At 41.6% G+C, this 144,179-nt stretch overlaps 1 protein-coding gene across 6 annotated transcripts; it reads right to left on the bottom strand.

Moving 5' to 3' along the window:
• Positions 1 to 53,599: 53,599 nt before the first annotated feature.
• On the bottom strand, positions 53,600 to 131,745 carry qkia (QKI, KH domain containing, RNA binding a). Of its 6 annotated transcripts, none has more exons than XM_041059902.1 (8): positions 131,331 to 131,745; positions 106,146 to 106,288; positions 93,930 to 94,046; positions 86,125 to 86,268; positions 65,486 to 65,573; positions 63,569 to 64,009; positions 61,438 to 61,512; positions 53,600 to 60,177 (listed from the first exon to the last, which is right to left on the bottom strand). In XM_041059902.1, exons 1-8 carry the CDS (start codon positions 131,473 to 131,475, stop codon positions 60,161 to 60,163), a joined length of 1,170 nt encoding a protein of 389 aa, XP_040915836.1. In that variant the 5' UTR covers positions 131,476 to 131,745; the 3' UTR covers positions 53,600 to 60,160. The 6 variants fall into 6 exon arrangements, with proteins under 6 accessions (XP_040915836.1, XP_040915839.1, XP_040915835.1 ...); XM_041059905.1 differs by having other exon boundaries at positions 63,710 to 64,009; XM_041059901.1 differs by lacking the exon at positions 53,600 to 60,177 and having other exon boundaries at positions 60,425 to 61,512.
• Between the last annotated feature and the right edge of the window lie 12,434 nt (positions 131,746 to 144,179).

The raw sequence follows: 144,179 nt of genomic DNA, 5'->3' as shown, positions 1-144,179 counted from the left end.
GCACTGAAGAGGTGGATTGTGAAGTTAAAGGAGACACAAAAGAATCTAAGCTACTAATGCAGCCCTTTGAGAGAGCTACACAGCATTATCTATAGAGATAGACTAAATCACCCGCCATGGCTCTTTTAGAACATTGCCTGTAAAAGCACATTTAAAATGTCTCCAGCTCCAGCAGAAATGTAATAATGTGACTGTAGCCTTCAGACAACAATATAACGGTGCCTTTAAAACAACTCTAAAATGCATGTTTGTGTATAACTCAATCAATAATCAATGCTTTAGACTAGTCTATGAGCTTTGCTAGCAGTCCCTTGAGACTGTGCTGCCCCCTGACATCTCTCTGACCAAACTACTGATACTCCCATTTGCAGGGCTCCAAAATGGGAAACCTCACATCTCTTAAGAGATTTATCTAATTGGCTCACATCATTTCACAGAGTATATATATGAGCACATCTTTAAAATTGAGAAAACAGAGACCCGGCTCTCATCTTTGGCTTGCCATTCCATTAAAGCTCTTAAAACATCAACTCAACAGGCAGCACTGTGGCTGGCTCCATTACTGGAGTACAAGAAGAGGACGGCTAGACCACAGTAATCACCTCCTGTTGCTCTTCAGTGGTTTGAGTGATTTTTCCCTTGAGGTTACTGTACATGGAAATGTGTGTGCAGAGGGGGGATGTGAACTTGTGAAATGTGTGAGTATATGCAAGTGTATGCGTTTTGTCTTCTTGCCATCCATGCATATCTGAAAATGTTAACTTCAAAGCAGGATCTCCTCTGCAGGGGTGCTTAAGGATGCTAAGCACCCTCAGACTAATATAGAGACACTCTCAGATTACTTTGTTGTAAAAGTTTTCACCACATCTCTGGCCCCACATTGTTACTGGTATTATACCTCATCGCCAGTGAGTTACTTACTTACATACTTACAGTTAGCAATACATTTTAACAACTTTACCTTTGTATAATCACAAGACATACAACACGGTTAGAAAGCAAGTCATGTACATTGGAAAATGACTCAAAAACCTGAAAAATGTAGCCAACAGACACCACTTGGTCCTCCGTGATTTTGGATAATGATAATTTAGATGGTAAAGGAGAGCATCTGTGTGAAATAAGCCTGCTTAGTACCAGCTGAACCAGCCTCCCACCTCTCACACTTAAACGGGAACCCAAAGGACCAATGTAAGTGTGTCATAAGAGCCCAGGCTGCTTCTTCAGTGGTAGTAACAGTTTTTGATTCAATAAGAGAGAGTAGCTGAATTGAAGCTTTTTGTCATACTTGCTATAAATTTGGCAATTACATTTTGTAGGTGTTTGTAGGTGCCAAGTATGATTTTGTGACATCACAACTGGTTTGTCAACCGTGGTCCAACATGCAGTTTGGAAAAACTGGAGAAATCCAGTGCACATAAACTGCAAATGGACTTTTCAGTGACGGAGACATCTTGTGTCTGGCACACGTCTGAAAAGGGAACATTCTAATGTTATTATATATTATGTTTTGCTGTATTGGATCCACCTGTCAGTAGGTTCTTGCACAAATTGTCATTGAGCACACAGCTTGCATTAGTTGTTTGCCGTATGCTATCTTCACATCCGCTTCCTTCTCATGCAGTGTGCTGCAACTACGACCGGTGCACTCCCTAATTTCAGAAGCAGCTCAATGATTCTCTGGACCCAGCTCTGCTTCAAAGATGGTTTTAGGGCTTGTGTGCAGATAGGTGCTTTGTGTGCATGTGTGTGTGTATATGAGATTGATTTAGATAGTTACAGCTAGAGCATTACTGTCAGCCCCAGTACCTGCTGTTCCCTTAAATAAGGAACTGTATTATTACTGTGCATGGAAAATTACCATCATTCTCATGGAATGGCGCAGTCATCATCTCTTGATTGATATTCTCATTTATATGTTCTATATGAAATGTAATAGGAAGTCATCTGTGAGCAGGTATTTTCATAGCTATGCAATGACTTAAATAAGCACTGACACTAAATGAGCATCATGGCAATAAATACGGTATGCCATGCAGAGAAGGGAGACTGACTACTCGACAAAGAAGCTAATGAGATTGATTGATTAGATGCTCTTGTTCCTAATTGCCTTAATGAAGAATTAATATCATCACTGAATATTTGTGGGAGTGATTACATTATGTTAACGTTTCATGATTGCACCAAAGGAAAGCGAATGGAAGGGGAGTCGGTCGTCAGCTACCTGCTGTAGACTGAATAGCTGCAAACAAAATTTCCTCTATTAGTATGGAGGTCACATTTTTGGTGATACACAGCTAATTAGCCTCCAGCTCAGCATGGGCACAGTTCCAATTATTAGTCGATGTGCCCTTTTCAGTGCACACCAGTCATTGTCTTGGCTGCAGCCTGAGTGTTGCCTTGTCTGAGTGGCAGGGACGGGCCAGCCAGTGGTGGACCGTCAGCTGAGAAGTGATGGATGGTTCTCAAGTGCTGGCTTTAACAGAAGCAGCTCAAATCTGTCTCTGGCTGTGGCTCAGTTTAACACATGGAGTTTTACACAGTCGACAACACACATAAACACACAACTAGATACAAACACGCATGCATACATCATACAAAGCAAAGCAATCACAATGACACACTCACCAATTATTAACTCAGCATGCACAACAGTCCAGTTTCCTACAAAGTGTATTTAAATAATCTGCATAATAATCTGCAATTTGCTTGTCAGATATGTTTTATAAGAAATGAAGTTGCTACCTGGATTCTGTTCACAGCAATCTTTTTTTCTGTACGAGTCCAAAGGAAGAAATTGGATATATACCATGTATGGTGTGGTTGGGTACACAAAGCACATGATGCAGACACTAAATACTGGAGTTCGGTTCATCATAAGTTCTGGCTACAAAAACAAGACTGTCTTCACTATACAAAAAACTGTCAAGATAAACAGCTGGGGATGGTTTTGCACTCCTGAATCCAAGCTTTCAAAAAGATATGTCAGGTTGCCAAGATCTGGGAAAAAATACATACTGACAAGAAAAGGTTAAAAAGGCAAAAATGGTCAATTTATATCATGAACAAAAGGTGACAAGATGTCAAAAAATGTCTTCTCTAACAAGCAAAGACGAGTCCAATGACATGATGTTATATAGTGTTGCAAAAGCCTCCGAGAAAACATCAGAGTGAATAGTCTAATCTCTATCAAACCTCAGCCAAAGCGGTGGCACATTATAGAAAACACTCACAAGCTTACACATACATGATAAAAAGCAGCCACGAGTGTTGATAAATGCACTCTACCCTCCCATCCTGTAACCAAGGTGACACAAACCTCTGAGATTTAAAAGCCAAAGGTTTGTTTTTCCCTCTTTTCTCTTCGTTCACTTTTCCTTCGTAGGTCAGCTCATTCATCTTGAGGCCTGCTGAGACGTCAGAGCAGAGCATGGCTCAATCGATCAGGAAGTCTAACTGCCCTTTGTGTGTGTGTGTGTGTTTCCACGTGCATGTGTGTACATACAAGGGGTCTGACTTGACCATTTTATTAGTGGCCACAGGGAACGGCAGCAGTGGCCTTTGCTTCTCGCATCAGTTTCTCACCTTCTCCCCTCCCACGTGTCTTTGCACATATCTATTCTTCTCTCATCTGCTCCTTTTCTCCCACATTTATCTGGCTTTCAATCCCCCCAATCCTCCATCCATCCGTTCATCGTCCTTCCAGCACTCTTCACTCTTTTACTGACCTCTACACCTAATCTGCCTCATCTCGCTTTCTTCTATTTCTTTTCCTCTCTTGCCAAATGTGAGACAGTTGACAGCTTTATGGTTTTATCTACTCTCCGTTTACCTTTCATTTTTCGTGGTGACACCTAATTAGCCGGTTGTCATGAGAGGAGGCCGGTTAGTAGGAGAAGGGACAGCACAGCCGGATTATTTTACTGATAACAGGCACCTGTTGTTGGAGATGCAACGAGAAGACCCAAGCTGAGTGAGGGATTGGAGGACTGAGGCATGGGAGAAGTGAAGTAAGAATGACAGAGGGATTAAGGTGGAAGGTGGTGGAAGTGGTGGGCGGGGAGAGATGGAAGCAGGATGATTTGCAGGAGGTGAAAAGGGATAGGGAGACAGACGAGCAGGGATGAGAAGGAACAAAGAAGTTCAGGCTCCACAATGTCACAGTTGAGTTCTCAGGTGAGATTCTCGCCAGTCCCTGTGCAGGAGCTAATAAAATATGCCATCACCTCAGTGTCAAAGAGACAGCCTCAAATAGATTCCTGCGCATATCACCCCATCACACACCCCCAGACACACACACACACACACACACACAGGCTTATTGCACAATACTATGATGTGGAAGTAAGTGTGGCAATACCAATCACAGATGAACGGTACTGGCTGAAGATCACTTAGAAAGGTAAAATATGCAATCAATCAATCAATCAATGAATCAATAAATACATTCTCCTCTTCTCCATCATGCTTTTCTAACTGAGAGACATTTTCTGCACAGTGTCTGCATGTTTATCAGTGTGTATGTGTGCACATGTATATTTGCATGCATATGAGAACACAGCCACCCAGTAGCAGCTGCTTCCCACCACTTCTCATTGATAAAGGATGAATGACAGTAATTAGGCAAGCGGAGGTAGCTAATAGCTAGTGTGGGCAGAGAACATAATGTACATGAATTGGATTCTCCAGCCGAAAGTGATTGAAGACATTCGACTTGAAGTGTCAGCTACATAAATACACTAATTAGACAGTGGCTGTGTCAGTTTTACTTTCTCCCTCATGTTTGTTAGACTGTTAAGTAATAATGATGCATTCCAGGTCACTCGCGCACTGCTGTACCTGAGGAAACACAAAAAGGGTAAGTAATATACCCCTAATAGAGAAATAATTAGGGCTGTAGCTAACTTATTTATTAATTTTTTTGTCAATAAAATAATGAGAATTTCTACACTAGAAGTTATGTTTGATTTTATGCCATTTAGCTCCTGACAGTGTTAATCAGAAATGAATTATTAATAAAATGGTCTGAATGCAGATTTGCAAATGCAGGGAACTAGTTTTAATAACGAAGTATCTCACATCTATTTTTAAGGAACCTGTGGTGCTTGAGTCTTACTTATTCAGGAACTACTTGTCAACTGTTTATTATTTGTTCTTCATTTTTTCCCCTTTTGTAACCTCTCAGGATTTTGTATATCAGTCACAAATATGTTTTAAAAATGTTTTTTTTTATTGTGGGCTCTTGGTAATCAACATTTTGCCTTTGTTCAATAGTGGATAATTCAGAGATGACAGGAATCATGGGAAGAGAGAGGGACGAATGACATACAATAATGTTCCACACCTGAAATTGATTTCGTACGTGTACACATGGGTTTAAAACTGATCATAAATGTTGTACTTGTTGATATTTAAAATGCCATTATATCAGCTTACAAATACATTATAGTGCTTTACAGTGTCTCAAAAGCTTTTCATTGTTTAAATACTACTTGCCATTCAAGTTTTTCCAAACCACCTTGGACAAGGGAAGACCACACTTTTTTTTTCAAAATTAATATTTCTTTTTTTTTTTTGTTGCCATTTTCTGTCAAAAATAATGTGTATTAAACATGGTCCCTCCACAGCATGACTCTGTAAATCTGCTGTCCAGGGTGTATAGAGGATGTGTGGGCTATTAGAGCTCAGTAAAGCTCCACAGAGTGTCAAGTCGATGATCAAACAGTCGGGTCTGCTTTTAAAACCCTTAAGAAAGTCTACTGTAAAATGCTTTGAACATGAAAACACATTATACACCCCATCAAGTGGTCCTCTGGGACAGAATGGATAGAGTCTGAGTGTCTGAGTGTGTGTGTGTGTGTGTGTGTGTATGAGAGAGAGTGTGGGCCTGCATGTCCGTGTGTGCTAATTGCCAGCTACACAGCTATGAATCGTATCATTTCCACAGCTGCTGAAATCAAACATGAAATAATCATTAAAATCAGCAATGAATGACAAGGACCATCAGCATATGTCATACTATTAGACCAATCAGAGCCAAACCAACTTCAAGCCTCTCTTTCTGTTTGTAATAAAAGGTCGGGATTCCAAGATAATGACAAACTTCCTTTTTACAGCCTAAGTTCTTCTGACAAACACACAGTTGAGAGAGAGAGAGATTAGACATGAATGAGATGAAGTAGATGGAGGAATGGAGATGGAAATGATGGGACAGAGAGATTTAGACAGAATGACAGATGTGTGTGTGTGTGACAGATAGGTGTGAAAAGTGTCTGAATAAAGGAGGAGGTGGGCAAGAAGTGAGATTTTTTTTTTTTTTGCTTCACAGTTTCACACACCATGCGCACACACGCAAACACAAACACACACCTGTTTCTTCTTGTGAGGACTCTTGTTGAAACACTAATACTACTCTTTGCCTCTGTTCTAACAGTAGGCTATGCTCAAAACGGCCTAACGGCTCAAAACAAGCTAGTTTGTACAATAAGCAATTTTGCTGGAGCCTATTAACGCCTTAAGGTGCCAGTGTACTCTGTTAGAGCTTCATGTCAGATGGTCAATAACTTTTGAAACCATTCTAACATTGGACTTCGTGCAGTGATTGGCCAGCTATGTGGAGGTGAAAAGCCAGCCAGGTTCTAACTTCTCTTTCCTTCAAGTGTGGCTGTTTGGAATAGCTATAAACACTTTTGATTTTTGCCATGTTCATAAAACATATTGTACAAACTAATTCTTTTCTGCGATAACTCAGCCCTTAACTTTAACCTAAACCTGATTCTAACCGTAGGCAGAGTTGAAACAAACCACAGTACGGTGTGAAAAATGCAGGCCCTGATTCATTTCAAGAACCTTCTTGAAAAAACAGAATTTATCGAATTTATTGATCAGTGATTTCTGTAAGAGAAAAAAATGTGAGTAAATTTTGGAAACAGAAAATCTAAGGCGCCTCCACTGATGATTAATTGGACTTTGCCTTCATGCAGTCTGTGCTTATTTATTTGAGTTTTTACATCCATTTGAATTTAATTGCAGTACTAATGGTTATGAACCAGAAAATGTACCCTTATCCCTAGTAAATCACCCTGCATATTGCTGCTGAGTCCACAAAGTCAAACTCCTGTGAGCTGCAAATGGTGTGTTTGAGAGATTGATAATAAGAGCAGAGACATTAGTTGTTTTGTTTATAGCTTCTAGTTTACAATTCAGCTCATGTTCACAAACCCAGGGACCATAGGTTTGGTATTATCTTTGATAGGGACATTTTTTTGTCAGATGGCCAAAATAATGTGCGCACCTGTTCTTTATCGCTCTTTTCTCATTCATATGCACATGTGTACACACACACATATGCACATAAAGAGCCTGACTGTGTAGAACATTTACTGGAATTGAATGTGTTTGCTGATATAACTTGTCTTGAACTGGGCTTGTATGCTGATCTTTGATTATAAACATTTTTTTAAATTAATAGAAATATTATTGCGATAGAGTTTCAGAAAAATGTTACAAGAAAACATATGCATAAAATTCTGTAGGCTTCTCCCTTTCAACCAACTATCTGTTGTGATCCGTATTTGAATTTCAACAAAGATTCTGTAGCTCTGTCCTTCTTTTATTTTGTTGATTTGGGCAGCACAGCTCAAGAGTTTAATGGCATTAAATAGTGAATACTTCTCCAACTAATTTCAAAGAAGACACAAGTTTGGACTGTTTGCATTTTGGCCTCACAAATTAGCTAACAACGCTAAACCACTGAAATTTAAATATAATGTCAGCTTATGTTGATTTTGTCCAGTGAAGACATTTTCGATTCTGTGACACTTGAAACCTTTAAACTGTTAATACTTAACAAGTTAATGAGTTTCAAATTCACCACAGCTCAACATCATCCACCATCCACTCATAGCTGAGTATGCCCATGTTCTTTATCATAATAACTAACTTTTTGCAGAAAACACACAGATCTGGCAAACTCATAATTGCAGCATAGATCTTTCTGGTAACACAAAGGGGAGTTGAAATGTCCAAGATTGTTTGAGTAGATGTATTGGTAGGGACAATTCAGCAACACCTTGACACTGGTAGGGACATGTCCCTAAGGTCCATACCCAAATTTACATTGATGCATAAACCCATACTGTCCACGATCATAGGAAAACATAACTTCATGACAAATGGGCACGCAAACACACGCAAACACACACACAACCCAGTGCTTCTTATTCCTTTCTATTTAACTTGTACATACTGAAATCCTCATTCCTCCTACTCCTTTCTTGCCCTCCCTCCTTCCCTCCGCTATCGCTCTGGGAGGTTATGAATATGGATAGAGGCTGCTGCAGAGGGGAGAGGAATAGGCCATGGACCACAACCTCAGATGTGCGCACGCACACGCACACGCACACGCACACGCACACACACACACACACACACACACACACACACACACACACACACACAGCACTTTGTTTTTGTGGATATGCCGGTGCCTCTTAATGTCCATTTCCCCCTGCTCAGCTTCATTTGTGTGCATGAATTTGCCCTGATATGATTATTCAATATTTTGTGCGCTTTAGTGCTGCACACATTTTGCTCTTAACCTATTTCCCCCCCTATTTTGGTATTCCTTAGTGTTCACTGCTGAGATTCAAAATCAGATTTCATAGGTCATTAATTCTGTGAAAATCAATCAATAACTTGAAGCTATGAAGCTATTTTCTGACAACAACAGATGGGAAAGGTATATCTGTTGTAAGATCAAAGGCTCATGTTTCATTTGGCCGACACTCTGGTGCCTGTTGTTTTTCTGCCTCCACATAATGTAGGTTATGTACTGTTCAAATCCAGGTACCTCTTATGAGAAAATTGCCCTGAAATGTCAGTCACAGCCTGCAGTGGCTGCTTTTCTTTGACCACAAAAGTAAAATGTTGGATGTATGATGAAAAAGAAAAAACAAAAAATGAGGAAAATAAAATGGCTTCACCCAAGAAGCTGAAGAAGATGATGAAGTGAGTGAAGAAACACAGATGTTTACAGATTTTAATGGATTGTAGTGGAAATAAGGAAACGGGCCAAGTAACAAATTAGTTTTTGGTGCATATCCAGAATCCCAGAATTTTTTTAAAGCATTTCTTAACATCATTTTTGAACATTTTTTGCTAATCCCTCTTGCATTACTACATTTAACCAAACAGAAAAAATATATCTGGCACCTGTGTGTAATTATTGACTCTCTTTATGTCTGTTTGATGTAGATCCAGATCCATATGCACATGAAAATCTTTCTTAAAATAACAGATTTAGATGACTGTGCAGTTCTGGCAAACGTATGCTCCTACTGAGCGCTTTCTAGTTCAGAAATTGGCCAGGTGATGAGGCGGTAGACAGCTTTGGCCCATCAAATCAGTCTGAGAGTTAGTGAAATCAGTGTGCGTCTGTCCCACTGTGCAAATCACAGCTGCAAATTATACCAGCCCAATAACCTGCCCTGTGAATATTTTACAATAACTGGAACAGCAAAAGAGGGAGAGAAAGAAAGAAGGAGAGAGAGCACAGAGAAAAAAAATAGAAAAAAAAATCATTTTTATCACAGAACCTGTAAATTACTGATTCTGTTGACAGCTTGTTAGTTTCACCGCCTCTCTGTCTTTCTTTTTTGGAGCAATTAAACCAGACAATTGCTCCCCTGGAATTGCCTGTCTGAAAGAGGCTTGATGCCAGCTACTCAGGAGCCAATATCCCCCTCTTGCTTTTATTGCCGTAGGCTAGCCGGGCTTCTCAAATGTGATAACATGAGTGGCCAAACAATGGAGCCAAGTTTCTGCCAATCACAGTCACAGTCAATCAAACACATTTGGCTTTCTACTAAGATGGCAGCAATAAGCACACAGCAGTTATAAACTTTTAGGAGAACATGATTTTGACATATGTTATTGTTGGGGAGAGACAGCAGTTTTCAGTGTGGAGCACAAAGGCGGTAACATGAGTGAAACTGAGCCACTGTCAAAAAACAACTCCAACTCTCAGTGTGCTGTATAATTTTTCCTCGATACTTCTGCATGTATATCAGATAAAGGGAAAAAAAAAAAACTATTCAAAAGATCATGTCATAAAGTTTAACCTTTCCTAGCTTCCCGAATTCTGCTGACTCTCTTGGGCAGAAGCTTTCCAGTGCTTCTGCTTTTTGTACTCTACCTTCTGTTTATTCACCCCTTGTTAGTGTGACTGAGACTGGGAAATGGGAAAAAAAAAAAAAAAAAAGAAACAACACTTTTTGACAGGAACCCACAACAGCTGTCAGAGGGATTCAACAGTAAAAACAAAATGCTGCAGCGTTTTGAATAGGGAAGGGAGAGACAAAAAAAAACAACAAAAAAAAAAAACACATCTTTTGTTTTTGGTACCTGACTTGGGTATAGATGAGATACGAAACAGAAGCTGTGACAGAACTGGGGTGATTGAAGGCTTGGGAAAATAACATTTCCTGAGAAGTCCTAAAAGATTCCAGAAACAACTGGTTTGAACTGAACATTAAATACAATATGGGAAAGATTTTCACAAAGCTTGTCTTTTTTCATGTATAAAGACTAACTTTGATTTTGGTTTGAAGATGTTCACTGGGAAGCTTCACACATTATACTTTACACAGCACTCTCATCATGTCAGGTATTCCACTTGAGCCTTGAATGCCCCCAAAACCTATGTTCTTAATCAGCTTCTTGATTACTTCACAAAACATGAACTCGATTCTTTGCAAGGTTTGAAGTGGGCAGAGTTCTATTGGAAAATGGCGGTATCAGGTATCCATGCATGTGTGACATATGTGAATCTGGATCAAAATCTGATGATAGCGGTTAGCAAAACAATCTCACCATAAACTCTACTGTCCTGTTATAATTCTGTAAAAATGCTGCATTCATAACCTGCTTCACTATTTTAGCGGAACATTTTCACTGACAGTCCCTGCCCCTGATGTAGCACAAGGAAGTCTAGAGCGGTTACTGTGACCAAAATTCAAGCTTGGTTTATGTAGCTTGGTCCTTATGAAATGGTCCAACGATTATGTCATACTGATCATGAACAGCAAAGCCTCCTGATAATGACATGATTTGGAGGGAATGGCTTGAAAAAAATGGCCTGTTACATTAAAAACATCATTTAAGGTTAACAACTTTTAACAGTGGTGAAGAACTTAAAATCGTTTTAAAGTCACTGTCTGTCACAGCACATTAAACTGTCAAAAAAAAAAGTTGAAACTGATATTGATTCAATTTTGTACACATCAACAAGGCACAAAATCCGAGCTCTGCCACAAGGTTCAGCACTTTCATTCACTCCACCCACAATGGCTCACACCAAAGCAAAGTGATTCTACTGCTGACCATGTGTTGAGGGTCTTACGGAGAAATACCTAAGATTTTCACTTCCTTCCTTTTTTTTTTTTTTTTTTTTAATGTAGCATACTTTTTGCGCACACAAACATACTCCGCATGCAAGAGTACAGGACTATCAAGAGAGCATTTTAGTCTTACTTAGTACAAAGAATCAGTTATTGTGTGTTTTATTGTGGTTTGTACAGTTTGCAACATTTATTTCGATGATACAGTCCATGAGACCTCGATTGTAGATGAAGTATGGTACAATCAAAACTGAAAGACAATCTCTGGGAGCTACGGGAGGTGGAGAGATTTACCAGGCCTCCCGGAGGGTTGAGCAGGTGACTGACAGATGGAGCCGGGCTGGCCGGCCTGCTGACCAGCTGGTTCTGTACTGCAGGGAGGCCACTCTCTCCTTCTGCTGGGCCACTAATCCTCTTCTACCACTTCCAGTCACAGCTCTGACCTCGTGATCCCACACTGGTACCACAGTCACCTGCTCGTGACAACACTGCGCTTCCTTGCAGAGAAATGTCTTAGCTGCATCGTGATGAAGTAAAAAACTAAGGGCGTGTAAAGGCTGGGTAACAGAAGGTTGGCGGATCAATCTCAGCTGGGAGTTGGCGATGTGATTTGTGACAGCATGATATTCCCTGACATGATTTTCCCTCCACTGGCCTCCTGCTGTGTCTACACTAAGCTCCTGCAGTTTCAATGCAACATCTTGATCTTTTGCGCCCCACCTTTGCTCCACGTCCACCTTCCTCCTTATTTCTTCATGCATCACTTCTCTCTTACTCCCTTTCCCTCTGTTATTTCTGTATTTCACCACATAGCAAATTCACTTTATTCCACTCCTCCGTTAGTACATCTTAAAATCACCCAACAGAGTTTGCCATCTGTGATATATGCTTGTCAGATCACAACTCTCTAGCCAAGTTGGATATGCTTTTTGTTAATAAGGTTGAGAATCTAATATATCTTTTATAGCTGTACAATATCACTGGTGGTTTGTTCTTCCCACTAATGCCTCAGGTTTAAATTGCAATTTATTCCACAGATATTGAGACTCAACTAATAGAAGGAGCAGTTGTAATAGAATGAGAGAGAAAACAGAGTATAAGATGTGCAAAAAAAGAGAAATTAAACAAGAGGATGATGGTAGTGAGTCAGTACATGTTCTATATATTTGCAAAAATATTCAGCTTAAGACTTCTGGCTGTTGACTCTGAAGCAAAGGAAGCCTCCAGAAAATATAAAGCACTCTGGAAAATAGTAGCTCCACTGGGAGCTTAGGGGGGGGGATGTTAATCTTTCCGCAAAATATATACCTGGGTCATGACAGGCTAATATCTCTCGTGACAAATCGATGCATCTTAGGGGGCGTATTGCCAGAAAGACGTGAAATGCTTGCAAAACAAATGTAGCCAAAACAAAATCACAGTTTGTGGTAGATGCATGGAGGGTTTCAAATTGTCTGGCCATCAAAGATGCTGACACTGGCAAACAACACTTCCTAAAGATACAACTCACGTCAACCAGTGCCCCTGCTTCAGGTCTTCAAGAGTAAAATGTAGATGCTGCTCTTTTCCTCTAAACTACTTCACTGAAATTATACAGAAGAGTGAGGGAGAGTTATTACTTCAATCGGTTTTCCATTTCAAATGCTCTTGCTGATTATTGCTGGAGAATTACGAAGTTACTCCCTCTCCTTCTCTCTTAAAGCAACTAACAGTTTTACAGAAATCTTCTGACTCTCACAGGCTTTGTTCCTTGTATGAAGCATTTGATTGACTTGGTGACCTTTTCAGTGAATAACAGTAGTAGGTATCGTCCAATCATAGCTTAGCAACCCTAACTAGGCACAGCAGCTCTGTCAAGCTTTGGATTTATCCTGTATGCTAAAGTAGTGTGCATGGGGCTGTGGTAAGAGCAGTATTTTAAAACTATGGAGGGTTTCTTTTCACATTTCATCAGCTGCTGACTTTTATTCAGGGGCATGTGGCTTTTGCACACCATCATGGCTCAATTAGCATGATACCATCCATTATATGTAGCCATAATATGCATGTTTAACACCCTTCTGCTGTTTTCTCCTTCCATAAGCCTCTGCTGGAGACAATAAATAAATCAGCTGGACGCAAAATTTTCAACCAACTCAAGGCGTTAATTTTAGTCAGCTAGCTAGCTGCCAAATAAGCTAACAGCTAGCTATTAAAATGTGCCAGTGTCTTTTCTGCCAACAAAATTGATGGTTGCCAACTAAAAATTCTTTTGGGTATTTCTGTCAAAAGTCAAAACCCCTTTGTCTTAAAGGCAGGCAGGGCTTAGCGAAGCATCAATTAGCACGTCAGCAATCCTCTGATATCACAAAGCATGATTAAGTCACGTCAGTACCATGGCATTGCCTGTAAACAGCAGAGGGTGGCAACTTGTTCACTATAGGCTGATATGACTGAAAGCAAGGTTGAATGCAACTAGAAGGCACAGACTGCCTGACCAGCTTAGTTTAACCAACCATGAATGACAAGCCATCAGCACAGACTGACAGATGCATGTACTAATTCACTAAAGCACAATAATGATGCACATGCGCATCGACACATCCACACAAAGACAATCAGCCGAGAACACCCATGGGCTCTGTCAGTCCAGTGCCAGGCACTCATTAGCTTTTACGTAACTATCTCTCAGTCTCCTCATGCCAAATGTCCCAGGAATGTTTTCTTGGGGGGGGGGGGGGGGGGGGGGCTAACAGGCCATGTGTCAGCTGGGAATCATTTTAGGGGCAACATGAACAAAATGTCTTTTAGTTTGATGTGAAAGATTGTCTTGTCTCCCAGTGTTGGGCCATTCCAAAAATAAAATTACAGGCACAAAAATCTTCATCGGATATGCAGGGATGGGTTGTAGGACGTTGCTTGTCTTTTCATGTTGTGGGTTGCACGGTTCACAGATCTCTGGGCTGTCCTCATTAGAGCCTCTAATGTCTCTGAATCTGAGGCCTTGTTGAGAAAATTGAGAAAAAAGATTTCTGATCTGTCAGGTGCCATGAGTCATTCTTGAGTCATGAAATATATGAGGGGTGATTGTGTTGTTTTGTTTATAGCATTACCAGGGCAGTTGCATCAAATGGCCAGTTTTAATTTGGATTTTTGTATAATGAATCATGTAAATGGGCATGACGCTGTCTCTCCTAATGGTGAGAATACTCATCACAGAGAGTCTAATGTCGCCAGGGAAAATATAACCCTCTGAGTCAACTGACTTATCCTGACTGATGGCATCTATAATTCAGGAGCCAACACCTTCTCAAGGGCAAGTCTGGAGCCTTACCTTCAACAACACCAAAAGGAGAACTCTTACAACTCAATTTATGGAGGTCACATAGGCACTGCACTATTCACCTTCAAGGTACAGAGAGTTTGAATGAAGGGGTGCTCAACCATGGCAGCATGCACCTCTGCCCATAAAAAACTCCATTTTAATTCATAACACAGGCGAACATAAATGCACTTCTATTAAATTGGAAATGGCATTGGGGAAAAAAACAAAATCACACTTTGCCACAAGCCAAGAGAGAGATTAAGGAAAGTAAGTGAAGAACTCAGTAGGACAATTTAATTGAAATCTCTTGAGGGATTGGGTGGCTGTATATGAGGGGAAAATGCGTAGTAAGTAAAGAAAAAAAATAAAAAAAACACGCCAGCACAATTTTAACCGGAATGTCATTTTTCACTCAGTTCAAAAGGAAAAGGTCATCTGGCATCCTGCAGTATTAATGTACCACCATTGATGATTGGTTTTCAATCATTCATTAAAACTTACCATGCTCCAAGGCACAAAGCTATGATTAAGAAACATTTCTTCCCCCTTCAGTCTGGCCACCAGTCCTTTTTTCTTGCTTTAGGCTCACTCGTCCATTCTGTTTCATTATTTAGTTTCTAATTAAAGCACCTGCAGTTACGCCCAGACTTTTTCAGCATATACTGTACTTTATATGTCTGCGTGGTTCCAGACAAGAGCTGAATTAAGCAATCAGTCTGCCAACAGCGGATCTGTCTTTACCCTAAATACTGCTTACATGCTGTGTCTCTTACTGTCTGGATGTCTCCTCTCCTCTGCTTCCCACATGTGCTTTCGTTGATAACAGTATCAGGTAGCGGTGGTGTGATGCCCAGAATACAGCTCCTACACCTTTCAAAGCGCCTGCCCTTTTCATTGGCATGAGAATAATGTTTTGTTGCCATAAATAAATCGAGTCATGTCGGCCACACAGCGCTGAGAATCAACCGGCTGACATAGATACTCTCACACAGAAGTGGATGCATCACCAGGGAACGTGACGACGGAAAAGCCAAACGAAACTGAAAAAACAAAAACAGACCTAAATTCTCCAGAACTTTCTGCAGAGACTGTGACAAGGTGTGACGAGTTGTTGAAACATTTTGTCAAACACACACACACTCACGCACACTATCTGGCTGCAAGATCAGTTTCAGGCAACATATGATGCACATGCGTGGCTGAAGACACTTCACTGTGTCATATTTCTCTTCAATTCTGTACATGGTCTATTAGGATAAATGAATCCTGAAATCTCATGTAGGACATCATGTTCTCACTGAAGCTATATACATGAAAGGCAGGTAGTTACAGTAGTTTCCAAGCTGATAACTCATTTTCTCTTTATAAATACCTGCAGTGCAACTACATTTACATGATCCCTTCACTGTCAGTCACTGCACCTGCAGACAAGTGAGTGCCAGACGAGTAGGTGGCGCCTGTGCAAACTTGTCATTAGACATGAGGCTATATATATATAAGACTATACTACTATACTATATACTATACTATACTATACTATACTATACTATACTATACTACTATACTATACTATATACATATTTTTTTTTTCTTTTAATTGGTGCTTTTGCTAACTTTTCATTTACACCTTTTGATATTTAGTTTTCTGTTTAGAAATTAATCTCCTAAACTGTTCATCCACAGAATGGGTTCTGGTTACAGTTTATTTGTTTGTACACATGGCCTATTAGCGCAGTAATAGAAAGAGCCACAGACCATTGGATCAGTTAAACTTATTAAAGAGGGTGGCACATGTTTGGATTTTGCAAAGCACGGTTCAAATCCCTGCTGCTGCGGATGCTGACAATCTATCAATTGATCCAGCTATTTTTGCAGGGCATGGAGTTTACCACTTGGCAGAGCGCCAGCCCTTTGGAGAGGAGAGCTGATCAGTCCAACCATGGGACCACAAGGCTGTCACTTCATATGACAACCCAGGGGACACACAGAGAGTCAGCAATGTGACATATGCATCGAGTATTCTGACTGTTACAGAAAACTAATTAAACAAGGACAAACCATGTTAAAAGTTACTATAAGTCCACAAGTCCACAAGAACACTGGCAACTCTGTGAGGCTGCGAAGCACAAAGCTTCGAGCTAAATGCTAATGTCAGCATGCCAGCATTCTCACAATGATGACTCTAACATGCTGATGCTAAGCAGGTGAGATGGTTACCATGACCATCATCTTAATTAAGAGTGTTAACATGAAATCATATACTAATTGTCACTCATCACAAGGTACAGATGAAGCTGATGGGAATGTCATTAGCTTTGGCTTTTAGCTCAGGCTTTTTCAGTCTGGACCAAAGTGATCTACTGACCAATCACCTTCTCTAGAGCTATGGCCTTAGCACGAATAGTATTTCTAATAAAACACTGAACTCAGGTAAAAATCACTTACAGTTTGTACAAAGTTCATCACAGTCATTAGTTGCTTGGACAATTTATTTTCTGATAACTCAAACTTTATCAGCAAACCCAGAGGACTAATTTCTATTGGATTCTATGAGAGTGTTTTTTTTTTTTTTTCTCTAAGCTCTGCCGTCTTGGAAAAAGTCATTTGCTGTGCTGTCACATCTCTTTACTAATGAACTTACAGAATACCACAGGGACTTGGCCAAACTTGGTAGTCTGCAGGAAATGATGCAGGGTGTGATTGCTGTGAGGTGAAAAGGTCAGACACTGTCCAAGAATTACCCTAATGATGTCGCTAAATGTCTAAATAAAGCCAGCGGGAGAAGGTGCTGATGCAGACCAAAAGAAAAAAAAAAAAAAAACACAACAAAATCTCACGCCTTATTCTACCCTTCAAAACTCAATCCAACTTCATATTCTCAGAGATTAACTTTGCCCCACTTACTCCCACCCCTAATGCTCAGTGATACACTTCCAATTAAAAGCTTAATTATAAGGAACATCTATCTAAGAAATACACGACATTACGTATTCACACTTTTGCAGTAGTTTGTGGGTAATGATGATGTACGATCTAATAACAGATTTCTACTTCTGTCAAATCAGACACTTATTAGCATTCATGTGCCTGTTCAATTAACTCCTCTGATTAATGTGCCAATCAATTGAACTTAATGATTAGTGTTATGAAACAATGTTGCATAACACTGCTGAACCTCATTGAAACAGCAGGAGATTCTGATTAGTCAGACAAGAGCACAACATACTGTCAGTGAAACAGGAGGTTTACGGTTAATGAGGAGAAATGGTCAAAGGAAGCTAGAAGTGAGCTGAGATGTAGGGGGTTCACAAAATTGCACAGACCAAGTGAGACATACATCAGCAGAAAGAAGTGGGAGAATTAAAAAACATTTAAAGGTTTCTTTAAGGATGAAGTTGTAATAAAGGGAAACACTTATTACCTGGTGAAGTCTGTATCTGCACAAAACTGATATTTACTTCCACAGATGTTATAAACCTCAAACACTTTAGAAAAGTTAGAGCAAGGTCAAAATCTTTTTTGTCTTTTAGTATATTATATTGAGCAAATGTTTCCATTTTTCAATAGAACATTTTTGTGGAAACAGCATCCAAGCTTCTGGACGGATGTTTCCCATGGCAGCCGTGGTCTGAAACCTAAGAGATGACGTTGTTCGATGATGTGCTGTTAATGTCATAGCGCTATATTTTACTATATAGTAATTCAATTCAAGTTTGACTGTAAACACATTGTTTGTGCTTACACTTCATTTCCTTATCTCTTATTCTTGACGCAAATCATAATCACTCCGAAAAACAGCGATCTTCATTAATAATAACTCATGTTCAGAAACCATGGATTATACTGCACTTTCACTGAGGAACTCAGACCCTCTGCACCAAATCTTATGGACAGATTGGTTAAATTAATCAGATGCTCCAAATTATAGCAGAAAGGAGAAAACATGTTTCAGAGCAATTTGCAAACAGGTTCAGAAGGCTGGCATAATGAAGGGAGCATGGAAAAGTTTCAACTTAATTTCAGCCACACAGTGAAAACAATAACCCCTCTGGCTAGCTTCTTAATTAAAAATCTGCCCTGAGAGAGCATTTTTTTCCTACATGGTCTGGGAAGCTACCTTGCTTACAAGCTTACAAATTAAGGTACCATGTGGCCGCCATTGTTAATATTCAGATATTTTCTGTACATGCTCCCTGGCCAGACAACCCACAGTGCAGTGTGCATGTGCTGCTTTGAATATCTAAATAGTGCCTCTTACAAGAGCTGCACCATGTCAGAATATCAGTTTAACAATAGTTTCATGTCACAAATTCTGAAATGCTCAAAACTGGTTTCCTGTCAATTTATAACAGAACCTGGCTTTTTGCATCTAAAGATGAGAACAGTAGCTCTGAACTGACACTCTTGATCTGATCGAGCCAGTGAAGTAGAAAAGATGAGTACACAGACAGACATGGAGACAACTAAGAATTAATGTCTGTGCTATTTCAAAAGCCTTAACCCTCTCAGGAGCTTATTTAAACTGACTCATTGAATAAATGAAAGCCTGTATTGCAGGTTTTGTTGTACTATGTGCTATGACTTACTGTTTACTTTCCAGTAAAAGTCTGTGATTCAGAGCAGTCCACTCCCATAATTGAGTCGGTCTGAGACTCATATTCGAAGTGTGGGGGGAGGTAACAAGCTGTAAGGGATAATCAGTGCTGATTCACCACAGCTCACCTCCCAGTTTGCACAATATTTCAACTTTTTTTTTTTTTTTAATTCTTTTTCATCTTTTTTTAATGTCTTTTGATGTGCTTGTGGGGGAATTGTTTATTGTTGTGTCTCAGAGAGAAAGATTGCTTTTATTGAGCATTTTATTGTTGGAGTTTGGAAGGAAAAATACATGTGGTGGTTATAACTGGAATTTAGTACAGAAGGCCTTAAAGGGAAATGAAGGTAAATATTTTAAAGGAGATGAAAAAGGGGACTTACTTCACATTATCTTGCAAAAATTTGGTCTCTTCCTTAGAAAATCTTAAGAGATATTTGCTAACAACAATAAGATTTCCAGACTGAATCTTTCAGAATAAAAGCTTCACCTTTAGAGTGAACTGACCAATCTTTTTTTACACTGTGGGCATGTAAAAACGAGAGAGAAACAGGCCATCAAAATCAGCCATTGTTTGATGATGACATGAAACCGAAATATTCAGTGCACAATTATTTGATTAATTATTAATTATTTGTCCTCCTGACCAATATATTGTCTGCACTCTGTCATTCAGTGTACAATTACGTTTACATAGAAGCCAAAAGAAAAGTTGTCACTTTGATAATTTCAAGCAACAATAATTAACAATGTAAATCTTACAATTATATGTAAATGTGTGGTCTTATTCTGCACACAACAGCGACAATGTAATTGTTAACAAAAGGGCAGCCAGTGTTAGATTGGCCAATTTACTACTTCCCCTGGTATTTTATTCCTGTCTGAAAAGCCTGATGTTTTGTTCAGCCATGCATCCATTATCCTGATACCATTTCCTCCGTCTACACACCCCTCTGACCTCCTCCTATTCTTCCTCTTGGCTTGGACTCTGATCTGTGGTGTGAAAAGCCCCGACACCCTGGTGTTCGACAGGAAGAGAGTCCCAGTGTGATGGGACTGAGTGTCTTGCCAACACATACTGGGGAGCGAGTGCCTGGGAAGGTCTGTATGGACCCTCAGATGTGGAGAACAGAGAGACAGACCCTCCAATAACAACAGCCCTCTGTATTCAGAGACATCCTCGGAAAGAGACTCTGCCAGTGATGGCCACCTGCCCGATTTGCACACACACACACAGACATGAACGCACATGCAAGCGGTATACACACAAATACATGCCTCTCTTTCACTTTCACAACTGATGTCCCTCTTCTGCTTACACACATACGCACCCACGCGTGCCTGCACTTGCACACAGACACACACACACACACACGCACAGAGACAGACAGACACACACCCCTTGGGACCATTGTGAGGCTTGTTACTGCAGGGGGCCTTGCATTTATGTCACTGTGTGGTGCTAGAGGACAGATGTTTACCCTTTTAATGCACCACCAGTCTAAATCAAGATATTTCCATCACACACACACACACACACACAGTTACATGCCAACACAAATACACACAGACTTACTTCATTTCCAATAAAACTGACAGTGGAAACTATGGAGACTCACTTGATTGACTCATTTGATTGAAGACCTTGACTATGTCTGTTTCCTCAGCAACGCTTGACGGAGAAGCTTCTTCATATTAATCCAGTGCAAAAGAAAATCAGCCATCTTTGATGAGACGATTCTTGTAATCAGCCTCTGCAAGACCAAAGATTCATAAACACAGCGAGGAAGTCGACAAACCTGACACCACCTCTGCCAACCAAAGAACTGTGGAAGAAGTGCTTCCATTTTACAGCCCTCATTACCTGCAGCACTTTCTTTGTATTTACAGGTGAACACTAATCATACATTACTCCAATGAGCAGCTGTAGTGCTGTGTTCCCAGTCTCAATTTTCATTCAGTGCAAAATGTCAAGTTGTTTGTATGTTTCAGAGCCCTGAAATTATCTGCTATGCCCCTGCTCTTTAACAGCGAGGGAGGGGGATTGAAACACTATCGCTATCACAGTTATTATGAGACAGGTTGCTGTATTGGGGTAGGTAGGAATTATAAACCATATCTCGCTGTCTCTTTATATCCATTTCTGTCACCCTCTTTGTGATATGTGTGTGCATGTTATCGATTTTGTGTGTTTCAGTGTGCATCAGGTCTGTTGCATTTGCCAAGAGCAGAGCTGAGAAGATTGATAGGGGTTATCGTCTGAAAACATGTAATTCATCAGCACTTGACAAATCTATATCTGACACAAACACCACCACCAGCAGCTACATCTTCCTTGGATTTTTGTGTTTCACTCCTGATGAAATCTATGATGTTATGTGTGTGTGTATCCATGTGTGGAGTGTGTGGGGGAGGGGGGGCTGGGGCTGGGGGGGTGGGTCTCCATTTGAAAGCAGAAGGGGATTGACAGTGCTGGATTGAACAATATTTATCTACAACAGAGCTGAGGAAAATAGGTTTGTCCCTGATGACATTTTCATCGATTGAAACATGTACTGCCCCCCTTCCCACTGAAAATGACTAATCTCAGGACTTGTGGTGGCGGTTTTGTTCTTGTGAGGTCAAGGTGCCATGTCCACACAACATGTTGAACCCGAGATGAATTCTCAGTTTTATCCCTACATGGATTTTTCAATCTTGCCCCCAACTGAACTGAAAAGAAAGAAAAAAAATGGCTGTAAGAAAAAAAAATCCCTTCAAATATCACTTATTTGCTGTTTTTTTTTTTTTCATAAAACGGGCAACAATACATGAAAGAAAAGTAAAAAGGTACAGTCATCAAGTAGTTCCAAATCACAGATTAAAATTCACCTTAAACACACTTACTGTGTCCTGACCTAAACTGAGTTTCATGGGAGCCGCTTGATGAAACACTGAGGTATTAAAAGAAGGAAAAGTTTTGGAGAGATTAAAAAGATTTCTATCAATTTTTTCTACCGTACGCCTCATGTAAAATGTTCACAAATTAACTGGCGATTCTGGGACCACATGAGGTTTTCTGACATCATCTGCTAATCACCACACTTGAATAGTGGTGTGTATGGAGTCATCATCATCTTGGAACAATGGAGGGGGGGCGGTCTCATGGAGGAACAGTGTCGGCACCATAGGGTGCATCTGGTTCCATAAAATGGCCTCACACTGCTTTGCTGTTATGTGACCCTGCAGAGCAATCATTGGACTTAATGGCTACAAGAACACAGCAGTCTGTGCCCATCAGATCCTTCATGTTTAGCAGATGGCAAAGGACATTGTGTGTCGAAGCATCCTTTGGTGTTTGGCTTTCTACAAAAACACCCAACACCCATTCTACAAATACACCTAAGTGCACCTTACAGTAGGTTATTCATTACATTAGAAACATTACAGTTGTTTAGTAGGAGGGTTTGTTCAAAACACTTTACATTATTTGTACACCTGCACAAATCTAGAGCAGTTTTTGGGGTTCAGTGTATCTTACTCAAGAACACTAACCCAGCCAAATCTAATGGTTACGCTTATTTCAGCACAGTTTATGTCTGATAGATTAGTTGCCCAATTCTAACATTAAAAATGAGGTAAACTTTTTAGGTCTTTGAAGAAATTGTTTGCATAGTTGAGATGTGTTTTTATTCCAAATAAATCCTAATAATTATTGAGCCAAACTTAGGAAAAAAGAGCTGAGGGAGAAAAAGGCTATGGATTGAAGCAGATATAACAGCTTGGGGAGCACATTCATTTTAAGTGAACTAATACACGCTGATAAAGAGTGATTCTGTCAAAATCTTTTTGCGCAGGATTTAAGAGGAAAGAAAACTTAACGTGTAAAAACCTTCGAAGGAGTCCATGAGCTGAACACCCATGTATGTAAAGCTGTGTATTGCAATCTTAAATTAATATTTCTGGAGACTGCACTCCAGAGCCACTCCATTTCAAAAAAGCGCTACCGGGATAGATGACGGTAAATCAGACACATAAAGAAGGAGGGTATCTGCATACAAAGAGAGTTTCTGCTCCAGCCCTTTCCTAACTATCCTTTTAGTCAATTACACACACTAGTACACACTCTATAATAAAAACAGACTGCAAATCTCTGTCACACTTCCACTGTGCATACTCTAAATTTTGTTTTCTCATTAGGCCCTCCCTCAGACACATCTGCTTGTTCATGGGCCCCCAGAGGGCCATGTTGAACAGTTCAACACTCTCTCTAGTGAGTTCAAGGTAAATTCCAACCGGATGTGGTCAGGGTCCAGTGAGCATGAAGCATTCCAGTTGTCAAGCGATAGATCAGCTATGGTTCTCTAAAGTTTTCAGCAAAAATCAGTTAACTTTTCCAAAATCCTCCTGCAGAGAAGTGAGCTCTGTTGAGAGATGCCTTGGTAGTTAGTAAGTGTGTCAAGGTAATTCTCTCAGAGTCACATGTACTCCCCGCAGATATGCAGATTTGACGCACTGTAATCATTCCAATATTCCGTTCCTCTGAAATCCATTTGAAACCCTCCTTTTTCCACTGCATTCGCGTTGCTCTCTGCCAAAAATGCAATGTTTCTCCCTCAGCAGTATCTAGGGGATAGTGACTCATTGAGTCATGTCATTAGATAATGGGTTTGGAGGAGTTATTCAAATAAACACAGTTCCTGGATGTAAAATGGAGGCAGAGAGTTCAGTGTTGTTTTTTCGTGGGGATACCAGGGGATTTCCAGCTCTGCTGCAGGGCCCATCTGTTGTAGATCGAAGCAGCATCACAGAACCACTGACCCATACTGCAGCTGCCCTGTGACAATATTGTTTTTAAAGATATACCACAGCAGCCATCTGCACCTTATTGCCGACGGCACTCGAACAAGATATTCTCAGTGTAATGCCAATAGTAAAATTACAGTAATATTCAAGCTAAAAGCAGGTCTGGAGTTCATCATTTACTTGTTATCGATCAGGTCAGTTCCCCAGTGATCGCAGCAGTGTGTTGGCTCATGCTTCTTTGTGTGGGATGTATGATAGTGCCTTCGCCACAGAGTCACGATTACATGTCAGCTGCATTCGCTCAGTGAGTGTGATCATTAACAATAATGTTAACAACACAACGCATTTACATATTTCAAAAATTCATCTCATCAACATGTTGAATAAATTATGTCCATGCTTATCCCCAGTGCTGCAGCAGAACCTTGAATATATTCTGTGGGATTATCAAACAAACAAACGGAAAAGAAAACACACTTGGTCTGACAATGCAATCAGAGCTTTCAGTGAGAAGGCCACAGTTCAATGCACCCGCAACTTGTCGTCAATCTTTTGATAATATGCAACATGTCCTTCAATAAAAGTTCATACATCCACCATCGTTATAAATAAATGCATAAATTCTACAAATATCTGCATATATCTACATAGATCCTGGTAAAATACTGCACAAACTCCTGGCTGAAGCTGTGAATAAACTCTATTCAGAACAGAGCTAGTGCACTATTCCTTTGTATTTCTGCACATCAACCATTCATCAGCCACTAAATGACACTTTGAGATATGTTGCACAGTAAGAATTTTGTAACGGCTGATACAAAATCAATAACAGGCTTCAGCACACCATCCACAACAAATCTGCCATTTAGCTGCAGACCTCTCCGAATGACAAGACGCAAAAGGTGGGAATCTTAAAGGGACACTGCAGCAATTAAATGTTTCACATCCATAAAGTTCAAAATCTGTGCAATGGAGCATGGGATAATTTTCCTTAGTATGAGTCAAGCTTCAAAAACACTGGATCCTAGACTTCCCATAAGGCAGCTCCATAGCGTTACACCCTCAACGTTTGATTATGATATATACAGTATATGCCAATGTCTTTCAAACTCCATGCCCCAAGTTTATAAGACAGGATTCCTGCTGTGCATTTTTTGATGATATTTTCTCATAATCCCTGTAAAGAGTAGACTGACCTTTATTAGACTTCACCTTTAAATTTAATTGCTATTTGGTGATTTCTATGACTGTTTGTCAGCTCTGCTTGCAAAATGAACTGAAGGGCTTTGAACAGTGATATCCTGATAAATTATTGACTTATTACTGACATTTGTTTTGCATTTAAAGGTAACTGGGCATGATTACCTTTTAATACTACTGATGATATTTAGTGTAATTAGTACCATACTGATGCCAGTTTTTGGTTATTTTTCAGTTGTCATTTAGTCTTATATTGAGATCACAGGCCTTTGATATATTGTTTTCACATTGCCAAGCTGTTCTGACAGCTGATGCACCGCCAAACAAATAAAACCAAAGTGCAATGAAAAGACATTTTTCATAAAGTCAGAATTCTCCTACCACTGACATTTTTCATGTACATACTGTAGTTGGACAGCACTGTAAAGCCCCTTTCCCTCTTACATTATTGATGACTTAAAATAAAAAGAAATACAATGCTGAAGCATAATGTAAAATATCTGCTATAGAGGCACTTTTATATAATGTCAAATTTAAGCAGGAAATTGACAGTTATTCCAACACTGCATAGATGGAGAGAGGCAGGATTTCCTCATCTAATGATCCCTGTGTTACAAACAGCTTGCCCCTTACTGAGTCTCCGTGAAATGTCCTCATTTATGAAGAATGTGCAGGACATCATCTTTTTAATTCAAAGCAGTGAAGCACTATTTTCCACTGCACCCTTTCCTTTTATGTTCTTTCACTGCCTGTACTAATGCATGCATGTCCCTCTTTGTCCCAAACATCATTTCATTATTCCCCTCAGCCCATTTTTCTTTTGTCTGTGTGTAATTTCAGGAATAAACCACCCTCTAAACACTCCTACATTTTTTCTGCTTCAAACTCATATAATTGAGTAATCAATGAAGGATGCAGACTGGATACGCACATGCTGTTAGAGACAAGAGAATACAGAAACTGTATGTCAGAGTTACACTTTGCCTCAGGGTGCGTGTGCGTTTTTTCTTTTCCTTTTTTTGTCATATTTTTATTTTTTATTCTCTCAGAGCCTGTGGCCATGCTGTATTGACAGGTTAGCTGTGGTGAGGCCCAGCTGAAAGGCTCTCAGGGCTTTTAGTCGCGCCCTCGTTTAGACGGCTTTGAAAAGAGGAGCTTGGCCTCTGTGGTTATCGCTGGCACGTTAGAGGGAGTGAATATAGATTTTATCCTTTCCACCTACCACCTCCTCTATTCTTTTTTTTTTTTTTTACTCTCTGGTCTATTTATCTCTTTCCGTCTCTCTCGCTCTCTCTTCTCCTCGCTCTGTCCTTGCAATAATGACAGCAATTCATATTGAATTTCTCTATTCTCTGAAGGTGATGAGGATGAGGCATTGGAGGGCAGGAAGCAAACTGTTGTGAGGTGGCAGTTCATCAAGAACAAAATCCCACCAGTGAAAGTAGAGGTGGCGATGGGGTCTGCTGGAGAAAGGAGGAGAAAAGACCTGGCATGGAATAGGATAGGATAGAAGCATTTCTTGGGATGGATTCTGAAAGACAAGGTGGAACGAGGAGAACATGGGGTGAAAATAGAGAAATGGAGTTTCCTGACTGGGAGGTGGAGAGAGGAGTTGGAGGAATGACGGGGTCATGAAATCCCTAAGGAGACGAGGGATGAGAGAGCACGTGGGGAAAAAGCAGGATGAGCTCCACTGCACTGGGCTTCATCCCCCCAGAGACCTGTGAGGGTGTGTGTGTGTTGTGTGCATCCTTACGTCAGAGTAGATTTACCTAAGGATACATTTTCAAAAATCTTAACAGTATTTGACTTGTAGAAACTGTGTCTGTTAAGAAACTTTTTTTCATATTTTAAAGTTTCCTAATGACAAGGTGAAATGAATGAACGCATCTGTTCGATTGCAGCCAAGAAGACATCCACTTCCTCTTGCAAAAATGAGGAGTGTATAAGACCTGGGAGAGTACGTTGATAGACAACATAAAGATAAAACTGTCAGTGGAAAATGACATAGAGGGGGAAGGATGGGAGCAAAATTGAGAATGAATGGAGGGAAGTAAAGTGAGAACACATCTGAATCCTCCGCCTGAGCTAGCATGCTTCACTCTGAGACTCATCAATAACTTAGACGTGATGGGAAATCTTTTCCTCTCCCCCGTTCTTGCAAGTTTTGGCCCATGTGGTCAAACCAGGAACTCCACCATATTTGATGCTTGCCATGAGGATTCATTTCTCATATACAAGCAATTTATACCCTGAGATCTCTGCTGGCAAAACTCTATTGGGAAAAGAGAATTTAATGGGGCATAATTATTCCTTTAAATAAGTAATCAAATTTGCAGAAGGTTGTGGTTTTTCACCAGACATGCATGCAGTTTTTAAGCCAGTTTTTAGTTAAAAAAAAAAAAGGAAGACATGCATGTTTTAAAACCCCAATATGAGCAATGATATTAATTTTTCTGTGTGTTAAGTGTTGATATATGTTAATATTATGTAAACAATGCTAACAACCTACAAATGATTAACACAGTATTATCAATATTTACATATCTATACATATCTACAAACACCTGGGAATTAGATCAAAAAAGTCACTAATGAAGATGTAAACTCCTCTGTATTTATTTACTTATTTTTAATTTTCAACATCTCTTCAGAATGAAGATATATCACAACTTTCAGTCCATCATGTGAACGCCTGTTCTAGTTCTCCAGACTGAAAATGTGAAACTAGACTGTAACCGGTTCATGCTTTTGGTTCTGCTGATGCAAATTTTATGCAAACAACACATTAAAACAACAAGAGACAAATTACGTAAATATTTGATGTATTTGGTTGTGGACATCGCTTACATTCTTTTTGTCCCTTTGAAAAAATTTCAACTCCAAATGTGGTCTGAAAATGAAATTTCCCAGATTAGGCAATAAAATTTTGAACTGAACTGAAATGGATTTAATTGGAATTAACGGTAACCTAGCAACAGCCTATCGCAGTGTAGATTGAGCGAGCAGGACTGATGATGTTGGAGTGGATGTTGGTACTCAGCTGTGCCTCAGTGTAACTTGTTAGTGGGTAATTAGGTCAGCTTGTTACATCAAACAGCACAAATGCTCTCATGGCCCCACAGTCCTCTGCATGAGGCCAAATTAGAGCAAAACAGCCTTGAAAAGCAGAGGCTTCTTAGACCTAACACACGAGGAGAGGATGCAAACAATTCAAAAACTGGAGGGCGAGGTCAAGTGATCACAGCAACTGGTGTGTAACTGACAAGACACTGGTTTGATCCCTGCCAATTTCAACAGTACTTATGCAAAAGAGAATCGAGCTCAGTTGTAACCTGGATGTCAGGTTAAATACTTACAAAACAAATGGTGCACTACATATTTATCCTAGAAGCTGTGTTTACATGAGTAATTTTATCTGCAAATGTCTACTTAGTGGGCTAAAACGATCAATCTACGCAATAATTTATACATTAGCTAGAGTTATATTATGTGGGGAAAGAGAGAGAAAAAGACACAAAGAGACCAAAGAATGAATAAAAGAGAGGCAGGGAACACAAGAGGTAAGATGGATGATTTTCATTGACAGCAAGCAGCCAGGTCATTCCCAGGGGGGCTGCAGGGCCACTGCGACAACAGCACACGCATACACGCACTCAGACTCAGCCTTTCCTCCCTTTTTGTTTTCTGTCTACCAGCTGCCTTTAAATGGGAATTTTTTTTCCCTATAAAAAGAGACAATAAGTCTCATTCAGGGAGACAGCACAGGCCACAGCCAGGACACTCTTTTCGGAGAAGGCCATAACTCAGTCATGCTGCCTTGATGAGACTCATAACTACTGTTTGAATTTACGGTCATTCAAGTTCTTCCCCCTAGTACTCATGGCTGCACGCTCACCTCCATTCACCCTCTCTCCTTCAGTGTAAGCCATCATAGTGACAGTCACTAAGCGCTTTAGGATAATTAATTTATGGCACAGCACTGTGACAACTTAAAGTCCTCTTTGAGCAATTACAGTGTGTGGTCAACTTGGTCTTCTTGTCAGAGGGACAACTTAAATGCCCTTAATTCTTTTAGAACAGTGGCTTTACAGGGACGCTAAGATAGCACCAGACAGGCTGTCAGTGTAGCTGGATTAAGACCTCCAAAAGCCTCTGGGTGTTTCAGGTCAGCAATATGTCAAAACACATCTGCTGACGCTTCATTGTCACAGGACAAACACATACAGTCGTACCGGTGTGGAGTGAACATCTTGTGAAGCTTGCTTGTCCCAAAACATCTCTTGACATTCATCATACGCCCATAAAAATGACCCATTAATAACCCTGATGAAAGAAGCACTGACAAAAGTGCAGTAAAAACAACCTCATAAACAACAAGCCACTGCTGCTCTGTGGGATTCGTGTCCATGAATCTCCAGGTAAAAACCAAAAATGGCCCCATTAATAGCTTATTCTTCAGAATGAAGTATCTTAGAAAATCCTTGAAAACAATCAATTATCTGTCCCATAAACACAGAAATACTAAATAAATAGTCAATGCTTACCTTAAGAAGTTCTTTCTTCTTTGTCTTGGGAAACTTCTGGGTTAATGAATCCTTAAATTCCTGCTTCCTGACCTGCTTTGCTTCTGCAGGTACTGTACAGTCAGTCAGTCAGTTTTTCTGGCAAACTTTACTGCAGCCTTTCAGTTCACTTTCACACAATAAAACAGCGAGCTCGTGTCTTTCTTTATTTTACAGCTAAAGCTGTTGGTAGCTTGTGTGTTGGTAGTAATGCCACACTGACTCTATTATTTCACTTTGTCTTTTGGCAGACCTGTTCAGTGGATGTGTTCCACAGTTCACTGTTGTGTTGCTACAAATTTCCTCCTGTCTAGAAACTGGCAGTTAACTGACTAGCAGCCTTGAGCAAAACTCAAATTTGATTTGTGTGAAATAAGCCAATTAGAGACCTCAGATACCTGGCAGCCCACGCCCCAAGTCATTCAATGGGCCAATCACAGCTATCAGCTAAAGGCCCCACACACCCATGTTACACCCATACAGGTGTTTTCACTTTGCCTGATTAGACCTCCTCTCAGGACTGTGTGTGCAGGTGCAAACTACACTTCCTAAAAACCTTGTTTAAAAATACTGACAATAAAGCAAAATCAAACCTTTGCATAAAGTAATCTTTTGTTTTTCTAAATGTCTCACTGCCTTATGCAATGTTTCTGTTTGCTTCTGTCTAAAATCAAAGGCAAAAAAATACCACGCATTCTGAGAGGTAAATCTGCCAGCCTTATCACTATAACCTACATACTGTATGTACAGTGTCAGATTATAAAGCTTGATGGGTATAAAAAAAAAAAAAAAACTAAGTGGGGGTGGGCAGGTCAGTTCCCAGCACTACTCTACTCTGAAGTTTTTCTGATCCTGATTCTGAACTTCAACCTGAGCAGAGATCTAAACAACCAGAATAACTGAAAACACCTTTGATAGCTTTGATAAACTTTTACAATTTAAAAACAGTCAAAATGTCATTTAGAGAAAAGAGGACTAAACTTAAAATGAAATATTGTAAAATTATCCTTACATTTTTTCTTTTTTTTTGTTAATTTATTTTTAATCTCGTGTCATGCCAAAATCCCAACTTCAAGAACTCTAAAACAAATCCAAAATGGCTGCAGAGAGTTACTGTACTATATCGAAGAATCTGTTCCTACTCTCACATGGAGCGCGCACAATATGACTGAGATCAGTATTTACATTGCAGATGCATTGAGCAAATCCAGGTCACCCTTACCTTTGTTACAATGACTGCAATAATGAAATGTGTCCCATCATCATCATCATCATGTTCATCATCATCAGCATTGTAATGAAAGTAAATGTGAGTTGCATATGTTCTACCATCATTGGAATTGTCACTTTCCCTGCATCACCATCATCTCTCTCTCCTCGTGTTCCTTTGTTCGCAGAATTACACATGAGTAGTTTTGCCCTGTTTGTTCAGTTCTGCAGAGTGGCAGGAGCGAGGAGTGCTGTCCACAGACTTTGTGAGTTTGTGGTAATTAAAGCTGGATAGAGCCCTATCAAGTAAAGCTGCTTATGTTTAATACAGTCAGCCATGCAGACACGGCCCGGCGGCACACGGCCCAACGCGGCAGGGGGACGGCACGGCGCACAGCCTTCGCGCATAATCCCACCCAATGCATCAGCATGAGAGCGTGAAAGAGGGGTGGGAAGAGGTTGAGGGGGAGAGAGGATGAGGTTGGTTGCCACGCTTGGGCATTCAGTAAAGTTGAAGAGCATTTCATTGTGTGTGCATGTGCAGATTTGTGGTGCGTGTGCGACAGAGAGAGTGAGAGAAGGGGGACAGGGCAGTTGAGAGGGGATGGAGGGAGTTGCAGAGAGTGAGAGGGATTTAGTTTATGGCAGATAGACTTCACTGAGTAACTCCATTGTGCGGATGCTCTGTGGTGTCTGGATCAGAGACGGAGAGAGTGTCCTCTCCGCTTAAATCTGCTGCCATCTCCAGCCAAAGCAGTCACTCACTCAGTCACAGTGTAACACAGCCACGCAGTAAAATAATACTTTAAAAGCCTCACGTCTGGACAGAGAGACAAAATACAATATGAACATGTACTCCTACACAACTTCACTGTTTTAGGTTTTCCAGCGATGTCACCCCTCCTCTCTCTGCTTTTATTTCATGTCATCTCTCTATCGCCACTGTTCAAAAAAAATAAAAGCAAAAAGTTAGTTTGTTATTCAAGAAGTCTCACAGAGATCAGTATCTTCTACACTAGACTTCATCACATCACAACGAGACAATTTCGGTCAAACAAAGCAGTCACCACATACACACAGGCATACACAATTAACTCTCATAAATATTATAAAACATATCAGCAAGTAGATAAAGTACCTCAGACGACTGGGTGCCTTCCAGCGGTAAGAGGCAAACTGAAAATGTAGGCTCAAAATATTGTGTCCTTGAGTCTCATCCCTTTTATATGTTATGCAAGTTATATGTAGAACTACAATGCAGTTGTACTACGTAGGTATCTTTTTATTAACTGAATAGACTTTTCATGTCTTAATGCTATAAATCCCCTGTTCAGTTTAAATGTATTATACTGCTATGAGGTGTGAAGAAAAGCAGTGAATTAATACTTTTATTTTTGTTTCCCTTTTGTGTTTGTTTGCCTGATGATAATTACAGACCAGAATTACTCACTTTTTTTGATTATGTTGAACCACTGCTTACCTCGTGTTTGTAACATTCCTGTCAGTCTAATCCTTAAAACACACTATTTTTAATGGAGAGTGCATACAGCCAATCAGCCAAAGAATTCCTCATCAGCGAAGTAAAAAGTTTGTGGGTTAAAAACAAAGAGGGGGTTTGTTTTGTTTAAATTTCCCTGTGGGCAGAGACTTGGTAAAGCAGCATTAATCAACAGGTGAAGAGAGCAGCACTTGATCTTTACTGTAGCAGCAGGCAATTACGGCCTTATCAAAACCTGAATTCGCTGATTACAACATTGTTTGGGTCTCAGTATATGGAGATCTAAAATATTGCGTTATAAACTGCACGCTATTACCTGCATGACTTCTGGAGTGACCTAGCAAAGTAAAAACAACACCTGCGGCATCGATAAAGGTGTGGAACGTGTTTTAGATTAACAACGGACAACCAATAATTGAATTCTTCCGCTACTCCTCCATTTTGGTGCTGTAATTGTGCATGGCCGAGCTTTTACTGCTACTCAGCGTGCATTTACATAACTGATTTCTGAGAAGTAGAGAGGGAGTTGTCCGGCTCATATTCCTAAATGGAAGTTGTACAGTGCTGTAATTTCACAGCTGTAATGTGGCATCAAATTAGCCTTTCAGATCAATGCCTAATCTAACCTCGGCCTAGAAAAAGATCTGAGCGATCCAGTCTCGAAGAAGGCTGCCAAATCCCCCAGCATCCTTAGTGGTGGTGCCGTGTCGACACTTTAATAAGCTGTAAGCTCCTCTTCTGATTTAAGACAACCTGAAATATAACACTAATTCCCTTGATGAAAGGAATGTTATTTCTATAAATGTGACACATGTAACACAAGCTGAGGCAAGAGTAGGAGAGAAGGGGAGTGTGTGTGGGGGATGAAGATGAGGATTTGCTTTCTGTCTAATGCACACATTTGCTGAAGTGGCTTCAGCCAGTGTCTTTTGAGCTGACCTCCTCTCACTCTTAAAAAAAGAAAAAAAAAAAAAAAAAACAGGGTTTCAGTGTGATATTCCTCCCCACTTTTTCTCAAGATGTTTGATCTCTGAGCTCAGTAGAGGGTATTAGACTTCACGAAGGCGAGCCGTTGATACCCCAGGGATCAATACGCCCTGGCTCGTCAATTCATTAGAGCTGTACAGTGATTAATTAAGTTGTCCTAACCAAGGCGGGAATGACAGAGGACGTTAAAAGGGGGCGAGAAAAGAGGAAAAGAGCCGGCTTGGCTCGATGCGGGTGGTGTGGAGTCCTGAAATGTGAGGCTTGGCGGTGATGTGCTCTTTTGAGTTTTTCATCTGTCTTCACCCCTGTCTGCTCTGTCCTTGGAGCCGAGGCTGTTCATTAGAGGATGAGGAGGAAGCTGGATACCACAGTGTGAAATAGGGAGAGATGCTAATCCTGACAGGTTAGTCATTAAGAAGCCCTTAGAGAGGAGGGAGTTACAGGGAGGGGGCGAGTGGAAGGATGAGAGAAAGAGCAGAGAGTATGAGAGAAGGCGTAGTGGCCTTGTTATTAATCTCGGTCAGACACAATGTGAAGCACAGTGACCTTTGACCCCAGCAGCTTGTTTTCTTCCCTTTCACTGACTGGTTGTTTCCTTTCATGTTTGAGGCACATTGTGTGAAATTCAAAGAAGAGCTTTTAGATAACACTGACTCTATAGTCTATATCGACCTATGACCTCTCAACACCTCAGCCAACAGTCTTCTGGCGCTGTCATTGCCTTTGACACCTTGTAATTGACTAGATGGACAGAAAGGCATGCACACAGGGCGGAGGGACAGAGGTTATGTAGGAGTCATTTCGTCACTTTTGCATACAATTGTGTATGTGTATGTGTGTGTGTCCTCAAACTACCTTCATCTCTCAGGGTGCTTTCACACCTAAGCTGTTGCACTTTTAGTTTTATTTGGCCAGATGTGAAACTTGTCAATAAGACTATGTTCAAAAACTATATTGCTATTAATCATTTCCTAACTGCGACCACACTATACACTGTACTGTAGTGACCACACATTAGCCCCAACCATCCTCCAGTAATATTTCTGTTTGTCACTATTTATGACATGCAAGGTCCACTTCCAGCTCACAATCACTTAGAACAAAAGGACAAAGCTCCTTGTGACACCAGAGAAGATAAATAAACTCATCATTTGATTTCTCCATGAGGGTCCATGGAGCTATGATAGCGTAGGATATGAAACTGTCCAATCAGCGAGTTACCTGTCGGGCCCACAGGACTTTATGTTTACAGATCTTGGTCTGTTTACAAAAAGCCAGCGTGAGCCTGATCTGCACCAGAATTAAAAGGCTTTGATAAATCCTCCTCCTGAACTGAACTACAGGTGTGAATGCACCCTCAATCTCCCTGTCATTATAGCTGCTCCCCTCAAGTCAGCATGGCTCTCTTCTCCTCACAAAAATTCCCTCCTGCACATCTTTCAACACGTGTGCTCATTTTATGTTGGCACAAAGGTGCGACAGCCATTGCTAACACATTACCATAAAGCCGATGGGATTCAAATTATAGGCCCTTTGAAACCTTCTAACGTAAATTGGGCGAAATTACAACTAGTGCGGGAGGCTGTCGCCGAGGCTGATGCCTACATAATTACAGTGTGCTGCCTTCCTGGGCAGGAAAAGAAGACTCTGATGAATCTGCCCTGATTGCCAGTATTTAGCACCATCGTCCTGATTGCACATATACAATACATGTGACAGGTAGCTGTTAATCCTCTTAGTTCTTTCTCTTACAGTACACGTCTGTCTTTGTCTCTGTCTGAGCTCTAACCCCATGATCGCCTCTCTTTCTGCAGAGGTCCCTGTCTGTCTGCTTCTCTAAATGTGTCTCTCAACCTGTATTTTAAGTGTCTCATCCTCAGGCAGCGCTCCTCACCCGTGTGAAGACGAAGCCGTCAGCTTCAGGGCTGCCAAAGGGGAGAGTCAAAGCACCGCATTTCCATCAGCACATGTTCAATTAGTCTGGTCTTCATTTGATTTGATTGTGGCAACAATAGGCCCGGGTGTCAAGGTACATGAGATGATGGGACCATTCAACAAACAATACAGGCAGGTAAGACAATACGCTGTAATCCAAATGAGTAGGACAAATTCACACACAAAACCACACACACACATACACTCATGTGCATCATCTACACAAGTCCACCCACACAAAGCTAATTACATCCTTTGTGATATTTTTTTTTTCTTTAGCTGTCAACACAGCACATTTCCTCCAAGATGACAAATAAGCAAATGTTGCATTTTTTTTTCAATTACACTGATGCATTGCAAGATTATTGTTTCACACAAGAGATATTACCTCCATTTGGCCTTGAAAACTTGTTAGATGAGCATAATTATATATTTTCACACTGACAAGTGATGCATTACACTCTGCATTCCCTGACAGTTGGTATCCAAGGCTTGTGTAATGATATCAAGCAGAGTTAGTATGAGGGAAAGGAGAGCTAGAAAAAAAAAAAAAACTCATAATCCACCAGTGGGATGTGGAAGCCTGTGGAATCCGGTATTCCCTTCCATCGAGGCCCTGGGATCCCATTTTAGATAATCAGTATTTCATAAATAGGACTATTTTTTGCTTCTGTGGAAATAGCTCCTCAGATGATGGCTTCACAGTGCGACAGGATGGAGCTCTCTGTGCTGGGAGAATGCTTTAAATAATAAAAGCACATGGGGCTTCATGAATAGAGTATTATGGAGCTGTGAATGGAAGCTTTTTTTTCCCTATTTCTCTCTGCCTTTTGCTTTTGCTTCCCATGCTGGCTCCAAAAGACACTGACCACTGTCCAGCTTTTCCCTCAGGAAATGCAAAGAGACAGATGGAGAAGGGGGATGGGGAGTTGGGGTTGGTGGTGGTGGGTGGACACCACATTAAAGCTTATATTCAGGATTAGAGGGCCATTACATAATTTGTGGAGTGTAATATTGACTTAAAAACAAAACAAATGCAGTTGTACATGCAGTCAATCTTTTACATATTTTACTGATGCTCATTTGACTTGATGCTCGTCAGGCCAAAAAAATAAAAAAATAAAAAAAAATCAAAAAATCCAAAACCCTTAAAAAATACAATTTTCTAAACTGTGCATCAAATATAAAATTCAAGCCTTCTAATTATCTTCAATTAATTTTCAGTATTTTCTTTCTTTGTGTTTGTTCATTTATTCTATTTTCTCATGTTATTAACAAATATGTCTATGGTTTATAGTTCTAAGGGTGAAAGACCACCCTTCAACATCCCCCTAATATGACCACCTGTCAACACATGACTGAAATTCTAAACTTACCTGATCATAACTGATCAATGTTCATGACAAATGACTACACTCCATCCTCTGATGAAGACCATCAGATGTGCTTGAAAGCTCTGTAAACAGACAGGCAGAATGGTAGAACTAAAAATCTTTTAATAAACCAAAAATCACTGGAAGTGTCCAGGGTCAAGAAAAATCATCCACGCAGGAGAAAAATACTCAATACAAAAAGTCAGATATTTATCAGATATTTACAAATAGAATACAAACATAGACACAAATGTTTTCATCTAGCACACGTTAGATTAAAGATAATGAACAAAAACCGTTTTTCTCCTCATAAGTTCAAAGGAATGTCTGGAAAGACTGAACTGAAAAATCAGACAGGCTATCTGTAGAGCCGACCTGGCTGGTTGATGGTCAGTGTTTTTAAATGACCTTTCTATTCCTGTGTCTGACTGTACTTTTTCTAAATACCCACTCACAGGTATTCCCCATGTTCCCTCACCACAGCCTGTTAAATGACAGTGTGCTTTTGCATCCACAAAAAGGAGTGGTTGCATGCCTCCTATCATGCATATCAGTATGTGTGAAGCTGGCCAGAGCTCTGACAGGTGGACGGTGTGTTAAAGGGCCCCTCCCATAGCCTCTGGCCCTCTCCAGCGACCAGCAGAGGAATCCACCACGTCACGTCTCCTTTCCCCCAATTCACGCATCACCACCTGGCACACTGACAGCGGCTGCAGCCCGTCGTGGCCCCCTTGTCAAATCCTGTTGCCATACCCCTTGACACCTTCCCCCATATCTCCGCTCAAAGTGCCAAAACCACCGCCGCTGAGTGTTTGATTTCTATTTATTCATGTGGTGTTTCAGCTCCCCCACCCTCCTTGCTCTTGAATAACTTTCAAAATATACTGTATATCTAAAACACAGAGCCGGCTGCCTGTGTACGGGAAGCTGTCAGGATGCTGTCATGTTAGTCTGCTCCACTCAGCACACACACTGTCTTATGAATTCATGAGCTTGAAGTGGAAAAATCTCTGTAAACGTCGGTGTGTGTCCCACTGTCTGTGTACACACACGTTTGCCTTTGATTCTACATTAGCATTCAGGTAGTACAGCTTTGATGACATGTTGCATAAATGTAACACCGCAAAAAAATTATCGTGGGCCATTACAAGAAATAATCTTTACAAGTTAGTGCAGTTTTTAGTTAAATTATATACACGGCGCTGGCATATGAATATGTGCATGTTATGAGCTTCACTATTTAAAAAGTTGCCAGTCATTTGGAGATAAGTTAGATTCACAGACCTGTCTGATGTAAGATTTTTCAGCTTTTTTTTTTTATGTAAAAGTTCTCGTCTAATCAGCCTTCAGTGTGGACTGATTTAACATTGGAGCCCATCTCTCCCTGTCCTTAATCAAGCTCTCATCATGTTTCCTGCATTCCATGAATGATTCACTGTCAGTCAGAGCGGAGCACGTGGACAGCCTCTCAAGGACTTGTTTTCTGTCTGGAAGTTCTGTAACATCTTCCAGACTTTTTAGATAAAACAAAATTATTCTGGGGTCTCATAAGATGAAGGGAGGATATCATAATGTCACAGAGGAATTTTCTGTGATAAACCTTCACCACAGCGGTGCTCTGCAGGTCAATGAACATGGAATGTGAGACCAGAGTTCTGCTGTTAAGTCCTCTGAAAGTTCAGATTGTATTTTCTGTACACCAACCACTAAAGAGACACGCACACATCATTACTTTACATTCTGTTACAGCCCTGCTTGGTTACAAAGAACTACAAAGTATTTGTATTGCAAATCTGACCCAACTCAGAATGTAGAGAGGCCTGAGGAGTTAAAATCATGAACCTCAAGGCGATATAACTTACTAATACTGAGTGGTGACAAAAATAATACCAAAGTTCAAAAAGGAAGAGCGGCAGACATGTATTAAAACAAATAATGAGTTTATTTAAATCAAGATAATTGAGAAGAGTTGAGAGCTAAGAGGCCTAAAATAACAAAAGCACTCAGGTAAGTGCAAATGACAGCTTTTATTCTACAATATAAAACCAAAAATAGCCTAAATAGCACCAACTAAATACTATAATAAAAGCTTAAAACGAAGGTAGAGTCCTCGCTGTGGGGAGATCCTATCGCGTTCTGCTTCTACTTACACCATGTGCTCACCAGGTGCCCACTAGAAGATAATTCAAACTCTGCAAGGTTTTAAGCACTTCACTACACAAGAAAATTCAGACATGACTATGTGACCGCCACCATTTATATCACCACACAGCGTGCAAAGTGTGTACACAGCGAAACTACTCCCCACAGGCTGGCCCTCAACCTAAAAATAAAAACAATTTAAAATCAGTTGGCTCTGATAAAACAAACAAATAAAATAAACAAGACAGGACTTATATGGAGAGTAAAAACAACAGGTGAAGCAAATACACTGGACCAATAAAAGAACCGCTCAGGCAAAGCAGCAGTCTGGATCTGGGCCTGAAAAAAGTGACAATCACTATTAAAAAATGTGTGTTAATATGTATATAAGCTATAGCCCCACTACACTGCCTTTAAATAAGCTACATACTTAAGGATGTGGGGGGCCTACTATGGAGTCCTCTGGCTCTGTCTGGTTCTGTGGTCAAAGCTCAACAAGGTGCATTCCTCAGTCTTCCTGTCAGATGGAAACACATTTTACTAAAGAGCACAGGGAAAGACCTAAGTTTAATTTAGCCACAGCCTACCTTTTGAGCATCCACAGCCTACAAGCTCACAGGACTCCAAAGATCTGCACACACCAAAGCACAGCTAGCAGGAGGCCTCAGACAAAGGAAGTGCTGCACCCTCACCTGGCTTTTTAAAGGCAGGCATATCTATCCCCACCCATTCCTGGGTGGAGTTACAAACCTAAACCAGGCCTCTAGGCCTAACTCAACCCTCATACAAACTTTAAAAAAACAAAAACCAAAAAAAAAAAAACTCAGCAAACTTAAAGCATGTGAAATGCAGTGGAATTTACCTTTAATCCAAGTTAGTTAGAGTTTAGTCCACACATAAACATTTACAAATTTAGCTGATGCAATCTTTCACCGAGGACAGAAACACCTACTATACCACATTCTCCTATTGTTCTTCCCTCTTGCTCCCTGAAACGTCCTTCCACATTAATCCTCTGTCCTTTCTCTCACCTCCTCTCCTGACCCTCCAGTTCAACATTTGCTCAGCTAATAAGCGTAGCATTTCAGCTGAAACCATTTTTTCTCTTGATTTACGACGCACCATGGCCGCACTCCAAATTAGAATGTTTATTTATGGCCATCAATATTTAATTGAGTTTACTCTAATCTTGCGTTAGTGGGTTCAGAAGTCTCTGCATGGCTGTTTAAATATTAAAATTAATTGGAGTGGAGATACTGTAAAGAGGCTTGGCTTAATTGTTCTGGGAGAACAGGTAGCTTCTAAAGCCTTGGCATGCAGAAGGCACCACAGGCACACACACACACACACACACACACACACACACACACACACACACACACACACGCACACATATGCATTGTGTGCTTTCACCAGATGAGTTCCTTGAGATTTCCTGTTTAATGCACAAACAGGATTGTCAGTCCACAGTTGAGTCTTTGAGTAAAGACTTAAAGCCACAGGATTTAAAGGAATAGCTCAACATTTTGGGAAATCCTGTACAAAAAAAAAAAACAAAAAAAAACAAAACAAAGAGTAAAACAACACATCATGGTTTTACGTGGGGTTATGTGGCAAACTATTTTCTTGGCCATTGCAGTAAATTATTGGTCTGTTGTCATCACCATGACGACTCCAGGAAATAGATTGGCACATAACCCCACGTAAAACCACAATGTGTCATTTCTATCTTAGCTTGGCTTATCTTAGCTAAAGATGAGCTTTTTGTATCAATTAAACAATGTTCTTTGCAAACTTATTGAGAAAAGATGCTTTTTTAACTCCAGCACTTGGTGTATGGTATGCAATAACACAGTATCCTCAGGTATGTGGCTGATTTTAATTGATTGGTCTGAATCATTTTGATTTTGATTTGAAGCCTCAGTACCTCTGATTTGATTTGCTGTTGCTAAGTTTGGCAACGTGTGTTCCAGTTTTGTCGTCTTAAAGTTTATTTGGATATGATTAAGTTTAGTTTGGTAGGCTGAGGGATGAAAACGGGTCTGGAAAGCAGCAGAGAGCCTGTGTTAGGCCTCAGGTTATGCTGTTGAGGTGATTTAAATAACACTGTCTGTCTCTCATTTCATTAATACACTTTCCCTCTCTCACAGAGCCTCGGGGCATACAGCTACAGCAGTAACTGAATGAAATTCTGTTTTTCAAAATGAGCAGCATACTCGAAAGCGATGGTAATCTCAGATGTAGAAATTGGAAAAGTCAGCACAGCAAATGCATCAGCAGCTTTCCTCCAGACAAACATGCAATATTGATTCTCTTTCCAAACAGGTCATATTTTATGTATTTGTTTTAAAGATTTTGATATTGTGCTCGAGTGCTCTTCAGGTTTGGGAGAGAGGACTTTTGCCTGTAAATTAACATTAATGATGACTGAAGCAGACATACACTTACTGCCTGGTCACCTCTGAAATCTGGTCCCTTAATGAATCTTAATTGGATATCTCTGTACGCAAGTTCTAATGTGTGTGTGTGCTGCTTGCAAATGCCCCTGTAGTGTTTTCTGAGTTCCCATTTGACCCTACAGTGTGTCTCTGTGTGCCCCCCTCCCCCCGCACCACCCATTATTGTTAAGCACTCTTCTCAGCTGTCTCTGCAAATAATTTTGTTTACTCACATCTGTACATTTTACTCCTGCAGTTAAAGTTTAAATATGCAGGAAATAGATGTGTCATCTCAATTGCTCTCAGACACTATGAGGCAGATTATTTACCATAATGGCATACGAGTAAATAACAAACAAAGTCAAGGGGAGTGCAAGCCAAAAAAAAAAAAAAAACCTCAGATATTATGTCTGTAAAGTGCCATGGCTAACAGTCACTCTTCCAACCAATTCAGCTGACAATGAATTGTCAAACGGCACTGACATCAAGAAGACAGATACCTTCATAAAAACTGCCTTCACTGCCACATAAACAGCAGAAGGAAATGAACTGGAGTTTGAATTGCAAAGGACTGCGGTTTGGTGAGGTCTACGATCATTAACCCACTGAGGAGGAGGACAGGGATGGATGCATGGATGGATGGATGCACCGCGTCTGTGTCTGGAGCCTCCAGACCCGTCCTCATGCCTCATGCAAATACTTTGCATCTCCCCAGCCTAATTTCTGCATGTATATTAGATGACCGAGAAAACATTTGCAGAGCTGCCAGTTTGGCGGCTTTCTGTGCCGCTCTATAGGTTAATCTGCGCTGACTCTCATGACTTAATCTGCTAAATGCAATGCAGTTATCCTCCAGGGCTCTGCTTCCAACAAGTTCAAAATAATAAAAATTGCATGGCTTTGTTCTACATCTCCTTCTGAAAAACAGTTACAGCTAACCTCAAGAAATGACTGATTGCGTGATATGAAACTATAGCACTTTTAAAGCTTAAGTCTCTTGCTGGCAAAGTGACAAGAATGTGATAAACAGAATGCTCTCCATTTTCAAGTGTTGAATACTTAAATGTTGAATGGTGAAGTTCAGGTGCTGAGGGATAGGATTCTTTTTTTTTAAAAAAAATATGTGTGAATTCCACACACATTTATTCTGGTGTCTGAGTGAATAGAGACAAAAAAGGCACTCCAGCTGTCCCTGAACAACAGTGAAGACATGAAGAAATAAAAATCGCATTAGTCTAATACATTTCTTCATTATCTTCTTTTGCTTTTCATCATCATCATCTACATATTGCATATTGAATCTGAATTTTACACGCAAAAGAGAAAAAAAAAGGACTTGCACATCAGACATGATTTAGTTTTTGCTGTGAACCTCCAGGGCTGTGCAGGAGATACAAACATGCCGAGACTACAAATTGCATTGGTTTTGGAAGTAAAATTGGGAGGTCACAGTCATACGGGAAGAAGATAATCTCATGTAGAAAGTCGGTACGAAGATAAATCTGGCCCCCGACTAACATTTCAGTGTAGGTTTTAGTGACAAAAGATGAGGAAATAGGGATGATCTGGGAGGGATGGAAATGGAGATGAGGAGAAGGTATGTCAAGATGAAAGAAGAGGAAGGTGATGGAAGGGATGTGCGTGGAAGTGTTAAGGGGTCTGACTGCTTTAAATTAGATGGCACATTGCTGCAACGGCTGAAGAATTTTATTAAGAGTCTTTATATCTTCTGCCTTAAGCCGCCCCGATCAGCATAATCCCTGTCCAAACAAGAGATAATGAATCTTCTCTTTTAGTATTGGGTTAGATAGAGGAAAGCATGATGCCAGTGAAGGGAGGGAGAAGTGCACAAATTATTGGATTTAGATTAGAAGGGGCCTATTTTAATGGGTTCTAAGTAATACCACAACGTTAATGAAAAGTTGCCGTAGGCCTACATGATTGAGTGGGGAGGTGTGTGTGTGAGAGAGAGAGAAATAGAGAGTGTGTGTGTGTGTGATAGAGAAAGCAGACTGGCCGATAAGCTGCACTTAACATAGCTCATGGAAAACGCCCAGCTATTGTAAGAGCGGATGTTGTTGTTTTCTGTTTTTTTTTTTTGTTGTTTTTTTTGTCATGATGGCCATAGATTGTAATTTATTTTTAGCATAAATTACTTATGTGTGTGTATGTTTTCATGGGCTGCTCTTACATGTGCTGTATGGGTGGGCTCGGCTGTGTCAGACAGACGCACGGTGTTGCTGAAGTCTGCTTATCTATGTATGTATTCAGCCTTTAATTTACATTTTCTCCTGCAGTTTGTTCAAAGACACTTAGAGCAGCACAATAGCACAACAGACTTAATCAAACTCTTTTATGTTTGCTGGTTTATCTGAACTCTATCTCATGTAGTTTCTGATGGCCTTGGAAACATTTTTGATCTCGTTCAGCTCAATAAATGCTAATATTTCTGCCGACTTGTCTTTTTAAAAGCATACATTGTGGATTTAGCCACCCGGTTAGCTCAGTTGGTAGAGCACAAGACTCAATCTTTCAGGGTCGTGGGTTTGAGCCCCATTCCAGAAGGCACCACCTCCCATGAGCTCACCACCTGTGGGAGGTGCCGTAGGACTATGGTGCATTGTGGATTGGGCAGCAGTCGCCCCTGCGACCTGGGCCTGGACCCAGATAAGCGGCAGATGATGACAGGACATTGTGGAGTTGTTGTTTTTTTTCTCCCCATATGTAGGTTTTTATTATCAAAATGCAACCTTATTGCAATGTCAGATAAAGCTACAAAGGGAATTCCTGCAGGGTTTAGCTAATTTATTCATCCAGGTGTAGGATGGAGTAGGTAACAAAATGCAGAACAACAAAAATACACCTTAGTCGTGCTCGTCTCTTATGTATTTTTTCCAAAGAGCTGAACACAATACAGGCTTTATCCAGAGAACTCCTCTTATATTGTCAGGAAGTCACCATATTGAGAACAGACACAGTGCACCTGTTGTGAAGGATTTAAAAAAAAAAAAAAAAAAAAAGTGTGAACAAGGTTGACTCATCCTTTCAGTTCCTCAAGCTCGCCCTTGTCTTCGTAATATGAAATCAGCCAACCTTGGTCTCCAAAGACCAGTTTACATGCACATGCCCTCGTTGCCACTCTTTTAAGCAGAACAGGCCCTTTTAATCAAAGCAGAAATATCTCAGCCTTGACATTAAAATGAATAAACACAGACAGCAAAGACACATTTGAAGGAGTTCTTCTGTCTGTCCACCCCCCCACCACCCCACCCCCCACCCTCTTTCTATTAGACAAAGTCATGAAGTGAAGAGGTGGAAAACATGAAAGAAACAGGACACAGAGGAGAAAGCACTGCTGCGCAGGCTGTACTGTGCGTGTGTGTATATAAAAAGAGCTGGATGGGCAGATATTGGCATAATGTGAGACAGAGACATACAGAGAGGGAGATGCACACTGTGATAAAAGCAGGCATGTACAAGGTCCTCTGTGGCCTCAGTCTCCCACATGCAACTAACTCAGACTTACCTCCAACTATCATGACACACTGAGAGGAAACTGGTGTGCTTCTACTGCTCCGAGTGTCAGTTAGGTCTCAAATAAAAATAAAAAACAACTCAAGTGTGTTTGTTTTTCCCAAAACAGATTCAGGAAAAAAAGGCAGCCATCCAGTGGTTGTGAAGGAGGGAGACAGTTACCTCATGTCTTGATCATTTGGTCTCTTATCGCCAACTGTTTTGATGATTGCCAAAAAGCAAGAGATTTGCTGGCTCCTGCTTCTCAAATAGGAAGATTTGCTGCTTTTTTTCCCTGCTTTACATTGCTGTAAAGCAAAAGAAGCAGAAGCTATCTGAAGATGTCGCCTTAGGCAACTGGAAAACTGTTATAAGGATTTTCCACTATTGTCTGACATTTAATGGACTAAACGCTCAATGGATTTTCAAAAAGATCTGCTTAATCTAACAGAGTAATAAATAATAAAAATAACTGTTCACTTCAGAGCTCTCATCAGAGCAGTGAGATTGCAGCATGCCTCCTTTTTAAAGGAGACATGCTGCAATTAACAATCAGTGGGAAATCCATTTCACCTGCTAGAAGAGAAGCAAGACCAACAAGTAAAAAAAAAAAAAAAAAGAAAAAAGAAAAGAAAAATTTATTTATTTAGGAAAAACTCTTTATCCACAGGTTACATTAATAAGCATCCACAAAAAGTAAATGCCCAAAACAGACGAAGAAGGTTTAAAGGTGATTTAGTCCTTTTAGACCTTGTGGCGCCAGCACATGCAGTTTGTTTGTCCAAGACAGTCCTCCTTGAGACACAGGGTTTGGAATCACAAGGCCACAGCTGTGTCCGAAATCTGTTTTCCATATGGTGCCGTTATTTATTGTACATCATTGTATTTGAGTGTCCACATGGGCGTAAGTGTGAAATTTATTTAGAGCTAATTTATTTATAGTTCCATCAAAAAAAAAAAAAGATTCTCACAGTTGTCACGGGTATCTAATGCAGTTGCTTACATGGAGGCATCATTAGTTACCAAGACATCAAATCAAAATCACACAGTACCTTCTAATGTCGAAACAGTGAGAGGTATGAAGCTCCAAATTCCCTCATTTCACTAATTACCGCACAATTATTTCTCCCTCCTGTGCCAATTACAGCTGTATTGATGAAGACCCCAGATGTGCCATCCTAATAATTAACAGGGTAATATTGCAGCTTTCCATGTGCTCACTGGGTTTCTGTTTCACCTGTGTGTGACAGCCTGGTGCTACATTACACCAGGCTGTGAAATAGATGTGGCTGTCAGCTTCAATTAGAGACGTAATGTCTTGGATGAGAGGACTGGGACTGGCCTGGGCAAGGGGCAAAGGAATAAGAGGGTCACAGGCTCAGGCTAAAGGGCAGCAACCGAGGGGAGAGGAAAGGCAAGAGGGTGACGTCCGATGTGAGGAGGTCAGGGGGAGAAGCCGGGGATGAGTGAGGAGCAAACGTTTGGGGAGATATGCTTAGTTACACATATAAAAAACCAAAACTGGGGTTGATGACAAGAGAAAGGGTTCAAACTAAAGCACTGCACACGGCTGCGACCTGATTAGGAAGCGGCTACATTGATCCGTCACAGAAAGAATGTTTCCATCCACCTGCTTTGCACATAATCTCACCTTAGCTCTGTCCTTCTTTTAGCGACTTTCTCAGTAATCCAACAGCTGTTATTATATAGAGTATTGCACACTAGCATGGAGACTATGTTATATACAGTCTCAAAAGTAGAAAGGAACCAGCTTCCAGTAGTTTTTCCTGTAGTTTTGTGCTCTCTCCTCTCTCATCCTTTTGCTTTTTGCAGGTATTTCCAGGTATTTGCCTCTGGAGATGCAGAGTCTGGGTCTGTGAATGCAAGCCACCTACTGCCCCCACGATCCTGCTCAGCACCCGCTGCCACAATTATTATTATGCACAGATTCACGTTTTATTTTGCAGAACTTTCAGAAATTCATTTAAAACATAACATCTTTGTAGAAACTGACACTACTGACAACATGCATACAAAATTTGTAGAGCAATAAAGAAAGTCTCATTTTTATTGTGTGTGTCTGAAACCGCATTCATGAGTCCCCTGCCAGGCCACAGTGTGGAGATTTAGTGCAGATGCAGATCTGACAAGACAGATTAATCTGAAGAAAAAAAAAAAAGAAAAGAACAAAAAAACTGTCCTTGCTAATGTTTACACCCGCCGTGTGCCCAGATTAATTACAGACACACACACAGGAAGTATGCATCCAGGGACAATGAAGTCATTTGTCTCACTGAACTCAGACACACACACAGACATACTGACACACACACACACACACAAGAAGAAAAGATAGCACCATGCTAATGTGACATCTCTTCGTGCCTTCAGGATGGGGATGAGATTATGTCTGTGTGTGTGTGTGTGTGTGTAAATTGTATGGCAGGAAGTTCATTACCGTACTACGGGTGAGGACACCCGGCACAGAGCAGCTCGCTGGGACCTGAATGGCATGCTGGGAGCTCGGCCTGGGGGGAAACACACCCAGTATGGAGACACATCCTTAACAGCAGACATATAACACAAATATGAAAGCCACAAATCTGAAAAACAAATAATCCCAGAATAACTTACACCTGCTGTTTCCATGATATGGTTGTATACATTATTAATACTCTGTGGATTATTAAATATCTTAACTGTGCCTAGGTACACCTGCAGATGAATAGTTTCATTTAAATGACTTGAAATGATTAAATTCAAAGAGTTTTTGTTATAATCATCAAAACTGTAAATCAAATTCTGAAACAGCTGCACACTGCCGTGATCATGCACATGAGGAAATGCGAAACTAATAAAAATCTCCTGAGAGGTTATAAGTTCATCCTCATGTTTCAGCTTTATTATTTTCTGATTTTGAAGAGAAAAAAATGAAGAAATGGGGAAAAGAAAACACCTTCTATATTTGAATTGGCTGAATTTATCTGTAAAGAAGAGGAAGTGCTCTGGGGTGATGTGTTGGAGAGCTGTACTCTACTGGAGTCAGGTTGAGGTGTGTGTGGGCGTGTGTGTGTGTGTGTGTGTGTGTGATTGAGTACTGGGCCAGAGTGCAGCGAGACACAGGTGCATTAAATTGGGTCAGCATTTTCATTTCCCAGGGTGAGCTCACACACACACACATACACACACACACTAACAGAAATGTGCTGTTTCAAAGTGAACCCTGATATAAACACACCTGCACATGCTATACATAAGTATACACACACACTCATACAGTATGTGTGCATGTACACACGCGAAGACTTCTCAGATAAGCAGGATTAGGATTTATTCTTGCTACTAGATAAAGATTCTCAGTTTGAATCACACAGAAGAAGTGGGTGGGAGGCTTTTTGTACTCCTTTTGTGGCTGTGTTTGTGTTTATGTATAAGTGTGAGGACATAATGTTTAGATGTCCAGGGTTGAAACCACAGGGGAGTCAGGTCAGAGGAAGGTCAACTCCCTTCAAAGAGCCCTGAGGTTCCGTAAAAGGAAAGCAAAGCTGGAACTTTGTGTGATTGTGTGTGTGTCTCTGCTTTGGCGTGACCACCTTTCCTGATGTTCACCTTCACATCACTGTGAAGTCTATTTTCAAATCATGAAAGCCGTTCTGTTCCAGAGACAACAATAGGGGAAAGAAGCAAGAACATACAGTACAGTGAAGCTCAACAAAAGGGCACAGAAGACCGCGGCGGTCATTAGACGGGCAGGAATCCACTCCACTCCACTCCATTTTCCATTTATAGCAAGCTAGCAGTGCCACATTAGCCTGGACTTTGATTTCACAGCAGAAAACATTTTTTAATAACATCTCATAACAGTGCAGCACAGAAAATGTGACTGACAGTAAGCACCTATTCAGTGAAATAAATAAATAAAAACAGACTCTAAAACCATATCTAGTAGTTTGGGTTAGGTACTTCTTTTTTTTGAAGCCTGGAGAAAGAAATTTAACCTTGACCATGGGCCTTCTTCACAGCTGACATTTTGACATGTCATAGCAGGAAAAGCACAGGTGGAACTGGTATTGCACACTCAGACTCTCTGGTTTGGCTTACTGGGACACTAAAATGAAACCAAGTGATCACAAGTGTCATTAGCTACACTCGATAGACAGCTGACAGCTGTCAAAATGTCTGCTGGGAATAAAGTCTGCTTACTTGAGGCTGGGTGGGTCTAAGAAGGGAAATACAGTCACAAACAGCTGAGAATTGAATACAAGAAAACATCAAGCCCAAAAATAAGACTAAAGAGCAAATGAACAACCTGCAGCTCTATTACTGTCGGTTGCACCATCTCAGTCGCTCACTGTATTTGCAAATTACAACTCCAAACTCTCCACAGTGCTGTCTGCTGACTTCTGTATTCGCAGTATATATGGGGAATGGGGCATGAATGTGATGCTGCCTTGTAATTTGAGGCTGTAAAGTACAACACTGTTTTTTCTTTTTTTTTTTTGTTGTACCTATAGAGCAGCATCTCTTGATTTATCTCTGGTAAAGGGCAGCTACAATAACTATTACTTTATTAGACTGGGACCAGAATCAGCTGATAGCATTATAAAGTGACTGTACATACAGCATAATTTACTGACTAATAAAAGTGGAATTATTGCTACTGGTTATTGTCTTCCGTGTGCCGTCTCAGTACCGACACATGGCGTTGAGAATGTTGCCTTTACCGGGAGGGAATAGCCTTGTGAATAAAGTTTCAGCTCTGTTGATTGCCTGTTGTAAAAAGCTCCAGGTGGGGCATAATTTTACTTGCTGAAAGTGAAGAGTTTGGGACTCGAAGATGTTTCACCTGCTGACACTTAAATTGACTCAGATTTTTCTCATCCCAGACTGTTGACTGTTGTCAGTTGATTCACTGCTTTGACACATTTCCCCAATCACAGAAATGTTCCTGTCAGCAAAAGTCCCTTTAATGTATTTACTTGAGGCTGACATAACCTGTTAAGCAATTTCCCTGCTGGGATCAATAAAGTTTTTCTGATTCAGATTTTTCCGTCCACCACCACAACTTCTATTTACAGTAAATTCAACTTGACATGAATGCAGCTTTCAATGTGTCGCTGTATTGCAGGCAGTGGGGACAGGAAGAGACAGACCTGACAGAAGACATCACACACTTACACACACACACACACACGCTCACCTGTTAGACAGTCTCTTTCAGCATTAGGTGACACAGCAGGCCTGCAGTACTCACACCTATCTAGATCACTCAACACAAAAACAGCGTAAAAGCAGCGGGACGGCCTGCTAGACTGGAGAGGGGGATTCATCATTTTGTCCAAGCTGCAGATGCGTCTGATGGGTCGACAGTTTCACTTCTTACAGTGACATTTGTGCATCAGTGTAGATGTGCCCAGACCAGGACTATGGACAAATCATTAAAAAAAAGAATAGTTTCCACTTGGTGTGAAGACCTTTGAACCCTGAGATCATATCTCCCCCTCTACCCTGACACATTATTTGCAGCTGACAACCAGAAGCAGGAAATGATCTCAAGAGCTTTTCTTAGAAAGATACGCTGTCTTTAGAAGACATAATCACCTGTGCTTTACAATACAAAGTGATGAATCTAAGAAAAAGTCAGAAATGACTCTGTTATGATTCCTGAAGGGGAAATACTCTCTTGCTACAAAATAAACTGAATTTCTGTCTCACTCTCTCATTCTTTCAAACACACACACACACACACTCAGCCGCCAACACACAGAATCCAGCTGCTAGACTGTGTCACTCGGCACAGGTGCCCAAAGAAGTATAGAGTTTCATTCATCAATGTAAGCTTGAAACCTGCAACAACTGCGCACTCCAAAACAACTCACTCTCCCGTGCACACACACACACACAGGCAGAAAGAGAAAGAGAGAGAGAAAGAAACAGCTGCACTCTGATGAATGCCCTATATTCATTCCACAGGAAGCTGGTTCATCTGTCACTACTGATGCAACCCTTCCACTCTCCCCCTTCAAAAACACACACATGCACACACACTAACTCCAGTTCTCTTTCTCTGATTAGACTCCCAGCTGGTCTCTGCGACAAATGCTCCTTTGATGCATCTTCCCGGGGGCCAAAACCACCATCAGCACCCTCCCCCTCCTCCTCCCCCCTTTCTCTTCTCCGCTCTTTCTCGCTCCCCACTTCCTGCATGACATTAAAGTCACTTCCAGCAGCCCCCTCGTGAACCGTTACTCCCCACTGTCATATTCAGCAGCAGCTCTGTCCTCCAGCAAGAGGATGAGAGAATGGGAAAGGCAGAGAGATGGGGATTTGTCCCTATCGTTAGGAATTTCTTTTTTTTTTTTCCTGCAGAGTTGCCAGTTTGAGCCTTAATGAGACGTCCACTTCAAAGTCCTTTGTTTTTATTACTGCATCAGTGTGAATCCAATTGTGAAAAAGATGTAGATCCACACTGCTCTACTTACACAGTGTGACAACAGCTGGCCCATCTCACCTCCTCACAGGTCGTAAGTCATCGGTAAGCCCATAGGGGTTGTATGTGCCTCGCTGGTGTAAGTGAGAAGAACCTGCAGCACTGACTCATCAGTTTAACAAGGAAGGAAGTGATAATTACCCACTGAAATGGCAGGTTGCAGTTACCGTTATGTGATCCAGAGAAATCCATTTTCTCTTGCCTCTGCTGGTACATTTACATGCACCTGAATCCCTCAGTAACCCATGAGTTAGCATGATGTGTTTGATGATCAGGGTAAATGTCTGGGAGGATGTGCAGCAGCCTCCAGCAAAACTCTTATACTGACACCACAAAATAAGAGGAGAAAAACAAAGGGGCTGCGTTTGTTTTGCTGAATTTAATTTTCTACCTGTGCTTGCCATGAGCTGATAGCAGCATAGAAACACCACTTTGCATCCAGCTGGCACATGTGCAGAATCAAAATTTGATTCTGCACGTATTTGATAAGGCGTGAGCATACATACCTTTAATCGTTCGCATAATGGGATTATGCTTCTGTTTTCAGCCTTAAAATAACAAAGACTGTGTTTAGGTGAATGCAGCAACATTTTTAGGTATACACATTAGGCGTAGCATTTCTAATTGTCAGAAGCTGTCTAAATGAACAGGATACTACTAATCCACTACTTTGACCACTATAAAGTAAGATAGGTGTTTTTTTAACCTGTTTTTTTTCCTCACAGTTAGGGGTCCAACAAACCCCACTACTGTAGTGCAAAACATTTACAATATTAGTATCCTTTAAAAAAAAAAAAAAAAAAAAAAAAATCAAATAGGTAAAACGTGGTAACCCTTCCCTTTGCCTTGAACTGAACTTGCACATTGAATGAATGTGACAAAACACAAACATGATCATTAGGCATTGCAATTCCACCAAATGAGGAAAAGTTTCATGTTTTATACTGGCTATGCATGAACAAGTATATATATTCTTTTTTTTTTTGGCAATAAGTCATTCACAGACACATTCACAGTCTTATAATAAACAAACTGTTACACAACGCCCATAACAGAAACAGATTAATTCAGGAGCTGTACTGTTGCATAAAGAGTGCAGCAATCACAGATGTATAGAATATAAATCATAACTGTATTTAATCATGTTTGATTAAATACAGTTGCCACAAAATTGCCACAAAATTAGGAAAAGTCATGAGATATCAAGGCAATAAAACAATGTTAAGCACATTTTGTCAGCTGTTAAAAAGAGCCCAGGGTCTCAGACGGTACAGTAGGATTAAATAGAGAACATCTGTGATTCATCAGTTGCCCTGTAATGATAGAAATATGAAACACAGATTTTTAAATATCATGATAGCTGTAACAGTTTTGACTCTGATGTCCGCTTACTAATTTAGTGATTGTTAGATTATCTGCACTCTTATTGTTGAGCACGTAAACACAGCATGTGGCTCATTCAGTACGACGTGCAGCTCTTAGTGAGTGGTTGACCTCTGAGATGAGTTCACTGTGTGCAGCGATGACACGCTGACACATCGCTGTCTGTCGTCAGCCTTTATTAAAACAAATCTGTCTCTAAATAGTGTCTGTTCAGTTTGCAGCAGAGGTGTCAAACTTTTAACCTGATGCCACATTACTTCACGTCATCTGTCATGCATGATCGCTGGAGGTGCAGAACAATTGACTGGACCAGACACTGGAGTGAAATACTGAGCATTTATGTGCCAGTTGTTCCTCGGCCCAGACGCTAAAAGTCAGTTTAGACATAAAAATGACTCCAGCCAAAAAATGGTTTCGACAGCCAAATACCATCTCCAGAGAGAGGGCTTTAACCAAGTGATCCTCACTGAAGGTCAACATTTCCAACATGTTACCAACATCACACTAAAGTCCAAGAGAGGACTTGATCTCCCTTTAAGGGTTTAGGTGAGAGTTGTTTTGAACTTTTACATTTAATTTCCTGCAAATGCGGGGCACCTACCTTCAAAGATCCAAAAGTCACAGCAAATCCAAAGAAATGAGGCCACCGATAAAGAAGCAGAGCCGAGAAGCTAAAGGATCAGTCCAAGGTAGAGCAGTCAGAGGGAAGCTTGTAAATATGGTTCTTTATTGCACACATGACATTTGTTTTCCTTTTTTTTTTTTTTTTTTTTTTTTTTTTTTGGTGTGAGCAACAAAAACTGGCATTACATGTTTTACACCCTATTCAAAATTCTCAGTCTAATCCTCTATAAAAACAAGGAAACACAAAACAAAATAAAAGCTACTTCACATAAAAACATACAACTCCACGAAAAAAATCTCACAGATTTTAGTGCACCACTATATGGATGAGGAACTTACAGTATATATCATACTAGTAGTAATTTTAGAAAAAAAAGGTTTATACTTTCTATTGCATATTCATCACAGTCCAAAAAAAAGGAGGAAAAAAAAAAACCAAACACAAAAATCCAGTGGGGCTAAATTTTTCTCATTCTGTATTTTGGTAGCATTTGCCCTTTAACCACCTGAGTGCTACATCGCTGAGACCAATACTGATTGGTTCGCCTGCTGTTTAACTCGTTGGAGGAATGTTTGTTAAACAGAACAGAAGAAAAATAAAAGATTGACAGGTGAAAAGGTAGTTAGTAGATAAATACACTGAATGCCCTGTGACAGATTTGGAAATGCACTGAGAACTTGGCCAAAGGTGGCAGCAGAATGCAAACAGCCATTTACTGCATATTGTGGTCCAATCAGAAAACAACAACAACAAAAAAGTTCTCAGTGGATCAAATCAAAAACAGGACCCATTAAGCCAAGGTTTAATGGGGGGAAACACCTCTGTGACCAAATTCTCCACTTTGGTCATCCTTTCCAAATTTATGTTTCAAAGTGTATGTACATTGTGCTGGAAAAAAAAAAAAACAAGAAAGCGTGGGCATTTAGTTTTTTTGTGCTGAACAAAAAAGCCTCTGGTGAGATAAAGGGAGACAGAAAATTGGCACTTGAATGATAAAGTACAAAAATATATAATTTTCCAATCTCAGGAAAAAAGGCACTTTTTAACTCACAGATGCAATATTTTAGGCAGTGTTTGTAACACATTGTGCTCTGGAAAATGACTCGCCCGTAATGTCTTTTTTCATCAGCTTGGTTTTCGAGGCGAGCCATTGAAAACGTTGCTGGCATATAAAAGGCAAGGCTACTAATGGACGGATTTTAGCTCAAGTTGCTCATTATGGCACAGAGGGGCCAATCAAACACATTAAAGGCCAATCCTGCATTAATAAATAAAAAAAAAAGCTTGTGGCTGACAACACCAACTGTATAAAGGAGGGAAAAAAAGCAATTTGGACTGGTTGCCAGTTATCCAATCTCTGTCTCTACTTGCTGGTGTACAAGCAGGTGTTATAAGCGAAAACACCCGTTTTCAGATGAAAGACACAGAATGTTAATTTCAGACTGGAGAGAAATGTTAAGTTTGATGTTAGACACTTTTAATCCTTGCTCTTTGTTTGCCGAGACATGAAGAGAATCGCAACAGTTAAGGCCAAGTTGTTTTTGTTGTGCAGATTTAAAAAGGAGGAGAAGGGAAAAAAAAAATCTGGAGGCATCACTCAGTGGGTTAAAGTAATAATCAGGATTAATGAAGTTAATCTTTTTGCTTGTGTGTCAGTGTCAATACCTTGAATTAGTGGGAGGAGGAAGAAAGATGAATAGAGAGGAAGGAGAGAGCTGAATGAACCCAGGGATGAGTGCACTGACACAGTAGTAGAATGAACAACACACACTGGCAGTGTTTCAGACAGGAAAAAAAAAAAAACCTCCCCCCGAAAAAACAATAAATACTAGCTAGCTGAAAGCCATATCAGCATTTTACACTGGAAGGAATAGTAAGGTTGTTTTGATCCCAAGGTACTTCATATTGGCATGGTGGTACTGGTGTGTGTCTAAGCATTATGGATGCTCCCAAATGGCCCAGTATTAGCTGTTATATCAATAAGCTGAATGGGGAGAAGTGTTCACCAAACAGACAACAGCTGGTGATAACTGTAATGCTGCTATCCAGGCATAACAAGCCATGGAAGCAAATGAAAAAAAGAAGAAGAAAGACTGGGGACAGCTTTAGACGATCACACTTACTGTCATCTACAAATTCGCCCTGGGTATCTGTTGTAAATAACTCATTACATCTATAATGTGTGGTGATGAGATGTTCTGCTCTACATATTCACAGTAAAATTAATCCTTTTGAGATGACTAATATGCAGTATTTTTGCACAGATTATGACTAGTCCTGCACCAACTAATGGTTGGAGAAAGAGGATATCTGTGGAAAATGGAGTTTCATCTTAGGGATTAGGTTTTGTCGACTCTATGAGGGTAACCTCGTGTTCACACAAACCAGCCTTTTAAACAGAGTGAGCTTTGTTCAAGAGGGGACAGCTGACCCAGAAGTTAACCAGCGACCTCAAGTAACGTGCAGCTTATAACACTACACCCCCCCCCCCCCCATGACACTGCGACATTTCCTGCCGTCTCATGAGGTCAGTGACACAGAAGGACAGGACAACTAACAAGAGAGTTGTCTCTAACAGAGACGACGAGACACAGCAGCGGTGTTGGAACTGAGCGGGGAGGGCAAGTATGAAAAGTGTGAGCAGATTTCTCCAGCACAGAGGTGAGAGTGCGTGAGCGGGAGTGAGGGACGCTTATCAACTCGTGCACTTTCCAGTTAGGTTGTGTGTGCGTGTGATGTGCGTGTGTGTGGAGTGATCGTTTGTAGAGCATACAGTATGTGCACAGATGACTAGTGTGTGTGTTTATGTAGTGTGCTTGTTGTCAGTGTAAGTGGTGGCCAGTTTTAATTGTGTTAGTCCGTGAACCAGACCAAGGTAATACATTCATGAAACTGGTTAAAAACACAAGACAAAATATCAGCAAGTTAGTAAAATTCTTACTAAGAATGTTTTATTAAAATAAATGCCAAGAGGTTAATAAGAAAAATAACAGCATACACCATGAAAACTAAATGCAAGCATGTAAAAATACTTATGACAAGAAAACTAATAAAGTAGCTAATGAGTTAAACAAGCTGGGAATTGGCAAGAAAACAAAACAAAATATAACAGGAAAAAGGCAACACTCCCCACAAGAGACAGTTTTCAAGATGTAAAAGAGAAGGGGGGAGGAAGAGAGGGCCATTTAGGAGGGGAAAAAGTAGCAGTGGGTTTAATAAAAAAAAAAAAAAAAGAAAAGAAAAAAGAAAAAAAGCACTCAGAAACATGATTAATATACATATAAAATGAGATTAGAAAAATACATTATAAACCTGTAACAATGGCTGTTAATTACATTATCATACATGTAGTAGGCAGGCCAGAGAGAATACGGTAGGTATAGAGTTAACCTTTCACCTGATGGACTTATCCAGCCTTTCACAATGACACAGCAAGTTGTAACATTGCAGAGGGAATTTTCTTAATACTGTCAAATGCTGAATAGCCATCTCTTGCTCCACTTTAATATTGCATTTCAATTTAAAATAATAACACTGAAAAAGAAAAATTCATTGACCTTTCCGTGTAACAGCATGATGAAAGAGCTATGAATAGAAAAACAAACTGCCAGGGGTAATATTGGGATCTAACAATTCCTCAATTTAATATTATGAGTTTATTTCACCTTCCAGTGATAAACTGTCAGTTGTTTCAATAACTGAAAACTATTTGGCTGTGAAACACACTTGGGTTTTTCATTGACCAGCATTTCATTTTGTCCACTGAAAATCTCGTGATTGTATCGACAGTTTGGTGTTAAATTGACATCGAGAGACACTGACATTGTTTGGATGCTTTCAGTTTGCAGCTGTTGAAACAAACAGGAGTAATGCCAACAGGGACATCCCCAACTTTCGCATCCTTTCCCTTGAATGTTATGTATTTTTCTCAGCTCATGATCAAAACATGTTCTGGCAGACTACTACATTGCTATTTGGCAGTTCAATTTGTTCTCGGAAGGTAGTCACAGTCACCAAAAATCAAGACAATATTTCATATGATCATTAAAATCTAAAATAAAAAGAGAACAAAACCTGCTCATACAGCAGAGTAAAGGGCCATCAAGTAAAGGAAAAAGAAGAAAATAAAATCATTTCAGGAAGACAAAACCATGGCACATATTTTAGCTGGTCAAAACGACTGCTATTCTTTTTGCATAGAATAACTTCGGTAACACCACGATATGGTGGGAGCTACCCTGCTCAACTATTCAGAGCGTGTAACACTAGCCTTTCCTCTCTGCGCCACTTGGTGGGTGCTGGATATTATTGAACACAACTGGAATACTCAGAAAACAGAAACCACTGTTGATAAGGCACTTTGATTCGATCCTTTTTAAACTCTCTGGGCGTCTGACTCGCTCTGATCCTCGCTAACGTTCCAAGGGTAATGACTGTTTTGGTCTTCGTCTTCCTTTCCAATCATATCCAAGGTAACAGCACTTTTTCCTCACCCACTCAGTTTTTCTGTTTATCCCATATACTGTTTTAAATTTTTTTAAATTTTTTTTTTTCTGATTTTGTAACTGCAAGTAAAGTATCAAAAGCTAAAATTGCCAAAAATAGATTTTTCATTTTTTTCTCTTCTCCAGCACCCTGTAAAATTATCTATTTTTTGTTCTCTTCTGTATTTGTATATGCAATGACAGATATCTACATTTTTATATATTTATATATATATTTATATATATATATAAGACGTATGTATAAAGCAATTTGAACAGGCAGGCATGGCTTTCACATCCTATTTTTTCTTGAGAGAGTTAAACAAAAGATTGTGGGGCTCAGGAGCTAGACTACGATCACAGGGAGGTGTGACACATTGTGGATGCGCTTTTGGATGGTTTGGCATGTGTTGAAAGTAAATGTTTCACCACTAAAATAATTACAACTCAAAATATTTCTTCTAAATTGCAGGAAGGCTCAGATTATGCCCACCTCATGTCCCAACTGATGGAAAATGTTTAACTGGGGTTAAAAAATAAAAATATAAAAATACACTTAACAAAAAAAAAAAAAAAAAAAAAAAAGACCAAATGTTGAGATGCAAAGATGAAAAATAAAACACCCGTTTGGCAATGTGGCTGATGAAACAACTCAATATAGAAGCCGTGTATGACGACGAAAGCTTTTATGTATCGGACTTCCCCTTAGCAATGTAAAGTAATTGAGTAGCATGTTGATTTAGTGTTTATTGCCTGCTTTCACCTCCTGCGAGAAAAAAAAAAAACCAAAAAAACACAAAAAAAAACAAACAAAAAAAACAAAACAGAGCATTAATGGGTCAAAAATCTTCTAACTGACCGGCTGTCTGTTCCAGCTGAAGGCAGGCACCACAAATTCACACCCCAAACTCTAAAATCACAAAGAGAGCCCTCTGTGAGACAGATGCATAATTGCAGATATATATAAGTCATTGGAAAACCCTTTGGCTAAATATGCACACTTAATACTTTTTTTTTTGTCTTTTTGATCACAGCTCTGCTAACTCATTGAGATATTTTTCTAAATACATCAGGCACTGTAAAATGGATGTAGTGTGGATGGGGGGGCGTAGCAATGGTCAGTAGCTAATAAGCATTGCTCTAATGTCCCCAAAGCCTCAGCACACCCTACTTTCATTGTAGTATTAATTAAAAAAAAAAAAACACACACACAGACCCATCAGCCCAATTTTGACGTTCCCATCTTGCCCTTCATCATTTCTTAGTTTCTGTAGCCTGCTTCAAACATCAGATTGCGTTTTGTTTTCCAGAGAAAACCACCTGCCTTATATTGGCTAGTCAATTTAAGCAAAGCTAATTAGTCAAATATGAACAACAGAGAAACCAAAATCAAGTGGAGAAAATGACTCAAAAGTAAAGCAAAAAAAAAAAAAAAAAAAGACAGGAGAAAAAACACATAAATCATAAAAAAGCTCATTTTGCAATCATTTCAGCCATGCTTTTTAAAAACAGACAGAAAGCTGTTTGGAGGGGCACACCCAGAATGTGTCAGCTCATAATTACATCTTAAGAGCTCAACAACTGCACTACATGTGAAAAATGACAGAAATTAAACAAGTTAATGTGAGTGTATGTTCTCTTTCCTTCTATTTCTTTTTCTCTCCCAATAGATGGGTGGTGTAACAGGGTGGGAGCAGGTAGGGGCTCTTAAGTATTTTTTTTTTTTGGGGGGGTGGGTGCACATTTGAGGGGGGATTATGTCAGTACTCTGAAACCAAATGGTTTGCGTCAAATAGATACTGAAGTTTGATTCATACAAGTGAGGTCACCAAATCAGAGCAGTTAAATGAGAGTGGGTGGGCAGGGTGGGGTGGGGTCTTTATTGCTATTTAATTCAGTGCAGATTTATGAGTAATACCACAAACACATCCACCCAGTATATGATTCATGAAGAAAAAGAAAGAGAAAGAATGGGAATTGAACTCAATGAACAGAGGGAAAAAATGAATATTACACAACTTTGTTGGGTTCTGTTGTGTTTCTGTGAAGATTCTGCGTTGGTTTCTATTTTTTTTTTTGTCAGAACGTGTTAGGGTAACTGTACGGGCAGGCGCCTCTCTCTCTCTCACTTGCGTCCGAGAGGCTAGCAAAAGGCAATTACCAGTTAACTGATCAGCAGGCAGGCTTGGGGCGGCTCGTCATTGGGTGAAGAGTTCAGAGGTCAGAAGGTCATGTGTTAGTTGCCGGTGGCGGCTAGGTGGTTAGAAACAAAAACAAAACAAACAGAAAAAAAAGATAGAAAGGATATTAGTGTCAGCAAGAAGAGACTGGAATGACATCATTTTAACAATAAAATGAATGCAATCTCTTATGTTGCCCCCTGCTTCTAACTCCCCTGCCAATATGAGATGAACCCAGCTAATCTCATTATAATCATGACGTTGTCACATCATGATCCCAACTACTAAGCCCCCACCCTGAATCATGTTGCTTGGCGGTTTAATTTAAGCGCACATTGCCCCCAAAACCAAAAAAAAAACAGAAGCAAAGAGAGGTCGAACAGACAAACACAGTAACAAAAAACAAGGATCTAGTGTTTTAGTGTCTTTCAAGTTGGAGTGCACATTACAAACAGTGTGATTAGTGGTAAGGAGACTTACAATAACTGATGTTATGTGAGGGATAACTGTGACTAGTGTTAAATGTGCAATGAATAGATGAATCGATGTTTTCCGATTCTTTCTCTTTATTTAGCAGTATATTTTTATATAATATAAATATACACAAGAACCATAAATACATTTGATATAAAATGCTCAAATATAAAATGACAGTACCTCATGTACAACTGAAATATTAAAAATGTATTTTAGCTTTATTTCAATATATTTGCAATACACTGGAGAGAATGCAAGCTACCTCAGCTTATGTCTGTGCGTGTCTGTCTTCCATAGAAAAATAAAATCCAAAATAAATTTAAATTTCAAGGTGAAATGATGCCTGGTAGCAGCATGGCTACTTCTCTTCTGCCTACTAGGTCTCTCAGATACAGTATAGAAATGCTTCTCCTTCTTCTTTGCTCCTTATGAGCCGAGGAGATAAATCATGTATGGGAACAAGCCTGCCCCATTTTTGGCTCTAATCTCACATCAGAGGAATGTCATTATACACCTTCAACACTGCCTGCGAAGTACTACCTGTCCTGGCTTCACAGCTGCATAAACCAAAAGCTGTTAAGATCGCTTTTGCCTGAGCTTTGACATATACACCGTCTACACATATTGTATATGTTAAGTACTAAATGTAAACAAAATGTGCATACCACAATCAACCATTTAGCTGGTATGTGGATGTATGGGGTAGGAAAGGTGGTGGGGGGGAAAGGAAAACAAAAAAAAAAATACGATACAGACAATATACAAATTCCCAACTAAGGCATCAAGGCATAAAAGGCATAATAATCATTGAAATGCATCAGTCAATAGCAGAGTGTAGCTAAGAGACTAAACTGACCTCTGTCAGCGGTCACAATCCTTTGGTAAGGATGGACCCGCGTGTCATGCCGTCTCACTTTAGTAGCCATTGCACCTAGATTGTAACAGGTCCACAAGGTTAGAAACCATTCACTTTGAGGAGGGGGAAAAAAAAACAGTCATCTTTTACAGTATTAACATTCACATTTTTAACCATTATCATTATAATGCTTGGATAATACAACAGTACACAGAATAGTAACATAATACAGATTATAGTACATATACACACCACACATATCTTTTTTTTTTTACGTGTAGAAAAATGCAGTATTAAAAAATAATACGCCTTTTTTGGAGATTTTCGTGGTATTTAAAAATGCATAACTTAAGTAATAAAATTCCACAGTGCTCAGAGTTTTATAGAGGACTCTTTGAAAAGGGGGCAGGTAAAGGGTACAGGCTCCTGGGCTGTCTGGAAAAATAATGCGATTCTTCCTGTGGGATCCAGAGGGGGATTGAGAGAAATTTGTCTCTTTATTTTGAAAGGTGGGGAAATCCAATACAGCTCTGATGGTAATTGAATAGTGCCAGACACCACCTGCCTCTCCCTCTCTCTTTCATTTTCTCTTTCCTTCTTTCACCATTTCTCTCCAGGTCAATCTGTTCACGGGCAGCAGAGGCTGTCATTTACCTCCTATATTTGTCACAACTGATTTCTTCCTGCTGCAGTGCCTGACACTGCCTCGCATACATGACACAAACAAACTAACAAATTGCATGTTGTGTGTCACTGAATGTTCAAGTATTACAAAAATGTGACGAGCAGGAATTAAGAAGTGGAAAAAAAACATCAAGGCCTCTCAGAAGAAGAGGGGATATGTGAAATAAGTTATAAAATAAAAACAAGGATTTTGTTCTGGCATTGTCAAGTTAAGAGCAAGTTTTGGCTGATGACTACGCAGCCACCTACACTACTCTGAAGCAGCAGATGGCCTGACATTTCCTTATTCTCAGAGAGGCCAGTGGCGGCTAGATACTGTAGCGCAGGCAGTCGAGCCAAGTGCACGAGCGTGTGTGTGAGTATGAGAGCGAGTGTGTTCCACAGGGCTCTGTGTTGCTGAAGGCACCAATCGATAGTGTGAGTAAATAAAATGCACTAAGCTGGTGTAACACTGCAAGTTAAAGACAGAAAAGCCAGTCGGCTGCCCCTGTCTGTTCTACACATGACTCCCAGAGGCACCTCAAATACGCAGGTCAGCTGAAATCACACTTGTGTCTGCTGCTGCCAGATGATGCCACGGACAACATTAGAGGGGTACTTTATCAAATTAAAGTTGGAAAGCAACTGACAAAGGCTTCTTCATTCTTAACATGGGAAACGGCCTTGCTTTTGTTAACTACAGCCTCAGTGCAACATATGGTGTTCATATCAGACTATTTTATCCATAGATGTTCAGTTGTCTCTTTGGTAGCAGATGTGTTGAGCTTAAAGCACCACTGAGAATGAATATAATATATAGACCCTGATACTGAACTGTACTCCTGACACAGAAACTAAAATGAATGTCAGGTACTAGCACAGAGCTCAAGTTCAAGAGGGGTGAGGCTAAGACAATGGAGAGAGGGGAAGGAGAAGAAAAAAGGGAATACTGGAGGAATTTAATGAACATCCCCAGTGGGAGTGAGAGAGGGACTATCTACAGGCATCAAGGCTAGCCTGCAGAGAACAGCAGAGAGAAATGATTTCAAAAGCTGCAGAAATCCGAGGGGATCTGCCGCCAGACTGAATATGCCTCGAGGCCAGTGCATAAAAGGGTTAGAGAGCAGGCTGCGTGTATATGAGCGTGTTTCTGTCAGCGTGCCTCATTTCACACTGAGCCAAGTCCTCCTATATAAACCTTGCAGAAAAGAGGCAATGTCAACCTGAGAGCACAACTGTTTGGCGAGAGCGTAACTGAAACAGTGAAGTAACCTCAGTCTAAATTATAAAGAGAACTTTCCAAGAGCCTAGCCCTCACAAGGTAAGTTTTGTCCCCCTTTGCCATTTTAATATAGTGTCCATAGGAGCCACATACTGTAGCTGGTCATCCCATTATCAAGAGCTTCACCAGAACATCCACCCTGTGAGTCTGTTTGTTTTGATCCTCAGGTGGATACGACATATTTACCTTTCAACAAGTCCTGACTGTGGCTCATGGAAGCCGCGTCCAGCACCCCAACTCCGGGGTAAAACAAGCTGCCCTCCTGTCCAGGCTGGCTAAAGTTGGCTGCTGTACCTGCTGCACCCATGCTTCCCCAGGCTCTCTTACCTAGAACCCCACTGTGCTCGATGGGGTACTCCAGCAGGGAGGTGGGTGCCAGGGCGTAAGGGTACTCATAAGGGGTGGTGTAGATAAGCCCGCCATCCGGTGTGGGAGGCACCAGGGTGGGGGTGCCATTGGGCAGCATGGCAGCCATCTGAGTGGGCCGGATGAGGTTCATGATGGGGGCCCCAGCTGGTGTTGGGGGCCGGAGTGCCGGGGGAGGCAACACCTGACCCGTGGGGGCCGCTATGAGACGGGGGCCCTGAGCGGCTGCTGCCGCCGCTGCAAGAGAGAACGCAAGGGTGGCTGCCATAAGCAAGAGAGCAAAGGACAGGAATAGAAAGAAAGAAAGAAAGAAGGAAAGAGGACAAGAGATAAAGTGTAGTGTGGTTGATTATAATCACAGATAGTACCAGATAGTAACAGTGGAGGGTGAAAATACAAAGGAGGAAAAGAAGGGGGAACAGGAAGTGGCAGGGAGAGAAGTGGGGGGTGGGGTTGGGGGTGACAAAAGGGAAAATTAGTCCATGCAATGATCATGGTGGTGAACCACAAAAGCCACAATCTTTTGCAAAGAAAAAGTCAACATAGCAAAACAAAATAACCCCTCACCAAAACACAAGAAGCGCAAAAGACGCTGTCATCCCAATGCATTCAAAGCATACTAATCACCATGGCAGCTACACATTCATCTAGTGCAAATGGCATAGGCGAGGTAAACAACACACGCACCAACAGAAATGGAGCAGTTGACTATGTAGAGATGACACAAAAGACTGGTAAGACTTTTGTGCTCAATATGAAGGTTGCTGTGCGAACACATTACACTTAGGTTTGCAGTCATTTAAAGGAATGTTGATCCTCTACAAAGTCAGCAGTCCATTTAGGTTGGATAATGTACAAATGAACACATAAAAATCATTTTTCAAGTGGTTCTGCATTAACATGTGCTACGAGCTGCGCCACACAAGCTTCCCCAAAGGCAGGTCAATTAAATCAAGCGCTATGGTAACTGTGGTTAGGTGGTGGGCTAGTTCATCATGGCTACCATTTGAGAAAATGTTAAATAAGTTAAACAGGGAAATTAATCACTTCGAGCTTCATTTCATAAATTTGATGAGTTTCCGATAAAATTTAAATTGAAATTTGAAATATAATTAACACAGCCATGAGTTCATAGTACTTGCCCAAGATCTTGATTTATTTTGTCTATATACAAAAATGCTGGTGATTCCCTACATCCAAATTCCAGATGTGATTATGCATTCAAAATTACACTTTGTGACTACAGAGCAAACACTACAGATGTGTGAACTTGTGACTAACATGCACTGTTGAGCAGGTGGAATACAGCAATATGCTGAAGGTTTAGAGTTCGCCAAGAGCAAGTGATACAAAGCAGTTGCATCTGGATCGCAGGTGGGGGGAGGGGCTGGATGGAAGGATGGTTGAGGAGGAAAGAAATACGGAGAAGAACGGAATGGAAGTGGCCCTACTCATGGTTGGTAGGTAAACATGAAATATTTGGAGAGCTTGAGAGAGAGAGAGAGAGAGGTCTGCTAGTGGTCACAGATAATATGATGGTATGTAAACAGGAGATCTGACAACATTAATCTGATGAAGGTAAACAGAATTAGTTAATGAGAAATACAGATTTTTTTTTCTCCTAATATAGCTAAGTATGTATGGTCTGTGCAGTTAAAAGATTAGTCGTGTATGGTGCAAAATAAATGGTTAATGTAAGGTGGATATGTGTGTGAGTGTTTGTGGCATCTCACTTACGCGTTTTGACATTGTTGTCTCTGTATGTCCCATTGAGAATCGCTAGCTCCATCAGCTGCATCTTCTTCAAATTGTCTTCTCCCTCCGCCTGCAAAAAAAAACAGAACATTTTAATATGTATCCACAGTAACACACCACACCACTTCCACACAGGCTGAGGCCGCTTTACAGGCCAACTGAACCAGTCCACATGACAACCATTTCACCTAACTACATGACCGCGTTGTTAAAAAGCTACAGTGGAGCAGCTAAATCATTTGGACACGACATGTCATCTGTTCTCCACAAGCACCGGTTGGATTGGGTTTAGAGAAACAGAGATACAGATAAGCTGAAGGGCTGTTGTCATGGCAGAGTGCCTTATTGTTGCTAAAATGCTGACAGAGACATTAAGTGTGGGAATGCATATTCATAATCCATATCAGAATGATAATTACTGTAATTTTCTTTGCTCCCTTGTGCGCAATCAAATGCGCAATAACCGCCCTGGCTAATGTCAGTCCTGTCAATTAATGTTTGGATAAATAAATACAAAAGCAGCAGCCACTGTCATTATCGCCAAATTAGGGGACTGAAATTATTCACGGAAAGCAATTAAGATAGTACCCCTCCTCCCACTCACACCCATCCATCCCCCCCTTCCTTTCTACACCCCTACCAAAACTCCATTTCCCCTGAAGCTACCGAACACTCAATAACCATGACAACACAAAAGCCCCTGTGATTTTCCAGGTTGTACATCATCATTTAAGCAGGGCCTTATGTGAATTACTCTCCAAACTGAAGGGTTCAAAGACGGGCATGTGAAGTCTTGCTGACCTCGGATGACCCTTAAATGCACTACAGAGTTCATGCTTTTTACTACTGAAAAGGTACAGCTGACATGATTGCTCACTCTCTATTTCAGCTCAGAAATACAAAGGCTTATGCACATGCACTCTGCATCTGCATGTAAACGCATCACCTGCACACACAGTAAGGCAAACCAGCCTTTTACTGGTAGCAGTAATAACAACACGAAGGCAGATACTGAACCTCCTCCATTTCTCTATCTCTGCGTAGAGTCTGTTTCCTGGACTAATTCATAGTTCAACAACAGTCTGCTGCTCCATTCAGAGGACGATAAGGAAAGAACGACGTGGAAGGGGAGAGAGACAGAAAGGAAAAAAAGAACGAGGGCTCAGAGTTAAGCCTTCCCCTGAGACTCCTTTTCAACACAGCCACAGAGAGAGGAAGAGAAAGAGCTAGGTTAAGCAAGAGAAAAAGTGACAGAGGCTGGTCTCCCTTGACTTAATATAAGGCAGTGGCCTCAGAGCAGTCACAGTATTCAGCAGTGTGTGTATGTGTGTAACTGTGCAGTGTTTAGTGTACCACAGAGCTGTCAATTAAGAAGCAAGGAAATTCTCTCTCTCCTTCACTACCTCCACAGTGCTCTGTTTCTTTTCTTTTAATGGGGAAGTCTTAAAGCACAAAACTACACCAACATTTTTCCAAGCTACATTTTTTCCCTGCAACGACAGAGCAGAGACTAGATACTAGTGATGTAACATACATGATTCACATTTTTCTGCTCATCAAAAGTTGATAATGTGCATCACAGAGCAGAAGAAATTTTAATGTGCCCTATTATCAAAAAGATGATCGTGAACAAATGGCTTTCCATTACAAACAATAACAAAGTATTAATGCATTATTCATTCTGTTGCTCAAAATAACAGTAATGTACAACTAAAACCAAACCCCTAGGACACAATTATCCTAATTAACACATTAAGTAGTTTAAAAAAGTGCATTCCTCAATAATTTAAACGCATTTTTTTTCTAAAGCCTACACACAACCACACGCGCTCACACACACGCTCTCACACACACCGGATCCGCCTAAATAGTTGCTAAGCCCCATTTTGTTCCCTTAATATCAGCCTTGGAGGTAAGAGAGGACCACTTGACACACAGCGTCAACAACAATAACCATACTAGGCTAATTTAACATGGCCTAGGTCAATGGCTAACATGGGCCAAGTAAATCCTCATCAATAGAGAGCCAAAATCACTACTAATTAGACGCTGCAAGCTCTATGTAAACACTTGTACACATGAATGAACAAGCCCTGAAATAGCTGCCTATCACACCTAAAAGAGTGCAAAGTAAACAGAACTGGATCCAATTTCTCATTGTTATCTTCACTTCTTCCTTTTCCGTATTCTTCTTTGGTTACTTACATCACAAATTAAACCAGACCATGACCTCTGCAACCTTGTACAATTTAAAAACAAAACACAACATACAAAACTACAAACCCACAAGCCTGCTAAAATGTACTAATGACTCCCACAAATCAAAACAGCAGCTTTTTCTTCCTTCTTTGTGTGTCTCCCTAAAAACTGTGTCAGAGGTTTTCTGGAAGTGGGCCAAGCTGACTCGCTAGACAAAATTGAGAAATGAGGAAAAGAAAAGAGAAAAAGACCAGACAAAAAGAGAATATAACATCACCAGATGCAAATCAAGAGGGGTGAATGCGTTATGCTTTCAAAAATTAACATGTCGTTTATCGTTTATTGTGACAATAAATCAAACATTTGTTTTTGTCTTTTATTTTTTCCGTAAGGAGATACATATAAACACCTTTCTGTAGAAACCTTAGTTGCCTTTCTGTCACACACAGGCCCAGTGTCTCCCAACAATCATTTACATGACTTCTTACTCTTTCCTCTCAAGAACAGGTAGCACTCATGAGCAATGTGCAAACTGGATAAGCACAGATCCTTGGTGTCTTTCTAGTTAAATAGTCTGTGACAAGAGTAACCTTTTAAAATTCAGGAAAACAAACACATATTAGGGATGTTTCACAACATAAGACTGTATGTATGAGGGGGAGACTACAAAGGAGTTGGAAACACCTCAGGACAAATACATACTGGTATATGAATGCTGAGGCTGAATGTGTATGTGTTTGTGTGTATTATATGATGATGGATCTGCAGGGTTGTGGGGGTTAAATGGGCATGGGGGAGGAGGGTGCCACCATCCATCCAACTCTGCATAGGTGGCACACTGCCTGTTGAGAGGAGAGAGACACAAAATAGAGGGCAGTGAGAGGGGAACAGCACAGATGCTGCTGCTAGGATGAGGTGTGCGCTGCTGTGTGTGAAATGTGTGTATCCCCAGTGGAGTGCCACTGATATAGCTCCATCTTCTCACTAACACAGTTTGTTAGCTAAAGCCCCCAAACCCCGACAGATCATTTCTGATTTACATCTGAAACAAGCTCATTTTTCCCCATCAAAATTCCCTACTGCAACATTTCCCGACTTTTCTCTGTTTCTGTTCTCTGTAGTACTCTGTGGATGTTTTGGAAGTGCTGGCAGTGTCAGCACCCTGGTTTGAGCTACACAACAAATAAAACGGCAAATCCAAAATGGCTGCAGACAGAAGCTGAGAGATTAGGATAAAGCAAAATATGAGAAGAGGAGGAGAAGAAGCTAGCTCGGTATTCTCAGTATGGATGTCATGGCAGAGGTGAAGAGACTAACTCTGAGCATCCACTTTTTAGCAGACAACTCCAATGGTTTGAGATGTTCTCGGCCAATCAGATTAGCCGAACGCTGACACAAATAGACGCCGTTATTGCGGTTTTGTACCGAAATGACGATTTTGTGTTGGTTGCTTGAGCAACTGATATGCTTTGCTTTCTGTACATAAGCTAGTTCCTAGGGGTACACTTGTTTCAGTACCCTTAACCGCTCGGACTTGGAGCCCAAAATAATTAAATATGCCCGTATCCTGTAGTTACCTATTGTGGCTGCAGAGGCCGCTGTTGCCACTACTCAGCAAAAGTTGCATAGTTTTGCTTTAAATTGTGTAGCCCTGGGTGTACTGGGCCAGCTTCCTACTGCAGAAGCGCAGCTTAGGTGAATGTTTGATGAACAGCACCAGAGAGAGCCGTTAACACTTTAATGTTGCCTTGCTCAAGGTGTCGCCACAATTAACAGACTCCTCAGTCAGCATGCATTGCCCATAATAAAAGATTCGCTCAGATGCAGCCATTACTATGACCATATGTGTGTGTGAGCATGCTGGATGTGAGTATGTGTGTGTGTCTGTAATGATCTGGCTGCTGGAATTCCCGGGAGAGGAATAGCTGCTGGATTACAGAGTGAGTGAGGGATGAGGAGAGGAAGTTTTTCTTTATCTTCCCTAACACGCACACAAGCATGCAAGAAACAAACGCATGCACCCACACACTCCTGTCCATCAGCGAAAAAGCCACTCAATAAAGCTGCTCTATCCACAAGAATCAGATTCAATCAATGAGGCCTATTTGTGAAATCAGCAGAGCGGTAAAAGCTATCAGGGAGGAGCAAGACAGAGGGATGAGGGAAGGAGGAGGAGGAGGGAGACGGGAGTGCGATGAGCTAAAGTAGGTGAGCCGTGTCCCACTGCCTACCTGACAACCCTGCGATGAGGTCACTAGATGCATGCTAAATCACTGTCATGCTTCACTCTTCTGGGCCTCTTGCCTGATCAAAGCTTGCGTCCATATGTTGATGAATACAAACTGTAGCTAATGTCAATTGTTACACACAATGGGGCTTATGTTCAATTCTAAAATATACTGTGCATGTGTGTGTGTGTGGATGACAATAAGCAACAGAAGAATGGCTGTCTGAGGGTGTTTATAGAGCTGCACCCTCATTCTCCCCCTGACACCCCAAACCTGGGCCTTTTCCTGTCCATCTCACCCACAGATAAACACAACAGGCGCCTGGATTCATTCGTATGAATTTGCTCATGTCTATGGCTGTAACTGTGGGGGCGTTTTGGCTCATATCTGGCAAGAGTCACCGTCTATGCAGCTCAGCTTGGAGAGATGAAATGATGAGCAGTGAGAGATAGAAGGAGAGGTGAAACAAAAGAGTTCCAGGAGGAGAAAAGGCGCTGCAGAGCAAGAACAAGAGAAAGCGTGAATGATTGAGTTGGTGGAGATATTCAGGAAGAAGAAAGGGATAGCTGGAGAATATGAGACAAGAAAAGACAGACAGTGTAGTGAAAACCAATTTGTCTGTTCCCTAGTGGGCTGACACTGGCTAAGGCCTGCTTTCCTTTCCTGGCCTCACTGCCAGTCATCACAAACTGGTGATGCACACAAGCGTGTACACACACAAGCGTGTACACACACAAGCGTGTACACACACACACACACACACACACACACACACACACACACACACACACACACACACACACACACACACACACACACACACACACACACACACACACACATATCTTAGGCCTTAGCAGGGCCAGGGTCAGGCTCTCTCCAAACTACTCCAATTACCTCAGCAGTAAACACAGCCTGCCCTGGCGGCCTCCTGGGATACAGGGAGAGGCAGAATGTGTGGAACTGAGAATGAGAGAGGAGGGGGGAAAAAAATCAGCAGAGTGGAGTGGAGGAGGTGGTATTGGGAGCCTCGAGGAGGGAGGAGTTGATAACTTGATGTAGAGGGGTGGAACTGGTAGTGGTGGCAGCTGGTTTTTCTCCCGTTCCCCTCCCTCTCTCCACTCCCTTTTGGTTCCTTCCCAAACTCTAACATCTGGAGGAAAATGATTACTCTCACCACGCTGCCAAGACGACTTATCAACAATTCCACACTCTCCAGAAGCGGAGAGTTAGAGAAGAGGAAGGAATGAGTACTTGTAGAAAGCTTCAAAACATCTCCGCACCAAATAAATAAATGACAAGAAAGTTTAATCAGTTCAAGTCAACTAAAGCAAACTTGGAAGTTGGATTGGGGTAAGAAATGAAAACACATACGCAAGCAAACACGATTCCCATGTTTTCATAGACACAACCATAAATCAAATAACTACTTTAGCAAAATAAAAAATAAAAACATATATGCCACACACACACACACACACACACCAACCTTTTTCTTTTTTATGGAAAACTATACATCAGTGAAGTACTACAAGGAAAGTAAAAAATACATACATACAACAACAACACATTAAACCCTTTCCACTTTTCAATAACAAGACCACGAATCATTCAACTATATGGAAAAAAGAATATAAAACACTGCACAAACAACTATAACCTTTTCTCTTTCATAAAAATCACCTTTAAAGAGTGTGCTGGAAATAAGTGCTGCATGTCCTTTCTCAAATTCACTGCTGTACTTTCAAAGGCAATTTTCTTTCCTCCGCCTTGCTCCTCAGCTTTTGTGAACGTATCTGCCAGGGGAATCAGGCCTCAACTGTATTTTCCTTTTCCCCAAAGACTAGCAATGCAATCTCCTGCAACTCTCCTCTCTGACTGTCTTCTACCTTCACAACACTCCCGTAAAGCCTCTTTATTTCTCCTTTACTCCTTTGCTCTCTTCCTCATTCCCAGACAGCTCTGTTGGCGATGTGCGCCATTAGTCATGCTAAACCACCAACACACTAACTCATTAGCATAGAAGTGAACCTGACTCCAGTCAGATTATTACAAAAACATCACAGCTGCTCCGCCCCATTACTGTCAATCACACAGCTTACTGAGGTACAGTTTAAAGTGGCACATTACAAAGTCAGGAACTAACTCTTCTGTTAATACTCCACTGTCTGAATCATAACAAAGCTCATAAGTGCCAAGGTCTCAGAGTGAGAGAGCTGCCTCTGTTCTGTCTGATGTAGTGCTGGTGGGTGCTCAGAATATTACAATATATTGCAGAGAGGTATTAATTTAACTGGTAGAGCCTAGTTTACTCTTGCAGCTTATCTGGGTTTATCCATAACATTCAATGTATGTATGGGTGGTGGACCCAGTCTGGGCCTAGGCACTGGCACTGGCTTCTACATCTATGGCACTCCATGCTAGCTCCATCAATATCCACTGACACACACACAGACTCCGTCACTGACGGGAGAAAGGAGAGGAAAAAGGGAGAAGGAAAGAAAATATGTTTTTCTACCAGCTCACTGTACTCTCTAGAACAGAAAGAAAAATAAAATCAGTTTTTCTCTCCCATCAAAAGCATTTCCAGTTGTACAGGGGAAAAGCTGTGCGGAAATTCTGAGTGATCTTGTTTATCCTCAGAAACTGGGCTGGTATTCCATGTAACATAACAGCATTAAGAGAGGATTAAACTTCATATAAATAACCTAGAAAAATATATACAGATTTAACAACACGATTTAGATATATTATTAAAACCTGCTGGCCTGCACTGGCTTTGACAAACAGATGATGTTGTAAGAGCAGAAGGGATCATGTTGTACAGCCCAACTAACAGCTGTCTATTTTTCTTGTCCCCTTTGCCTCATCATCATCCCCATCATAAATTCCCTCCCTACCAATAAAATTCCCTCTGTTTTTTATGTCATCCAAGTCCATATTCCCAATTTGCACCCTCGATATCTACCTTATTCCCCCACTGCTATTACATTTCTCCTTCCACTTTCCTTCTCCTCCCCTCTCTTTATCCCTCATTCCACCATGCTGCCAGGCGGTGTATTGTTCTGTCGCTGCGATCCTTTAATGCCATCCAATCGAGCAGGGAATATCTTGAAGGGATTTGGCCAGGGATGATTTGGGAGCTTTAAATACTGCTGGGGGATTTGCATCAGATTCAGAGATCCTGACTCAGAGCTGATCACTGGAGTTTTTCTCCTAAAACAGGGGTCTAGGTGTCTCCTGCAAGAGATGGGATTCAAACCTGGAACCCTTGGGATTGATCTATCTGGATATGTGCAGTCAGCCCAAGATCACAATTGACTGAACTGAGGTGTGAGCCTCAGGCCTCAATGTCAACATGCAAGGAGGATTATGGGACAGATCTGGGAGTCCAGTTCATTCACATGAAACTGAATCTTCTCTACACTGCAAAAATATGTCACCATGTTACCAAAGAGAGAACTTTCACTATGAATAGTTTTGACACTAGCTTATAGAGCTCTGGCATGAGGCATGTAAAGCTCCTATTAGTGTTACAGATGTTGTGTGACTTCTCTGGCAAGACAAAAACATTGGCATTTCAACAGAGCTTAGTAACAGAAAATAGAAATGTTTTGGTTTTAGTTTTGTTGTACCCCACTGAACACAACCCAAGTTCCACCATGGGAAAACCAGTCAGTGCAATAGACAGCAAGTGGAGTATTTGCAAACATCGCCACTAACAAACAAAAAGTGTGAGAGAGAAAGAGAAACGAAGGGGACTGTGATAAAGCACATGAACCCAAGTGAGATGAAAAAAAAAAAAAAATACAGAAGCAGAGCTTCTACATTTGAGACATCACTGAGGAGACAAAGAAAGCCATCAGTTCAGTGTTGGCTAGTGGGATTGAGAGAATGGAGTTTGAAATGACTTGAGCGATGCCTGGCAAAGCGAGGCATCACAGGCTGTAGGAGCTGAATTCGACGAGCGGCCTTTGGGCTCTCTAAACGCTGAGCTCTACACAATCCTATTTTCCTGCCTAAACACTGGGACACACAGTCACTGGAGAGGCAGAGATGAAAGCATTGTGTGTGTGTGTGTGTGTCTGTGTGTATGTTCCGACTTTGCAGATGTTGATGCTTGGCCCTGGTAAGGCCCCGGGGGAAGTTCAGAAACTACTGCGGGTGGACAATGTATAAGTGGTGTGTGTGTGAGAGAGACAAAGAGTCAGAGTGGCACAGAGACAATAAACATAAGTCTCGATCAGCCCTGAGCCTTTGGAGTTGCAGGGTCCTGACCACAGCTTCTCTACAATCAACCTACAGGCATATGCACACATGAAAACATCCACACACACATATACACACTTCTGCATTTCCTTGCTTCTCTGTAAGGGGATTAAGTGGACCTTCAAAGAGAGGCAGAGAGATTGGCCAGGGGCCTGCAGGGTCCCTCTCCTCGCCACTGGAGGACCAGGGCAGATTAAAACTGCCCGGGCCTCTCAGCCTGCCTTGTTACCCTCCTCCCCTTCCTGCGTACTGTATTAGGACACTTGAAAAAAAAAAACCCTGGAGGAAGCCAAGCACAACCAGGTGGATTAGGAAGGAGGTTATTTTACAATGATGTGAGGGACCTGGGTGGTTAGGGACTGAAGTGCATGTGTATGTGTGTGAACTGAAATTAAAAGGACAGTACAAGCGGGCAAGGCAATTTTGTAAGTGGTGCAGAGGGCCTGTGTACATAGAATGCACCTTCACTGGGGATCTTGGCTGACTTTAATATCTAATGAATGAGACGGGAGAAGAAACAGGATTAAATCCCCTTAGAGGCAAGATATGAAAGAGATGGATTAGCAACAGGATGATGTTTCAAGGAGAAATAAAAGGAATGAAGAACTCAAGAGAACGTAAGAGAGAAAGTGCTAATTGTGGTGTGATGAGGCTAAGGTTGGGCTCAGGACCATGGATGAGAAGTTTCCAAATCTTAAGACACCGAGTCATCAGACAATAAGTGAGTTGGCACCAGTATTCGTCACTCTAGCATCATGACATTTAGTCTTGTTCAACTAGTCTGTATTAGTGATTAATTGCTGATTAATCACTGTTAAGAATTTGATGGATTAAGAATAGATTTGTCTCTGAATTACACATAATTCATTCCACTCATAGCATCTGGAGAATGTACATAACAATGCATATGCCTGTTATGGCGCTTCTCTCTTTCTACCCCAATTGTCAACACCAGTGAGTTGATGAATAACAGAGGGATAAAACAAGTGAGGGAAGGTGGGGAAGGAGATGAAACATGCCATTCAGTACAAATGTTATTGCAATCTGAATCTTTTCCCCGCCTTGGAGTTTTCACCATTTCCTGTGGCTGGCTGCGTGAGCAGACTCCTGATGATGAGGGGAACAGAAGGGAGCGAGAGATTCAAAGTCACACTGCCTCTCTCTTTGCTCCTTTGGCATTTCTGAAACACCAACCCCCACAACAACTAATGAACTTACTACGGGTATACCCCTGGGTAGATGCACATACACAAGAAATTCGATCTAAATTAAACACAATTACTTTCATGATTGTGAGGCCGTGGCATTAAACTGTTCCTTTGTTGGGATGCCTTTAATTGTTGGACATTATCTGATGATAATTAGCTTTCCTTTAAATGAATGCAGCTTTTATCTGATCACACCTGCTTTAGATTGTTTTTCTATACATGGTTTTCAACTACATATAGGAGGCAGAGCGGCCAAGTCTTTCCAGACTGAGACTGGCTGAGAAAGTCAGCCTGCTTTTCAGTACTGAGGCCAGGAAATTAGAGAGGAGGAGGACAAGACTAGTTGCCAGATTTAGGCAGGTTGTTCCCTACAGGGGTGCTGTGTCTTTAGGGTCAGAACCACCTGTCTTCCCGCCAGGAGAGCCATGGAACTGGAGATGAGGAGGGATGGGCAGATGGAGATGTGGAGGGGAGGAACCCTCAGGCCAAGACCAGACCAAGTGCCCCCAGCCGGGTTTGGGCTGACAAGAGGGACTTGGAACACATGGACAGAAGCTCAATAGTTACCGTATGTTGTACAGCAAAAACTAGAGTTATTGCCTTGCAGTTGTATGCCTTCGCAAGCCAGCAAAGTCGCTGTTTAAATCCCTGTCTGTCCAAACTCATATGTAGTGAAGACTCTGAAGGAATTTGATAAAAGGTAGTATTTTTTGATTTTTATTTTGTGATATAGGGATCTATAAGTAACATTGATTTGACTTGACTTTGTTAAGCTTTGTTATTGTTCTGCTGTATGTCTGCTGCATTAGTGTGTGAGTTTGAGAGAAACAAAAAGTGAAACTCCTTTTATGTCTTTCACATGCTTTGCCAATAAAGCTGATTCTGACAGAACACAGTGTTAGACATGAAAGTAGACAATGCTTCAAATATGGATGTTGCTGCAAAGAAGTTACAAATTGTAAAATGCGGACGCTTCACACACTTTCAACCCAGCAGTAGAGAAGATCTACCACAGTTTCAAGGTGGGAACCCAAGATTTGTGTGACTAATTCAGTATCAAACCAAATATTTAACATGGTTACAGTCTCCTCTTCTTCTCCAGAACTACGGGGCTGAATAATGGCCAAAAATAATGCAGAACATTATGATGTCACTGTGGACTTGATCTTTGACCTTTTGCGTATAAAATGTCATCATTTTATCCTGTTAGACATTTGCCTCTGGCCACAGCAGTCGCCTGTGCATAGGCATAAAAATATTACACTAGAGGATTGTGTGTGAGTTCAGAATCATTCAAATTAGGTCCAAACACTATAGAATGGCAATAGAAGCTTTTTGTGGAGCATCCTCTCCACACAATCGGACGAAAACATCTTTACATACTTTTATAATGTTTCAGTGACACTCTGTCATGTTTTTTTGTGACTTGAATAGTAGAGACAGACATCTCCAGCCTGTTCTGTGGTTTGTAACCTTTGTGTTGTTAACAGGATGTGGTGGCCTTCAGGCCACTGCAGACACAGTAATAGAAGAGAGTGCTGAATGGCTTGTCCCTTCAATCACCCAGAGAGAGAAAGAGAGTGGCAGACAGCAAGAGACAGGGCAAATACACAACAAAAAAGAAAAGATAAAGGACACTGAGGGGAAACAGGTTAGAAAGAAAACAAAGGAAAAGGAGAGATGAAAGAGAGCAGTACAAGAGAATAAATGCACACCTTTACTTGGCTAGATACTGTACGTAGCATTAGAGACATTAGAGACAAAGCAAACAAAAATTAAAGAGAGATATCGTTCACTACAAATTATGCACTGATGTTTTGTAACTATGAAAAACACAAGCTACAGCGTTGCAAAAATATTTTGTTTTCTTCTGAGTTATGATGAACAGTCATTTCTGGTGGTAGAAAAAGAAGGAATAAAAAGTATGCAAACAGCGAAATATATATGCCAGCAACCCTGGTCTTCTACATGATTTACAGGAGAGAGCAGGATTGATGTTTCCCTTCCTGCACATTTCTGAGTTGATAAATTCAAATATATTTTCTTTCGTCCTCGCTTCCTCTTGGAAAGGCACAGAGATAAGGGCCAGGTAAAAATAGCTCCTAGATTCTCTGCCAATAATTGTGGGTTTTCACGTGTGGTTCTTCTGTGTAATGTAACTGGTTGTGTGTGTCTGTGGCCATTCATTTCCAGCCCATTCTGTACTGGTGAACTGGGATGCAAGACAGGGTCTTGCATGAGCCTGCTTTCAGGTGTTTGAAGTTAATGCCAACATTAAACCCAAAGGAGTTAAGCCTTTTATTGTTGTTTTCATGTCTGGAGTGTTGTTGAAGAGGGGCTGCTGGACCTCAGCTAGCCAGTTATTTATGTAACCACAAACTTCATGAAAAAAAAGCTGTTAGCAGGGGATGTATAAATGTCGGGGGTTAATGCTTGAGCAAATACTGTTTTGGCTGACATGGCCAAGCATGGTCACTTCTCGCACACTAACCAATCAAATAACATGAAGCAGTGATCATTATTGGCATAAGTGTCGGAAAAGCCACACCTGGTTCCTGTGGTAAAGTGGTTTGAGTGGTCAATTCCAATTACCTCCTTATCACATCTAGATCATTAATCAGAGGTGACTTATACATCACACAGTTTTAGTGTTTGCTCTCCTCTGCTCTTATTGTTACAGGGTTTCAATAGGTGTCTGTGAAGTACCTGTCTCAAATGTATTAGCAGGGTATATAAGGACCAAAAGGCTGGATAAATGAGTGCAAAGAGTGCGAGGATGTCAAGATGGATAATGATGAAAGTGGAGGACGAGAGGATGGCTGGGAGTCTAAGGTCACACTGCCTCCAGGCCAGCTCTAAGAGCTGGACACACACACACAAACACACACACCATACACACATACACTCTTTCTAACACTCTATAGGCAAAGTAAGAAAACAGCATAACAGAACTGGAGGAGGAGCACGGTGATGAAGTCTTGCCGTCTCAAGTAGAGGTCACCAAGTCAAGGAAGCCAATTAAAAAGATGATTAACATTCATGTGGGAGATGCAGTGTCTACGTGCAGGTGGGACGGGCTCACAATTCTCTCACACACGCACGCACACACACACACACATATATATATATAATGGGAGCACTGAACAGTGCAGTCTAGCCTGTTGTAACTGTGGTGTCCTGGGAGGTGGAGATCAGGAGGTTAATATGATCCAATCCAGCTCCTTCATTAGCTTGATGAAGGTAATAACAGCCTACAGGGAAAGAAAGGCTGCCAGGTTGACTAAAACCATCTACCTACTGCCTGCCTGTAAGGCCTCTAAGCCTACTTGAGCTGGCTGGCGTAGTGAGATAATAGCTACTTTTGGTATTCATCACATTTACATGCACAAAATTGTACAGTACATGGGACAGGGACAGATACAGTAGCCCTCCTCATATAGTGTTAGGTGTGTCTGTCACCACCTTTACACACCAGCTGTAGCACAGACCTTGGAGGTAGCTTAAAGGCAATGCATATTATGGTATGGGGGGGAAACCTAGATGTCCAGGGATGATAAAAACACACAAACTAGTTTCATCACACCTCAATTTTTTTTTTCCCCTTTCAGGAACCAAAAACGCATAATCTCCCACGTTGTGTGACCATAAATTTGTGTTTGCAATCGGAAACATTAAAGTCACCTGAATCAAGCACAGTCAGAGGCATGCATTACACAAGCCAATCAATAAGTCTCATGGAGAAATGTAAGCTTATGTTCATGAATATGCCTAGATATCATGCATGACAGAGGTGTATGTGTGTGTGGGGGTGGGGGGGGGTAGATTCAGAGTAAATAAGAGGAGAATGGTAGTGATAGGTGGGACTAACAGAGAATAAACATCATTAATTGGAGAGGCACACATGGATGGGTGCAGCCAGATGGTGTTTTGTACTCATTTGTCATACACTGCTGACAGAGAGAGAGGAGAGTGAGAGCTAGAAAAACGGAAAGAAAAACAAAAAGAGGTGTTTATTGATTGCAAAGTCAGTACGCTGCTGCCTAGAACAGACTTCCACTGTTCAAATCCAGCTCTGCTTGTTCTGCATCATCTTCTCTCTGTGCCTGCGCCTTTCCTGTCTGAGTGGGTCTGATGGCGCTGCCATTGTAGCACTCTGCAAAGCCGGATGCATACTGGCGAGTACAGACACAACACCCCGCAGATCGCCAAACTTGGCTTCCACTAAGGTCCATCTGTCTGCCTTTTACAAAAACACCATCTACTGTATGTTCTTTCTCAAAGGTGGTCCAAGGCAGAGCGCGAAATAGAAGAGAAAAAAGAGAAAGAGGGATGAGGAGAGAGACTCAGGCATAGGGGAGCAAGAGACTGGAACAAGAACAAAGGATCGTGCAGGTTTGCCCAGTAGAGAAACTTAGTCTTGGCCTAGAAGGACTACAATGAGACTGGTGAGCCAAACATGGCAACCGATGGAGAGCTCTGCTCAGTTTGCTAGCCACTGCCAAGGCATTTATAAAAATGAAAAGTGGAGCAACAAAGCCACCTCTTAATTTCCATAATGTGGACAAGAACTACATAAGTGAGAAAATACCAAAAATAGATCTTTAAAAAGGGCAATAGAAAGACTGAGGGAGCCGAGAGGGGGTTGGAGCACAAGAGGGAGCGGTGAGCTGAAAGAAGGAAGCAGGACTGGGTTCCCACTGTGTTGCAAATGGAGAGTGGTGCTCGAGGCCGCTGGTGTTCTCGGGCAGCTACCATGCTCACTTTGTTCTCGGCAATGACAGTTTCATTCAGGGAGACATGCACTTGGCTCTCCGGGGCCAAAGTGCCCCAGCACCAACTAGCTCTTTCTTTCTCTGTGTGCTGTTCTCCTTTCAAACCTAACCTTTCCTGCTTTGTCAGATGCTCTATAAGTGTATGTGTGAGGGTGTGTGTGAGACTGTGTGTGCGTGTGTGTCGAGAGATTCAAGGCCAGCGAGGCTACTTCTCTTAATGTACTGTAGGTACCTTGCGGCGAGTGCCTGCCATCACTGCACTGAATGAGATGTAGAGCAGTGTGGCTGGCATGGTCTCCGGCTTCCTTTATCAACCTGTTTCATGTACCTTAAACAACACCATGCGGCTTTAGTTCCTAGTTCTACAGGAACCTCTTCTCTAAATCCTTATGATATGAAAATTATTTGCCTTACAGCATAATCTACCAGTGTCTGCAGGTTAAATATATTAACTGAAAAATGCTGGAAAAAGAAAATACAGAAGACCAGAATCAACACATACACCAGAGTAAACATTCTGTGTTTAGCATGAGGTGCTGAACGCGGGGTGGGCAGGGTAACATGTTTACATTTACATTTTAGGATTTAGCCTGCTTGGGATACAGTGCAGTGGAATGAGACACAATTTCATGCTTCATTTTCCTGATCAGAAACATTGTAGGTGAAAATAATGAAAAGGTCCAAGCCATTGTACAATTATGGCAGTTATATTACACTAGAAATATCACTTAAAACACAAATACTGGAAAACGATTCAAGTAAAATGTCTTACTGGACCTCTTTAATCGTCAAGCACATGAAACATGAAGAATGACAGAATATGATTCTGCTGTCCACACCAGACAAGTGTGTACAAGGTTCGCCATGATAAATACAAGGAGTACTTCAACACATATGCCTTAAAGCAAAATATAAACTCAATGATGTTTCTAACACTCTTTGACTCTATTAGGCAAAGGTGTCTTTAGGCGAAAGCACTGATGGCTGAGGACAAGGCCTTTGTCTGGACTCAGATGGCCTTGCCTATCTGACATTTTCCCCTAAGCCTTTCAAACTGTGCTGTGACCTGAGAGGACAAATGAGAATTTATTATACCCATAACAATGTCCAGTGCATACACCTGTCAATCACACTCGCATAACTGAGCACATATGCATAATGCATAAACAGACACACAAAAACAGATATACAGCCAAATAGCTACCAAATCCTTCCTGCTGAAAGAGAGGCTCATTCATAGATCTAAATAAACTGTCATACTGATCACACCGCTACTCGTCATCTACACATGACACCAATAGACCAATAAGGCCTTTAATCACAGTTTATATAGCAGGCATGGTGGGCAAGCATAGCACATTTAACAGATCAGTTTAACATTGGTTATGTCTGCTAACCACTAGAGGAAGGCAAGTTTTTAGCAGATTTCAAAAAAAGATAAAAAAAAAAAAAATCAGTGATACCCTACTTATTCTTGGTTCCCTCATTCCTTTTTCTACAATCGTTTCTGCATTTTAATATAACTTAATACCATTTTAATGCATATGTCAACTAACACCATCATCATTATTGGAAATCCACACTAAAGCACTTGGAGACAACTGTTTCTGAATGGCTTGCGGTGAAACATAAAGAAATGTTTTACTTATGCTCTCATCCTAATCACTTATGCCACAGCAGGTGTTTTCTCTCAGTTGTCAAAGGTAAATTTACCTTTTCTGACATTATTTAAGAGGTGTGTGCCCAAAGGTGCACCATGCTCAAATGTTTCACCCCATATAAGGCTGAAACATTGTATGGAGCAGCACAGGTTTTTAGCCCCAAGAGATTCTAGGTTGAGATCCCTATTAAAGGTGTTTGCTCACTGTGCCTCTGCAGTATTCCATGTTACATGTTTGGCCTTTTAATGAGGATTATATAGAAGATGCTCAAAGGCCAGCTTGGTACAAAATCATGTGGTTATGTGGCACTCTGTGTGCATACAGTTGTCAGGCCAAGACTTATCACACATGAGAACAATCTCTGTGTTCGCTATCAAAGCTTTGTTTGACGTGGGGAATACAGCCCGCCAGAAGATCATTAATAACATATGGAGGTAAATCAGATGGATTAGGACTTTAGAGGGAGTCTGTTTACATATATCAGCTGAGGGCTAATTCTTATTTGTGGTGGCAACATCATTTCTGCATTATCATGGCATATATGCGAGTCGGGTTTTATGCCTCTTTCACAATTGCCCAGGGTCTGCTGTCAATCACAGGACAATAGCTGCCTACAGGTCAGTCATTACTGTTGTCCAGCCCTTCTGGGGATAGAATGGGGAAGCGAAATGGGCCAGTGAGGGTTTATGCATACGGCTCTGCAAGCCTCTGAGTGGAGGTTAGCTAAAGTGCAGTGGGGCTCTGCAGCCGGCTTCGTTTGAGGGCCTTAACCAAGGACTCAAGGGATGAACGGAGCATTTTAGTCAGTACTTGTGTGTCTATGTGCATGCATGTGGAAGCATTTTTCTGGGCATGCGTATCCGTGTGTGTGTGTGTGTGTGCTAGTGTGTGCGTACTAGAGAAGGATCAGTGGAGTAAATCTACACTTGAAAGAGTAGCTCAATCAAGCTCTCCCACCCATCTCTCTCTCTCCCTGCCTCTGTCTCTCTCATCTCGCCGATGTTCCTCTGCTCCCAGTTCATGGATAGTTGAAAAGTTCACAGGACTAGGGTACAAAAGAGCGCTACAGAGGGCAAAGTGTGAACAAGTGTGAACCTTTAGCACTTCCCATCAGTACCATTTTTCAACTGTCAATCTATCTCTGAGAAAGGAGCAGCCACTGACAGGGCGTTACACAATAGTCAATATTTGCTCTGCTAACACGTCAACCACTTAAGTGCCAATGATGGACTCAGACACAAAATGTATTTACAACATAAACATTCTCATATGTCTTGACAGACATATGAGAGTATCTAAGGCAGGTCACACATGGTTGGCCCCACAAGTGTCAGAGTTAAAAGTGCATGTTGCTATAGCAAAATACAGCTAGTTAGTTTGGTGACTTTGAACAAATATTTATATATATAAATATTATATATATTATATAATATAATATAATATAATAAATTACAACTTTAAAGGATAACAACATTAACGCTAAACATTCTATATAAGAAAGGATTCTTTTATCACATAAACTCTACATAAATAAACCTGACAGCAAGTCAGCAGTCACTGTAAGTATAGCTTAACTGGTTAAGTATAGGTTTTTCCATGCCAGACATCCTGACATCTAATCCCAAACTACTCAATTATAAGATTATTTAAAAGCAAAACTATCATTATAAAACCTTTCATTTCAATTTAAAACCAGGTCTGCGGACAAAACAACCTTTTGGCTATCACTCTATCCTCCCTCCCTGTTTCACTTCTGCAGCTGGGTCCCCTTCAATGACAAGAAAAGCCTGTTCCTTGAAAGGGACTAAAAAGCATGACCCCATTTTGTTTCCTCTGCGATTTAATAAAGGCGATTTTATGCTGCCAAATGTGGAGAAGATGCCCTTCATTAGAACACTGCTTACCCAGTGCGTCCATACTTTAATCCAATTTAGTTTAGCATGATAAAGGGCATTACTGCCAGCCAGCCCTACTGCCCACCCACTCATGACGTGCATGCATATGCTCGTATTGACATGAAGAAAATGCAGTGTGCTTGAAGGTTCATGTGTAGATAATGCACCAACCCAACATTCACAGACAAGAAAACTATTGCTTACTCTGCCATACTGAAACTACGTCACCATTCAAGTTTGTCATAACTTGAATGTCACTGTGGTAATGTGCACTAAGAGCTGGATTTCTAATGCAAGCAGAATGGAATGTCAGGTCCACAGCAGAAACCTAAACTTGGTTTGTTTCACTGATCAATAGGAAATATGTTCAAAAAGTTGTTCTAAAGCAAAACCAAATTTAAAACATACTTTTGAATAATTTGCTTTAACAGTTGGAACATCTACATACATGAGGCAAATGTGCCTTTGGAACTATTACATTACAAAACCAGGTAGGAACATTTTATTCCACAAATAATTACAGGTTCATTTGATGGACCCAGAAAAACACACAACACGTATTATCTATCTAAAGGAAGGATCTTATCGTCACATTTAAATGAGCAAAGATGCCTTGCTTGAAGGAAAAATGGCCTCTGGTGGACTGCAATGGGTCATTAATTAGTTCCGTGAAACTCCTATTTGAATTAAGGGTAGAGTGAAACTTTTTATGAGCAAGATTTCATTAGTGTCTCAAAAGGGCTAGAAGCTGCTTTCTTGTGTTTGAAGAATAAAAGAGGAGAGGTTCTCCTTAACCCACTAAATGGTTCAGGTACTGAATCACCAGACCATCTTTAATGCACTTGTTAGGCTGTAAAATGCATAAAGATTTCTAGAGGAGTCGGGAAGCTATTTTTGTGGCACTCCATTCAGATGAGTGTTAGCTGCCGAGAGCTGTCATTGACTTAAATGGACGCCAAAAGGGGTTTTGTTGTGTATGTGTCTACACATGTGTGTTCACAGTGACTCATCCTGCATCACTCTTTAGAACATTGTCGCTTCCAGAAATGGCTTCGTCCTCAAGTCTGTGTGAGCATGAACACAACTGCGTGCGTGCGTGCATGTATAAGTGTGTCAACATCCTCTGTGTGTACATACAGGCTGCGGAGATCTGAAACACTCCTGCACTCAGAAACAAAACAAGTGCCTACAGAAGTGACAGGCAGGCTGAACAGAGACAACCAATCCAACAAGAGGACATGAATTGAAGTGCTTTCCACATTGTCAGGCTGGACTAAAGCCTCGCTAAGACACACTGGGAGGAACTCTCAGACTAGACAGAATAACCCAGCGTGATGGCATCTCTTGTGTAAAAATCTTACGTGTGCAGTTCAGGTGAACAGAAAGTTACAGTTAAAGTTGGTTGTAGATATAGCCATCCTCAAGTTAGCCTACATTCTCAGGTGACCAGAGACAGATTATAGTGTCTTATAGATGTGCTATCATTCCACAATTTCACTGCTCACACTTCCTACTCTCCTCTAAACTTTGTGTGTTTGTAATTAAAGGGGGTTGTCTTTCTTCGGGTGTCACTTGCCCAGTGGTTGTAAAAAGCATCATAATATTTCTAGTGAAAGATTGTAGACAGATAAAGTGTAATGCAGCAATATCTAGGGCAAACATTGTCCTTGCTGCATTTACTTCTCCCAAAGTGAAAGGATGTAAAAGTGAAGCACACGTGTAAGCATAATTCTGCATTTACAGGATAAAGTGCTTGAAGGAAAGCAGCTTAACAACATTGCCATTCAAGTGACACCGCATCCCTTGTGTAACCTTGAATGCCTGGCATTGGCTGGTCTCGTTTCCGCAGACCGCCAAGCCCTGTGTATTGCCACCTGATGGCAAATCTGGGCCTTCAGCTGCCCTGCCCACCTGGTCACCACAGTTAACCGGGAAAATACACATCGAATGCCAAAAAATTAGCGGCAGATATCAGCAGTGGCACAGTGTATGAGGAAGTTGGGGCAGAGGGGAAGCTGAGATGAAATGTGGCAGTCACAGGAGGTGAGTGCAGCTAGCTATGTTTTTCCACTCCATGGGGGGTACAGCCAACCTGTTCCCCTGGTCTATATATGGAAGTAAACAGGATGCTAACAGTGGGCTAGAGGTGGTGTGCCATATGTAGCCGCATTATCCTGTTGTTTGGACTAAGATGATTTAGCATAGAAAGGTTTCTCTCTCTCTGTAGTACAGCACCTACATTAGAGTTAAACCATGCCCTCTATGTCAACTGCCTAGGAAACCCAAATATCTGTACTTGTGGAGAACATTAAATATCTTATTAGGCCATGTGGTGCTATCGTCGCATGTGTAATGTGTGTATATGAGCTTGTGCATGGTATATACTCACAGCAGGTACGAGGAGCTTCTTGACCTCCTCCACTGCTCTCCTCATCTTGATCTCAGCCCTGGCCTGTGTGTCTTCCACTGTGATCAGGACATGAAGGTCTTCATTTAGGTGTTCCCAGTTTGGCTTCCCTCTGTTCTGCTCCTCCTGGACAGAGATAGAGGGAGAGAGCGAGAGAGTCGGTGAGTGAATATAACAGTGTGGGTGTGCTGGAGCACCAGTGCAGTAACACAACATATCAGAGGAAGCGCAGGCGAGAGGCAGTAATACACAGAGGACGACGGGGCCCTGTGAAGAGAGGCAGGATGACAGGAGTGGCCCTTTAGTCAGCTATTTAGCTTTAACTTTGAAAGGACACCTTTCTTTAATAGATCCCTCGCCTCACAAAGACAAAGATGACAGCTAGCCCTGCAGCAATTAATATCCGTGAAAGATGGATGGATGGAGGGATCAGAGACAGATAGATGAGGGTTTTTAAACCACACCAACTTAACTAGTAGAAATGAATGGACATAGTTCAAAGTGCTGCAGGATTGTGTGTGAAGGTACACAAGTGTGTGTCTCAGTCTCTGACATGTATTTGTGTGGACAATACTGTCTAAGTAACAATAGCTCTCTGAAGGGTTGTTTTTTCCTCCTGAAAAGGCAGCGCCAAAGCACTCAGAGAGTGCCAAATTGTAGCACTAGTGCTACCTCAGAGGCAAAAAGGGCTGTATTCAAAACCAACCATCACTGCTCAATAGCCTTTCAATGCAGTTAAATAGGAAGCCATTTCAAGATTTGAACTGGGGAGGCTCAGGTTGGGAAATGGTCCACAGTGCTTACGTTTCTCTGGTTCCTTCGTGAGAAGCACAGTCACACCTCACTCTTTTATGAAAAGGTAAAATGGAATACGCAGAGACAAATATTGAGAAGTTTCACATATGCAGATTTTTTTTTTAACACGCTCCTCCATTTAGCATTGCTCCTTTCCTCCCTCTTCTGGTTGCCCTGCTGACAGTAAAATGCAGCGCGGAGACATTGAGAACGCTCTTAAAAGGCTTTTGAGGTTGTATCGCATGTCACTGTACAACCATGAAAGCCAGTGGTTTGAAAGCTGATTACTTCCCCCTGAGGTGAGGAGTTGAGGTCTAGCTTGTCTGAAAAAGACAACCTCAGATTCTCTGATGTGACACCACATTAAAACATCAAAACAGGATTACAGGGTTGCAATGTTAATATATAACAGATTTTCTGAAAACAAAACAGGAACTTCAATATGAATGTAACTTGAAAATATTTCATAAAGCAGAATTGCAATTTCGTTTTCCAAAAGGAGGTCAGAGTCTCAACAGAGTCAACTGCATCCCAGGTTTCTCCCCTCCTGCTGTTGGTGCAGGTTTGTACAGACTGTTAATGAACAGTGTCGCTTACCCCCACCCATACAAACTACCTCAACTTCAGATCACTACTCACTTGTGAGTAGTGAGCCACTGTGAGGGTGTCTAATTACAAACAATGCATTGCGGTGCTCTACGGGGGGTCCACCTGACATGATTTCAGTACACTCAACCAGCACCACAAAGAGTGAGGGAGCACGCACGCACGCACACACACACGCAAACACACATGGAGCTTAGAGCTTGAGCTGAGTGCCACCCACCTGCTTTCTACTCCACAGAGAGCTGTTGCCATGGCACTGCTCTTTACAACACACACACACACACACACACACACAGAAGAAAGTTCAATATTCCCCTCTCGTTTCCCCCTTTTCCACACAGAGGGAGGGCCTAGTTTCAGCAGTCAGGCCATTATTTCACCATGGCTGTTTGCTTATGGCCTATTAGGGGACATGGGGACTGGAAGGTGACTCAGCATTTTCTAGAGGGGACACAGACAGACAGGCCATGAGGGCTGCCTCTGCATGCAGGACACTGTATGAAAACACACAGTAGATACACACTGACAGACTGTTGCTTAAGTTGAATCCAACAAGATTAGTCAATCATGTGTCTGTGTTCGCCCTGGCACGTTCAGATTTGGTTAGACTGTAGTCAGAGAGAGATCCGGGAAAAGTGAAATAAGTGCACACACACACTTGAACACCTCACACCAGCACGACTGCCTGCGAACAAGGTCACTGTGTGCCCTCTGAGAGAAAGTGACAGCATGACAAACAGGAGGACGGGTGGAGGGGGAGGCGGGGTGGGAGGGTGACAAAAGAGAGGGGAGGTGAGGCGAGCACTAAAGGGAATACTGGGAAGGCCTTTGAAGAGAATGTCCATGCTGGCCGACATCAAATGCCACGGCAATAACCACATGCCAGAGGGTAATCGGTTTTGGCAAAATATGTAGCATGAATAAATAGCACGGACACTGCATCTAGAAACAACATCTAAGAATAGGATCAGAGGGAAAAGACTGCTTGTTGATTATCTTGGATATGCCCCATCGTCTGTAGAACACCTGTTTGCCTGGTGGCTTTCACACCCCTCAGCTTGAGCCCAATAAACTTTAAGGCCTCAATTCTAAATGTGGATGACACTACATACAAAAAGGTTACAAAAATAGACTCTTTTTCTCCCAGCCCTCCCCTCCGTATCTAGGCACTTTAAAGAAACAATGGTATTTCAATCTGGTCCATTCACTTTACTTTATGTTATTGATTCTGTTGGTGCCATCGTTTTGCCTGTCCCCTTTCACAGGAAAGTCACACTAAGGGGCTTGGTATATCCCTGAAGCTGGAAGGGATTTATTGCAAGGACACATAACAGGGTGCACATTTGAGCTTTCAATCCTTGGTGTTGTGGCTGAAGGTCAGTCCTACTTAATATACGACCCTGCTGCTTCAAAAGGATTTTGGATTATGTGGTGTGACAATTTTGTCCTGGCAATGTTGCACTTTAACACTCATAAATTTAACTATTTGCACTGTTTCAACTCTGCCTCTCCCACTCTTAACGGTCCCTGCTCCTTTGATCCAAAAGGATGTTCCCAAGTGGGGTCAATGCAACTGAGGCTAAATGCCACGACACCAAACAGGTGCAGTAGGGAGCTGCAGGGGGCATGGAAGGACAAGAGAGGACAAGTGCGAATGTAGGGGAAGAAGGATTAGCACCGATAAAGAAATATGACATAGAATATTAAATAAGAACCTAAAGAAATGAAAACTGAACTGACTTTCAAAGCAAGACAGAAAAACCAAAATATGAACACATTCACTGAAGAAAAGGCTGCCAAGAATGGAAATAAAACATGACTTAATACGGCTTGATGATTTTAGTCAGCGCTGATGATTGCATTGGGTTGGATTACCGTTATAAAATATAACACTATGTGAAATGGAAGCTTTAAATCTAAAAGGACAAGGTCACCTAAATGTCAGGATTTTTAGCTGTGTGTGGAAAAAGGAACTGTACTATAGCATACCTCAACAGAAGTAATTAAATAAATTATAGGACCAATAAACCTTACTGCAGTGGTTGCTACACCTCCTGCTATTTGCCATCCTGAATGTCCTGAAACACTGCATTTTCCTATTGCCCCCTCAACCCATTTTCAGCCAATAACCCCTAGGCACCAAAAGTAATACCTGGACATTGCTCTCCTTTTCTCATCAACATAATAGCTCCCTGTAAATAATTAATAAAGAAGAAACACTTTTAGTTGTGCTGGGTCAAGCAATTTGAAACAAAAAGATGAGGGGGGAAAAAAAAGTCAGCTTAAACTTTAAACAAAACAAGTGGCCTTGCTGCAGTGCCAACAGGCCAATCCAGTTCAACATTGCATTGACTGCCAATGTCACATATTAGTTCTTCAGCAATAAAACGTGGGGGAATGTCTATTGGCTGGCAGAAGTTGAATGTAACTGGAGGCCTATGCTGTTCTGCCAGTGACTGTGCTGATACCACAATATTAGCTATTATGTTGCGGGAGAATCAGCAAAAGAACAAATCAAAGCAAATTTATTTGATATAGATTAGATAGACATTTCTTAAAGTGCAAGAGTGAAAGGACATTTAGTCTTACTCAAACTAAAACAGCTGTCTATGGCGCAATCTGCACTCTCACACTGTGTGGTAGCCCAAACAGAATTAGGCAACTGTTTTTGCAAAAGCGAGGGAAATCCCTATTCTGCTTGTGCAGTGGTCGATAAAACGTACCTGTAATTTAATTGCAGCTGTTCCTGCTGTTGTTTTGCATTAAGCATGACTGTAAAAGCGAAAACCAGGGAGACTCAAGCTGCCACATTAGATGAAAGTTTGATTGGAATAAGGCTCCAGAAGGAGTCCCTTTTCCTTCCAACTGTTTAGACAATAATCATCAAAAAAGGACATAACTCGGGAGCATCGTCCCTTTGGGCAGCATCTGAAAACTTCACAAGATTTGACAACCTGAAAAGAAAAAAAAAACCCAAGTACAAGAGACTGTACGATGGCTGACTTAGTGGTGTCATAAACACTTAAAAGGTAATGTTCTCTATGGAACTAGTGTGATCCATCCTTGTCTCAGCAAATGTGTCAAAAATAGGATGTCCACAAGTCTCTATCCAGAGAAGTCAGAGGAGTGTACTTGCACTTAGTCACTCGCGCAGACACCTTACACTCAGCCTTGTTTGATCAGAGTGTGATGTGCAGTCTGGGGACAGGTTATTATCCTGTGTTAGTTTCTCCTGTCTCCTCCTATTTAAGTCGAACATCCCACCCACGCACATACACAGGTGGGTTTACTGATTTTACCATGTTCACACTGTGGTTATGACCATGCCATATCAATAAAAACTGATAAATATCTTTTATCATACAAGTCTGCTGGGTGCCCTCCATATTTTAAGCAGTAGCTAAGTAGCACCTAAGGTATTTGCTACTGATAAAATATAGAATGACTGATGGCTCCTACAATTTATACACCTCATCATTTGAGCATAGACTAAAGACATTAGTTTGTTGGTGTTAACAAATCCAGTTCCTGTGATAGTACTCCACTGATCAAGACTCATGGGGTGCTAATGTTAACTCATACTGTTGCTTTATCTTAGTTAAATATGACAATGTGTTAAAATTTTACAAGCAACAACATATGTAGTAGATAGTAATTAGACTTTTAATATAACCAGAAAATCTAGAAGAAAAGCAACCGCTTATGAAAAAATACCAAAGTCCAGCTTAAAAAGGATCTGGATTCAGTATTCAGTGGCAGCAGGCTTAAACACTACTTGTGGGCTGAACTGACAGCAGCCAAAATAATTTGCAAACAAAATATGATGGGATACAATCAAAGGAAAACTGATATGCGGGGAAAGTGTGGGGTAGGTGTGCAATATGAGCTGTATTACATAGAAATACAACAAAATATGACAAAAACTATTAAGATCTCTGAGTCAGTCGATAATCAGTACTAAAAAGAATTTGAAAGGGAATGGGAGTGAAAAAAGTGATCATGACATCCCTAATTAAAACCATTAGATTTAGTCTTGTATGATCAAAGTGAGAAGTACCACATTTTTCCCATCACCTGCTTCTTTTCTCCTTATTTTCTATTTAATCTGCTTGCCATTGTTCTTTATTTTACTCTGCTTCTCTTTCTCTCTCTCACTTTCTCTCAGTCTCTGCTTGACTCTCTCCCACTGTGTAGCTCCAGTGAGCCGACTCCCCGTCAGGCAATGCAGCCCAGGAGGGAGCAACCAGCTGAATTATTGAGAGCATAAAAACGCTGCCGCTAATGGATCCTGAATAAACACACCGGCTAAGCTGCTGCCGCGGCTTCCTCTGCTGCCACAGGGCATCAAGCTGAAAATACTGAGGCTGAGGATGCAGCGACTGGAGGTTACGGCTGTGGCTTTGTCTGGGATTGAGCCGCAGTTATGACACACCCGGGCCATCCAAAAGCTTTTGGGGTACAGCGAGCTAACCTGATAGTGATCCGTGTGATTTATTAACAGTGGAGACAGCAATGGATGTAAAAACTGGCCGACCGTTGGGTGTTTTTTTCCCCATTTTTTTTCCCTGGCTTAACCCAACCTTATTGTAAATATCTAAACCAAACACCTCTGTACTAGAGACTGAAAGGTACTGAGGAAGGAAAATGTAGTTTTAGAGGAGGACATTTAAGAAAACAAAGCCTTGACAAAAAAATAAAATAATTTAATTATACTGATGTGTGCAAAAAACCAGGTCTGCTGCTTTTAAAATGTTCCCATTTACTTTGCAACTTCTACAAACGGCTCATGTTTATTTTTGTATAAATGTTTAACTGTATTGGGCCTTTGTTGATGTATTAATTGTGAGGGCCCTTTGACAGATCCCATCACAGAGTCACAAAGAAAACAAACTGGCACATCATTAAATTTTAAGATAGTAAGAGATAATGAAGCTAATCACAGATTCATGTAATGAGCTAAGATGAACTTCTAAAGTATGTGTGTGTGTGTGTGTGTGGGTTTGTACATGCGTGAGTGTGTTCACTCCCATCTAACTACTTCTGGATCTAATTCCAAAGAAAGAACCATAGCAGAATGTCTTCATCTTGTTCTGTGATAATGAACACACTCCAAGGGAAATGAGAAGAGATAGAAATTAAAATACGAACGGAGGAGCCATAAAAAAGAAAGAGGGAAGAAAACGTTGGCCCTGCAGCAAACTGGAGCTTCTAAGATTATGACTCAGCTGAAAATCTGTGTGCATCTGTGTGTGTGGACCCTGTTTCTGCTACGATGCACTGTGTTCTGTGAGTGTTAAAATGTGTGTGTGTGTGTAGAGAGAAGGTGATTCCCATACCAAGACGGATGAAATACACTCCTTCGGATTTATGTAAATGCATTGTAACATAGTACCACTGCTTGGCAAATCTGGGCAACTGGGAGGTATAGACAAAAGGAAAAACCCCATACCCCAAAAAACTCCAAAAGGTGTCACTCAATGAAGAAAAAATAAAGTGAAACACAGTGAAAAGAAGCTATAATAGCACAGCTGAAGCCCATGGGCAAAACATGCACAGATGCTTGAAATAAAAACTGTCAATTTGTCCTCACAGAAACTTCAAAGTACATCAACAAATCTGATCTGACACACTTCGGAGCGCCGTAGGGATGCATATAAGTTGCTGTTGCATTCAAAGTTCTGGTTTTCATTATTGAATTATCTGCTGTGGCTGAATTCTGTGGAAGTATCAAAATTCAGTGTGTAGGCTGAAATATGTCAGGAGTCAACTTTTTAGGCTTAAAAGACATACAACTGCGAGGCTGACCAGACAGTAGTGTAAAACAGGACAACCAAAAAATGGTCTGACAGACTTTTATCAAGATTATTTTGCTGGCTCAGGCCGAAACATTATGCAAATTCCAATCAAATACACATTTTGCAGGTAAAATAAGGCACAATGTTTTTTGCATAAGTTCACTCCTTGGGTCACTGACGATGTAGACACAGAACATTAGCCTTTTATGTCTCCAACCTCAGCTCAGTGGGTCCAGAAATAGAGACTGCACAACTTTTGCAAACAGCCCAGATCAGATGTCAGAATGCAGCCATGAGGCATCAACTGAGCTTGTGTCTTCCTCATGTTCCTACAGGGCTAGTGGAATGTTTTCATGTGACAGCAGTCCCACCAAGTTTCACATTATTGTGTAATATTTCCAGACAGATGATAAATCCTTGTGGAGTAAGAGAACGATGAGTTTTAGTGTGTGAGGATTTGCCAAAATAAATGTGGGCCTTTTTTTTTTTTTTTTTTTTTTTTACTTGTGAGTGGAATCTACTGAGTAGTATCGTTAGAAAGAGATAAAACACATTAAACACACTAGGCACACTGCCACACGATGAGCTTACCTTCTTCTTGTCTCTCATGGAACTCTTGCCTCGCACCATGATTTTGCATCCCGTCTCTGCTTCCAACTGTTTGGCTGTGAGTCCCCGAGGGCCCAGGATTCTCCCCACAAAGTTATACTGCAGAGAGAGAGAAATAAACCGGTGAGTCTGTGGGTGAATACAGAGCGTGAGAGACTGAGACATTTAAATTTCGTTAGCATCAGAATATGAAACCAGACCAGAGTGGAGAATGGCTTAATAAGCAACTAAAATCTCTATCAATAACCAGGGCTGAATTCAAATGGTCCAGCATTTCCAAGTTGAACTGGACTATGGACAGTATTATGTACACATACATTTATACACACGTACATTCCACTTTCCATGACCTCCGCTGCCACAACTACACACATCGCACCAAATCTACTACATCAGCACATTTCATTTTGTGCCCTTCTGAGACAAAGGCAATGCCTGGCCATGAAGTACCAAGCATTTCTGCCTTTTCTCATGTACATCTGTAAACTGTGATATGAATAATTACACACTATGAGGACCGGTCACAGTTCACGGGACTGTTGTGACTTAGAATGGTAAGCTGACTCTGGCTATCTTGTAGCAAACCTAGAGATCGCATCTAAGAGAAGGATAGACTGAAAAAGACAATGATCTGATCGGTGCTCTGTTTGTGTTTGTTGAAGAGATTTTATCTATGAATACAAGATGTGAAGCCATGTGGCCATTCTTCTTCATTCAGTCTGTCCCTGGTGGGCAGCTAATGCTGGCTAGCAGCAGCCTGCAGATATCAGACTTGAAATCAAACTGAATTGGGAGATCAGCTTCAGCCTTTCTTCTATAGCACATTTCATATAAAATATTACCAAGGAAAAGGAGTGTTCAAATGATGCACAGGTGTCCTAACAAATTCATTACATTTTTTTTCTGCCTGACTTGACTTTCAAGCACATGCCACACTGGACCTAGCTTGCCTCTACTTGATGTCCAAACAACCCTGAACAGGAAATAGAAAATTAACTATCAGGAATTAGTCTAGGTGGGACTGGTGGTGAGGAAAGAAGCAGAAAGGGTGTTGAGGGAAAAGTGGGTTGTGAGGTGAGGTGGTCTGCTTGACACAATTTTCTTATCAAGGCCCCCTTTCACTGGTGAGTGGCTTGGAAGCTTTGTACCAAAAGGAAACGTATTTACCAACGTAATCCTCTCCACTTGAAACTGGCTTCCAACAGGATAAAGGGAAAATGTGTTGAAATAATCCAACACAATTTTCAGCCAAAATAAAAACAGAAGGAAAGGAGGAGAGCTGGGAAGCACAGTGATGCAAGTGGTAAACAAACCACCCATGTTTAAACACTGCACACGCTGGCTGGTGGAGAGCATGATGGGTAAGCGATCTCTGACACTATTAAAATGGGGTATTTTTACTCAAGGAAAATTTCCAAACCTGAGATATTCAAATGCACACTGGCATAGTGGAAAGCTTTCCTTGACAATGAGAAGCGCAACTGTCCATCTCTTCAGCTGTTACAATGAGCCGTGACACCCCTGCATTAAATTCTTAAATGCAGTCACATCTGCTTACGCACTCCATCGCACCAATGCCTCTGCAAAATCCAAAAGGCCATCAGAGAAGTCACATTTAATTACAGAGGGATAACAAATTTAACGTGATGTTGGTGTATTTCCCCTAAACAACACAAACAAACACCAGTGAGGACAGTCAAAAACTCCAGGCTGTTGTTTTCCTTGTCCCTGTCACTGGGCTTGCCTTCATACGTAGCCTGTCTGTCTCTGGTAGGAAAGACACACCCTGTGGCTGGAGAGATGCTGGAGTCCCTGCGGATGATCACAGCATGCAGCTACACAGGCTTCATGCGCGTGTTTCCCTGTCACAAGGCAACTGTCTGTTTGGTTAACTTTAATCAAGGAAACGGGTGCCGGGGCTGTTTTGTGAGTGTGTGTGTGTCCCTGCTGAAGGATGCGGGGGGCACCTGTCCTCGGAGGTCTGCCACCAACAATGCATGCTGGCCTCCTCGACTCGTACGTAAACACACACACACACACAGAGCCTCAAGGAGCACAGGAGAGAGCTGTCTGTCTGCATCACAGTACTGCTGTAGACAAGGGTAAACCCCAAGGTCTGGGCATTATGGTGGTGCAGTGGTTCGCCCACACAACACACATGAACACAAACACGGCCTCTAAACCTATTAAATAGAGGCTACAGTGACAATGTCCAGGGTGTTGTTATACAATACCACATTTGAAAAAAATGCTTGATGTCATTTGGCACACACAAACTGTTACACCAGCAAGTTTTAAAAAGTTTCAATATTTATACGTAGGTTTCTCTGCAGATAGCACAAGTGACAGTTCCCACCAGCCTCCCGACAGGCTACCGGGGCAACAACATCTTCCATCAGTCCAAATCCCATCAGATTTACAGATCATGAATATATTAAATACATACAGTAGATATATTACAGAGCATTCCCCAGATGTCAAAATGACTGGAGAAGGGGAAAAAGTACATCTGATTCCAGATCTGCGGCGGCTTCTAGTCGGAAAATCCCAAAATGATACAGAAAGAGCATTTAATATTTTATTATCCGGCCTTCTCTCACCATGTTGCTAATACCACTCTCACTCTGACAGTGGAAGGTATTCTCTATGGACATGAATATGCTGATGACAATTGCACTTGACAGTGAGCAGAGGCCTGATGGAGGAAAGCGAAGCAAAATAAAGAGAAAAAAGGTTACGGGGGTGATGACACGAGAACAGAGGGGGAGAAGTCACGAACATCTTGTTTTTCCAGTAACTGGGAGAGTTTCTGTGAGCAATAAGGGCCAAATCTCACAGTTTCTTCACTCTAGATGTGGAACTCCATCTGAGAGGCTGCTTGAGGATAAAGAGTTAGAAAGCCTGTGGCTCAGATTTTATGGCCTCCCCCCCCCAATGGAGTAAGAGCTTGTGGGTGGAGGCTGGTGAACCAGTGTCAGATGTGTTTTAATGATGACAGAGGCATGTACGCATGTACATGTGGGCAAGGGCACGGCACAGAGCAGGCGCCGTGTCTGGCCAAGCAGTCACCGCAAGTTCTCCTCACACACATTACTCAAGGAAAATTTGAGCACTAACTCACATCAAATGACCATGCTTCAATTATCTCACCTCAAACTGGGGATGTATCAAGAAACGACACTGCCTCGTCCTATTAAAACCTTGCAACTTGAAGTGTAACTCTACTGTAAATAAAAAGTAATTGCAGTGATGGAATAAAGCTGTCTCTATTCCCTGGCTTCCTGCGCTGTACTGAGTGTTTGACATTCTTCTCATGGATGTTGATATGCTGTTAGAAAAGGCAATCTCCATTTTAAGCCACTGGAATGTAGAGACAATGGGGAGCCAAGCGGGTGAGTTATCAGAAGGGTGCAGGGCCACGGAGCCTGCCAGGAACTCCACTCAGTACAGCCAGAGGAGTAGGATGGATACAGTGCCCTCACTGCCAAATACACTATCCTCTCTTCACCTCCACTTGCTAAACTATCTAGCCTCCTCCGCAGCTACTAAAAAAAGCCAGTTTTCATCCTCTATATTCCTGCTGTTACATCAACTCCACTGGCTCCCCAGACTGAGGTCTTTAAAAAAGTCACGTCTGGGAACCACCATGGCTTTTTGGCTGGATTTCCAAAGCTTTGCACCCTCCAGGAGCCCTTGAAGCAGTCACTGCCGACAGGGATAATGTTTCAAATTTAACAGGCTTTTAACAATTAATAGCACAAAAAAGTATCTAAGTAAAATTGTGATAATTGTAATCAACAGGTCTATTTTCCCTATTGCTGTCTGATTGCCCACGTCTATTAATAGAGAGCAACAAGTCATTCTGGGGTTATACAAAACAACTGCAAGAAAAGTATGTATATTTAATGGTTCTGCTCTATCACACACTGTCGGCACCCATCTGGTGAAAAGGATACATGCATAAACTATGTGTTTTGCTTACTTGGAAACCCCAGCAGACTATTTTTCTATTGGTATCTTTACTGTACTCTCCTATTTCCTCTGCTCATTTGCAGCATTAGGAGATTGAAGGCACAGGGACCTTTGGTGGACACAGTCTTTTCCTCACTCCTGTGTTTCAGTCTCATTGTATCTCAGTTTTCTTCAAGTTTTCAAACAAGCAGAAAGACAGGGAAATGTATACAGCATATAAAAACACAGTTTGTGTGCAAACACAGAAAGACAGACAGACAAACACACACTTCCACAGACACACAAAGCCCCCTTCAGGACAAGGGCTTACACTGACATTAAAGGGCCTTTGTTTAGCCCCAGTTATCGCTACTCCACAGGCGGGTTTTGTTGTGAGCATATCTACGTCTATGACACTGTGTGTGTTTATGAGCGCAAGTGTGTGTGAAACCACAATACATAGGGTGAACTCTTGCAGACACCCCTGGTGCCCAGAGCTGATTGCCGCATGGGTTTGTGTGCACGTGCATAGTGGTTTGTTTTTGTGTGAACAACTGAGAAACAACAGCAGTTCCACCAACAATGCTCAGAGAAGCAGAACAATTGTGCCTTTGACGGCGTTTGTTTGTGGTGGTGGGGAGACAGGAAATGAGATCATGCTCTCTGGCTGTGTGCGCGCAGGGCTTATCAAAGAGCGGGGCCAGGCCAGGAGGAGAATACCAATCACTTATTAGCCGGCCTCGCAGGGCTTATGGAAATGAGGAACAGTTCATTCAGTGCAATGTATCAAAGCTAGGTGGAATCTGTGGTTACACCAGGCACGGCCATCTCTTTCCTGCCCCCAGTCTTCACCCATCTTTTCACTTGATTCTAACCCTCCCTTTATGTTAGCTCATACCAATGTAATGGCTAACCATTTATCACAGCAAAACTCCCCCTTTCTTCATACCGAAGATACCTTCACTCTCATTTCATGTCAAGTTACAGTGTTTGGAGGCTTCGCAGAGGGCACGGAGTTTAAAACTGCTCTTTGTTGCCAAAAACTGCTCGTTGTTGCCCTTCCCCTTCCACACCTCCCTTCTGTATCCATTCATAGCTTCTCAAAACAGAGCAGGCTTCCTTTTCCTCTTCGTCTTAGTACACAGGATCTTGCTTTTCCTCTTCTGCATATCTGTCATCCTCTCGTAGTGCATGGGTCTCTCAGCACAAATCGATGTTTCTCTCTGACTACACACAACCTCCCCAGCCACCAGCCGGCTTGCCTGCCTTTCATCACTCATTCATCTTTGGGTAGAAATGTTCTGTCATTCAATTAATCCATCTTACTTGCCTTCGCTTTGTGGCCTGATCCCCACAAACCACACACATATATACACACACAGCAGTACCTTTTCCACACTGTGAAAGGACATGATGGAAGGAATATATGGGATGAGGAGAAGGCAAGTATATAAGCTACAGCAGTTTCCATGCTTTATCTACAAGAGGGACAGAGGTGAAGAGGTTGGGACGATGAAGGGGTGAAAATTAGACTTAGATTCCGATGATGACATCTTCGCCTCAAAGCCCTGTAGACTTCAAAGCTCTCTATTCAGCACATCCAGCATTTAGCGCCTAATCCATGGCTCCTTTGATAATTCTGTTTGGGTTTATTTTGGGGTTGCAGGCAGGGTGGAAATACAGAGAAGTGAAGACGAAGAGATGGAAAGTGTAAAGATTGATGTCGGCTGGAAGTTTGGAAGACATGGTTGAAGGAAACACGGGGCAAAGTTTGTGAACTTCCAGATAAGCAAGCCGCAGAGTGAGAAAAAAAATAACGAGTAGGAAGATGCTGAATAACATTCAGTCTCTCCTGCTGTGTTCACTTGAGCATTAGTTAATCATCATAAGTCAATAGAAGACTGCCCTCTGACGAAGCTGTGGAATATGTTAGCCATGCTCTGCTACCTTATCCGCAAGCCTATCATAAAGAGAGGGAGGGAAGCGGTATCTGATTTTCATTGGTCACGTCTGGTCAATACTCAGTCCCTTTAACAGAGCACTGCATTAGTTCAAGAAGAACACTGAAGTCACACTTGCATCATCTGATCGTCCATTGCTTATTTCGTTCATTCTTCCTCGTTTTTGGCTCATACATCAGCTGACAGGCAACCAGCTGACTAGTTAAAGTTCTTCATATTCATACAGTCGTACAGGACAGCCTTTACACCCAGACAGTTGTCACTATTATTCAGTTTCACCCTGGTGCAGCACACTCCTCCTACTCTATAGTCCTCAAACCTGAAAGACCATATAGACTGTTTGTCCCTACTACAGATTCTGATATTCTGATAGTCGTTTAACAATAAAATGTGACTACGAGACATAATAAGCTGCTTAGCTGCAAAGACAACTTATAAGACAGTCTCACATATATTCTAAAGTACTGAAGCTTTTGTCATTGTTGACCACGCTAAAATCCAATGTTTATGTATGTTTGCATCTATCTCTGAGTGCTGCATACCAGAGCTCAAATGTTTATGCTATAGGATTAGCTTTTTCAGCAGGGTTGTTGTTGTTTAAATATTTGCAATAAATAGTGATTTTCTTGAGGCAAGTGTCTCCAATCAAAAGTCCAGTCCAGTGCACTCAATCTGTGCATCGCCTTTGGTAGTAGTGCTCATTGTTCAAGTGTAAAATACCCTATGTCTGTATTTGTGGCATCTCTTTAATAACATAATAGAGGGAATCCTTGCCAAAAAGGAGTAATGTTAGCACTGACGCTATATATCACCAAGGCTCCTTTTAACACTTGACTGACATGACTCTTCATCTTCGAATTGTTGTGAATTCTCTGAACAATGGCATGCTCTACTCGCATATGGGCTTCATTCTCCATTTTCACCTATCTGTGCCTCTCAGTTAAGGACTTCAGGTAAAGACAGACCAAGTTATTTTCACAAGGTGCCACCCACTTAAAGTATACAAGCACAATTTGCTAATATGCAAGCAACCACTGAAAATAGAGCAATTATAAATACAAATTTAACAGCTTACACTGTTTCCCTTCGTCACATTAACTGACTACAACAAATAGTCCTCTCTGTTTAAATTATCATTGTAATTACCCTCCTCATCAAATAGCTAACTCGAAAACCATCCGTTCATCAAATTATCATCATCATCATGCATGGCTGGCTAGCTAGAGATATCAAAATCCTCCACTCTGCTGCTCTATCAGTGAGGTGAGGTGAGGTGTGGGGCGGTACATTTCCAGGACTGGTAATGACTTAAGGGGGTCAGAAGGATATCAGGAGCTGGCATGATAAGTGATGACACCCTCATTGGGAACAAGCTTAATGACTTTCCCTGTGCAGGGAACTGGCTGGTTTGGCCGGGCAATTTTACTGCAGTGAAAAAGAAAGGTCCAGGACATCCTGTCTGCTCAAACCACCAGAGCCCTTTCTTTGGTATTTTCAAATCTTTGTGCCTTGCAGTGGAAGTGAAGTACCATGAGGCAATGCAGCAAGACACTGACACAATCACAACTGTAGGAATGAAGAACAAAAACCTACTTAATTTATTCAGAGTTTTTACTATCAGTGTTAGTAGTTCACAAATTCTTGTTAAATATTTGAGCAAATGGTTAATAGTATTTCAAATTAATCTTTAGAATTGCATATATTTTCATCTTAAATATATTCACTTTATTTCATTGACTGTTTTATTTACCTGTTTTTTCAATTCTGTTAAGATGTTTGTACTCAAAAAAGGAACCGCTGAAAGTTTAAAATTAATGAGAAAAGGCAAAGTTGATGAGGACTTTTCTTGTAGCTACAATACACCAACAACAAAAAAAGAAACCAATCTCCCGTCTCCGACAACGAAGTGCACAGACCCAATATTGATCAACCATTCCTTGGCTTTTTTCCTGAGCCAACAAGTCATTTGCAGATTCATTTGCCTTCAAATTACGGACTAACAACTAAAAAAAATGGAGACTTGCAGGGGGATCAAACATCTGTTCCTCTGAGGATCTTTAGTTTGGAGACGGCGGGTGCAACGGAAGAGGGGGAAACTGGGGGTGTGGGGGGTTTAAAAGGATTCAATTACTGAGGTAAACAACCTAAATTACCATGGCAACCCCCTAAACACCAGACAAACATTAATGTCAAAGAACGACCAACAGCAGAGCTGTATCTCACAGTTTTTACACTCTTATCTATAAAAGCAATCATGCTCTTCTCTCCGACCTCTTCAAGCCGGCAAGAAGAGTTTAGACAGTCCTGTTTACCAGTTGCTCAACAGCTTACATCCAACTGTGGGTCTCATTTCATACAGTCAGCAAAGCAAGGGTGGCGTCCGTGCGTGTGTTTTCACTCCTAAGCATTTCTCACTACCCAGTGATCAGCCTACACCCACCTGGGCATTTAACAGTTGGCAAATACAAATACACAGGGAATGAAGTGGAGACATAGAAACGCTTAAAAAGACATGTCACACATCCTATCAGATGCCTGAAGGTCAACGGAAATGACATGCTGAGCTGTCAGTCAGCTGCCAATCAATGTGTGTGTGAGCGTGTGCTCAGGAGAAAAGTGGAGCCACAGATAGCATTTAATTGAAGGTTGAAGTTATCAGATAGCCTGCGACTCAGCTGTCAGTCAAGATGCAGTCACCACGGTGACGCTTCACAGCGCTCTGCACCACTGACGACATCGGGAAATGGCTGACTTTGAAGAACAGTGAGGGAGTGGGTAGACAGTCACACAGGCAGACAGGATGATAGAGACACAGGCCCTAAGACATACACATTCACAGACAGATGTGAAGCACACAGGCCAGAAAAGGGACACACTTAAGGGAATTAGAGTAGAAGCATGCTGGCAAGGCAAGTTATTTTGGTAGAATTGACATGCTGCACTGCATCCAGGCACCAGGACAATCTAATTATCTACTAGTGAAACCAGAGCAGGGGACTCGTAGGTGAGACAGAGAAAGCCCCATTGAGCGACTGTGACCTCGGCCTAAGGATATGGTGGGAGTCTTGTTTTTAAGTAAAAGTGAAAACTGAGAGGAAGGCAAGTAGATGGCAGGTGTCTAAAAATGACAAGATAAATGTGGAAAGAGGGAAAAGACAGGGAAATAGTATGAACGATGACAAATCTTCTATGGCAGGTGAGCCGATGCCAAGAACACAAAACAGAGACTTGGACCATCATTGCCTGCTTTCTTGGGAGAATCTAGTATTGCGTCAGAGAGAGAGACACACACACACATATGTATATGTCTTTTCGAAGGGGGGAATCTGGGAAATCAAAGGGAAATGTGAGAGGGGGGAAAATATTCCCCAGTCTAATAATCATCATTACAGTTTCCTCTCCTTTTAGCAATGGGCAGATGGGGATAGGAAGTGACATTTTTCTTCCCTTCCTTCATCATTTCTTTCCTCTCTCCCTTTTCACACTGATCCTACATCATACCCCACTGCTGAACGATTCTACTCTTTATCCTCCATGAAAACATAAACTGGATCTAGAGATACTGCAGCTCATTCTGCGTTTACACAACAATTATCAGACTACAGAGTAAGACAAGCTTAAGGCTGGAAGTCACTTGAACACACAATAACATTTTATCTGCCACTGTCTATTGTAATAAAACCCCACATTTCATTCCCTTTCTACCCACCCCACAAGCTTACAATTGCAAAGGTCAGTGGGAGAAGGAGAATTAAAGGGTAGCTGGCAAAAGGATTGACCACATAACTCATTACATACTAAGCAGTTAAACAATTCTTGCCAACAAACACTAGCCCAAACAGGTAGATTTTCTGGAAACAGGAGCGGTAGGAACAGAAAAAAATAATTCCATTTAGTCCTGCTGCTGAGTTCCCCTGGTTCCAATCATCACATCTATATATATCACAAAGCTATCTGGCATTTTCCTCTTTTCCTGCAGACTTAATGACCACACTTGGAAGGGATGTGCATGTGCGTACCAAAATAGAGAGGAAAAAATGTCCAAGTGAAATATGTGTGATTTTTTGCGTCACTGTGTATGTGTATTTGCCTGTACTTGTACATCGTTGTGTGCATGTTAGTGTGTGTATAAATTTGTGTCTACTAAGGTCATCAGTGAGTCATCTCAGCCACCAGGGGGAAGCCTAATTAATTTAGTAGCTTTCCCGGCAGCTCGTAAACACAATACTGAGTTACAGCCATGCTCTGTTCAGAGCAGCATAGCACACTGAGCAAAGGGAACACAGGGGTCATCCGAGGATGCCACACTTTTAATAGTTTGTGTGTGTCTGTGTGTGTGAGAGTGTCATTCCATTAATATCTTTACAGCCACAGGTGGCACCCACTGTTTCACACATTTTCACAGACCTCCTTCACTCTTCAATAAATCATATACGGTCATTTACAGCGTTGGCACAAAACCCACCCACAAATACACACTCTGTGTGCCTAACGACAGGTGTTTGTGAGGGGAAGGTGGGAGGACACACACAATACAGTGATTTCAGTAATACTAGTAGCAGAAGTAATGAAAAGCCTTTGGCCTTTATCTTTAAATAACATGTTCAACAGAGAGGTATGATTTCAGTTCAACACCACACTCAGACATGTCTCAGACATGCCCTTTAAAATAAAATGGAGGCTACAATACGAAAACAGTAATTTGTTGACCAATTAAATTCTGACCTGACAACTGCATATCAGCTAACTAATCCATCACCTATACAGGACTTTTCTTGTTTTCTTAAGATCTACGTATATAAGTAAACATAATGTATGTATTAATACTGTCACAAAAGTGGATAGGCTCATTTGAACTTTATCTTTTGTTTTAAATAGACCAGACCAATCATGATTTGACAGCAAGGACAATAAGAATAATTAAAGCAAAAATAAAGCAATTAGCACACAAAAGCAGCACCAAGTGCAAAAATGATTCTCACAGCTAATTAGGGAACTGTCCGAGGACGTGAAGTCCTGTCACTGGAGATGAAAGGTGAAAGACTGGGATTTGGTTGGCCGATTTAGCTTGTGAGCTCAGAGGCTGGGTCTGGTCTGAGGGTCAGCTGGAGCTAAGCTGATCCCAGCCGGTCCCTGGTGCCCTTTATCAATTCTGTCAGGGGGAAAATGCAATCCACGCCTGGCTGGGCCTTGCCCTGCTCTACGGTGTCTCTTATCCTCCGTCACCCCCCTCCATTCATTTCCTCACTGCAAGCTGCTGGGATTGCGAAGAGAAGCGTTGCTCTGCAAGACGTGGCACAACCATTCATGTGTGTGCCGGAGATTACCATAAGGACAGGAAGGTGGCAGACTGACTGTGGTCAAAACCTTACACATACACACACACTAGGTGGCTCCACACATAGAACACATACACGCAAAATACATGGCATACATCAAACAAGGCTACTATTTCCCCCGCCCGCCCGTCCCCAAAAAGAAACTCCTCTAACCAAAGTGAGTGAAAAGTCCAAAAGATTTTAATCTCCTTCAGTTTATCACTCACGACGGTGCTCCTCCTCCTCTCAGTCCCCTCCTTCTCTCGCTCACAGCACTAATCAACCACCGAGGTGGCCCATAAACACGCCAGCATGCTGTGTTTTCCTGACACCAGGACCGATTTAGACTGCCGTCTCATATATTTTTAAAGGTAGTACGTTAACAGCTTGGCACACATGTTATGAGTCCAGCAACTATTGCTTAACAAACTAAAACGGTCAAGATGGCCAATAGTTGTGTGTTTACCAACCATAAATTTAAAGAAGAGCAAAAAATAAGAGTACGGAGGACAGAAGTACAAGTGAGGTCCATGAGGAAAGCACTAAAGAGTGAGCAAAATGTACAACAGAAAGAAAGACAAAGAGAAACAATGGGTATATCCTGAGCACTGACAGATTGCTGAACTATGATGAAGATGTCTGTGTGTGTTTGTCAAGTATGTATGTCCACAGATATAAAAACTGTGGATTTATTACAGCTGCTGATTTAGCTGTTCTTAAAACCTTTTGTCAAAAAAAATTGTTACACTCAAATTGAAGGAGAAAATGCAAACATTCCTATAGACATACTATATGATCAATTTAATATACATTACTATTATTTTCTTTACTGTATTGTTCTTAAGACACTCATTATTTGCCTGCTAGTTGCAGTGTAAATATTAGACCTAAAACAATTAAGGAAAATGTACCAATATTATTGACAGTGTGGGACAGCCGACACAGAGTGAGATAAATCAGCTACTTACATCAGGATACTCTTTGACAGGCACAAACAGTTTTTCCTGTAGGTGGACGATGGGTCCAATAGGCTCAGGCAGCTCCAGCGGGTGTCTGTCCACAAGGCCATTCACTGTGTCACTGTACATGTCTTTACGCACTCTGTTGATCTCTGAAAGACAAAAAAATATGTACATTGTGTTAAGCAACTGAATAACATCAGTACAACTGAATGTCTTTTGTTTTTTTTTCCTTTTTATTATTTTGTATTTGATATATCACTGTCATATTGATTTTCACTTCTGGGCAAAGGCTAAATGTAGCATATAAGTGTTTGCTGTAAAAACAAATTAAAGAAAAACTACATAAATGTGTCAATGGCCTCCAGTACTGCATTTTCTTTTTTTAGATAAACAATTGTGTAACACTGTTTTGGAGCCTGTGAGTATAAAAGTTTATGACAGCTGAGCAGGAATGCCTCGTAATATGTGCTGGAAACAGCAATTTTTCAGGATTAACTGCTAAAAAAAGGTGTGTGTAACTTACTCTATATGACAGACAGAAGTTCAGCATTGCATTATTGACGGGCTAAGGCCACCATCTTTTCCTATCGGCCCAGGTACTCCCCAGTGGCTGTTCCCTAATAGAGCAGCCTATCTGAGTGGCTGGGCAGGTGGGGAGATGAGACGCAGAGCATCGCGCAGGCTCGGGTATATGCCTTCAGATCTGATCCCTCAGTCAGATAAAACTAATGGACCTCTCTCTCTCACACTCACACACACACAGCCAACGCAAACTTCTGCTCCAACTCTCTCTCACACACACACACACATACATACACACACCATCAACCTAAATTCACACACACCCCACTTTGACTTCCTCTGTAGCACAAACGAATTCACACACCAGAGGAATGCTGTGGCTCTGCGGGCTGAGAAAACTTATTCATTCATCCTGTGTGTCCGTGTGTGTATACTGTACGTGTGAGTGTGTCACAGTTGGATGAGGATCGACAGCTGCAGTTGTAACACCCGTTAATAAAGGACACACACTGCTCACACTTTGTAACTTCCCACAGTTGCCATCACTGTACGAAACAGTCATGCCATCGCTGAACCAAAAAGCTAATCAGCAGCAAAGGGTAGGAGAGATGTGATGAAAAAAAAGACATCTACAAAGACAACTTTTTAAGTTTGAGGGTGTAACAGCTGAAGCAAAATGGTAGGGCTGGTGAGGCCTTGAGGAATGACGTGTCTGGGGTGGAGTGGAGGCGGGTGTTAGGCAGTATTTCCATCTCTCATGAGACTTTCAGGCAGTTGGGAGCTCTATATTAAACTAGCTGGGGAACCTGACACTCAACTGTGGATGTCCTTAGTAAAGCATGCCTGACCTCCAAGTCTTAACCTTACACTGAAGCAAACATGGAAGGTGGGTCAAACTTACATAATTAGATTTAAGTGTAGTTGTTGTTTTAAGTTAGAATATTTATATACTATCGCAAATGACAAGAAGACACTGAAAATGTGTTTTCACTGGTTACTGTCTATGGCAGACTGACAAATGTGTGATTCATGGGCTCATGGACACTGACAAGCATAAACACAAACATCTGGCCTGCAGCTGTATGGACAACACCTGCAGGACATACTGGAACCATTCAAAAAAGCCAGGAGACTCAGCCCCGGAGCGACTCCTTCCCAAACCGCATGACTTCATCACTCTGAAGCCCGCATACTCCCGGTCCTCCCTAAAGATGAATTCATCCTCCTGGTATCTAGCCCAGAGGACAGATTACATCAGTCCTAACTGACACCAGTGGCTTTAGGCCACTTTCAGGCTTTGTGTGGGAACAGAGGCGCTTTGCAGTGACACATCATACAGGGAGGAGATCAGGACAGCATAGCTCATGGGGTTAATGGGAAAACTGGAAAACACAACAGTCAATTGCAAATGAATGTTGTGTGTCCAAAAGAACACTCCAGTCCATAAAACTTAAAAAATGATGGCCCAGTGGTTAAAAAGAGTATTTTCACCACAAGGTCATACACTTAATCTCCAAACCTGCTGATATGCAGCCTGATCATTTGTTGCTAGCCTTTCCAGAAAAAAAAAACTGTCACTATGAAATGGCATGCTGCAAAATAAAATGCTATAAATTTTAGTACCTCATTTGCTTCATCAGTCAATTCAAGCCAACATCAATAAACACAGAAGAGGGATTTAACACACCACTGGTGGGCTAAGCATGTGTGTAGGAGCCATCAGTGAGGAGTAAAGAGGAACCAACGCTCTATAGGTCAAAAAATCGGCTCTTTGAATTTAGTTTACAGCAAAAACATATATATGCAAAAACATATATATACATACACAAAATCTACTGTATCCAAGAATATTTGTCCTTCAGATGGAACAAAAAGAAGTGTGCACATGTAACAATGAAACCCAACAACCACCAGCAGCACCCCTCCTCCTTCTAATTCTATTTCCTCTTGCTGAAATGCCACATTAACATAAGGGGGCCGTGCTGGGCCATCAGTGGAGACGTGCAGCATTTGACAACCTCTAATTTCGGAGCGGCAAGTCTTTTCTGAAGCACTGCACTCACCTAAAAATTACCCCCTGCCTTGCACGACCGACAAAATCATTTGTCTAGCTGTCCACCCCGGCAGAAAAGGCTGATTTTGTAAGAGAGACACAAGGGAGGGAGACTGAGGACCACTATCTTGGAAACAACATACAAAAGAGAGAGGGGAAAAAAGACAATCAAGTGGAGTAAGAGAAGAAAGCTACCAGATGAGAACTTTTCTTCAACTTTGGCATTAGATGGTAAAAATCTGGATTACGTATGTTTTAAACAGTTATATGAGGAGTGATAACAGATCCCCTGGTACTCCCCTTCAGCCATCTCTCAGCTCAGTGCCAGTGTGTCATCCACAATCTGACTCAGCAAACCACACACACAGGGCACTTTGCTGTCAGAGCTGTCTATTTACCTGTGGGAGGTGGCTGCACACACATACACGCACACAATGGAAGATATAATAATATCACTGTTTAGTTTTATACAGAGACATCTGTCAGAAAGAAACAAAAATTGACCTTGAGAGTAGTTGGAGGGTAGAGTGAAAGAGAAAGAAAGGAAAGAGGAAGAATTACAACCACAGTGCTGAGCAAGCAGAGTGCAGTTGTATTCCTCTTGACTCACTGCTCTTTTCTGCTTCGATGTAAGTTAAAGCACATTCTATTTTATCCTTCTCTTTTTTTTTGTTTCCCTCAGTTTCTGATGCTTCGTCTCAAATTTGCAGTGAAATAATAAAATTGCACAGATGGTGGCTGCATATCTATCTGCCCTTTGTAAGCTCAAGTAAAGGGAAGATTTCTCCTCATTTTCTCTGTGATCTTGGCAGTGCAGAGAAATGAGTACCCAAAGGGCAGGATGTGGGAGGGGTTTGAGAGGCAGTGGACTGAGGAAAACGTAAGTTAAGAGGCAAGAATCAAAGTGGGGTCTGGTAGGTAGATGTTGAGTGTGGACGTGCATTCCTGACCTTGGAAAAAACAGTTAAAAAAACAATATCAACAACAAAAAACTTCAGTCAAAATCCATTTACATGAGTTTTCAAGTATTTCAAAGTCTTCATGGTCTTCCTTGAAGACCTTGGAATTCCAGTTTTCTCATTTATCATCATATGACCCAAGTCAACCTTAGTTAATTTTTTTCTTAAACTGAAGAAGATGACTGAATATTGAGTTAATATGACCAAATGAACACCCCAAGGACAAAACATTAAAAAAAAATAAACGATAAATAATAATGTGAAGTTAACAAGTATAAAAGCAGCAGGTTCTTTAGCAGGGTTAGTATACCTGCCATATCAAAAGTCACCAGTGAAAACAACATTATATGACATAAGAGCAGATGTTTTTCCCCCACACAGAAACCATTACCCTTTGATAGCAGAGAGGAAAGGACAGGGGGAATGCAAATCTATTGAATCTACTCATCTGTAAGAGTGATATTTGACAGAGTCAGCCAGACAGCACCATAGGATAGAGAAGCTTTCATTTATTTACCCAGCCTGATGCCAAAAACAATGACTGAGGCAGCACTGGCAAAATCAAGTGAAACGGTTCAGGAGAAGGTGAGATGAGGAGAGAAAAGGCGCAAGACAAAAGAACAGCCAAATGAGAAAGGAATATATTCTAATGTTGCAGCCCTCTGATCTAACATGGTCTAATGAATGTAAACACAGCATGAGGACAAACTTGGTGAAACGGAGTGGAGAGGAGAGATCAAAGACGGAGCAAAGAGATAAGCCAGAGAGAGAGAGAGACAGAGAGAAAGAGAGCAGAGTAAAATTAAAAACAATGGAGAAGCCCAGAAGGAGATAGTGTAATCAGGTTTAAGACTGGTGAAGATCATTCAGCTATACCTGCTCCACTAGAGAATGGGAACAAGTCCATTAAGAGCCCAAAAATAGACCTGCTCCATAACTGCTTTGTCCTCACCCTGCCTCTCACAGCAAAACGTCCTCTGACCATACAGAGCAAATCTGTTCATACACATATTATGTGTATGTGTGAACACGTGTGTGAAGAGAGAGGGAGAGAGAACGACAGAGAGAAAGAGAGCAAAAGAAATGTAATGGGTGAGTAATCAGTGTGATCAGCTTTGCCTGAGGAAAGCAGCTTTAGATGCCTTGTGATGCCTGGTATTAGGCTGATAATATCTGGCACCTGAGACAGATTGAGTCTAACACCAATTAATCTTAAAGCCAAAATGATCAAATGTTCAACTCTGCAGAAAGACTGAAAGAGTCTTTCTTGTTTAGGGTGATTTAAGATCAAAACCCTGTAGTGTTAGGAATCACTCCATCTTTTCCTGCTCGCACATGCATGCATGCATGCATGCTCACTTAATGATTTAAACAGGTGAAAAGATGGCTTGAAAGCTGAAGTAAATATAGACATAAGAAATGTGCTGGTTGTGTCTAAAAACTACAGCAATCACAGACAGACCTAAATGTGCTGGTGCTGAGTGAAACAAGACTCGGGCGAGGAACAAGCCTTTTCACTTTAAAGCTGTGCACTTTAGCAATCACAAAGCCTGGGTACCCGTTGCAAGCGAAAGGATTTGGGCGTTTAATGCATTCCTGCCCTTTATTCACAGCACAGACAACTTTATCCAAGACGACACTCCACTTCAACAGTTTAGGGGTTTGGCAGGCCAAGCATATGAAAGACGCAGGTTTCTTTTAAAGCAGAGAGCCGAAGTATAGTGCACATTGGTGGGGGTGAACTGAGCCATGAAAACGTATGCATTTCTGGGTCTTATCGTCAACTCACAGCTGCCTCTCTCTCCCCCTCCCTCTTTGTGAAGGAAAAAAGAAGTTTCCTCATGCTTCTGTCTTATTTTTACTTCATAATCTTTGATTTAACAGTAGGCCTATACTGCACAATCCTTTGATGTTTATGCATAAACTAATGAGTGTGCTGTTAAGGCTGTCATGATAACCGAAATATTGCAGTACCGCGCAAGTGACAAGTCAGCCACTGGGGGATGGCAAGCTACAGCCATAACCACTGTGTTTTACAGATATTTTTTTTAATCTTATTTAGAAATCTAGTGCGACATGTAAACGCCCTTCAGAGACAAAATAATCTGTAAAGATAGTAATTGTGTGGTGCTCTGCCCCACTGTGGACTGAAACTGCTTTGCAGCATGGTACCACTGAAATCTTTGTCATTTAAAGCCACAATATTCCTAACAATAGACTAACAATAAAGCTTATTTATAGACTAAAATCAAGAAAAATTGGCTAATTTGCAAAAACAAAAAAAAAAAAAAAATAGCACTAATATCATATATTGCTTGTTGAGCCACCCTAAACCACCGCAGGGGAAATCCCTTCACTGTGACAGACCTTTATGCTGTACTATCAGCCCAGCTAAGAACAGCACATGTGCCTTAGTGAACTTTAATGTCAATATGCTGCAGCCACGGGGTTAGTGCTTCACTTGCCATTGTTGACAATTTGTCAGATTCTCAATTTAAAATAATATGATAGTAGGAGTGTGACAGTACGTGTGTTATCACAAAATGTTCGGTACAAGCTGCTCTGTCAAGATGTGACCTGTTCTGGTTTTGTAGCCCTATGAACCAAGAAATTATGGAACTTGGGAGATTATAGTTTCCCAGTAAATAACAGCAATGCTGGACAAGCAGGACTAGATAATCCACAACTGTGGATCGCCATTGATCAACCCAATTAGGGCAATGTTATGTCTGTGGAAATGGCTACATCAAACAGACCAACTCATCAGCGACAGCATTGCCCAAGAGTGTCTATTACCTGCAGTAGTGTAAAACACTCTGGGGTGCGAGTTGTTCTCCCCATGGCATCCAATCAACCTCTTTCCACAGATTCAGAGAGAGAAAAGGCAATAACAAATAGCGCAGGAGTGTTTATTGCTGCAGATATGTGACTATACTCAGTCACAGAAAACACAACGAGGCAATTCTGACCTGAAAATAAGAACTAACTTTGGAAGACACACGCTACATTTGACTAACCCTGCGTGCTCAAATATCACATTACCTTTGGCTGACCTTTTGGCACAGAACAGGATTCTGGCATTTTGGCACAGAACGAGGACAGAGGATTTTGTTGCACATCTCTCTGCACTAATAAGAGATCACTTCAGTCAGTATGGACAGGAGAAACACATAATTACAGCGACCAACAACCTTTTGTGATGTACATATGGTTTGTGAGTATTGTGAGAGGTTGCTCTAAAATTTCACTACAAGCTTGGCCTATACCTTATTCACCAGGAAACTAAGCTAGTACTCTTATGTTGTTTGCTATGAAAATGGAAGAAACTAACAAGCAAAGCTGTCCTGAGCGGACAATCATGGCAATCTAAGCACCTGAGAAGCAGTGTGGGAAGTATTTGGTGTTCTACACCATAGATGGCAAAGTGACTCACAAAGGCAAGGCTGTTTGTGTCTTACATTACGACAACAACAAATGCACAAGTTTGAATTAATTTGAACAAATTGTGTATTATTTCAAATTAGTTTGAATTTGATTTTTGAAAAAATGACAGTCCTATTTTGCTGTGACTCATCCATGTAGTTCCTGAACCCTGACAGGATGTGGATATAAGTGCTGGTCCCCACAGGCTGAGGGGTCTAAATGGCTGTAGACACAAATGATGGTGTGGTTTGCTGGAAGCCAGAGGGAGAGATTTATGTTGTGTGTCAGGGATTCTCCTAAGGCTGGCTGGGTAAAAAGCTCCAGCGTCAGGTCTTTAAGAAGATAGGCCACTAAATAAACGCCTAGCATAACAAGGTTTCTGGATCTTCTCCTCTCTCCGCCAGAAAAAAAAGTAATAAAATACAGAAAAACACTCGCATACACATACACACTTTCTCAGCTATCTCTTGGGTAAAATGCGAGCCAAGACACAGAGGAGCTGTGCTTTCATCCAAATTGGGAATGGACGGTTGATGCATTTTACAATGAAAAAATGCTTACACAAAGTTGCAGTAACACAATATCTGTCTGACGCATACACTATGGTGCAGAAACTGCAGAAAGTATATACATGTGGAGTGTGTATGAGTGTACACGCTCACGTTTATAACCCTGCCAACTACCTCTCCGAAAGCAGCGACGATGAGCTGAAGCTGCTTAAAAAGCCAACACAATTCACACAATATTTAGCTATGGTCCAACAATGGACAGGAATGTGTGTGCCCTGCCCTGATACATGCAAGACACATAAAAACAAACACCCAACTAAACATTGAAACACCCACACACACACACACACGAGCTAATGAGCTTTTGTGTGTTTGTAGGCAAGGCTCCCCTGAGAGAGTGAGCCCACAGAAATAACACTCCACGCGGAAGGAGGAGTGAAACATACAGCAGGAAACAAGAAGGAAATAGTGCTACACCTCTCCTCCATCCTGCCTTACTACCCACTGTTTCACATTTAGTCTACTGACAAAGAGAGAAAAAACACAAATTACAGTAACAGCTCTTTATCATGCCCCAACCCTAGACTTTCCCTAGACTCTTACTGGTTTAATTATTTTACCATCATGACCAACAGCTGAGGAACCCAGAGCTGTAAAGCTGTAGTTTGTAAAAGGCAAACATAAGGTTGAATATTGCTTCTTCTACCTTTAATAGCAGAATAAAGCAAACTCTCAGCAGGATTATTACAACTACAGACGTATGATATTTTATGGAAAAATGGAATGGGGCTACAGTTAAAACACAAAATGCAAGACCTGCAGCCAAAGTCATGTTTGGTTTAAATTCGGTGTTCCTCAGATTTATCTTTATCCTAAATATTTTAATTACACTTTTACTCAAAATACTGACATCAAATGAAGTCAATGGTCTATCACATCAAACCATGAGTTAAACACATCCATAGTTACGTCAGAAACATTGACAAATTGGAGGCACAGTTTACCTCCTGCTCTATTCTGGCTGAATCCCTGAGAATATGTATGCTAAAAGCAGAATGTGTAGGTGTGGTGATGGCCAAGAACAGCAATCAGCAAAGCCATTAATCATAACCGGTGACAAATGCAATGTTTTCTGGGGCCGTCACTGTGACTGCATGCAGGAAGGGGAAGAAGTGCCAAGCTGGATGTGGCTTTCCGTGGCTGCTGGCAGCAACGGTGACGGTGTGCTATAGAAACGTGTCATAGCACGTTAGCTTGGTGATTAAACAAAGAAAACAGAGCAGACAAGGACAGAGGGACCAAAGCAAAAACAGAGATGTGTGGCGGTAAGAAAGAAGCAGATATAGCAGAGAGGGTCAAAAGGAAATGAATACTCTTGGATGTGAAATGCATTGTAGAAAAGATAGCATATTAGCCTGGAATTGTCTTACATTGCCAGAGATGTGCTTAAAATCGCACAATAACATATAAGTTACCATTTGACTAGAGCGACTCATGTCACTTAACAACGCAGGTACCAGCAGTGACAGATGAACAGGTGCAGTGATTGTCCTGGAAAATGTGGCTCTAAAGTAGGCCAAGTTAACTGAGGCCTGAGAAGGAGTTATGATGCCAGTTTTGAGATCATGATAAACAGCGAGGCAAAGTCATCAAACAACTGTCAAGTGGCCAAGAAATGCAGTGTCAGAGAATATCCTAAGATGGCAAGATGACAAAAACAGTCTTAAAAGCTAGAGGTCAGTGAAAATCTTGTTCCAGTCCCAAAACTTACAGCTTCCAAGAGTGTTAGACTGTGTCTGAAAAATAAAACGACAAAATGGCAATACTGGAGCTGTTCAAAGTTGCCAAAACAATTCATCCATTGGAGCTTCATCCACTGTGGGTTGGTTAACTGAAAGTAAAAAGACTAGCAGGCCATTTTTTTTCCTATGTCTACTGTATTGTATTCAAAAACTCAATTTAACCAGAATATCTGCCTGGCAAAAGAAAGGTGTGTGGTTATTGCTAACATAAGGATAATACTTATTAGGATATTGCAAATTAAATTTAATATTTCTGGACTGACCCTATATCAATTATTCACAACAATCAAATGGCAAGATAAAATATCAAAACTTTGGCATAAATTAACTATAAGTAGTATCACTTTTTATTTTACTAAAAATGTATTTTGATAGACAATCAGTAACATTTACCTCAAGTACTAGGGTAAATAATTTACATGATTCCTAAAAAAAGAAGTCGTAGCAAAATCCCATTTTATCCTTCTCACCCACATCACCATGCTATCCCAGTGAAATTAGTGTTTCAGTCAGTATCTGCAGAGCTATTAAGACCTCAGACTAAAATTAGAACAAGGGATCATCACATTTGATGATGTGGAACTGCTTTGTGGGGCTGTGTGCTGGTGGGGGGCATGCTGGCAGCTCAATGAGCCATAGGAGTACCAGTTTTGTGCACTTAGTGGGGTCTACCATAGAGTGGGGTGAAACTGGCAGGGAGGGCTGACTCTATACTGAACCATAATGGCTTACTCTTAATGGCTGCCGCGAGGGGCCAACGTTCATTACTCTCTGCGTGGGGGGACTTTCGACAGGATCCTGAGGTGAAACTTGTGAGTGGCAGGTGCACACACACACAATTAAACTTGTGGGAGGCACCCCAAAGCGAATGAGCAAGGTGGAGAGCTACTGAAACTGTTTTCTTTCCTTCACTCACATACACACACACACAGATATAATTCTCTTTCGGGAAGCACTGAGGAGTGTTAGTGTGGTAGTTAACAGAATGGGATAAGCTCTCAGGGTAATATTGCTAATTATTCAGCGATTGCGAAAAAATTCTAATCTAGCACAGCAGAAGCTGGAGTTCTGTGCTAATACTTCCTCTCTCCTCGGTTCACCTTTTAAAGTAGCCCAATATCCTAGCTCAGCTGAAACAGACAACCTAATGCACACAAATGCAGACTCAGGCTCCTTCTAAAATACCAAGCAAAGATAGGCTATTTTACTGCTGCTTTTGCCATCTAAAGGGGGAGCAATATGTAGCGTTAAATTGGAAGCCACAGCAATAGTCATTTAACAGGCTGGCTTTAAGAGAGAAGCCTCAAGAGCTGAAAACGGTTTCACCAATTTGAGAGGATATCCATGGTCAAAAAAAAGTTAAACAAGGAAACAGCCTGCCTCACACCCTCTATTTCCAAAGGATGTATCCTGCATCTGTGTGGCTCTATGCATACTAAAAAGGATGCATAGTTATGACAGGAGCAGTCAAAACTGGTGGATTAATTAGTATGAACACAAACACACATTCAAAGCATGAACAAAGTATAACAGCCAAACAGATTGTTGGTTCTTCTGCATCTCGTGGGAACTCATTTCAGAGACTTTACCTGCCAGTGAAATCAGGCAAACAAACAAAAGCGAGACCTGCGCCGTGCTGCACGGAGCTATTCAAGAATCACTCCCTCACTTTGCTTTAACCCATTTAACTCTACTTTCAGTGTTTTTGGTTGATGTACACACACTACATATGTTTCCAGAAACACAACCATTTTATCCATTGAGGCCTCAGGCATACTTTTACAGCCAGACAGGCACACACACATGCACACACACAGAGGACAACAATGAGGGGGATGCTATGTAAAAGCGAAGCACAGGATGCATGTTGTGAGCTCAAACGCGATGTGAGACTACAAGATAAGGAATGGGAAGAATAACAGGATGAAGAGTCAGGATGCACGCTGATGGGAGCAGTCCTTGGCTCCACTTTGTGTTTACTGCCCTGGAACCCCGTACTGTGGCCTGTGAAAAAGGGGGTATCCCTTTCCTTTGCTCACTACCTGGAGGGGCTCGAGAAAATGGACATTTCCTGCCAGTAGACACTGACTCTTGTTGAGATATAAACAAACACTATGCCACAAAAGGGTGACAAAAGAGCTGACTGCTATTCATCTATTAAACACATTTTAACTGTGTCTACCCCTACACACAGCTGTCCCCTCTGTCATGCAACAATGCCGGGAAAGGTCCAGCTGTCAGAAGAGGAAACAAGAGAGGAAGGAAGGAAAGGCTCTGACTGTCAATGTGACTGGAGACGATAACATGCTCCACGTTTCCTGTCCCCACCCCTGTAACTAAGGAGACCACGGTGCTCACAACCAATGGGAAAGGGGGTAATTACTCACACTCCCCACCATCGGTTCAAAAAAGATTTTTGACTTTGTGTCTCTGTGCGATATAATCTCCATTTTTGTCCTTTGATCCATAACCCATGCTTCCGAATGATTCCACAATAATGTGGGTATACAGGACGGCAGTGTTTTTGGTGAAATTGTAAAGGTTAGGGCGGTGGGGGCACAAACTAGGAGATCAGGTTGAGGCACAGATTATTCAGCTGGTCATTTTCATCACAGTTAAGCACAGCCAAACTGCAACACGGAGAGAGGATAAGACAGGAGCTGCATTTTAACTGTAAATCTTAGGCAAATCCTTACATCAACTGTGACTCCAGTGATTTTTGGTGAGGAACAGATGGGAGCAGCAGGAGCCTGCCAGAAGTGCAGTATTGAGAATGTCAACAAACAGACTGAAAAAAGAAATCTCTTTATTTAATACGTGTTTTGTAGGTGGGAGAGTGACAGAATGAGGAACAACTACAGTCTTTTCACTGTCTCGTTATCAGGGAATGAGGTCACTTGATTACAGCAGGAATGAATAGATGCCAGAAAACAGAGACAGGAGCAAACAGAGAGACAAATGCCTACAAGTGTGTTTTGTTAGCAATTAATCTTCAGTCCTGATTTCTGTGACAGACAGAGCAAAATTAAAGCTGAACACTAAGCTATGGCAACAGAACATGGGTTTTTCTGGATTAAAATGAGACAGGGGTAGTACCTCAAATACCTCGGCACCTACTGAAACTCAATTTATTCAAAGGGACAATAACTGTAAAAATGCAGATGTGCATGGCTATCATTCAATAATCTTAAATCTAACTATCATTGAAAACAGTGATTTAGTATTAAAACATGACTCAATTTAAATGGTCTCTGTTAATATATTTTGTAAAGAAAATACTGTTACAATCTAATTCAATCAAATCTAACAACCTTGCACCAAATCATACCTTTATGGATCTTGTCATATTCAGCTGTTGATAAGAATGAGACATGGCTAGAACTCCATGGTTGTTTTGCATGCATGTTCTTTTTGTATTGGACTGCTTTCACTGTACATGTTTTTGGTTGCTGGTTTATTGGGCACATCAATATAAAACTAATGAGGTGCACCCTCAGTGATACAAATGTGGACAACATATTTAAAGACTTCTCAATTTAATACAAGACAAATAAACAGCGCCACAAACTTCAGCCTTACAAATGACTACAAAGTTGAATCAAAACATTTTCTATGCACAAAAATCCTGGAAAAGACACGAGTTCTAAACACAGGAAGACAAAGAGGTTACATCACTGCGTGTACATTTGTGTGTGCGTGTGTGTCAGCTGTTGTTCCATCCCCAGGAACGGGGCCTGCTGGGGCTTGTAGCTACCATCTTAAGTTCCAGTCCAACAGCCTCTCAGTCGCTGTCCCTGGGTGTGACAACACACAAACTCACATCACAGCTGTTGTTGTGTCTTTGTGCCAGCTCTTCATTGTCTTTACAGTCTGACATACCATTTTTCCAGGATCTAAATCTTACCACTTCAAACTCCAACTCGTGTACATTACAAATTAGACATAGAGGAAATGTGCTAAAATATCTGGATGGATATGAATGGTCCTCTGCCAAACCCACAACTGTTTTGAGCCAAGTGTTGAGGGATGGATGTGCTGATATATGTAAGTCAAACTGGTACTGATTCTCTATGAAGAAAAAAAAGGTCTCGCATTGTTAAGAGACTCTCTTGGTGACTGATGCACTTCCAGGCATTAAGACTGCTTGTCCTGAAGGACAGACAATGAAAAGAAGAGGAAAGGGCTGCCTCTGACCTACTCCCGTCTGTCTGTAGATCATAAGAAGAGCTGCTCTTTGGCTGTGCATTTGTTTGGTCTGGTTGTCTGGTCCTGGAGATCATACAGTTGATCTGTTTTGTCTGCCAAGTCATGTTGAATGTACCATTTAGGGCATTTAAAAAACAAAGGAGTCAGAGGGGCCGTAACAACTGGGTCAGAATGTCATAAAGAGAGAGGGATAAGAGAAAAAGAGAGAGAGAAGCCTTCCCGCTGACTCATCTGTCATTAACCAAGCTTCCACAACGCTTAAGCCCTTAAACATCGATCTGCCTCAAAGCGCTTGGGTGTGAGGGTTTAACAAATCTGCAAATGCATATACATGTGCACGATTACAGCTAGCGGATGCAGGCATGTAGTTCTCTACCAACCAACGTTTGAACCTGGGAGTGAGTGAGCGGAGAACTGAGCGCATACTGGAATCCTGAGCGCAGACACCGAGAGCTGGGCTGATGCAAACCGACAGACCACCTTGCGGGCCTTTAATGTCACCACTGGTCCTCACATAAAAGAGGCAATGTAGCCCCAAGGCTGGATTTTTACCACACATACTTACATTTGAGTAGCGAGGGAAGCTGCAAAGAAGGAACAAATGGAGGAAGAGAGGAGGTGAAGAGAAATCTGGAGTAACAGGAGATGAAAGAAGAGAACAGAAAAGACAGAGGGGAAAAGAGGGTGGCGAGAGCTAGAATCACTCTGCTAAAATAAATAGGTAAAAAGACAAAGCCAGGAAAAATGAGTCACTCCCTTGAGAGAACAGATACTGATTTTTTTCTGCGGAGCACACAAAGAAAATGATGGAACACTCCTCGTGCAGAGAACCAGAATGGAAGGTAATATAACATAAACAGATGAGAGGGATGCATGTACATGTTTAAGACAGGGAGGAAAAGATCAGAGGGAGAAAGCAAAGCAAGCTGTATATGCATGTGTGTGTCTGGAGCGCAGGCAGAGAGTAGGATTTTACACATGGTGATGAGGGAGGAGGAGCGGAGACAGAACCGGGGTCTGGTTCATCGAAAGTGTCAGACGTTCAATAAAAATAAGGTTGCAGGAAGAGCTCCCATCACAAACAGCCTAAACTCATGTCAGACAAATACTCTCCAGGAAAGCAGAGCAGGGGAGAGGAAAGGAAAGGTGCAAGAGGGGAGGGGAGAGAAGGATTAGAGGGGACAGAGAGAGACAAGTCCATCTCCTGGCAGACTATTCTTCACCTTAAGGTGTCAACAACAGCTGGCACCTTGGCACCTTGCTCATGCCCACACCTGTCTCACCTGCTGTGTCTACACACCATCCATTCCCAGCTGCCTTTAACCTTCCCTAGGGGACCAATAAAGACAATAAATTATATAATTCATCCACACAGTGCAAGTGATCACAAACATATATCCAATTAAAAATTCAAACTTTTATGGCAATTTGAGCCAAATCGCTCCGTCTCTAAAATCACCGTGCTCCATGTTAGTAAGCGTGTCCTGGCACATTCTGCAAGAAAATATGTACACAAGACAGACAGGAGCAGCTGTAATCTTTTCCAAGATGACAATAAAGCAGCACCTTGTAAGTCTTTTATGGGCCACATTCCTACATAATGACACTGAGTGGAGATGGCAGGAGTTAAGGCCGCAGTGTAAAGGAGCAGCATGTAGAACGCACAGAAAAACCATTTAACTGTGCCAGGTGGTTGTGCATTTTTTTTAAACATCAGACAACTCAAAAGTAACGTGTTTAAGCTCAATGACAAGTCACATGATCTGTGACCTATCAAATATGGCAGCAGGGCTAGCAGGACTGGCTCTGCACACATAAATAACTGTCAATGTCACTTTACATCAGGAGTGTATTTACTACTTGTGAGCTATGTAACAAATTGCAAGCTAGTATACAGTATATTAGTCATTGATCTGACTCAGACGTCTCAGGTCAGAGGTGCATCTGCAGTTCAAGCCCCAGTAATTAGGGCCAAGGTTGGGGTCAGGGGAAAAAAAGGTGTTCAATTAATGTTTAGTTAGGGATTTTCTTGAACGGAGTACGGCCAGATCCTGGCTTTTTTGACTGACTGGTTCCTGCAAGCACAATCCTGCATTTCATACACTAGTTATCAAGAAAAGACAATAGCATGAGCACTACCAATTTATGCCATACTGCCTGACCTTGTTGTAAGACCAAGTCACTGAACAGCAACAACGAGTCAAGTAAAACTGGATATGTTATGGAAGTGTTCTTCTGATCCCATCCTAGGTAAAAAAGTTATTTTATCAACCTCAGATTTCACAATATACAACAAGTAATCATGCTAACATTCACCTGTTCACTTTGTGATATAAAGCAAGAAGCTTTACATTAGAATTGCTTTTTTAGCCAACAAAAATATAATAAAAAAAACTAAACAACCTCTCTTGGACATGTCTATGCTATCACAATCTACTTGTGAGAGAAACAGTGTAGATGGGAGGGTATATGCAGCTCATAAACCAAGTGATCGATGCTATGCGCAAAAATGCATTGCAATGCAGTGGCCTTGTTTGACAGACAGCACTTGTGTGCCCACTGCTATGTGAACCGGTAGGAATGACCCAGTGTGTGCGTCTGGCCCATTAAAGCACAAAAAGCCATTGTGCATCATTAGCTGAGGGGGGAGGAAGGGAGAGACAGAGGAGTGGCGTGTGGAGCTGAGGGAGGGGTCAGCGACCTTCCTCATAACCAACCAGATGACCTCATTCACAGCACACAGGAATCCTCTGTCTCCCCCCACTGTTCTTTATCACACTCACCATCCTCCCCTCGCTCTAGGCTGCCTTGCTCGTCTTTTTCCTTTCAGCGAACACAATCAATCTACAGAGCAGGGACAAGCCTCATGCTCACTAACCCTTTCAGACAGACAGCACATTCTTTCCTGCCAGTTATTGGTGGGTTTTTACGCCAGTCTTTCCTATGTTACACACGGTGCTAAAGAGGGCCTTTGTACCACCAATTAAAGCCTAATCATACAAAACCACCCATTGTTCCTGCTCTGTAATCTCCTCTCAACCACTGCACTGATAAGGACAGAAAGGACTTAAGCCTCACCACAAATAGACATGCAACGACAAACACTAAGCAAACAGAACAGACATAAAACTGTTGCACTTGCAGTTGCCCAACTCTGACTTCATCCACACGTTGCTACTGTCACTTTTGGTTGGATGTGTTGCACATGTGCATAAATTATGTTAAGCAAATCATGTTTTACATTACAGCATAAGACTGCAGGGCAAACAGCCACTGTAAAAGACAACTGTGCAACACATGTAATTCTAGTTCGGCTAGACAGTCACTAAGTGTGACTGTGTCAGTGAGAGAAAAGACCCCGTTCGAGCAATTGAAACATTGCAGAATAGGTTGAGGGGGCAGTGGTTTAGAAAAAAAGTGACCGCTCTGTGTGACACTGCTTCAAGAAATCTAAGCAAACTTCCTCTTAGACACCAGCATAAATTCCATCGCTACAACTGGGGAGCAAAAAACAAGTTAGAGCAGTATGCAGCTAACTCGCAACCCCTCTCTGATCTGATAACTTAAGCAATGGCATCCAATTGCAAGCATGTACAGAGTGACATAGCGACTGAGGATAGGGTGTGCTGGAGCGAGTGCTAGGAACTCCATGAACTTGAACTGCAGAGTGCAGAATGAGTCTTTTTACCAGCATCTCATACTTGCACACTAAAACAGAGCACGTCTCCTTCCTCCTACTGCCATGTTTCTGCCTCATACTTAGCACACTTGACATGTGATCAAACCTGTTTCACCTGTCTTTAAAATCCATTTACTAAAGCTACATTCACAATGACAGTTCTCATAAAAATACAGGTATAAAGTGGAGTTCAAAGGTCCGTGTCTACTATTAAATGTTTTCCCGTGTATCAAAATCAATCAGTAAATACTTGTATTCAAAAGTACATTAAATGAGAGCCATGCAACTGAAAATTTATTCATAAAAAAATCTATTTTTAAAAAGGCTCCATGAAAGTGAAATATGTATCTAACATCTAAAAAATATTTACAATAGTTTGAAACAATGTTCATAATGCTTACTTTGTTGCCAGTTAACAAACTGGTACCAAAACATTATAAAATAACATTACAAAATTTAGGATAAGAAACATAATGTGACAAAAATATGTATTTGCTTTTGATTAATAGTGAAACTGTAGAATGGCAGCCCCACTGTATTTTGCACAATAGGAACAGAAGAGAAAAGAGAAACAGAGAACTGTGTAACGTGGATTTTGACATGTACAGACTGAAACGTGTGAAGAAGCTGTAGAGATTTGAGGAAGCAGCTGAGACTGGTTATGGTAGGTGTTCCTAGTGCTTGGTATTTAATGGAAAAACAAAGGAATCTCACTACCTTGCCACCACACTTTTTGTGGCCCTCAGGGAAGGTTATGGCAGCACCGCCTGCTCTTGCCAAGCCTCACAGAAACAACATGGGCAGCTGAGGGACAGGTAAATTATTCCTCTTTGATTTATCAGCCAGCCTGCGACTAGAGAGGCACCAAGGCAAAGGCTGCAAACCACAAGTAGACTGATCCACTGGGGTGCTTTGATGGAGGACGGGGCTAGTGAACCTCTCAGACCAGAGGGTTGGGAGGAAGAAACGTTGCAAAGACAAACAGCTCGTGAAAGAGAAGTGAGTGTGTCACAAAATTAGACGGTTTAGGAAAACACTACTGGACTTTGATATTTTCATACAAGTGGAATGAAGCTTGGTATTGCCAGCCGTGGTGCAAAAACTCTCAAATTACAGACAAATTATGTGTTCAACATTTATAGATATTTAAAGCAAAGCAGAAGTTCTTATGCCTCACTGTGGATGGCATTCACATTAATCTGAGCTAAAACACAGTATGAGAGAGTGTGTGGGGAAAACAAACACCAGGCTGGAGGTTAAGTGCTCTGACTGTGCTCCCGGTAAAATTCCTGAGCTGGCTGCCAACGCTTGCTTGCCATTCCTCCTCTGAAAGGAGAGAGAAAATGAATGCAGAGGGGTGGGCGAGTGAGAGGAACAGAGTGAGCATTCAGCTCGTTTATTCACCTCCTTTCTATGATAAAAATGGGGAAGGAAACAGGAAACGGTGACAAATGTTACTGGTATGATTCCCGAGAAACCAAATTGTTAGAAGCTGTATCTGTTGTGACAACTCAGAGACTATTAGAACAAAGACCGAAGAAGAAAGAGTGAGTGAATTAGGGGGACTACTATGAGTGAGGGGGGGTGGGAGAGCTATTTGAAGCACTCAAAGAATGTGACAGGGTGGGGCCCGTACTTCTCCTAACTGGGTTGCATATCCCCGCAAATGTGTGGAGGAGGGACGAGATGAGAGATGATTCATGATGTAATCTAAATTAGTCAAAAGAAAGCTGAGAGACAGACCCACCTCTGTGGGAGAGGGCAAAAGAGGAGCAGGCTTCTCTTGTCACCGCAGCAAGAAAACAGCCTCCCCCCCTTCTCCCTGTCTGTCTGAAGGAAAAACAAACCACTGACTCGCCTTCTCCATAGTCCTTTCCTGTCTGAAATGGGCGTTACTTCCCGCAGATGTTTTTACATGAGAAACAAAGAAAAAATTAAGAAAAAAAACGGTAGAAGCTTACTTATTTTGGGTCAAGGAGCTGTTGTAACGTCCTTATTGCAACATCTCCTACTAAATCTTCCTCTTTAACACTGTTTTTCATCATATAGTACACACACAGTAAAACACGGAGCCATGATCCTTGCTTTGACAGTAACCATGCATTAAAATTCTTTCATCTCATGCATCTGGTTACCTTATTCATTGTTAATTTTAACAATACTGCTCTGCTTTTAGGCTTGAGGAATAAAAATTCTAAAGAGAGAGAGAGAGAGAGAGAGAGAGAGAGAGAGAGAGAGAGAGAGAGAGAGAGAGAGAGAGAGAGCGATAAACTGCTCTAGTAATGTGTTGTCTAACAGCCGGCTGTAGTCGAAGGAAAGACACTTAGTTTTGGCGACAGTGAGCCAGATAGTCAGCCAGGCAGTCAGGGTAGGGCACAGAGACAGGAGGCCAGGCAGAGGCGGCAGTGATAAGGAGGCCCCAGCACTCACGGGATTGAGGCCTGAGATAAGAGCCCGAGCTGTCGTTGGACGACTTTATCGTACAGCACCCGCTGGGGGGGAGGTGGCATTGCTGGGGCTGGAGCAGGGCCACAGGAGCAAGTTGGGTCCAGGGGTGGAGTTAAAACAGGGACTGAAGCTCACACAGGTGGGGGGTACACTGTGGTGGGGCTACTGGGTAGGATGGCTGCTGGGCAGAGGCATGTCAGAAGGAAGACAGGCTAGGAAATGCTGGGTCCTGCCACAACCCCTGCACCTCACCCTGTCAGCCACTACCTAATTTATTACCATGGAGGAGAGACTGGGAAAGAGAGATCGCACAAGGGCAAGAGAGAGGCAGACAGAGAGAGGCAGCACAAAGCCTCCAACACTGCTTTCTCACTGGTGGCGACGGCTCAGTAAACCAGCTCACAGAATGGCTCTCGGTTAATTAAATTCCAGCTTATAAGTGGTGCTTTGGGATAGAATGTGGGGAGAAGAGAAAGGGTTGGGGTTGTGGTGTGGGGGGCTATAACAGGTTTCTGCTTGCAACAACAGTCCTGGCCTAACACCCCTAATTCTCTCTTCCTGTCAGTCTCTATCTGTAGTCTCTCATGGCTCTCAGCTGTATCTTACTTTGCGAGCAGTGCTCAATCTTGTTAGCTGCTGAATTGATTGCATGTCAGAGGTGAGTGCAGGTCTAGCCCTGTACTGAGGAATGTCAAGGGTCAGGCTACAGCAGGAAAGTACAGACTGCAACACAGACACAGAAAGGAATAAGGGGAAGAAACATATAGACAGGCTGATGGAAATATGAGACATCAGGTAGAAAACCAAACGCAGACTTCTAGCAGTCTCCCATTTATCAAAATCTGTTCTCTAAACAGCTGTTCCCAAAGGACCACTTCCCTACAAAGGCACCACAGTGGACAGCAGACAGTTTGTCCTCCAAATGCTGACAGCTCTCCCGGGAATGTCCTGTTAAATCACAGCACAAAGATACAAACAAGCAGACACAAAACTGTATTTGCAAAGGGGGATGCTGTAGGCACGAGTGCATACGGTACGATGCGCCACATGGCTCCACCACACAGCGTGCAATGAAACAATGGGCCATTTAATCTATTACACAAAGCTCAAAATGAGCCTGTAAGAAAGGTAAAGGGAGCTTGGAATAATTTTTTTCACTCAATATGACTATTCTGTTCCTCATAGAAACACTCACCACACTTCATGGCCACAAAAAAAAAAAAAAAAACAAGAAATCCTCCCTTTCTCCCATGCTCTGCTACCTTACAACAACGCCCGCACTTCACTACTAGGCTACATCTCTAGATGTTATATGGGCTGTCTCCTCCTGCCAAGAGAAAATATAGCAATTTGAAGCAGCTTGTTGGCTGGCAGATCGTAAAGAGAAATAAAAAAAATCTCCATAGCAGGTGTCACCTCTGGGAGATGAACAACTGCAACGCAAGGGGATTTCAAAGGGGGCCTGTCACTCGGCCAGAGTGACCTTGAGGGACTACATACATACTGGCAATGTAACATGGACGCCCATGCACACATGCCACTAAAAGAAAGGTTGGGAACAGTCTTCACACACATGGGTGGTGTCAGCTTTCTTCCGACATGGAAACAGCTGTGCAGACATGCACAAAGTGTTGGGTGGGTGAGGGAGACGGGTGCAGCTGTCGAGAAAAGCCATACTCTTTGAGAGATGGACAATTTGGGAAAGAGTATAAAGCGTTCAGATTAAACTGGTTAGATTTTTGCTCTGTACTTTAGTCTGACAAAAGAAGGTATTTAAGACATTCAAACCATATTTAAGCCTATGAAACAGTGCTGTCTAAGAAGAGAAGTGGTGATTTTATCGATACACAAAAGTTTTGTCCCTCAGCACACAAGTCGGCTGATGCTTCGTAGACAGATGATTTCAAGTAGCATAGCTTTCTCCTTATCACCTTGAAAAGCCACCCCTTTTCAATGAGACAGAAGTGACTGAAAAGTCTTTGAAAATGCATTCTGCTGAGAAAACTACATACACCGATACACCAAACAAAATAACTTGTTAGATCAAATGTAATTACAACACCACAAGTTTAAGAGTCTCCTCTAGAATGCACCCTGTCTGACTGGAAGTCGAAGTCGAGTGTGTTGTTCGTCTTTACTGCTGGCAAGGACAATAGTCACAAAACAGGCTTTGTCCATCATCACATAAATATCAACCAAAAACTTCAGTTAAAAACAAATAAAAATGGCTTTTCTGAACTGGAATTAGAGCTATTTCACAGCACCGGCCACCTATTGCTGCACATTAAAAATAACACACTTGACAAAATTTTAAAAGGACTAGGCCAAAGGGAAGGGTTATTTTATACACTGTTACTGTGATTTAAAAAACAGAGCTATTTTTCTCTTTTTCAAAAAATGCATACACTGGATTGTGCATTTGGTTAGTTCTGGGTGGGGTCAGTTTACACCAGTACAAACAGGGAGTGGGAGGAGGTTGGCCCCAAATATCGCATCAGAGTTTCAGCTCCGTCCAAAGGGGAAAGCAAACCAAACAGCCCCTAACAGGAACCAGACCGTCAGACAGACCTCCTCTGCACTGGGGTGGCTTTCATCGCACACAGACGCAATTTCTGGCAGCAGGGTAAAGTTTGGACCGGTGCTGTGGAAACCCTTATAAACCTTAGACTTGTGTAGTTTTTGAGAAGTGAGACTGAGGTTGAGGAGTCACGAGTGTCTCAGCCATGATCTCATAAACACTAAACAAGGAAAATTTTATCCATTTTCTATCTGTCAGGCACTGCACAAAAGCATCGGACCAGTCCAGTTTTACCGGACCAAATTCCTAACTTCTAACAGCCCGATTTCCCTAAAGCGACAAACCCATATGGTGTACGGCATCAAACTATATGTTGGAAAAGCTTTTCCTTCCAAGAAAAGAAAATTACATTCAAATCAGTTCCATAATTTTATTTCCGACATCATACTTTTATTTAATTTTACAAAATTAGATTTAAAAATGGCATTATCCAAAAACAGTGTTTATAAAGTTAAGATTTAAAACATTGAAAATCTGCAGGCTTCAAATTTGTCGAGTTTACTCCTGAGTGTGTTTCCTCTCCCACTTTAGTCCCGCAGTTAGAGCACAGCTTTAACTGTATATATGAGCAGGGAACAGACACAAGGCAAAGAAATTTGACAATATACATATAAAAATGTGAGACAATTTACCTCAAGAAAAACTGAAAATAGCTCATAATAACTCAGGATTTAGCGAGCCACAGAGAAAGTAACTGTACTTTTAATGTATTTATAAAAACACAATCGTAAACCCTTATCCACGCAGCAGCTCTTGGTTGCAAACGGATTTTCTTAGGTTGACAGAGTGAAAGCTGGTAAGTGGAAAAATGCTATGTATAACAGATTTTTAAAAGGCTCGCTGTTGACCACACAGAATCTAAATAAAAGTTCCTTGCTTTCAGTGGGTTGGCTCATACCGAGTACCAACAGCAGCTCGGGCTGACTTGTTAGAGTAAATGAGAGGCTCACAGACTGTGTGCGTGGTCCCTTTTCTTTACTATTCAGATGACTGCCATGGTCTTCAACTATGGGGGCTGGGAAACAGCAAAGGGGAGCAGGGATGAAAAAGAAAACAAGCCTGCTTCCTGACTCTCCCCTCACTGAAAATATCAACACACCCATCATTCCCAGTTGAGTACAATAATGCAACTGGCTTTTCTAAAATTAAAAATAACTTCACAGTGCCTCCATTGCAAGGAATTTACAGGGTGTGGAGAGTAAATCAAACTTGATTCTGCTAATGTGGAAAAAAATATAATCATAACACCCCTGAAAAACTACCATTCTCCTATCTGAACAGTGATTTATTGCTTAATTGCTTAAAATTTCAGCAAGCCCCAACTTGAAACTGAAGTTGCCATTTCTCCAGATGTATATCATTATAATATATATAGACAATAACACTGAGTTTGTGGCCTTTAAATAGACAGACTAGAGGGACTTTACCACTTAGTGCATCAGGATTTACGTTTGAACTTAAAGTGAGTAGAGGTCTTTTGTTTGGTGTTTTATGTAGTTTCCTAGCGGGGTACTAGGGTGAACACAGTACACTCAACGCTTTGTCTTGTTTATCATCCGTCAAGGAAACAAGAAAATCTTTGCAGACCGGTTTAGCAACTACATACTGAAGAACTCACTCATCTAGACATGCAGCCGAAACTATGAAGTAGGCACTGCTCTTTACGTCCTACACTGGCTATGAGGAAACTGTTCATTTATCCCGTGAAGTACACAGAAACACTTTTATTTTTATTCGTCAGTGTTATTGTGTCCAATTCGATACCACACGCAGCATGGGGACAGTCTGCTAGGGGGGCTGTGGCGCTCTCTAGTGTCCCCAGATCAGTTACATAAACCATAGGTCCAACCTTCCGCTTAGACCAGCTTATGTTATTGATACTATCAACATAAAAGGCAAATAAGCCGCGTTTATCTGCGCCGCTGCCTGTGCCAAAATCTGCGACAAAGGGTAGAATACAAATGTAGGCAGACAAACCCCGTCGGGACGGCGCCGCCGACAAAAGGCGACGCAGTTTTTGGTAGGGTAAGCTTGACTGGCAAAAAAAAAAAAAACACGACGGCTGCTGCAGCAAGGGAAGGAAATATAATCGAGAGAAACATCCCCTCGCTTGAAGACAAATATTGTAGTAGTTATAAGAAGGGAGACAAACAAAACGATGTCCCTTTTAATGAAAAAGTTGGACGGTCGAAATAATCTTCGTGCACTCCCCCTCCCAGCAGCAACTCACTAGCCATTGTTTGGGCAACAAGCAGACACATTCCACCGTGCTTTCAAGCTCGGCCGCTGGGCAACAACTAACACAGCCCTCGAAGCAAAAACAAGGGAAGCAAAACTCAACCTCTGTAACACTTCTTGGTACATGCCCGAGAGGCTGCAATGTCTGGTTGAGTTTTTATTTAAAGACGTAGCTAAGTTATCGCTGCCGTGTTGGTTCCAGAAGAGTTCAACGGAACGCAGACACCCAGGCTCGCTAGCTTAAAATGTGGCTAACCCAAGCTAAAATGCTGGGGAACATGTGGAATCGCGGCCCCCGTCTAAATAAATTGAGAATGCCGCTTGATTCACCTTAAGTGTGCTTCAAAACTTCTCTGTGGACATTTTCGTTAATACACTGACAGTGATAAATAGTTCAGATTTTTCTAAGTGAGTGTGAGAAAGTTTTCGCCTAGTAGCCTCAAAGTCAGGAGTGCACTAACAAACTCCGGGGAAGCCTAACGCTAGCGGCACAACTCTCAAATCCACATCTCGCTGTGCTCTAGGTTGAAGCAAACTCTCACGGGATACTACTGGATGTCTTATTTTGGGTGTGAGGTATTGCTCAGTGGAAGTTGTAAGTGTTACTATGCCACGGTCAGCAGTATCGGGGTACCCGACGACGGTGTGAGTCTGGGTCTCGCTAACGTTATGCAGCAGGGACGCCCAGCGAAACCGTGCTGACACCGGACTGCGCAGTGGTCACGCTTTCCCCTTCCCCGCGTCTCCCCCCATCGCTCCAGACTTCCCGCTTACCTTCATCGAGAAGCCTCTCCAGGTGTGTGAAGATGCCGCAGAGATTTGGCAAACTGGTCATAAGCTTCTTCTCGTTTAATAACTGCATCAAATAGTCGGGACTCGGCCTCGGTCGCTCCTTCACTTCGACCTCTCCGACCATCATCTTTGCGGCGAGAGCGAAAAACAAACCACCGCGAAACACAGAATCCTCTTTTAGGAAAAGGAGAAAAAAACGAAAAAGAAAAAAAAACCTGCGGCTCCAATCCCTCGCTTCCCTCCTCCTTGTGAGCAGAAGACTCTGTAAACCCCCCTAAAAAATCACGTTTGGTTTGTTCTTGTTGTTTGAGTGGAGAGGGGGCAAAAACACAAACCGTTATCTCCCTTCCAGAGACTCGTGCGCCGTACTCTCCTCTACGCCGTGTGCGCTCGGGGACGTTCGATTCCACCACTGTAGGCGCGAGCGACTGTTCCACCGGAAAGGGTCCGTCCTCCTTAACGCTTATTGGCCAGCGGTGCTTTCAGGGGACTCATTGGAGAGCGTATGACCGCTCAGATCCGAGCAAGAAGGGCGGGGCGGAGAGGTTGGCTGACTGACGGACAGGACTCTACGCCAATGGTGCGCAGTGCGCAGGAATGCTCATATGCCTCTGAAATGTTGTCAACACCGAACAGCACACGTTTACTTCTGTCTCCCTTTCTTCACCAACAGCGACAATATATAAGTTAAAAATTTCACCATCAGAAATCTCATTTTATTTCTTCAGAGTATGGCCCTGTCGTCAGTGGTCTCATAACTTTAACTGTGAGTCAATGTGTCCACCACACATCCAGGTAGTTCTGTCATTACTCAGCTTTGATTTAAAAGGGTAAACACCAAAGGGCAGTCCATATGTCATAGGCTACTTGCGTAAAAGTACAGTGGAATGGAATCACCTGAGGTTTAAGTTTCTGTCTTTCTTTGTTTTAGATAGCCAGGTAAACCCACAAAAAAAAGAGAGTTAGGAATCCTCTCTTGGTTTTATTTCTTTTGAACTGGCAACACCAAAAGGCCCCTTTTGACTCTTTAGCTTGTTTCTGTAATTACATTATGTATTATGACCTGTACTTGATTTACATTTGTCAAAAATATCTGCTTTATCTTTTTTTTGCCAGTTTCAGCTGGTTTTATGTTGCTTCCCTTTCAACTAGAGACCTAGATTGTAACAAAGTTTAGTATACTAACAATGGTGTAAATGGATTGCAAATCTTATAGTAACCCTATTTTGAAAGTGTCATGGATGTGGGGCCCTTTTAAGCCATGATGTTGGCTCTCCTCTCACAAAAACTTACCTTTTTCATAAAAAGATGTGATTACTTGAGATGTGACTACTACAGGGATGTCTTGAAAGCACTGGAGCCCCAATTGTCACTTAGATTTTACGAGTTCTGGTGTAATCCTCTGGTTTAACAATGACGTGTTTGGGTCTACTAATCTGGAATGGACTAGTAATCTGGTTTGAATAGTCAGACGTGGGTTGAATATGTGCTCAGTCACCCACTTAATACACAAGATTTGTGTGTGACAGAGGAAGTGTACTTGCCAAGACTAGCCTATGAATCAGAATGATTATGGATTTTATGTGTAGGCTTCACTTAAAGGTTTTGAAATATGAAAAAAAAGATCAACCTGTGCAGTCCAAATCCTACAAAATGCCTATTGTTACTCAAGACTTGTACATCTTGTTATCTGTCTTGGGACCGATTGATCAACCCTCCAGTAATCAATAGAGCCTTTTCATTGTCCTGTCCTTGGGAGGACCTTTCTACATATCCTCAGAAGATTAACATCCCTGATCAATGGAACACACACAAACCAGCTACCTCTGGTTTCCTGCTTAGTGTGAAAATAAACCACAACTGGTCCGTTTTGATTTTAACAGCTGTTGGCTGAGAGGGGCCCGGCTAAATCTGAGTCCTGACCTTGGCCCTCATTCAGTTTGTCCACTTACTGCTCACCCACTCATATCTTTATAAAAGTAGTCTGCACACTCGGTGCATGAATGCTCAAACAGCTGCACTGTGACCTTCTGCCTTTGGCTTGTCACCACTGCGTCAGTATGGAGGATAGAAAATTAAGTCCAAGCTCTTAAAATTAGTCCAACATGTCCAATAAATTGATCAACTACATCTGATGATGCCTTTGGACAAGTTTAATCAGACTGAAATAGCGTCACAGTACGATTAACACAGGAGACACAAACATATGTCACACACTTACAACACACATTCAAACTGTAAAGCTGCTTGCACACACACACACACACACACACACACACACACACACAAAATCACATGTATCCCAGCAATAACATGTGCAAGCAGTCCTTCAGCTCCAGATAACAGCATTTTGGAGTGCAGCAGGCGACAGGAGCCCCCACATCAAAGCAGGAAGACAGATACAGTTGCCTTAACAACCGGTGCAACACATTCAGTGGATTCTGCTTCTCTGCCCTTCAGCCAGTGTCTACATATAGCTACAGTATGTTATTACTATAATTATTGTCAAGCTTCAGTTGTGTCTCAGACAAACCACGTGCGGTTCACATGAGACAAAATCTTCAAAAATGAAGTTGTTAATCTTGAAAGATTTTACATGGGCTTCTGCGGGTCTGATGAGCCTTATTATCTTCATCACTGGAGCTAGATTACTGAGGAAAGGTTGCAGGAACATTGCTATCAAGGCAACGATGCAGTTTGTCCTCCTCTATGTCGGCATCACGTCACTTTTTAAAAAAAAATGTAAGAAGCGATCACTCAGTAAAGATTGAGCAGAGATGGTCATTTCTTAAACATTTATATCATTTTGTACTTCCATTTCATCAAAATGAAAATTATTTTCTCTGGTTGGATTTAACAACCTAACATCTCAAGTGCCCTGCTAGTATATCCGTCGTCTGTAGTGTCTGGTATTTACCATGTGATTGTCATAATTCTAACCACTGGCCACAGGAAAACACAGATAGTAAGGTTTTTGCATAATGGCTTGTCATTTGCACCGGCAACAGTTACACAGGATATGTAATATTAGCCCCATCGTCCACACGGTCTGCAGTATCAGCAGTATCTTAAAGCCAGAACGATAAAACATCCCTTGAAGTCAAACACTGATAAGTGATTTTGGTGGATAAGAGTAAGTAGATAGGCAGAGGGAATGAGAAACCCCATATTTCATGTGACTTGGAGATAGCTAAATTGTTCATGGTGTTGACTTTATGGTTCTCTTTTTTTTTTCTCCCTTATTCTTTGAATATAAGCGATGGAAAAAGTCACAGTCTTCTTGCATCAAAAAGAATCTGGCATTTATTCTCAGCTTTGAAAATGCATTTAGTTCTTATCTCTAATGGTGTGCATGGTAATTTGCACCTTGCCTAGCATTTATTCTTCTATGCTGGGTCACATACGGCTTCTGTGTGTGTTGATATGTGCACGAAATAGCAAAACAGAGTTCGAGACACAGCAGTAGGCAGGCAGAGCAAATCTAAATGTGTGCGTGTGTGTGTGTGTGCGCGCATGCTTGTGTTTTCTGACAGCCCGCGAGTAAACAGAAATGATATTAATCCCCCCTTTTGCTCCCCCTGCCCTTGTGTTTTCGTCATTTTTAATAACACGGTTTCTATTCAACAATTAATCCAATTAACAAGGATCCAGATAATTAATGAACATGCATTTAGCCCCTTTTGAAGAGAGGCTGTTAGCTCGTTCACAATGAGCTTGGAGAGAGCCTTGGGTTTACAACTGAAAGTATGCTAATGGAGACAATGGGGCCCCCAGTAGGGGCCCTGTTGTTCGTTGCAGACTGCCTCGAGGGCCACAGCCACAGGAAAAGGAGTGGGAGCTGGTGACTCTGTCGAGGCAAGGCTGTCTGCGATAACGACGGTGGCTCTAGAGGAGGCGAACATAGGCCCACAGGCTCCGATAACACGCACATATACAAACAAGAACAACATCTTTCCTTTTTTCTTTTGACTTACTAGTTTGGGGACTGTGGGGAAAAAGTGCTGGCAGAATCTGGGTCATTTACATTTTGAGGAAGGTGGGAACAGAAATAAATGTCCTTCTCGCAACCACAGCACATACAGAGCATATAAAGAGAAATACATAATGCACCCATTACTCATTTTAACTCGTATCATAAGCATGACATGACAAATACCTTACTAGTGCTCATGTGGATGAGCTCATGCACTGTTGCGCTCATGGTTGTTTGTATGTGTTTATACTGAATAGTGTGTGTGCATGTGTTATTGTCAGTCACTGAACATTATTTACTGGTCTCAAAATCACCTGATGTAAAAAAACAGTGGACACTATGAATGAGGAGAAGCGATGTGTAAGCGAAAGTGATGGTGGGGCATCATGGGATGAACCCTCCAGTTTTATTTTAGTGGTGATGTAGATCAAATCTTCAAAAATCAGTAAATTTAAGGACCTCTGAACCTCTATGTGAGTGCTCATTCTAAATGTCAATATAGCTATTTGGCTATACTGACATTTAACTGTGTTGCCATTTAACTGTGCCTGTTAAATGTTTACTTCGTCAGATGACTTCACAATTATAAAGTTCAACGATTGATCAACATCCCAGTGCAGCAGCACAGGAGCAGCTCACGTGGTTAACAGGTTTATGAGTCAAGATCAAATCACGGTTTTATGCTCAATCTCTTGTCAACACAAAACCAAAAAATATGCAAATGAGAACAACTAAATTGTGAGCATGGCAGTAAATAACTGTGTAACACTTAATAAGTGATCATGGAGAGCACCCCTTGCCAAATGTTGGTTGTTGGTTGAATACTGATGTTGTTATTGTATAATTGAACAACCCTATTACTGCACAATCGTATCATTCAGGAGTTTTAGTTTTAGTGTTTAGAGTTTTTGCATATCCGGTTCTCCAGGACTAAAAACATCCCTGTTGATCTGGGTTCCATTATTCATTTCCAGTGAGGAGACGGTCTGTTGTGTGTGTGTGTGTGTGTGTGTGTGTTGGGGGGGGGTCTATCCATCATGTTATGTTTGACACCTACCTGCTGACTGGATTACAGGGTTAAGGAAGGCCAAAAGGGACACAAAAATACATTTATAAAATTAGCTTGGAGAGCACTTAGGCTATACCAGTATTTTGTCCTATTTGTGGTTGTGGAAACAGGAATGGGGGATACTAAACGCGGATGAAGAAGAGATGTACATATGCTGTTACAGCCAGTACTTATAAAAAAAAAAAGGAGACAAGTGTGGAGCGGCATGAGGAAAAAATCACAATTCAAGCTGAAGCTGCAACATTCCAAACAATACATTTCCAATAATAACCCATTCTACTGTCGCCACCACAGCTACTCACTATTCTCTATTTTGTTAAAGGTCACCTTAGGCGTTGTAGTTTCGATGCTCCAGTGGTTTGGCAATCTGGTGATGGAAATGCCTGTTGGTCTGCCTGTCGTCGCCCAGACAGGAGTGGGGAGAGAGGGTGATTCGGGGGGAGGGAGGGAGGGAGGGAGGGAGGTGGGGGGCCGCTGCTGCCACTTGTGACAGAAGGCTGTGATGGGAAAACATCACCTCCAAATTCCCACCTCCAACCTGCTGATCATCAATCAACAGGAGGAAATGACACACAAAAGCACACATTACTGTTTTTCAGTAAGAGACACTTAAACAGGCGGAGGATAAACAACTTTTCCTCACTCCTCCTTCTTCATTCTGCCCCTTGTGGAGAACACACCGGTGTCAATATAGCTTAGGAGTCCAGCCGATGCTACGTCTGTCCCCGCCAATTGTTAACGCCGTGGATCCATTCCTGCTCCTACTGTATTTGTTTACTTGCTCGTTCGTTTGTTTGTGCTCGCCTGCCAGCCCGTAGCAGGGAAAGAAATGAGTGTTTGTGAGTGATAAGACCTGTAGAAGAGGAAGAGGAGGAGGAGGAGGAAAAACAGAGAAAGTGGGAGAAGGAGAGTGACGGAGGGAGGCAGAGAATCCTCATTGATCACATCTGTTCGGAGAACGATTGATCCTGCGGTGTGGTCGACTCTGGGATCTAAACACAGTCACATGTGAGCACAGTTAAAAATCTTAAACAGCAAATCAGGATGTTATTTTTTTTAAGCAGACATTATTAATATTTAAAGGGAGATTTACAGAGGACTGAGAAAGGAAAATGGAATATGAGCTTCTTTTTCAAAGTGTTTACATTATTCCTCCACTCTTGAATTAAGCCTGCGAATCAGACACCTGGCATATGGAGAGGCAGATAGATAAATCTCCATTGTGCTGTCCTGTCTTGCACATGCTCAGTAGCTCCCTGGATGAGTATGGAGTCCGCCAGGCAGACATGAACAAGACGAATCATTCCCAGGGGGGCGTTTATTTCTGTTGCACAGCACAATCTCCTCATTGCTGGTCCTAACAATCTGCCTTTTGAGACTATGACACTGGAATCAGAGAGACAGCACAGCAAAAGAAGGGAAAAGAAGACCAAAGGAAGGATGTGATAAAGGGGAAGACAAATGCAGACTTCCTGATTGCTTAAGAAATCCTCCACTGTACATGGGGTTATATTGCGACATGCAACCCAACTTTAATCATAAGGGTGACCCTGCGTGGATGAGTCACTTGATTTTCAACATAAAGCGGGGCATTCACATTCAGCCTGTGTGTTCAGATAAGGGCGTGTGGTGATGTCGTTAAGTGCCAGTTGTCCCCTCAGTTCTCTTCTGTTTTTCACTTCTGAGGGAAAAACAAATAAACAAGCAGTGTAGTCTGTAGGCCCCCACCTCCTTCACCTCCTCCTCCTCCTCTTCTCTGGTCTCTTATTCCACTCTCTGCAGCTGACTGCTCCTAAATCTCGGGTCTGGCCGGAGCTAGACAGCTCTCTCTACCAGGTGACACAACATCCCACTTCCTTCCATCCATCCATCTCCACGCAGCCCACACAGTCTCTCCTTCCCTTCATTTCTCTCCACGCTGGATTCATCTTGGACTGCCGGCCTGTCTCCAAGCTCGGGCACAACATATCTCCCTGTCTTCCTCTTTATTCAACATGTTCTCTCTCACTCAAACACACACACACGTTTTCGAGCTGCCTTTCCTCTTCCATAATTGTTTTTTCTTCCTTCCTCAGTCTCAGCCGTTTCTCTACTTTTCTCAATCTCTTTTTTCCCCTCCGTCAACAGAAAGCTATCGGCATGTTTGCGTAGCTTTTGTTGCACAGCTCACTGCAATACAAAAGCCTTTGTTGGCCTGCCACCACTGTGATGTGGTGAGACGGAGATGCACAAGGACAAACTTGAGCTCCGTGGAGCCAGATTTCAGAAAGTCACTGTTCATTCTGAGATAACGGCTCAACCTGAAGGCTGGAGGAGCTGGTGGGGTGCGAGCCAGACACACATGTAAACACTTGTCTGCGTGGTCGACTGTGTTGATCTCGGTGGCTGTATGAATTCTGTGTATAAATCGCCCCACGTCGGCGCAATGCGTAGCGCTTCCATCAGTGAAATGGCTCGAATGTGTTCCTCAGTGGGAGTTATTGCTGGCTGCAGGGCAGTGGCAGCTGTTGTGAGGGGCTGAGCTAGCTAGGCTAATAATAACCCCGCAGCTGAGTGAGTGCCCACAGGCCCCACATCGTCTAGGGTTGACCCCTGGAGTCCAGTTGCAATGGAGAGTGAGGATTAGGCCAGGTTGTGGATTAGAGAACACTGTTTCGCCCTTGTAAGGACGAAAGCAGGTGTGCAGGAATGCTACACACTCAGTGGTTAACAGTCGGGTTGTAACACCCTGAATGCACCGCTCCGGAACTTTGTGTTTTTCTTTTTCTCTAAATCCAGTTAGCAGAGAGTGTTACATTACAAACACATTTGAATATACACACACAGGAGCAGTGAAACATAACAGCAACAATATCAACATTTTTTTTTTTACCTTGAATTCAGAGCTGCTGTTTTCTTTCTTTTTTTTTTTTTATTGACCAAAGGCAGAATTTTCTTAATCTCTTCAGTATGTGTCTGAGCTGAGTAAATTTTTAACAAAAAAGCAATGGACAAGTGAAGAGATGCTGCAAAAAGGCTGAGTAACATGATCAATACCATCGCCCCCGCATGCCATCAGCCAGATATTTCACAATAGACAAGGCAAAAAAAAACAAAAACTCGGAAATGCTCTCAACTGAAAATAATAATGTGGCTTTATCTGCGACAGATAATATCTGCTGTAAGGAAGTAGAGCATGATGTTATAACCTGTGTTCCATGACTGGGGGAAATACACCGAATGGGAAGCAATTTATTTCCTTGTGTACAATGGGGCACCCACAGTCACAAAATGATCAATTGCTCATTATGACTAAGGGACAAGGGTCAGAATATGATGATCAGGACAATCTCTGCCCTACACTAAATTTATTTTTGAGGGTTTTTTAAATTATTATTTCATGTCTGAGAACAGGACAAGATGATGGAGAAATTCAAGTAATGCCATGCTTGGTCTTTTCGGCCTGTAGGTCTGGACCAGTCATGCGTTGATGCCTTTGATAAGCCAAATAACCTCATTGGCTGCTTCCATTCCTGTTCATTTCACAGTTCACTCTATTACTTGCATGAGCAATTACAGTTTAGTGTTGTTGTTTGGTACTGTTTGCCATTATTGTGTGTGTGTGTGTGTGTGTGTCTGTGCATGTGTGCTTAGGCCTGTGCATGTACTCAGACGTTCCTTTCCAGACTGTCACCTTTCTTAATGAGCTTCACTGGGTTCCTGAAGAGGTCGAAACGGACGCCATTTAACATTTAATGCTTATTAGTGCCTGTGATGTGACCTAATTGAGCCAAAGCAAATAGATTGCCTGGCCCTCTAGGTGCAAAGAAGTGAACTCTAGGCAATTTCTGCATATTATGGGCTGTATGACACTGTATGAAACAAAGGTCTCTGATGAACAGGTGGGAGGCTGTGAGTAAAACGTCTGCTCTGAAAAATAATATTTGAAGCCCTCTATGAAAAAAAAAAACTTAACAAAAATGTTTTGCCATGTTTCACTTTATCCTGGTTTTCTAGATGTCCTCTGTATCCCTACGCTCTCTCTCCATTGCTGGCTAGTTGCTAGCCTGTGGCTCAGTAAAATTGGACAGGTGAAGCGGGACAGCAGGGTGTCACTGATACAGTTCGACAGAACCACAGGCTACTCAGAGTTCGATCCGCACATCAAGTGAGAACTGAGGTGAAATTGTACCCCCTATTAGAGTAGTTCATGTGCCTCCAACGTTGCTATATTTGCTTTGTTACGCAGGCGTCGTTATTGAGGTGAAATATGTGTTTTGAGCTGTAAGGGGGCCGCTCTGCTCTCCTTTTCGTCTTCCACTGCACAGATCAAGCAGCAGACGGAGAGCAGCTCGGTCAGGTTGAGCAGTGTGGAACACCTATTCAGTAACATTCCTTTCAAGATGTGCTGAGGTTGAAATATGAGCATTATGAACCTGTCTTCTAGTTGAGAATAGATTCCTCCGCAGGCCTGTAAAAGTTGCTTTTGCTGGAGACATGACTTACAATAAGAGACACTGCAAGTGTCCTTGCGAGTGTCAGAAATCAATTACGTTGCGTTTCCCCTGTGGGCCGCACACTGTAAAATATAATAAGTTGACTTTACTTAAAAAAAATATGCAAAGTCGTTGCCTCAAAAAAAGTAATTTATGTTGATTTAGACAAATTAAATTGGGTTAACTTATTTATTTTGAGTTTGCAGTACTCAAATTAACTTATATTAATTTGATTACATGAACTTATTCATTTTGAGTTTGCGGTACTCAAATTAACTTATATTAATTTGATTACATGAACTTATTTATTTTAAGTTTACAGTGCTCAAATCAATGGATTTCAGAAAAGTACATTTAATTTAATATTCATGAATTGTGAAAGCTTAATTCGCTAGTTTTACTCATCCTTCATATTGAGGCCAATTTAATTTAATATTTTTAAATATTTTTTTTAGTGAAAGACAATAGGACACATGCTAATTTAATAAAAAAAAAAAAAAAAAAAACACACACACAATACAAGGTAATGAGCCCCCAAAACAAAATGAATGGTGAACACATTGGATTTACTTTGCAATTAACATTTATTTTAAATGCAATGTGAACAACACATTTAAGGCTCTAGAAACATGTTCCACATTTGTGGAAAGAATATATATGTATATATATGTCCCAACAATAAATACATGTATCTGTCTCTTTACCTTCCTCCCTACCTTCCTGCACCTTCCTACACCTACTTTGCTCCCTCTCTCCGTCTGGACCTACCTACCTCTTTACCTTCATACCAACCTTCCTGCTTACCTTCCTACATCTACTTCGCTCCCTCTCTCCCTCTGCACCTATCTCCCTCTGCACCTATCTACCTCTTTACCTTCATACCAACCTTCCTCCCTCCATCCCTCTACACCTACCTACCTCTTCACCTTCCTACCTACCTACCTACCCACACACCTCCCTCCTTTCTAACTGGCCCTTTCTATCAAACTGGAACTACAATAAACATGTTATTATCTGCTAATGTGCACAGCAGTGATAAATAACAAAATGCATCACTGTCTTTCTGCCAATTAACAAATCTGTATCACTTTGTTACAAACACCATCAAAGTGTTACATTTGAACATTATTAAACCTGGAACAGTAAACAAGTTACCTTGTTTTTTCTCTCTTTGGCCTACCCCAGTAGTGTATTCTGCAGTGTGACCAGCTTTGGAGGGAGGGTTTTGTTGCCCAGTCCAAGCATGACTACTTGAATGAATCTGAACGTCAGCACTCCAACTGTGACTGAGGCAAATGCTTCTTCCTTTGCTGTATCCTGCAAAAAAGCACACAGAACCAGCTATTGAATCTGGGCAATTTCAATCAAAAATTGAATTTTAAATATTTTACAATGCTGTGAAATAATTAAATATGATTTGCAATAAAATGGATAATGGAGATCAATGTTTGTTTTACTCACGGAGCAAGTCGTGTAGACTTGACTGGAGTCTTCACTGAGTAGAACTGGAAGACCTTTGAGGACAACAGTACGAAGTGCCGTCACATCAGGTGACTAAGAATGGAGAGAGAACGGATAAGTTCAGACCTATGTAGCATTTTGAGAGTTTGGGGGAATATGTGTTGATATACTGTTCTATATTTCCTCTGATAGTGCAGGCCTCTAATAGGAAACAATCAGGTGGATTCATCAAATTCCTGCAACTCTAATCTTGTCTGAGCAGAATCAAGAAAGAAATATAGAAAGAAATCTTATTTTTATTGTGTTACTCACAGGATCAATATTATATAGTCAATCAGCATAAAAATGTGTAGAGGGCCAAAAAAGGCGAAGAATGAGAATGCATAAAACTAATTATTAGAAATATAGTACAAAACACAATAGAATCCTTACCACCCAGTTGATGTGCTGCATTAAGTCTTTCAGTTTTTGTCCCACAGTTCCTTTTTTGGACTTGAAAAGATCCATGAAGCGTGGTGTGTGCTGGTCCAGAGCTTCATAGAAGTTGCCCTCAAGATTCTTGCTGGCTATGCGATTAAACTCAGCAAAGACCAACTAAAAACTTGCATTAGTTGGAAGTTCTTCAACTACATTTGCTGAAACAATTTCAGGTTTGAATGCCATCTTCTTGTGCATCGGATGCTCTTTGCTTCTATGGGCATTGAAGGTAGAATAAACGTTACTTTGAAAGTAACAGTCTTTATATGGGCAAGCAACCATTTGTCTCAGCTTAAGATGTCGTCTCAAATGAGTAAAAAAGTCTGCTTCTGTGCAAAGCTCCACAAAGTTGCACAACTGACAATGAAATGCAGTTTCCCTGATTTTGCCTGAATCCTTTTTATTATGCCATGTTGACAGGTGTACTTGGAGGGCATTAAAAGATTTAAATGTGCACAGGCAGTCCATATGCAGGCATGGGAGTCGAGATGTGCGAGTATGGCATCCATGTTTTAAACGGTAATGTTTAAGCAAAGCACCCCTCTTTTTAGCAAGAAATGTGCAGTACTTACACGTCCACTGCATTGGAAAAAAATTGCTCGGCTTGACCTAAAATAATAAAAAAGAGAAGAGAATTTCAGCATTGACCACTAGTTAAAAAAAGTTTTGATTACCTGGTCAAGATTGAGTTTAATTGACACAGCGCGACCTCCCACCCCAACCCCTCTCGCAAATCTCATATGACGGGGAAGGGGGAGGGGGGCACAAAGCGCAGCGCACATTTAGAAAAGTAACCGAAAATTTTAATTTGTAGCCGCATCCAACTTTCCGCTGGCACTCGAGCTGCGCTGGGCAAAATGTGTGCGTTTGTGTGCGCCGTCCAGCAAAAATATAATGCTTGCGTATTTTATCCAGCTGCCGGATAGACTGTAATGTAACGTTCAGCCGGACATGGTCAGGAATGGACGAGGAGGCGTCAATAAACCGTTGTGTATTTCTTTATTATTCTGGACGGTTACTGTCGGCGTAACCACGTAACTACAACAACACAGCGAGCAGCTCGAGCGGCAACAACACACTTCACCCTCGGCTCTGTTTCTCTCACCACCCACTCCCCACGCGTGTGCACACAAACATTCACGTTAACAGAGCACAGGCTCCCCGAACAACAGTACAACACACATTTCACGGGACCATTACTGCTCCCTACCCATGAACTAGCTAGCAAATCATGAAGGAAATACAAGTGAAATTAACGAGTTTGGCGACTGCGACGCACCCAGCCAGTAAAACACCATAACATTATACCACAACAAAATAACTCCACGGTTGACAAAAGAGAAAAAAATTAACTTACCAAATGGATGCTTTTCGCT

The sequence above is a fragment of the Toxotes jaculatrix genome, chromosome 17 (genome assembly GCF_017976425.1).
Source record: "Toxotes jaculatrix isolate fToxJac2 chromosome 17, fToxJac2.pri, whole genome shotgun sequence".
Lineage (NCBI taxonomy): Eukaryota > Metazoa > Chordata > Actinopteri > Toxotidae > Toxotes > Toxotes jaculatrix.
The sequence above is the reverse complement of the archived record's forward strand: the minus strand, read 5'-3'. Positions and strand labels throughout refer to the sequence as shown.

Excerpts from the sequence above, each read along its gene's own strand:
- qkia (XM_041059901.1), bottom strand. The coding sequence starts at position 131,475 with ATGATGGTCGGAGAGGTCGAAGTGAAGGAGCGACCGAGGCCGAGTCCC. Across the intron at positions 94,047-106,145 it reads CTGTCAAAGAGTATCCTGAT|TATAACTTTGTGGGGAGAAT; the intron begins GTAAGTAGCTGA and ends CTCTCTCTGCAG. Across the intron at positions 64,010-65,485 it reads AGACAACAATGTCAAAACGC|CCACCCTTGCGTTCTCTCTT; the intron begins GTAAGTGAGATG and ends TGCTTATGGCAG.